The sequence below is a fragment of the Rhinolophus ferrumequinum genome, chromosome 18 (assembly GCF_004115265.2).
Source record: "Rhinolophus ferrumequinum isolate MPI-CBG mRhiFer1 chromosome 18, mRhiFer1_v1.p, whole genome shotgun sequence".
Lineage (NCBI taxonomy): Eukaryota > Metazoa > Chordata > Mammalia > Chiroptera > Rhinolophidae > Rhinolophus > Rhinolophus ferrumequinum.
In genome coordinates, this window is record NC_046301.1 from 16,687,275 (window position 1) to 16,812,353 (window position 125,079).

At 37.2% G+C, this 125,079-nt stretch overlaps 1 protein-coding gene across 4 annotated transcripts; it reads left to right on the forward strand.

Moving 5' to 3' along the window:
• Window positions 1-54,545: 54,545 nt before the first annotated feature.
• IL15 (interleukin 15) lies at window positions 54,546-117,103 on the forward strand. Of its 4 annotated transcripts, none has more exons than XM_033135489.1 (8): window positions 54,546-54,684; window positions 54,990-55,180; window positions 75,132-75,253; window positions 103,461-103,558; window positions 105,132-105,216; window positions 110,645-110,689; window positions 113,176-113,313; window positions 116,047-116,658. In XM_033135489.1, the coding sequence occupies exons 3-8, from the start codon at window positions 75,188-75,190 to the stop codon at window positions 116,155-116,157; spliced, it is 543 nt and encodes a 180-aa protein (XP_032991380.1). In that variant the 5' UTR covers window positions 54,546-54,684; window positions 54,990-55,180; window positions 75,132-75,187; the 3' UTR covers window positions 116,158-116,658. The 4 variants fall into 4 exon arrangements, 3 of the variants coding, with proteins under 3 accessions (XP_032991380.1, XP_032991381.1, XP_032991382.1); XR_004425667.1 differs by lacking the exon at window positions 54,546-54,684 and adding an exon at window positions 117,070-117,103 and having other exon boundaries at window positions 54,945-55,180; window positions 116,047-116,340; XM_033135490.1 differs by lacking the exon at window positions 54,990-55,180 and having other exon boundaries at window positions 54,562-54,684.
• Window positions 117,104-125,079: the final 7,976 nt, after the last annotated feature.

The following is a 125,079-nucleotide window of genomic DNA, read 5'->3' on the forward strand; positions in this document are numbered from 1 at the left end:
ATTTAAAAAGTTGTGAATTGCCTATTTCTGGAAGTGGCCATTTAACATTTTCAGACCACAGCTGACCCCAGGTAACTGAAACTGCAGGTACGATGGGGACTGCTGTATAATCATTTCATCACCCTGCAGAAGGGCTCAGCCACGTTCAGTGCAGACGAAGCAGGGGGCCTGTATCACAGTAGGCCTTTCGGGACTTCTCACATTTTCCTATTGTGAACAGTTTTTGCTGATGAATCTGATTGATCGAAATAGAGTTGAGTTTATTTTACAGTACATGGTAATGAATTGTCAGATTTTTCAGGTGTTTCCCCTGCTTTAAAATTAAAAAAAAAAATAAAAAAATTAAAAAATATATATATATATATAGTGTGAATATGACTGAAGTTTATCGCTAAGTACATTAACATGGTATTGACGGTTTCTCTAATGTGGTCAGTTTAGCAGCATAAGGGGTATGATCGGTTGGACTACGGGTCTGTAGACACAATTCCTGGGTATTTGTCCTGGTTACTGTAGTGTGACCTTGGCCACATTGTTTAACTGCTCTAATACTCCATTTCTTTTCATGTAAAATGAGAACAGAGATGAATGATTTCTGAATTCCTTTCTAATTCTAAGATACTGTCAGATCTCAGCTTTGCGAAACATAGATAAATGTTTATGGAATAGTGTGGCATTTTCTATGAAAATAGATTGTCTAACACATTTTTTCCTTGAATTAAAGTTACTAAAAAATCAAAGCAAAAAGAACAGAAAGCCTTCAATTAGTGGCCTTCTTTGACAATAAAAGATACTTGCTGGAGATCTCCAGTAGCTGTAGAATGAAAACAACTCTGAACTCCACTTTGACTTAGTACATTCAGAGACACAAGAATAAAATCTATTAACAGCTTAACAGAATTTAAATGAATACTCTGAGTAATAAAGGAGAGGTCCACAGGTGAATGCTGAGAACACTTCTTGATGATTCTGAATTGTAATATTTGATTTTCTCCAAATGAAGAGCTGAGTTCCTACTGTGTATGTACTGAGTTGATTAAAGAAACTGTGTTTCCATGGATGTGGAAGTGCAAATGTATCACTGGTTTTTGCTTTTTTTTTTTTCTCCCAGAATACAGGCCTACCTCAGAGATATTTTAGGTTTGGTTCTATACCACCACAATGAAGTGAATATCTCCATAAAGCAAATCCCAGGAATCATTTGGTTTCCCAGTGCACATAAAAATTATGTTTACGTTATACTGTAGCCTATTAAATGTCTAAAAACATAATGTGCATACCTTAGTTAAAATACACTTTATTGCTAAAAAATGCTAATCACATCTGAGTCTCTGGGAAAAATGGCACCAATAGAATTGCTCAATGTAGGGTTGCCACAAACCTTCAATTTGTAAGAAAGCAGTATCTGAGAAACGCAACAAAGCAGAGCACAGTAAAATGAGGTGTGCCTGTGTCGCACACAGTTTGGAGAAAGACTATCCAACACTTGCTCTCAGAGGCCCCGCTCTCCCCAGAAAGGGTGAGCCTGTTGATTAGACACTTCCGCCTCCGTCTGGCTCTGTGCTGTCTAGAGCATGGAAGACAGGAGGGAGAGCAGAAAGCACATTTGGTGTCAGGTTTTGAATTTTGGCTCTAGCTACATACTAGTTGTATGAACTGGAGAGAAGTTACTTAACCTATCTGAACCTGTTTCTTCACCTTCAACCTGAAGGTGAAGTAAATGTGTACAAATAACACTATTAAACACCTTCTATTCTTTACTCTTAATAAATGGTAACTGTTATACTGTCCTGTCTTATCTTTTGGGCTTAGTCTTTGCTTGCATATGTATCCCAATCTGGGTTTCTGGTCTAGTTTATACCAGGTTTTCATGCTCCCAAATTTTGTTTGTGCAGTGGATATCCCTGCCTTCTACCTAAATAATGTCCCCTATTCCTTTACTGTAGCTCTCTACCCAGTTCCGTTTCTTATTTCTTGATATCTAAGTGTACACCCACACACACCGTGGTCAGGCAAGACAGAACACGCTTTTAAATGAATGCCAGGTATTTCCAAATAAAATATGAGTAGGATAGAATCAATGACACATTCAGTAACTAATCAGATCCAAATATTTAGATCAAGCAAAAGACTTAATTCTATTTAATTCTTCAATATAACTATGTATGCCTAGTGTAAGTCCTAATCTTGCAAAACCGCCCTCTCCAAACTTCTGAAAAGAAATCACACCTCTTAATATTTTATCTATCATTCAGATAAGCAAGTTCTTGATCGTGTTCATAAGTCGTTAAATGTTCATTTTAGCTTCTTCTTCATCCATTTGTGTTGCTTTCTTTTGCCATTTGTGGGAGCCTCAGGGAAATCACCCCATAATGGAACACTGCTCACTTGTATGATGTTTTCTTCTTCTTATGGGATCATACAAGAATAATAGTTTAGGATGATTATTCTTAAAGGATAAACTAAATCCACTGAATATTTTTTTTAAAGACAGGTCGTTTACACGGAGATAAAATGAGCAGATAGACTGATTCCTTCTCTGATGACCTTTTTGTTTAGGAAACCCACATACTTGCTCTGAAAAGCAGTTAGGCAAAAATTTTCACTTTTGTATGCCAATAAAACAAAATGAAATTACAATTGGACTTCTCTGTGAACCCACAAGTTCTGCCCAAGAGAGAGTAATGAAAAGCATGAGAGCATTCTCTCACATTTCTAGAACTGCTCCGTACCACAGAATCTGGCTGTAAGGTGAGGGCAACTCCTCTCTCACTAAGGGAATGAAATTAGCTTAGGGACCCTGTGAGAGTCAAACACCCAAAGATTCCCGTCTTAGGAAGAGGGTTGAGAAACAGGTGAGGACTGTGGAAGCTGGTGAGACCCTTTATCTGGTGTGTGTGTGTCTTGGTCTCCAGAAATGCCAATCTTATTGATATAAGAAAGAATACTAGTAGGGCCCTGCTCAGAGATAGAGAAAACTCAAAATGTTGTAGACTAAATGTTATACTAAAATCCCAGGGACATGCCTTTTCATGTTAGATAGAAAACATTTTGTTTTTAAATTTGTGCTCACTGGTACACCTATTTTAAAATAGTCTCTTACAGAGCAGGATCTCACATATCTATTTTTAGAAGATGTTTCTTTACAATTCTTCAACCCAGAATGGATTCAAGAAGTATTTTGAAAAGAAACAACCCTCATAGAATGCCAAGCAAATCAATATTTACGACAATTCTCTTTGGCCTTTCCTCTACCTCCTTGACTCTGGTGCACATAGCTATTGAAAATCTTGCTTGCCCTGATGGATAATCTTTTAAAACCTAGAGTTGAAAAATACTATCGCCAAAGACCTATTAACATCTCTAAAATTTCACTCTCCATTGAATTAAAGGAGCAATATATTTTGCTCAAATAATTTGTTACGAATTCATGGTAGTGACTGCTTGGTTTCCATTCTCAGCTGAACAGTCAACATTTCTTCAGTAACTCTCTTGTGTTTAGTTAACTCACAACTATGCAGAACTTGACAGAGCCGTCCACAGTCCGTACACCACTCTCCTTCAATTACATTTTCATGTGATGTATACAACAAGAAATGGAAAAGGCACGAGCCTTATCCTCCTGGACTTCCTCTTACTCCCTTCTGAACAGTTGCTCTGTGGTTCCACCATCACTTCTCCATTGAATCAGCTCTGGGAAAAGTCATCAATTCGTTTTTACTATGCAAAGGCTTTGATGTCTGAAGTGTACTGTTCATACACTAAAGTTTCTCTTTGTATCTGAAAATGCCTTTCTATTCCTTACTTCCGATCGGTGGTTTACCAAAATTAGAATTCTAGGTTGACAGATATTACTTTATTATTTTGAAGATCTTATTTTATTTCTTCTGGTTCCTAATGTTACTGAAAAGAGGTTTGTTATCAGTCAATTTGTCGTACCTTTCAGGGTCATCTTTTTTCTTTGGTTTCTTTTTGCTATTGGTATTTGTCGTTCTGTAGTTTCATCATGCCACTGTTGGGAATTTGTTTCTCTTTATCCTTTTCAGTGTTTATTGCTTTTCTTCAAGCTGAAAACATGTGTTTTTCTTTTACTCTGGAAAATCCTTGTTATAAACTGAATGTGTATGTCGCCCCCCACCCCAAATTCTTATGTTGAAACCTAACCCCCAATGTGAGGGTATTTGGGAGGTGATTAGTTCATGAGGGTGGATTAGTGCCCTTATGAAAGAGAGCTCTCTTGCCCCTTTGGCCGTGTGAGGGTAGAGCAAAAATTCTGTGACCCAAAAGGGACCCTCCCCCAACCATGCTGGCACCTTCATCTTGGACTTCCAGCCTCCAGAATTATGCGAAATAAGTTTCTCTTGCATATAAGCTACCCAATCTTTGGTATTTGTTATAGCAGCCCAAGTGGACTAAGTCTCTGATCTAAGTGTACATTTCCATGAGCTTTGTAATTTTATATACACTAACATCCACCACAACCAAGATATGGAATATTTTATCACCCTAGAACGTTCCTTTGTACTCACCTCAGTCAGTCCTCTCTAAACCTTGACCACAGGCAAGCACTGATTGCCTCACTATCACTTATATACGTTATGCTTTTCTGGAGTTTTATTTGTCTTCTCATAAATTTCAAAATTCAATAACTATTTGAGGCAATGGACATGCTCTAAAACAGGATTGCAGTAACGGTTGTACAGCTGAACATTTACTAAACATTATTGATCTATGTCCTTCTGATGGATGAATTTTCTGGTAAATTATACCTCAATAACACTATTAAAGTAATTATAAACATTTAATGACTATTTTCTTGTTATAAATTGTATTTAGTTCTATATTAAAGATTTCATACTTTTCTATTCTTTCATTGTAGCTTCTTTTCCTTTCCTTTAATCTCTTTATGCATTTTCAATATACTTCTTGGGGTCTCTTTTCAATTATTTTATTTGTCCTGTTTCTTAGAGTGAAAATTCCAGTGATTGTTGATTGTAGGTTCTCCATTCTTATAGTTTGCTTCATTTTAAAATGTGCAATTTTTCATTGTCAGCTCTTCTTCTGAAGTTGCTTTAGCTGTGAGAATATAGCTGTTGTGCCCTCGGTTGTAAAAGTATCCTACTGAGAGATTTTGATATTTTTAGATCTAGTTTTTTTTGTTGTTGTTGGTTAATTCTCAACCATGTAGGTAGTATGTGTCCAGATACCTCAGGAGTGACCAATTTGTCTTTTCCTCATTGCTCTCTTTAGAAAGAGCAAACTTCCTTATTGCTTTTGCATCCAATGTATGCAGCTATTTTATTTCCGTTCTAAAAGATGGGGCAGCTCTTTGAGCCCTGTCTGCCTGAGGCTGTCTCCAGGCCTGCGTGGGTATTAAAAACCCAACCTCCAATCCCAGAGCCAAACACTCAACACAATATTAATTCTACCTCACACTAAGTATTTGAGTGTAATCTTCTTTTCATATTTGTGGGATTTGTTTTCTTTGCTTTCTTTCGAGTTCAGTTTTGTGGTTAAAAATATTTTCCACTACCCTTCTCATGATTTCTATTTATTTCTCATGTGGGAGGGAGTCGACTGCATTAGCTTAGTTCACCACATTGCTAGAATTCCTTACTCTTCAAATCATGTAATCCCTTTCCAGTTCTTCCTTCACTTGATTCCTTGAAACATTTGCTATTTAACGTTGAGCTCTAGGCGTGGGGGTCCTCACCGGGTACAGATGCTCACAGGTGCCCCGGGATTAGGTCAGTGCATAGCCCGCCACCTACAGGAATCCCCCTGCCCTCAAGCACCAGCCCACAGCACCATGTCCCAGCTGGTGGAAGGGAAAGAAATCTCTCCTTCCCACAACCTGCCACCCAACTCATGGTGCACTGAGAGTGCCAAAGATAACAACCTCAGCACCTGGCTGAGTCCATCATCAGGATGGAACAGGCATGAAGCTCACCTCCTTTAGTGACCCACTGAATGTACAGAGACACTGCCTGCCCATGGAGGGGACAGTCATGCCGTGTCTGTGCTGAGATGCTGCAGGGTGCCTGCCACATCGGGACCCTCCCTCCATCCACACCCAGGCCCCAGAAGGAGGCAGAGGACAGCAGCAATTGCTGGGCAGAGGCAGGGACTAAGAGATATGGGGAGGCCGGGTGGCCCCAGGCAAGGATAGGCTATGGAGAACCTCCCCAGGGCAGGCGGAAGGCCATGGGGATGAGGGCTGCAGATGAGCTGGACTGCTTGCGAGCTCAGCCTCCAAGCCCCAATATGTGCTCCTTGCCCTATTAACTTCAATTACAACATGCAAATTCAAAAATAAAATGATTACGAATTTTAAGATTGTGACCAGAGAGCATTGAACTCCAAGGTAGGGCCCTTTTTTTTGTTTGTTTTTAATTTCAGGTTACAAAACAATGTAATAGACATTTATACCCCTCACAAAGTGATAACCCACTCCCCCAATCTGCTACCCCTCTGACATCGGATATAGCTGTTACGCAGCTATTCCTGCGTATTCCACTGACTATTCCTTATGCTGTACTCCACATCCTATAACTATACATATACATATACATATAGTTGACATTCATTATACATTATAGTTGACATTATAGTTGACATTCATTATTATTCAGCTTCAGCTTCTTGAGCTCAGGGTCCTGTGTGACTGCACTGGTCCAACCTGCATGAAGCCCACCCTGTCTATAAACAAATAATCTTTTTTCTCAAGTGCTTTTACCGATGGATATCTAACTCAGATACCCATGTGTAAACCACATAGGACGGCTCTGCTTAATCAGAGGCAGGAGATCCAGCTGCATGTCCTGCCCATCTTCTTCTTGTCCCTCCAGCCCTTCCTGTGCGCAGGAAGCACCAAGTATTGTGTGAAATACAATTTGAAAATTAAAAAAAAAAAAAATTATTTGTGCTCCCAGTCTAGGAAAACTTGGCATTTCATGTTTAATTTGCTTTCATTTTCAATCAAGATTTAGAAGGAAGGCAGCCTGTATTTGATAACAGAAATACTTATTTTAATATTTCAAAAAGAAAACCCAGTTGACCTTATGTGTAACTATCAAAGTCAAGGGTAAAACAATAACTTTTGGAGTTTTAAAATCAGGAATTTAACATATACTTATTTCCCTTACTACACACCCATGTCCTGGTTCCATTTCCTATTCTTTTGTTACTTTGATTTGAGATTATAGACCCTGATTATGAATTATCACCGACATCATCAAGTTTAACTATAGACATATTATTGCGTTTTTGCTTTAATTTTGAAAGTTTTATGAAGACACTTAAAAAAAATCTTTGCATGTTTGTAAACTGTTTCATTGCTCAACATTAAGAACTTCTTTTAATCAATTTATTGGATCTCTTCTCTCTGTTCTTCACGTATTATCACACATGGTTTTGATCATTTCTCTCCCTTTTCTGGGAGGAATTTTGAAGTTTTTGCTTATACCACTGATCTGATTTGTTTGGCATCAATTCTGTTCTGCATTGACTCCAATAAAGATTTTAATCCTGTTATTACAATTTTTAAAATTTCTTCAAAGTTTTTTTTTTTTTAATCTCATCCTGTCTGTACCTTAATCTTTGCAGTTTTTTCATTCAGGGATGATGTGAACGCTAGCAAGGCCTCTGGTTTGCAGATACACCCTGGCACAGATAGCCCGTGGCCATCTTCTCTGACACTTGTGTAATGGTAAAAGCCATCTTCTCAACTGTGCACAGCGTTAGCTCAGTTCCTAATACCTCAGAAACATTCCTCTGGCTCTGAAATGAAACAGTCTGTGTGCTCTTACTTTTCAGTTTCTTTACTACAAGAGGGATGACATATATAGCCTTCCGTTGTTTAATCAGGTGCAATCCATGAAAAACAGCACAACCCAGCAAGTACCATTGCTAGGGCGCTTCCTGTCTCTGCTGCTATTTATTCGGTTTCTGCTTCCTGCCTCTGCTACAGCTTTATATGAAGGGTCATCATCCTAGGATGTGAATACCATTCTTTATTGCTTTCTACCCCTGACCTTGTTGGATAAAAGGCACTGTGTTGGATAAGGGCAATTGAGAAGGAAGGAGCAAGACCTTGACTGTCTCAGAAAACAGTAGAGAGTGGTTGGCTGCTCAGTTTTCTAATTACTATGATATTTTTTAAGTTTAAAAACAAGCAGTAAAAATGAGTCGATGCCTCATTTCAAGCAGTGTCATTCTAGTTCAGAGGGTAGATTGCATGCAGCCTACTGATAATGCTTCTTCATCCAATTGCTGCAAGATTAAAGTTGATGGAAATATCTGTCATTGTCGGGCATTGATTTTTGTCCTTATTTTTAAAGCTATTATTAATTATTGCCTTTCTGTATGATTCTGCCTGTAATTTATTTGCAAGTTGGAAGATGACTATCATGATCTTATCCCACAAGTCAGGAACTTCTAAATTAAGGTGTAATTAATAGGCTAGTGAATGTAGTAGTCATTTTACTATGTACATGGAAATAATGAACAAATCCAAGTTGAGGCGGTGTTACTGAGTGGAAAGAATGCCAGTGTCAGAAACCTTACAGTCAAGTTTTGACCCCCATTTATTAATGACGTTATCTTAAACAAGTCACTTAACCTTTTTGTATGTCTATTTGTTTTCGTAAAGCAACAATAATCATACTTGTTCTAAGGACCTCACCTGGGTGTAATGAGGACCAGATGCGTTAATACTTGTAAAAGTTCTTTGTGGTCCCTAACGCTCCAGACCCAATTATATCCCATGACCTTGTCGTCAACAATGCTACAGTTAAGCAGCTCCTCTGCTAATTAATCTACCAGGTCACAGAAGTGATACTTACTAATATTTATTTCCGATTATTTTAGCCATTTACTTAATGTAGGTTTTGGACATAAAAAGTATGTCCATCACCACCATAAAAAGGGGTAATGGTGATTGTTCTAGCCTCTTGTCATTAAAAAAAAGAAAAAGAAAAAGACTTTTTTTTTTTTTACCAAGTTGTTAAATTTACATGAGTTTTACCTACCACCTTCTAGAGTTCTACAAATAGAGGCTTTCTTTCATAATTTTTTTTCCTTTATATCCATAAGAATATGTGAATTTTCAACTCTCGCTGCCTTTTAACAGCGTAAGAGAGGGACCAAACGAGACCAAAGAGTCACCAGCTTCTTCGGCTATTAAATTTGATTAGAACAGAAGAGTAGGCAGTTAAAATTGGAAAGTATTGTGTAGAAAAGCAAGCAATGAAAAGTGTATCTTTAATCATCTTTAAGGCTAATTGAAAGCAGGGACTTCTATATAGTGTTATAATTTACAGTCTAATAAATGCCACAGACGTCTTGTTATTAACATGGAAATTAGCAAACATACAAGGAGAGACTAGTTTGGAGCACGGCAAATCTAAGGGCATGGAAATAAAACAGACATCAATTATACATTTTCCTTTGAATTGGTATATAATGCTCTCCTCTAAGTGGAGAGAATAATAAAACTTCAAGGCTTTTTACCCTAGTTGCAAGTGCTGTTGAATGAAGTAACCTGCCTTCATGGCATAGCAAATGACTTTTTTAAGAAGCAAGGTCCTTTTTAAAAAATTTATTTACTTAAATTTATTGGGGTGACATTGCTTAGTAAAATTATATAGGTTTCAAGTGAACTGTTTTCTAAGTATTTGGGGCCCACATTTATATCTCCTTTAGCTGTGTCTAGAATAAAAAAGTGCACAGATTTTACAAAAAAAAGCAAGAATATGACAAAAGCCTTCTCTGTCATTTTTTTCTTTAGCTCTAAGCTACTGAAAGAATTCTCTAAACCTATCTTTATTTTCTATGCGTATATGACTTTCTCCTTCATTATATTCAAAATAAATAAGAATAGGTTGAAGTTGCTAGTATGTACCTCGCTGTTTAGAGTCTACGTCAAGCAATTTTAGCTGCTACTGATGAGCTACAGCTGCACTGGAGCCAGACATCAAAGCTCAAGAGATCCCAGAGCTGATGGCTTCTCCAAGCTGAAGTAGTTCATGTCTAGTCAGCCTCTTCTCTTGTGACCACAGGGCCCCACCTAAGGAGTATGTTGAGGATATTTGGAAATTGTATCTCGCCTGTGCTTTTTCCAGTCAAGCTGCAGGTTTTTTATTTTTTAATCTTATATCCTTTATTCCAGCTAAGTAAACTTGGTACTATGGAAAGTCTACTGTATCTCGTGGATTTTATTATCAATCCAAACCCAAGACACATGCTGATGGTTGACTAGAGTGGATACTGGATTATATAAATAATATTATTTGTGATGCCTACAATATGAATGACCTCTTTAATTTTTCCAATTAATTGCTTTGGCTCCTACGAAACTTCGTTAGCAGTAAACCCATTATCTCTCTTTTGAGATCTTCCTCACTACTTTTCCCATCTCTGACCTAGTGAATTGTGCAAGAAATCTGGAGACATACCCATTCAGTGCCACTGTGGTCCATACTAATGCACTGTAAAGTTGGGGAGATTTAGGTCTAGGACTGCCCCATGGAGATCTTGGCTTTTTATCCAAATTGGTCTATCATGAGGAGAGAAGGGAGAATTATGATAAAATGATTTTTGACAAGCATGCCAAGACCATTCAATGGGGAAAGGACAGGCTTTTCAACAAGTGGTGCTGGGAAAACTGGATACCCACATGTAAAATATGAAGTTGGGCTCTCAACTAACACCATATACAAAAGTTAACTCTACATGGATCAAAGCCTTAAATGTAAAAGATGAAAGTACAAAACTCTTAGGTGACAACATAAGGCAAAGCTTCATGACATTGGATTTTGCAGTGATTTCTTGGATATGGCACCAAAGGCACAGGCACCAAGGAGCACATAGACAAATTGGACTTCATGAAAAATTAAAAAAATTGTTCATTAAAAGATAATATCAACAAAGTAAAAAGGCAACTCACAGAATGGGAGAAATATTTGCAAATTATACATCTGACAAGGGATTAACATCCAGAATATATAAAGAACTACTAAAAATCAACAACAAAAAGAAAAAAAGCCAATTTAAAAACAGGCGAAGGACTTGAACAGACATTTCTTCAAAGATATACAAATGACCAATAAGTGCATGAAAAGATGCTCAACATTGCTAATCATTAGGGAAATGCGAATCAAAACTACAGTGAGGTACCACTTCACACCCACACCCATTGGGATGGGTACTATTAAAAAAAAAATCCAAACAAGAACAATAGAGAATAACGAGTGTCCAGGATGTAAAGAAAATGGAACCTTGTTCTTTGTTGATGATAATATAAAATGGTAGAGCTACTATGAAAAATAGTATGGCAGTTCCTCAGAAAACTGAAAATAGAATTGCCACATGACTCAACAATTCCACTTCGGGATATATATCCAAAATCAGGGTCTTGAAGAGATATTTGTATACCTGTGTTCATGGCCAAATTAATACAGTGCTAAAATATGGAAGCAATTCAAGTGTCCATCAATAGTGAATAAGTAAGATGTGATACACACACACACACACACACACACACACACACAGTGCCAAAAAGATGTATACCATTTTAAGAACGGAAAAAACTGTATTAAAATTGTAATACTCAATATACACCGATAACAAAAGATGAATACAAGTCATGTGTATACATTTTTTGACATCCTTGTAGCTATACATATATATATGTATATATATATACATATATACATATATATACACACACATACACCTGATAAGGGATTAACATCGAGAATATATAAAGAACTCTTTCTCTCTCTCTCTCTCTATATATATATATACACACACACATATATATTAATATATAGCTATGTAGTTGTACATACGTATATATAGAAACATACTTGTATATATCTATGTATATACATAGATATAGATATGTAGATATGTAGATATATACAAAGAATATAACTCAGCCTTAAAAAGGAAGAAGATTCTGGCATGTGCTACAGTATAGATGAACCTGGAGGACATTATGCTAAGTGAAATAAGCCAGTTACAAAAAAATACTGTGTAACCCACTTACATGAGACACATAGACTATTCAAAATCATAGAGACAGAGAGTAGAATGGTGGTTGCCCGGGCCTGGGGAAGGGAGGGTGGAAAGTTATTGTTTAATGGGTATAATTTCAGTTTTACAAGACGAAAAAAGTTATGGTGATGAATGATAGTGACATTTGTATGTTATGAATATATTTAATACCAGTGAACTGTACAATTAAAATGGTTAAGATGGTAAATTTTATGTATATTTTACCACAATAGAAAAAAATTGGGGAAAAATCCTACTATGATAAGTCAAGAGTGATGCCATAAAAGACAAAAAAAATGTTATATTTTAGTATTTATAATGGCCCTTTATTAATACTTTTTATCAAGTGGCCCTGCATTTACATTTTGCACTGGATCTTGCAAATTATGTAGCCAGCCCTGCAAGGAAAATCTCACTCATGCATTAAAGAAACGTTCTCTGACCGGACCAGCTAAAATATTGTTGAATGAGCTGACAGAAATCTTCAACTAGTGCAGAAAAATAGAAGCAATGTTATAAACATGAATTTAGTTGAGCTTCCCAGAGTCTTAAACCTGAGGTAGATAAGTTTGGTGGGATCTGGACAGTCTTTCTTGCCTACGGCGTATCTTACAAACACCACACTCATGAAGGTTTACTCACATCATGTATATTTTAGGCTAATTTTAAAACCCTCTGGCATTGATTTTGAAAACAGTATTTTAAAAGCAACAACATCTGGAGTGTGAACTTCTGATTAGGTCATTTTGAAAGTTAACCAACCAGTCCCAGAATAGATTAAAATTCACTTGCATGCACATGCATTCAGCCATTTCAACTGAAGTGTTGCTCTGACAATGTAACACTCAGGCCAGTCCCTCCGTGGAGTTCCAGAACTCCTCCCTTCCTGCCAAACAGGGACTGATCTCTCCCATTAGACTTTAAATATATTTAAGTCTAACCCATCTTTAAAAGCAAAAATAATCCTTCATCCCTATTTTCATCTCTCCCCAACACACACACACACAACACAGAAAAGCTGCCTTGACTCCAAGGTATCATTCTTATTGCCACCGAACCATTTAGCCTCTCCGTGCCTTAGTTTTCTTACCTATAAAATGGGGACACTATTATTTACTCTTAGAGAATTTTACGGTCATCCTTCCCTTTTCAGTTTAAATATTTCTTCGCCTGGGAAGCCCTCCCTGGTTTAGTTGTCCTTCCTATCTCCCTTATAATACTCTATTTCCCCCTTTGATATCACACATCCTGCTCTATTCTTCCTTTACTTGTTCATGTACCTAACATGTCATAAGCTTTGAGACCAGAAGATTAACATATAACTACCACCGGCTCTCTAGTGTCTGGCAGAATGGCTGCCTACTAAGTAGTAATTGAATACAGTTAATGCATTTTGCATTCATTTAGAAATGTCTGTCTGGTTTTCAGCTGAATCTTCTGCTATGTGAAGGAAAAGTTTCTTATTTAGGCTGCCAGTGATCTTTTTTGAAAGATGCAGAACTTTCTCACAGCAATTCACCTCTTTAAATGTTAAGTGCTTATAAGGTTCGGAGGTGCCTTCTAGCTAACTTTGAAAAGGACGTTTGCAATATTATATCTATATATCTTCTTCCCATCTATATTCTACCCACCACTCCCCCGTCCCAAAGAAATACATCAATTTGTTTTCTCTGGCTGTCTGATTGATAGCCACAGCCAGAGACTCTCTGAAGGCTTGGGCATGGCAGCCAGTCTCATTCACCCAGGATTGATGAAAGCAAGACTGAGCATCACCATTTATGGAATTAGTTGTCTCTGCAAAACCTTCCAATGTTCCCTATAGAAAGATATAATTACAGGAGTTTAAAGTTCCTGTGTTCTCAGAGATTGAGTTTTTTCCCTTTTGTAAACTGAAATATAGGTTATAATCTGTAGTAATCTAAAAATTCTGTACTGTTCAAAAACAGATAGAGATTGTCACCATTTCTATCAACAAGCATGAAAAACACATACAAGAAAAACTAAGAAAAAGTGAAACACTGTGGAAAGTAGTATGGAGATTCTTCAAAAAATTAAAAATCGAACTATCATATGATCCAGCAATTCCACTTCTGGGTATTTATCCAAAGAAAATGAAAACACTAACAAGAAAACATGTATGCAACCCCATATTCATTTCAGCATTATTTACAATGGCCAAGATATGGAAACAATCTAAGTGTCCATTGAAGAATGAGTGGGTAAAGAAAATGGGGTATATATGCATGAAGGAATATTATCCCACCATAAAAAGAAGGACATCTTGCCATTTTGGACAACATGGATGGATCTTGAGGGTATTATGCTAAGTGAAATAAGTCAGACAGTGAAAGACAGATACCATATGATCTCTCTTATATATGGAATCTGAAAAAAAAAAAAGCAAAAGCTTATAGGTATAGAGAACAGAGGTGGGGGTTGTGAGGGGTGGGGCGTGGGCATAACATGTGAAAGTGGTCAGAAGGCACAAACTTGTAGCTATAAAGTAACTCCTGGGGATATAACTACAGCATAGTAACTATAGTTAATAATACTATATTGCGTATTTGAAAGTTTTTCAGATAGTAGATCTTAGAAGTCCTCATCACAAGAAAAGAAGAATTTTTTTATAACTGTGTAGGGAGACTTACATACTTATTGTGATCATTTTGTAATATATACAAATATTGAATCATCATATTGTATACCTGGATCTAATACAATGTTACATGTCAGTTGTACCCCAGAAAATATGTACGACCAAAGATATTCCAAAAAAACAAAATTATGTCCATGGACAAAAATGGAGTCATACAATGTCATACAGATTCATGTTATTCCGGGAATGGTAAGCACCTAAAATCTCAAACAATCCCCTAAAACTGGTACTTTTTCTTTCACAGGGAGATAGAGTGTGTAGATGAAATAATATAACACTTTAATATTGAGTTATACTGAAAAGGAAGCATGTTTACAGTTAATTTATCTAATCATAATTTCTCCATTGGAAGAATTTTTTTACACTTTATTTTTTATGTGAAAGATGTGTTCCTTCAAAATTTTAATCAAGCTTCATAATTCATTTCCTAACATACTGTAACGTATACCATCAAAATATAATATGCCATAGATCATTCCACTGACAGAGTACCATAAACCAAGGAGTCGGTGAAAATAAATCACATTGTCTTCCATTTTGCCTTGAAAGTAAACATGAATACTCATAGAAAGGAAATACAAAAGGAAAACCGCAATCTGTGGATAAAATATAAAATGTCATTAAAGGCTTTAATTAACACTTATGCACTTCAGGTGAAAATAGAGTCCATCACAGTAGTTTTTATTCCCCTTTGAAGACTTACAGGATAAATTTGTGATTATTACTCAGTTCAATTCTGCAACAATAATCTTAACTGTCTTGATTTAATACTGAAGATAGCAAAAGGAGGATAATGCCGTATAACTGTTCTCCAGGCAATCCAGACACTGCTGCAAAATTAACCTTCTTCTAGAAGCCAGCACTGGTCACATCATATCCCTGCTCAAAAATCTCAATGATTTTCCATTTGCCTAAAGAACAAAGCGTCAGTGTGTAGTTGTTCTCTCTCACTTTATGCTCTAGCCAAACTTCATTATTCCCTTAACTTCCCCTTCTGTTCCTTTGTCCACATTGCTCCCTCTACCAATAATTTCTTTCCCATCTTTTCAAATGCCAACTTTCTTATGACTCTTTCTCTCCATATAAAATTCTTCTTCCAAATCCCAGCCTATGATAAATATTTCTATCATAAATTATCATTATTTTCATACATGCCTCAACTCCTTCACAAAACCGTAAGCTCCGTGAAAGCAGGAGCCATAAGAGATTAATTTTAGAATGTAGTCGATGGAATGTATTTATTCACTGAAATTACTTTATGTATCTTCAGGCTTAAAAGAAGGAATTGATTCTCATTTGAGTAATTCTCTCCTTTCATGCTTACTTTTATCTGGTGCTCTTCTGAGATAGGGATGGGGCAAAGAAGGAATCACTCAAAAACATTGAGTGCCCTCTAGTTTTTGTTTCGTTTTGTTTTAGGGAAAAAATGGCCCAGCTTACTGCCTTTGACCCAGCAATTACTTGACTACCAATCGACACTTCAAATTTTGACCTAGTCACTTCAACCTCAGAAATAAGTGCGTGTAAGCAAAGCAAAATGTCAAATAATTGTCAGTTAGAAACGATATGAAATTATTCCTTTAAGTGCAAGGGAAATATAAAATAGAGTATATCCATTTATGTTCCCCATATGTGAGCATACAGTTAAAACATAAGGCTTGCAGAGTTGAACAAATTCTCACAATTCCCCGAAAAGCCCTATCTTCATCAATGATGAAAAACAGAGGTACATTTAAAAATATTACAAACGTATAAAATGAAGACAACTTGTTATTTAGCTCAGACAGTAAATTTCATAAAATAAAATAGAAACAGTAATTATATAGCTCCACATTTTGGAACGAGATCACATTTTAGAGTTCAGAATAAAGGTAAATCCCACACTCCCTGAGCAGAAATTTTTTTTTTCTAATTTCCAAAACCATTTGTCAACCTGTTTCAAACATCAGCTACAATGAATTACAACACAGAAAAATTACACTTGGATTGGAAGCAAAGTGAGATTAACCTGGTAGGTCATATCTTATTTTCAAGCACTTACCTCCAGCATCAGATTAAAAAAAAAAAAAAAAGACTTTTATTACCTTGACATTGATGAAAGCAGAAATTGTTCTGGTGGTTTTCCTTCTCTTTCAATCTTTTGGGAGAAATTTTTCAATTATTTTAAGCCAGCAGGATAACAAAATCCCCAACATTTTACTATCTAACTCTCCCTGGAGCACCATTAAATTAATATGTGGAAGCCTAGAATATTTAAGGGTTCTGTTTTAGAATTGAATGATTATGAAATTTGGGTCCTCTCTGGCACGTAAAATGTCCAAGGATATCTGTTTGACTCTCATTTTAATAGTAACTTTCACCTGATCTAAACTCCTAAATTCATGCCCTATATTATATACAATATCTTGGGAAGAACTTTTAGTCAATTTCACTCATAAAAGTGGTAATAGTATGTTCTAAATTTTCAGTTTGGTTGATTCAGATTTTATTCTTTCTTTGTACTTCAGCCTACATGATACGAGTAGTATTAATCCAACCAAACGTTTCTTTTGACTCTGTTTTGTCATCTTGTCACACATTGCTTGTATCTTCTGTTAATAATATTTGCATTAATGTATCCACTCTGCATTAATCTTCCATTGCCTCTGAACACTTTAACTTAGTGCCCATCTGCCAGCACTCAAATGAAATTCCTCCCTCAAGGGGCACCGAGGATGTCCTAAATCTAAAACTCTCTTCTTGGCCATTCTTGACATCTCGACAATACATGGAACTGTTGGCCACCTTCTATTTCTTGAAAAAAAATTTTTTCTTCTTCTATGAATCTGATTACTCTTATGTATATTCCACGGTTCTTCTCCTATTAACCTGATCACTTGTTCTCATTTCACTTTATTAGCCTTACTGCTCCCTACATGTTGGCATTTCTCTGGGTTTATTCTTGGTCCTTTCGATTTGATGCCTTATCTCCTTGAGCCATATTAAAGAAAAACCAGAGCTGAACAGTCCTTCAAACAGTAAAAACAGATTTTATTAAGGAACTACAGTTATGTACCACATAATGACATTTCAGTTAACATCAGGCCACATATATCATGATGTGCCTACAGATTATAATGGAGGTGAAAAATTCTTATCACCTCGTGATATCATAGTCGACATCATGTAATGATGCAATGCATTACTCACATGTTTGTGGTGATGCTGGTATAGACAAAGTGTTTTTCTCAAATACACTTGTAGTGAGTCCATTTCTACAATATTGCAATGCGAGATAGCTATCCACCTTATGAAAGAATAATTTAAAATAAGACTTTTAGTAATGGAGAAATAAACAATGCTTACACAAAATTATAGGCATTCAATTTCTTGTTAAAAATGATTTAATTTCTTTTAAAAATTATATTATGTAACTTATATGTTTCTAGAATTTGGCATTCTGCAAGTAAGTTTTAAAGGAGTATGAACACGTGGGGAGAAATAGACCCCTACAAACATAGTCAACTGATCTTCGACCAAGGAGCAAAACCAGTACAATGGAGAAAATTACCTTGGGTTTGGTAATGACTGTGTGGACACGACAGCAGAGGCATAATCCACGAAATAACTAATAAATTGAACTTCATTAAAATTAGAAACTTCTGTTATGAAAAAGACGTCAAGAGATGAGAAGACAAACCACAGACTGGAGAAAATATTTACAAAAGACATATCTGATAAAGGAATGCTATCTACAATATACAAAAACTCTTAAAACTCAACAATAAGAAAACAAACAACCCAGTTCAGTAATGGGCGAAGACCTTAACAGACACCATGGTGAAGAGATACAGATGGCAAATAAGCACATGACAGAAAGCTCCACATCATATGTCATCAGGGAAATGCAAATGAAAACAAGATACCCATACACACCTATTAGAATGGCTGAAACCTGAATGCTAGCAAGGATGTGGCGTGACAGAAGGTCTCATTCATTGCTGGTGGGAATACAAAATGGTATAGCCACTTGGAATAGAGTTCGGTGGTTTCTTATGAAACTAAACTTACCCTGTGATCCCTTAACAATGCACCTTGGTATTTGCCCAGTTGAAAACTTAGAATCACACAAAAACCTGCTCAGATGTTTATAGCAGCTTTTTACATAATGGCCAAAACTTGGTAGCAACCAAAATGCCCTTCAGTAGGTGAATGGCTAAATAAACTGTGCAACATACAAATAATGGAATATTATTTTGTGCTGAAGAGAGAAATGAGCTATCAAGCCATGAAAAAACATGAGGGCATCTTAAATGCCTATTATTAGTATGCGAAAACAGCCAACCTAAAAAAAGCTACATACTCTAGGATACTAACTATATAACATTCTGGAAAAGGCAAAACTATTGAGATAGTAAAAAGACCAGTGGTTGCCAAGGGTTAGGTCACTGTTGCATTAACATCATAAAAATACCTTCCTTGATCCTGCATTTCTCTCCAGGTGCCATCCTATTTCCCTGTTACCCCTTCACAACCAAATTTTTTGACTTTAATTTTTTTTCTATACATAAACTGTGTTTTGGTCATTCCCGCTGTAAAAGCCTTTTATGAGTAACTTGATACATGTACATGGACTAAGACAAACAAATACTTCAAGGACCAGATCAGAAATCTCTAGTGTTTGCATCTAATCCAAGCTCTGGTGTTGCATCCTCAAACTTGATTCTACCTTGAGTCTTAGCTGAGCTCCAGCTAGACTTGAACGTTTAATAAATGATTCTCAAAATACTCAAATTCTCTCTTTTGCCTTCAAAATCATAGTTTACAAATTGTTGAATTTTATTTAGTTCTGCAGTATTCTCCCTTTTCTCTAAATGCTACATAATCTAATCACAGTACAAGTTATTTTGGAACTGAAGAAACATAATCATGTTGATGCTAGAGCAGCTTTTGAAAAATAAACTACTCTTAGCATAAAATCTATAAATCCAAATCCTGTTATTCCACCACATTGAATAAAATCCACTAATAAAGTCACCTTTTAAATGTGCTTACATGTAGAGAGAAGATGATATCTCAAAATTATAGCAGGATATTTAGATTTTATGGGAAAATGCAAGGAGGCCCAGCGACTCCTGACAAGCATGTTAAAATTTCTTAGAATTTTTAAGAGCTGATTTCCTAAGTGAGATGAGTGAGTTGGTTTTAAACAGGGTCGGTTTCCTTTAACTCCTTTACTCCCTGACACCAGCACTAATTAGACGGGTTGGAGCAGCAAGTCTCCCTGTACCCTGGCTATGACACGTGGGTGGTGGCCACCCTCACCCCATTATAGAATTGCTTCTAGAGCTTTTAAAAATACACATTTCTGTATGTATTGTGTCCAAGTTTCATGGAGAGGTGTTCAGGCCTCTCTCTTTAAAAGCTTCCTGTGATTCTGATGCAGATTGAGGAAAACCATGGAGGCACCAAAGCTTAAAGAGGAGAAGGATAAAGAAGTTGATGTAGGTTCCTTGAGAAACTGCTGTGAGCTGGGCCCCATATTTGGCACGTTCTACTTCTCAGTTAGAACTTGGTTATGATACAACAGGCATTAAGACGTGTTTTTCTTAATTGTTTTTAAAAATATAGAATTGCCTACATTGCTAATTCATGTAGTTTGCTTTGTCCGGCCTTTTCAAAATTTATTTGTGAAGTCAGTTTGGATCTTGGGTTTGTTTGAATATATATGTTTTCCTAATGATGTTTCCCCATTTTATTCAGAAATGAGGTGTCTGAGTAGATAGAGTTTTATTAGTGAGTGCTGTTAAGTGCATTGTTGAAGGTGAAGTTGAGAACTTTTCTGTTTATCAAATGGAAGTTTTATATTTAATTATTAAGTGCTGGGACTTTAAGACAATATCCTGAGCCTGCATTCTGATTTTTCCAAGCCTCAGTATCCCCTTCTGTAAAAGGGGGATGTCTTTGAATTTTCCCAGAAGCTGACCTTGAGACAGGAATTTAAGTATAAGTACTTTATTGGAAAAGTAGAGAAAAACAGTAGGAATGAGTAAAAGTGAACCGGGGAGGGGAAAGTAGCCAACAAAATGTGTGTTCTGGGGAAGTTAACATGTGAACCTTGGAGCTGAAACCCACTGGGGAAAATTGGGGAGTCTGTGTAGTTATCCCACTAGGGTGTGGGGGCAAGATACCAACTCTTGTCAGTCTTTGGAAGAAGGCTGCTCCAAGGGGACTTAATTCATTGCTAGCCTACTAGCTGACCATATGAGCTAGCACGGTAGGCTTTGACAGCCAGAGAAAGCCCGTGGGTAAAGGATGAAGACATGCATTTGCTGCATATTGAAAGTCGGACAGTGTGCACTGAAGCACTGAGAGGAAGAGAATACGGGTGGGACAGCAACAGCCCTCATTTCTCATGGTGCTTAGGAAAATTGAATGAAACAATGCGTATCACATAACACTTAAAGCATACTGAATACTCCGTGTGTCTGTCCTTCAACCTCAAACTGCTTATAAAACTTCATCTACTCATTTTCAATATTTAGTGGCCACGTTCTTATAATCATTAACCTTAAATATTTTTTGTAACAATGCAATAAATGAACAATTATGTACAATATAATCGTTAAGACTCAAGCAATAAAACTATTTCCATAATTATAATCTATTCCTGGTTATATATTAAAGTGACGATATAGTCAGGAAAATTACCACGTTTTTCCTCTCTTGTGTACTTTCCTAGACTTGGCTGTTTAAGAAAATAACAAAAAATAAGAAATGTGGTGTTCTTGCTACTGTCATAGAGCAAAGTCAATATAGCAGAAAAAGAATAAGGCTATGTTCCATTCGGTCTCATATATCAACAGAATTACCCCCTGAGTTCAGACATGTTGTTATTTTAGATAGTTGATGATATATGAGCAGACAGAATATAGCTGGATTCCCAAGTTACAGTGTAGTTTATGGCAAAACGTAGTTTGATTTGTAAGGAGAGGTAATATGACAGGAAAGATATTGATAGGAAATACATAATAGCAGGACACTATTTTAACTCTCCGCCTTAAGCTATCAAAAATTTTGAAAGACATTATTTGATCTGTTATTGTTTGACAAAGCTCTAAAAGCAAAGAATATCAGTCTTTGCTCCAGTCCATTGATAAGGCAAATATGTACCTGAAGGCCAAGCTATTAAGAGAGAGAGGGGGTGGAATTGGGGGCATGGCTACCTCCATTATTGGCAGGAGTATTGCAAATACAAATACAAAATATGGAAGCAGTTTGTCTGGTCCACATACAAGATAAGTGAGGGCTTTAACAGAGCTTTAAGGTAAGAGAGCGTCTACTGTCATCCTCTGTTCCCAGGATCTAAATAAGCAGTGGCAATGACTTTGAAAGCTTTCACATCTCTGCTTCATCTTGCCCTCAGAGCAAGGTTTTCTCATGCTCCTTGGTAGGAATGGAACTAACTTTCTCTGGTCCTGGTGAGAAGTTCCACTGTTTCTATTCCTATCTTCCTTGCCTCCTCATTGAGCCTTTTCAAAAGAAAATTGTTAATAGTATTAGATATCTGTCTGGTATCAGTGGATATCAGTCCACATTTTCAGAAACAAGGAAGAACAGAATATGTGGAATTAGGCCTTTTGGGTCCTACGGTTCTTTAGGGAACTCAAATAAATGCACCAATGTGGAAGAAGGCTGGTGTTTGTCCCCAACTAGCCAAATCCATGTAACATTCTGGAAAAAATTTCAACGTGAAGGCAGATAGCCATTGGTATAAAGTTTGGTTTAAAATGCTTGGAAGATCTTTGTAAAGCTAATAGATGTTAACATTTAGTTTCATTAATCCTGAGTGGGATTAAGATATTTAAGGAAGCCCAGGAAAGTGTTTGGAGAATTATCTTCTGTGTTCCTGAGATGAGTAGAGGGAAACAAAAAGTATTTTATTAACAAAGGTGACATGTACGTATAAATGCGATCATAATATGAGGAAAATTCCTCTTGATTATATATCATTAAGCAGATGTTACATAGAAGATGTTGTTTTGCCATTTAAAAGAGACATAAATGTAAAAACGTAAACATGAAGTTTATTTTTGTATGAAAATAACTACCCACTAAGACCAGAATTGAACATCCAAAGACAAATCTCCTGAGTGTAGCTCTGGCTAACGTACCGTGTCTGCTTGTCCTCGTCCATACTAAATTGAGAGTGTCAGCTTCTTTCTCCTCTCCCCATTTACTTGTACAATCAATACCTAGAGTGCTTCTCCGATGTATGATATGTTAGGGGTTGTATGATAAAGAGCATCAACAAACACAGTTATGCTCTTTAATCTGTAGATTTTTAAATAAGGAGGTAATATAATCCAATCTGTTTCACAGCTAGAATTCGTATGACCATGTAGACTACAGATGGTGGCTGGGAGTGAAAGGGTGTGAGGCGGGACTCCTGAAGTCCAGGGGTGAGATTATCAGCTCAACTTTGGGTAATGTAGGAGAAAATAGAGGAACATGCCAGATTTGAATATTACTTTTGTGCTGTATCAATAGATCGTGGTGTGCGTGATTGTACATGTTTAATGAGAAAGAGAAGTCACTTCAGCTTCCATTTCTCTAGCATGAACCGGAACTCATGCATAACAAAGATGATAACATTTCCCTTTTGTAGAAACTTCACAGGAAAGAAATTATAGGACATCATATTCATATCTTAGTGCTTCTTGAGTCATGCTGGGGATTAAGTCACATTATCTATGAAATGAATACGTAAGTTACAGAGCACCATGCAAATACATGGTTATCACTGCTATCCTTGTAAATAGTTTTGCCAAGAATTATTAACGTAACTTAGTGTTTTATGGTTTACACAGTGCTGTAGCACATATTATCTCTTCTGATCCCCCCTTTGTAGCCACAGAAATATTCCAACTTCTTTCCCACACAGCGTGTTTGTTCAAGCCGTTTCTTTCACTGGGAATACCTCAACAGTACTCTTTCTCTGCTTACACCGTAAAGTCTTGGCTGAATTGTCACTCGCTCTTGGACACCTTTCACGCTCCTCCAATCTCAGTGTATACCCTACCATAATCTATACAGAAGAATACTTTGCCTTCAAAACACCTACCGTAACTCCTTGTATCTGTGTATTTATTTGTGATTCTATCGTCAATAGCCTTCTCCATGCACTCCACAAGGTTCAGGAGGGGAATGGTTTGTTCCCTATTGTATCACCCACCTGAGCACAACACCGGGCTCATAGTAAAAGGTAAATAAATACTTTTTTTTAAAGAATGAAGGAAAATAATTTTTTAAATTCCCTTCTGCATATGGGAGACATATTGCACTTCTTTTACGGTTTGACTTTAGGTACTCCCACAGTTGTGTTTGCCTCATTATTATTAACACCATACTGTGTTGTAATTTTTCTGGGTCCACTAGAGCATGATTCTCTGGAGAAAATTTATTCCTATCCTATTCATCTTTACACTCCATCCTTTAGTTCAGGTCATAAAGGAGAGTAGGTATACAATTTGCTGACTGAATGAGTCATTGAGATCCATAAGGATATTTTCCAATAACTCAAGTGAGAGGTTATGATAGCCTGAGCTAGGGTTGTAAATTGTACAAACTGAGATCAAATAGAAACAAATTCTGTAGACGTAGAAGCAATAGGCCTGGATAACTTATTAACGGATCATATGTGGCAAATGAAAGAATTAAAGAATGAAATTTCAAATGGAAGGACTGAAGTTTTGGGAGGAAGATGCTATGTTTTATTAGGTTGAACCATGTGAAATTCCCGATTTTGTAAAGCAAAAGAAGTCAGTTAATATTGTGTTTCACATGGTTCAGCAGAGACATTTGATTTTGGAAATACTTAGAATATAGGCTGCATTTAACAGTTTGGAAGTCATCTGAAATACAATTATGGGGGTATAGGAAGAAAAAAGAAAATGATTAAGAGAAAAATCTTGAAGAACATATATACTGATGGACACTTAAGACATTTCTACATTTTTTTCTGATTATGAACAATGTCTTAAATACATATGTATGTTTGAACAAACATCTTAGTTTTTTAGTTTACCAAAATGTCAATAGTACCAAGATTTTAAGTTAGTTCAAGCTAATTCAATTTTATAAGTATGTATTTGCTTACTACCATGAGCAAGGTACTGAGAATACAGCAGTAAACAAAAGAGAGATGGCTGCTGTCCATAAGGAATAATGATATTTGAAATACCTGAATCTTATGTGATGAGTCTTTTATTAATTAGTAAAAATTATAGTTATGGTAATTAAAGAGAAGAGAGGAGTGAGCCTTAAAAATACACTCTGTCTTCGACCTTTTAATTCCACTCCTAGGAATTTTTTAATGGAATAATAAGAAATTTGCACAAAGATTTATGTACACTATTGTTTAATGAGTTATTATTTTTAGTAGTGGGAATTTGGAAACATGTGCAAAAGGAAGTATCAACATTCAGCTGATAGACTACTTTGAAGCTTTCAAAATTCCTATTTTTGAAAAATACTGATGTGAGAAATGTTAATTATATAAAGTTAGAATGAAAAAGTAAAGACCACAAATCTCTAAATACTGCATGATCTTAATTTTTAAAAACACACTAGCAGGGGAAAAGACTAGCAGGAAGTATGCCAAAATGGGTTATGAGTGGTTCTATCAGTGGTGTTGTATTATGAGCAATTTTAATTGTTTTCTTGCCAGTGTAGGTACCTTCTCAATCATCTAAAATGACCATATATTATTTTCATAATTAGGAAAAAAGACATACCATATTGACTACTACATATAATGCCTTATATTAGTATAGAAGAAAAAGGAGATATTCTACCCTTGAGGAGCTTGCACACAAATTTAGAGAGATGAGTCATACATTCGTGGGAAGTTTATAATTAATAAATGCAACAGTGAAAAAAAAAAGATTGAAAGGCACTTAATTTGAATACCTGCTAATCTGGTACTGTGCTAGGTGCGTTCACCAATGTTATCACCTTTTATGGTGTCAACAAGTCCTGTGAGGATTATTTTAGTGATGAGGAAATTGACGCTCATTGAAATTAAGTATCTTGCCCCAGGTCACCCAGAGATATGAAGTGATAATGGGAGGATTCAACCCCAGGCCTGAGTCATTTTTGTAAAAAATGATCCTTTCCACCTTGTGTGCTCTTCATTAGGGAGGCTCAAGAAGAGATGACCGTAATCATTAACCTAAGCGTTTTGGTGGGAGTCATGAAAACTCACTCATTTTTTTCTCTAGAGATTTAGGATTGTCACCAACTATAAAAACTGAAAAGTATTTTTTAATTCCTTCAAGGACTAGTTCAGTGACTATCTTATATTCTCAGTGTTATGAGTACAGAATTTTTATGTTTCTGATACTTGATTGCTTTAAAAGGCATAACATGAATTTCTGTATAGTCATCAATTGCTTCAGCAAAAGAGGAGTTCTTAAACACCAAAGGTAAAGCAGTGATGTGTGATTTATGGCTGCAAGCTGGATTACTTTTCAGGCCATGCTCTTTATCTACTAGTGATATAAGTTGGCAGAAAGTCAGAAAATGGATGTTTTAATCAATCATGCTTTCATCTGTGACAGATCTCTGCCAGAAAAGGACTGGGCAGTCCCATGTCCTTCCTTTCCTTTGTCTATATTACAGGATCTTGGGCTGCGTATTCTCTGACACTAGAGAGGAATTTATTCAAAATAATGGTTCTCATTTAGATAGGGAGTTAGATCTATCACGATGCCCAGACGGCACAACCAGACCTAATTCTCTCTCCCTATTAAACAAATAAAACCTCACCCTTGTGCCTGCCAGTAGCTCAAGATTGATTAGTTTGTCCAATCTCCCATTACAGGAACTCTAGAATTTCTTCTGTTGTTTAGCTCAGAACATTAACCTTGCAAAAGAGTTCAGGAGTAGAGAAGAGGGAAAAAATGTGGGATGTGTTTTATTTAATAAAAAATACATAAAAATATTTTATTTCACTTCAACTTTTACATATTAAAATGCAAGTTTACGATCATTAGTCTTATTATTTTAAGAACTATTATTTTTATTTCTGCCTGAATGTGATGTTAATTGACTTGGGAAATAGCGAGTTTCTTCACTATCAGAAAAACTGGAATCTCATTTGGAATTTTGCCAATATATTTAGTATCCTGGAATAAAACAATTAATTTTCTTATGTTACAATATTATTAATAATAATGACGATTATTTGTGTGTACCTTAAATTCTGAAATATAAGTATTTTTTCCCCTCACTTTTTAAATGTGGACGAGGCCCAAAATGTTTAAATACTCTATTCTAGGTAGTAATTATTTGACTTGGAATTCTAACCTAGTCTTTCCAAACAGATTCCATACACCATGCTCTTTTCCATACACAATGCTCACTTTTATGTCAAATATAATTGTTGAGGCACATGAAAATATGTTCATTACTAGTAATTATGGACATGCAAATTAAAGCCACAATGAGATGCCACTTCCCACCCATTAGGATGGCTATTATAAAAACAAACAAACAAATAACAAATGTTGGCAAAGATGTGAAAACATTGGAATTCTTATACATTGCTGGTGGAAATGTAAAATGGCCCAGCCACTATGGAAGACAGTATAGCAGTTCTCAAAAAGTTAAACAGGGAATTACCGTGTGATCTGGTAATTCCACTTCTGGCTGTATACCCCAAAGATTTGAAAGTGGGCACTCAAACAGATACTTGTGCACCAATGTTCGAAGCAGCAGCACTCACAACAGCCAAAAGGTAGAAACAACCCAAATGTCCATCAACAGATAAATGGATAAATGGAATGTGCTCTATACATACAATGGAATATTATTCAGCCTTAAAATGAATGAAATTGTGATACATGCTACAACATGGATGAACATTGGAGACCTTATACTAAGCGAAATAAACCAGACACAAAATGATAAATATTGTATGATTCCACTTATATGAAGTACCTAGAAAAGATAAATTCTTTGAGACAGGAAATAGAATTTGAGTAACCAGGTGCTGGGGGGAAGAGAAAATAGGGAGTAATTGTTTAAGGAATATGAGTTCTGGAAATGGATTCTAGTGATAATTGCACAGTATTATTAATGTACTTAATACCACTGAATTGTACAATTAAAAGTCATTAAAATGGTCAATTTTATGTGATACATATTTTACCAAAATAAGAAATATAATTGTTGAAACATGATAAAATTAGGGTTTATGAAGCCATCTCTCTGATATATATTAGAAGTTGGACGTCAGTACTTGCATGGCAATAAGGTGATATTCAAAACATCAGACCTGAGTTGTTAGAGATACTATCAACTCTATGGAATTAGAAGAAAATGTCTAGACAGAGAAAGACAAGTTAAACACATCCATGTAACTATACATCTCTAGTCACACACAACTCCCAAAACTGAAAGATTGTAGAATTCAATACAGCAGTAATAAGATTAGTTGAAGAAAGTTACATAAAGCTTCATTGAGGGTACAAACTTTAGTCTATGCAAATGGAGTGAAGGAATTGGATATGAGTGTGCGTTTAATCATATAGTGACTGATCATATAGTGACTCTAAAGAAGGACCAAGCATGTCAGTTTGAGGTTCAGATGATCACTTAGCATATGTGTGGCCCTTGTGTTTTGTTCCTGAGCTCTAACTCTTACGTAATCAGAATATAATCATGAATTGTCAATCTCACTTCTCTGGAATGGTAAATATGCTTCTCTTGATGATTATGTAGTTTATCAACCATAGAAAGTTTTAAATTAAACACAGAGATGATGAAGTATATTGGCCCAAGATCATTTATACTTTGAGTTCAGGGTCTGGAATAAACTTTTTAACTATTGGGGCAGTTTTATATATTTGGTGTCTAAATAATTTATAATGTTTAATAGAATCTGGTAAGTGAAAGAATCTGAGTGTAAATTAAAATATGTAAAAGGTTTTGGAATTGTGCTTTTAAGTGAAAACTTACCTGAGGATTTGACTAGGTTTGTAAAAATACAAAAGCTGGAGATGCACTCTATTTACAATCATACTTTATTATATTTACAAGACTTTAAAAAATGTATTAGGCAGGTTTTTCTTGTTGGGGTTTTGATTGTGAGCTGTCAGGAAGTTTTAAAAATGCTATAAAACTAAAATATATTAAATTTCTAAGTACAGTCTATATTTGTCAATGAGATTAATTATTTAAAGTTATTTGGTCTATTCAATTTGAATTAATTGAGCATTCATCAAATAAAATGTGAAAATAATCACTGTTTGGTTATTAGCTTTATAAAGAGTAGAACAAGATTTGTTAGTTAAATTAAAAGCTTAAGAGAAGCTAGTTTCCTTTATAATTATAACTTTAATAAAAATTATATTAATTTAAAAACTAAATAATTAGTCTAGTTTTTGCCATGCACACAGACTCTTTCAAAAGATTTAAGAACTCCCACTGAGGATCTTGACATGAAAACTACACTAAAATTTCTATAGCTCTCTCTATTCCTCATTCCCTCCTCCACATACATTATCCAGATACAGTCTGTGATCTTCATAGGAGGACTGGTCATTATGGAAGGGAAGCAGAAACTTTTGCTGCAGGAGTTCCTTGAGTACAGAATAAGTCAGTGTTTCAGACCAGAAACATACAGGGTCTTCTCCTCTTTTACTTCTCCTCCTTTTCCTTCTTCTCCTTCTTCTCTTCTTCTCTTCCTCCTCCTCCTCCTTCTCTCCCACAAAGATCATTTCTTTACCATAAAAGATTTGCACCATTCCTGGACTCTTTGCTTGTCTGATTTCCCATATGGCAACTCCATAAAGCAGTGCACACATGTTGAATTGATATTAGTGCAAGGACAGACCATTCTGGAAAGTCTATGATTTTCTTTGTTAGCTTGATCATTTCTTTAAAAGTCAGAAATAATTTGAATGGTGGAAATAATGCCAGGAAGGCTTGGCATAAGAAAACAAAGTTGTTTTGAAAAAGCAGAGTTAAACAATAACTTAAATTTTGGCATACTCTTATAATCTTGTTTTCCTTTCTCATTGACCAACAGAATTATATTTAATAAACTATCCTGATGATCTTGAGTTAAAAGATATAGACGCCATTATATCAAATGACTCCATTTCCTCCAGGGGGCGAACATGGTGGAAGCTTTCTAGTAAAGCCGGCAGCATGTAGGCCGTGCTTTCCGCACAGTGTGGATCCATCCAGAGCAGAATTCCCAAAACAGGCTCCACGGACTTTTTCTTTTCAATTAAATTTGTTAGGGTGACATTGGTAATAAAATTACATAGGCTTCAAGTATACAATTCTATAATACATCATCTGTATATTGCATTGTGTGTTCACCACATAAAGTCAAATCTCTTTCCGACACCATATATTTGACCCCCTTTTCCCTCTTCTACCTCCCTTCCACCCCCTTTTCCTCCATGGACTTTTAATGGATATTTCATAAAAAGGCAAATTCTGGGTTGAAATAAACTGGTTAAAATTAAACAAAATAAAAAAAAAATTAACAGCAACACATCTTATAGCCTTTAAAATGTAAATTCTAAGACACATATTTCCCACCTTATCTTATCATGGTTGCCTTCCATATTGTTTTGCTATGGGGAGTTCTGTTTACTGATTCACTGGCTTTGTGTCACCTCAGGAGGCCCTGGTGTTCCAGAGGGACACCATTAGGGAAAAGGTAATCTAAGTATAAGAGGCACAATTGTGAACAAGTTAAAATTTGCTATATTTCCATTTCCTTTTTCTGCCTATTTTATGTCTTTGTGTGACTGTGATCATGCTTTCAGGAGTATTTTATTTGTTTTCTTATTCTAATTATGGAACAAAAGTTTTTCTCTAGTGATGGATCTTAAAGGAAGTGGTGATTGAGGTGGAGAGCATAGGGAAGCCCACATCAGGACCACTAGCATCCCATGGGGAGAGCTTGAAAAAGTTCAGTCAGCTGGATGGGCTAAGGCTACTTCTGGCAACTGAAACTGTAGATGAGAAAATAAACAGCCATTTTCATTAACAACCTGATAGTCGCTTTCTGCTGCTTTGAGGTGAAGACCCTGGAAATTCCAAGCATTTTGAAAGACTTCCCACTGATATCTGCTGAGCTCCCTAGACTGGTACCTCAGATATACCTGAATGCGTCTGGCTTGCTGAAGTACCTGCTGGTTTGCACCTGCCAGGCTTACAGACTCTTCTGGTCCACTGGCCTTCTCAGCACCTCTGCTTTCCCTTTACCATGTCACTTGGGCACACCTCAGTCTTTGCATATCACATAGAGACAATAAGGAACCAGGAGGACTGAATCAGTCTTGTCTGTGTCACTGTGTCCAGCAGCTGCCATTGTCCCAAACCATGTTGGATGACTTCCTGGCTGACAGCCTCTCCCTGTTATTCTTGAGGAAGCATACCATGACCTCCGTCATGTCTATTTTAATGTTTTAAAACCCTGTATCAGTTAGCTTTGGCTAAAATAAAGCTGTGTAACAAATCACCAAGAAATCATAGAAGCATACATAGTTATATGTCTATTGCTCACACGTCTGAAGTCAGCTGGGGATCAGGTAGTCAGCTTGCTGATCTTGGCTGGGTTCACTCACACGTGTGGGGGTGAGCTGGGTATTCACTGAGCTTAGCTGCTTTCACAGGTGCGAGGCAACTCAATCATGCTCCATGCGTTTCTCATTTTCCAGCAGGCTGGCCTGGGCATGTTCTCATGGCAATGACAGAGGCAAAGGATAAGCAGAGACAGAAAGATTTCTTGAAGTTTAGGCTCGGAAGTGGCTCCCTGCCACTTTTGCCTCAGTCTGTTGGCCAAAGCAAGTCAGTGGTTGAAACCGAAATCAAGGGCAGGGCAGGCACTGCAAAGCTACATGGCAAAAGGATGTAGATACGGGAGAGATGAAGTAATAGTCAGATGATGTAATTTCCCCCAGCTAAGTCCCAGACACATGTGGAGTTGAGTGAGGGCAAACCAGAGCCTTGGTGTTTGACTTTCTTATTTTGTACCATTCACCAGGATCCTAAGAAGCTGGCTCCCACCGCTTCCTCTTATCTGTATGGGACGTCCCTTACACACTACTGTATAGTCAAGCCCACCCAGCAGGCCTCTTTAGTTACAAAAGGGTGAAATAAAATAACTTAGGCAATTTCTTCTTTTTTTTCCCCCCACATCTGACTTGCATGACTAAATTTTTGCTAGGTAGAGTTGAGAAATTTAGGTTTGAATCTCAAAGTTGACTGTTGGCCTCTTTGCTTTAGAAAGTACCTTTGCTCTTCTTTTCTTGAGAGCTCAGCTTTGGAAATTTAAGGCTGCCATTGAACATGATTTAATGGAGAAATAAAAATGCCTCCGTTTCGTATTTACAAAATGCATTCCCATTACTATTTATTTCTAACTTCAGGTACAGATTTTACTTCAGGCAGTGGACTTTATTGCTTAATTTCATAGTTTATTCCAAGGCTATTTACATTTTGATACAAGACCTAAGCTATCTCACCTCTCTGGATTTCCATTTCCTTATCTATAAAAGTAAAGGTATTGGAATTGAAATGTATGAGCTTCAGAAAGTCACTTAACTTTTCTGGGGTTTAGTTTCCTCATCTGTAGAATAAAGGCTATTGGAAATCCCTGCAACCCAATACCCTGTTATTCTTAAAATCCCAAACACGCTCAAGACCTAAACTCAATATTCAAATTGTAATAGGAGAGTGATTTTAATATGGGGCAAAGGGGAAGCTGGATATTTGGAGACAAAAGGCTCTATTCAATACAGTTCAAAGCTGACAAAGAAGCCATAATACAATGTCTAAGGTCAGATCTGCTGGAGACTGGAATGCTGCCTATATAAAGACAAAAGATCTGGAGAATGTTGACTTTCTAAGGAAGAGAGTCAGGATACCTAGCCTATTTGCACCAAAGCAGCTAAGGGATTAAAAGAAGATTGAGAGTTCATTTAAGGTAGAGGGGAAGGTCAGCTGAGAGCATATAAAATAACAATAAAGGGAGCAAATGCAAAATGTATTTATCAATAATTGCTGTGATTTATTGCTCTTCAGTGTTTCAGATACTAGACCTTCATTTCTCCTCTAATATTCACAAATACTCTGGGTATTTTCCATTTGTAGGTAGGAGCATCCGATCATATACTGGCCTCACCCAGAGATAATAAGAGAATTAATAACAACTTGATGTAAATAAAATTACTAATATGAGCAATTTGGGGGTATTTTGAGGAGAGGCATGACTCCCATAACTATTAATAGATATAAATGTATTTGCTTTCACCAAAGTTAGTTTCTTTTAGAGGGGTAATACTAACCATAGTAAAGGGGTTTTTATATTTTAAGTTTGTATATGGATAAAGAAAAGAATAGTCATAATAAAGAAAGGACTTTTTCATTTATATGGGTCTAAACAGGCACAGACATAATTAAGGTGAAGGGTTTACTCCTCTATACCTGCCTTCTATGGGCACCTAGAAATGAGATGGTTGATTAAAAACAAAGGGGACGCTTTCTGCACATACTGCTTCTCCCTAGAGGTTTAAAAACAAAACTTCTGTGACCAGGAGTGTTTCCTTCTGGGGCAGCAGCCAATGGGAGAGGTCAAGAGGAGTTTGAGTTCTTTGTTGCATGTGGTATGATTCCCCTCTGATCTGAGAATCATGCGCTTGCGCGCGATCTCTCTCTCTCTCTGCCTCTCTCTGCCTCTCTCTCTCTCTCTCTCCCTCTCTCTCTCTCTGCCTCTCTCTGCCTCTCTCTCTCTCTCTCTCTCTCCCTCCCTCTCTCTCTCTCTGCCTCTCTCTGCCTCTCTCTCTCTCTCTCTCTCTCTCTGCCTCTCTCTGCCTCTCTCTCTCTCTCTCTCTCACCCCTCTCTCTCCCCCTCCCCCTCCCTCTCCCTCTCTCTCCCTCTCTCTCTCTCTCTCTCTCTCTCTCTCCCTCTCTCTCTCCCTCTCTCTCTCCCTCTCTCTCTCCGTCTCTCTCTCTCTCTCTCTCTCTCTCTCTCTCTCTCTCTCTCTCACACACACACACACACACAAAATGTGAGAGCATAGGCTAAAACAACTAGATACTTGACAAGTACAACTATTTTAAAAAGAAGGAAACAAACTGGACAAAATATGCTGTGTGAAAAAGAAATATTGGAATAGATTGACTGACATAATAACATTGATAATGTGCCATAGGATATAAGGGAAGATCTTCATAACATAAAACAACAATTCAAAATTGCCTTTACAAATAGAAAAAATAGGAAATACAAGCTATGAAAAATAAAATTGTTGAAACAAAAATCACAATATATTGGGTAAAGTGTCAGATGACTAACAGCTGGCAAAGAAATTAGTGTATGAGCAGCACATCAAGGAATTTTCCTAGAAAGCATCAGGTAATAATAAATAAAAAATTGAAAAATATGGATAATAGAACTAGAAGTCTAAACATAGAAGTAATAGGAATCCCAGAATCAGAAAAAAAAATGGAAATGAGAAAATAACTGAAGAACAAAAATCTTCATAAAATTTAAAATGAGAAACTCTGATTGAAAAGGTTCATAGAGAAACAGAAATGTCAAACAGGAAAGGAAAGGAAAACTCCAGACCTATGCACAGTAGAATGACACTGAAGAAAATTAAAGATAATTCTGATGGCTTCAAGAGAATAGATAAAACACAAACAAGCAATCAGAAATACATCAAATTTATCAGCTGTTGCACTGGAAATAAAGAGATAATGGAATAATATTTTCAAAATATTGAATAAAGGAGTTGGTGGGAATTGGAGGAAGGTGGTCAAAAGTACAAACTTCCAGTTATAAGATAAATACATACTAGGGATGTAATGTACAACGTAATGTCTGTAGTTAACACTGCTATAGGAGATATAGGAAAGTTGTTAAGAGAGTAAAAACATTTCTCATCCCAAGGAGAAATGTTTTTCTTTTATTCTTCTTATTGTGTCTATATGAGAAGATGCATATTAGCTGAATCTATTGTGGTGATCATTTCATCAAACCATCGTACTGTATGCCTCAAATTTACACAGTGATGTTTATCAGTTATTTCTCAGAAAAAATGGAAACAAAAAGATAGCAAATGAAAATAATTTTGTACCTAGAGTTTTATACCTAGCCAAACTGTCCTTCAAATGTGAGGACAGAATAGCCTTAGAAGTTGTGTTGGGCAGCATTCTAAATGCCCCCCCCCCCCACAAGATCCCTGGCCCTGGGTATACACACCCACATAATCCCCTGGACTGATGAATTTTACTCCTGTCATGAAGTTCTGTTGGATGGCACAGTTGACTTGAAGAAAGAGAGATTATCTTTGTCTAATCACATGAGCCCTTTAAGATTAGATCTAGAGGTCAGAAACACAGAGAGGCAGAGATTTGAAATAGCAGAGATATTCTCCTGCTGGTCTTGAAGAAGTGACAACCAAGTTTTGGAGAGGGTGACATGGCAGGAAACGGCAGGTAATGTCTAGGAGCTGAGAATGACCCCTTGGACAACAGCCAGCAAGAACTAGATTATGCCAACAACCTGGAAGTGGATTTCTCCTCATAGTCTCCAGACCAGAACTCAGCCCAGCCAACACCTTGTGTTCAGCCATGGGAGACCCTAAGCAGAGGACCTAGGTCTTGGTGCAGAGCCCTAACCCACTGAAACTCTGAGATAATAACTTTGTATTGTTTTAAGCTGCTTACTTTACAGTAAGTTGTTACACAGTGATAAAAACACATGCGGGGGTCTTGCTACATAAACACTTTGTTGAAAACTAGAGTTTTCAAATAAGAAGAAAATATCCAGTAAATACTTCAAGATTAGGACAAATCAAGAACAGAAAAGCATTCTTTCATTTCACTAACAAACATAGTTGGAAAACTCCTAAATAAAACATTAGCTAATTAATTCCAACTGTGCATTTTTTAAGTCATGATTAAGTACAGTTACTTTTAAGTCATGATAAATTACCCCAAAACTTACCAGTGGGGGAAAAAAAACAACACCAACCATTTTATTTTGCTCTGGGCCTTCGGGGGTCAGGGATTTGGAAAAGACTGAGTGCAGCATTCCTCCAGGTCTCTTTCTGCTGTAGGTAGATGTTGTCTGGGACTGCAGTTTTCCACTTTGCCTCATAGTTATAGGCTGTGGTCTTCAGCTTGGCCATGTGATAAGAATTGGGGGAATTTAAAATGGCTTTTTGTGGTCTGACCATAGTCTTCTTTAAAGGCTTGCTTGGGTCTCAAAAATCCTATTTACCAGTCAAAGTTGAGAAATGACTTCATTGTTCTAGCTGCTATCAGCCTTTTTGCCTCACAGAAAGGTTGGGACCCGCAGAACAACACTGTTTACCATTTAACCTAATATGAAAATGTTAAAATCAAAAGCAAATGGAGACCTATGTTATTTTATTAACTATTGTCACCACAATAAATTTTAATTTAAAAAAAATGGAGACCAGCTCAGAAAATCCTCTGATCAGATAAAAATAGCTTAGTTATACAAGCAAAGCTTAATTTAGGCTACTTTGCAAGAGTAACTTGAACTGGGTTATTTCTTGCTTATGCCTCTGAAAACAATAAGCAAAACTTGAACTACTTCCCAGGTTAATGTGAGGTAACCACCGAAAAAATACAACCAATCACTGTAAAAAATAAAAAGTCTCTGCCTTCTCACTATAATAAGCTGTTTTATCACAATATGTCCCTGAGCCTCATTCCATGTTTTGGTTTGAGTGCACACATCAAAAACTGCCTTTTTAATGTGTGTACAATATGTTTTTACTAATACTTTAGTGATTCATTGGTTACTTTGGCTATTTATGGATATTTGACAAAAATTTCACACGTATTTTTTATTTACTAATGATTGCAACAACTACTATACGAGGTCTGACAATTATGTTTGCGAACTTGTTGAAATGATGTTGCTAACATTTTTTGATATCAGAGAGATTATTCATTATGAATTTGTACCAATTGGACAAACCGTTAACCAAGTTTACTATTTGGAAGTGCTGAAAAGGCTGAGTGAAAAAGTTAGACGACATGAACTTTTTGCCAACAATTCATGGCTCTTGCATCACGATAATGCACCAGCTCACACGGCACTGTGTGTGAGGGAGTTTTTAGCCAGTAAACAAATAACTGTATTGGAACACCCTCCCTACTCACCTGATCTGGCCTCCAATGACTTCTTTCTTTACCCAAAGATAAAGGAAATATTGAAAGGAAGACATTTTGATGACATTCAGGACATCAAGGGTAATACGACGACAGCACTGATGGCCATTCAAGGAAAAAAGTTCCAAATTGCTTTAAAGGGTGGACTAGGTGCTGGTGTTGGTGCATATTTTCCCAAGGGGAGTACTTCGAAGGTGACAATAGTGATATTCAGCAATGAGGTATGTAGCACTTTTTGTAGGATGAGTTTGCGAGCTTAATTGTCAGACCTTGTATGCTAAATGCTGTGTTTCAATTTTAGCTATGAAAATGAATAAGATAATATTTGTGCCCACGAGAAGTTCCTAGTCTCAGAGCAGAGACAGATGTGTAAAGAGCTGATTACAATTTTACATAAGTAGTCCTGTAATACTGGCATTAGCAAAGCATTGTGGGAACACGGAGAAAGCTATACTAACAGTACTCAGGAAATAGCTGTGTCTTAGGCCACAGGATTATACTCCTGCTAAAAAACAGGACTGTTTCATTAGCAAAAGATAACATAATTTAGACAAAGTATGGTGGTGCATTGTAACCACAGGACAGAAAATGTCAGCATCTCTTATCTGAAAGGAAAATAGTTTCTTGCCAATTCTAGATGTTTGACCTAGTGTCACATGAGGAAAACCAACCAATTTTTGGTCTTCCTTGTTTCTCGTTTGCTTGTTACTTTTTTTTGTTTTTATGGTTTAGATTTTTTAATTAAAAGATTGCTTTCTAAAGCTTTATTTTCCTAAGAATATGTAGTTAAAGATACAATTTTGTCTTCAAAAATTAAATGTTTTTCTTTTTTAAAATTCTCTTTGATCGTTATTTCTGATTGCCTACTATTTGTGAGACATTGATGAAATGCTGTGGAGCATAAGATGGAAAAAAAAAATCAGTGTCTGGCCTTATGAGGCTTCTATTCTAGTACAAGAGACTGTGGAGCAAAAATATTAGGTAAAATAAAATGAGTGCCATCAAAATATTGCAGGAAATGAGGTGAAGGTGCTTTGAGTTTTGATCTTCATGCTTTTTGTTGCTGGTTGTTGCCAGTCATCTCAACAACATAATGTACCTTCAGGTTTCTGTGTTTAGTATTTTTATAGCTTCATCCTTAGAATAGAATTTTATAGCTGGAAGCAACTCTAGATGAGAACACTAAGTGTCAGAGAAGTTTAGTTATCTTCCCATGGTCGTATGGTTGAATCACAAGACTGTGATGCAACCTTTTACAGTACATACTGTCTGAATTAGGAACTGCAGCTCCGTAGCCTGTTGCTAAATTTGGCTCACAACTATGTCTTGATGTTATTAATTTTAGGTACTTCAGTATTTCAAAATAATTTCTTTGAATTACTTCTGGCAGGACATGCCTTCGTAAGTTGATATATATGAATACACATACATATATATGAATGATTTGACCATCTTCCAAAGGTGAGCCTCCGAGGGCAGCCTGAGTTTGAAATTACTTTTCATTCTGTGCTCCACAGCACACGCGTATACCACATGAAATGCTGTGCTCGCAGTCCCCAGAAACTGCTGGGTTCCCCTTAGCTTCTGTGTCTTTGAATCTACAGCACTCATTTCTTAGGACAAACATTCCCATCTTTTCTTTTCTTAAACTGAGTATTATTTATGTCAAGACTCTGCCAAGGAGCCACCTCCCTAGAAAGTTGGGCCTGTCTAGCTTTGATATATCTTTTAATTATGAGCATCCTGAATTTATCTGTACCAAAACACCTTGACTGTATGTTGTAATCATCTGTTTACTTCCAAACAAATCAAGGGCAAGAATTATCTGTTCGTCTTGGAATCTAGAGTGCTGTGCAACAGTTCTTGCACATTGAAAGATTTCAATAAATGCTTACTGACAAATGTTATTTTGTTAAATAATGTAAAGATGGTAAAAATGGCACGACAGTTGAATACTTATTTGTACTCTCTTAGAAAAGTACTGTAGCTCTTAGAAAAGTACCCTAGCACAAGTACTTTCTTTGGATTTGTGATTTAACATTTATGCTTTTTAGTCTTCAGTAACATGTTAAAATTCTCCAGGGAAAATAATTATAAATCTTAAGTTATACAAATAGTCAAAATGATATTGAAAAAAGGGAGTAGGCAAAGAACTTTTACTACCTAAAAAAAATATTTTTGAAAGTATGTCTTCATAACGTTGAATCTAGGCCAAGGGGAAATGAAAATATACAAGAGAGTAGAACAAGAAAATCAGTAAAATTTAAAGGGAAGCCTCCTGTAGCGAGGGCTCCAATGAGCTATAAGTCTCTATGACTGATGATTTTGCCAACTGAAGACTGGCAAAGGGAGGCAGCTCCTACTGGGCAATGCACCTGGGTTTTGGATTCACCACGTCTCAATCACGTCTGTCTATTAGATTATTTTACAAATCTTTTTAAAAATGGACTCCCTTGTGTCTCTCTGGCCTGCTGTTTCCATTTTGAGGAGGTTCAACTCAGACAGACTCCATAACTGAAAGGCGGGAAGAGTACATAAAGCCTGACTTGTCAAATGGAAATGATATATTCAAGAATGCAACTGGCCTGGTTCCAGGGGCTTCTTGACATTGCAAGACAAAGTTGCAGCTCTCTCATTGGGAGAAACTTTATCTGCTGCTTGAAGCAAAGCAAATTTATTTTCTTGATAAAAAGATTCCCCTAAATGCCTAGGCCTAGTTCACTTATAACTTGGCCAAGTTGAAACCTGATGGTGTCTACTGGATTGCAGCTACAGTTCAGGCTCATTTATAGCTATGCAGGATCAAAAATGGACAGGGTTACTTTTCTCAGTTGCAGGGCTCAGGCATTTCTCATGGCATTTTCTCATGGCTGTCCAGTACTTCCTTCAGCGAACCCTGTTATACTTTTATTCACTCTTGACTTTTGTCAATGGCCTGGCTAGTTGGTCTGGTACTTGCAAAACTACAGACTGGCAGGTTAAAGATAGCTCTCTTTGAGGCCCTGTGCTTTAGAAATAAAATCACAATTAATGATGATAGTGTCTGAGTCAACATGTAGATAAGGGCTTGTTTTCTGATGAGACTGCATGGAATCAAGGTACTAATGGAGGCTTCTCCACCCAGATGCCACCATTGCTGCTTGATTCACCATTGCACGCACCAGACACAGCAACACATTCAACCTCAGAGACTTGGCACAATGTAAAGGACTCTTGGTTTTTGATTCAGAGGGTACCACTACCAGACTTGTGACTTCTACCAAAAGTTGACCCATGAGTCTTGCAGTGGGGGAGACTGTGTCACACAGGGCATTGCCCCTGCTGTTCCTAAAAGACTGATTATATTTGTTAGACCTCTGAATCTTTCAGAGCTGTCTGTAGGGCCTCCCTGCTGTTGACGTGCTTTTAGGGTGCACTGTTATTTTTCCAGCCCGATCACACAACTTGAGCCATATTATTGTATCCCTTGAAAATAATCTATATCATGTTTTTGACTTTCTGGACCATTTGTTTTTGGAATATAATGCACCTTTTATCATACAGGCCACTCAACAGTTGGTAATGGTCACTGTATTCAATGGACTTTCCACACTTCCCACCATCCACAGACACCTGGTGTTTTGGAGTGTTGGAATAGCTCCTCAAAAATATCTCAAAAAGATTTTTGACTCTCTCATATCTTCTACTTGTCCACAAACCTTAGTAGGTAGTTAGGTCACTAGATATAACTGTCCCCTCTCAGTCGCTTCCTGAGTAATGATCAGGATGAAATGGATGGGAGAGTATATAGACTTATTTTGAATATAGAAAATATGGGTGAAAGCAAGGCATCCCTAGACCAGAAGAATTACCTTGCAGTTCCTTTTGGAAGTTGTTAGGTCCAAAAACTACCCTCAAAACTTAGTATCCATTGGAAAAAAGTAATCCAGATCATTCGAAATCATGTTTTAAATTTCCGTTCTTAAGCACACACAGTCATTAATGGGATGTGTGCACTCATTAGGCACTGCCCAACTTCTCAGACCCTGAAACAGACTGGGTACTGCCACCCTCATCTGTTTCACACTGATGACCCTGCAGTGTGCCACTTTCTTCTCATCACCTCAACCTAGGAAACTCAACAGTTTCAGAAGGTACAATGTCCCTCAAAGGAATTTAACAATCTCAAATCAAAACTGAACTGCCTTGAGCTAGTAATTCAAACAGTGTCTGACAGGTATCAGAAGTTAATGTGTTTACACTGCAAAATCTAAACATTCTCCATCCACCCCAATGACTTTACTGCAGTTAGCCAGTCCACGACGTAGGAACCACAGGGTCTCCTGGTTTGCGGGGCTTTGGGAACTCTAACATATATGTCGAGAGAAGATTCTCGCATAAGAAGACATGCTGTCTTTACAGCAAGCAGATTTAAGGACTGCATTACGTTCTGAATCTTGCACTCTTCATAATGAAAAATACTGAAAGGCAGCACATAGAGGAGTAAAAGATTTGAAGCTGGGCTCCTATGGATTTGTATCTTGCATCCACTACTTAATATCTGGGGCCCAGCGAGTCATTGAAATTCTTTAAGTCTCGGTTTCTTCAAGTGTAAAATGAAGATAATGTTATATATACCTCACTGCAGCACTGTGATGAGTAAATGACATAACATAAAGCTCTCAGTCAAATACCTAGTACATTAGAAGGTCCTCAATTACTGTTAACTGTTAAAACGAGAATTTTAACCATTAGTTGAGCCTGAAGAAAATTTTTTTAAGATATTGAGTTTTTCATAAACAATTCAAGTAGCCATAATGTCAAGAATATCACTAAATTAAATTAGGAGATTGAGAGTGAAAAATAGAGATTTCTGAGCCAATTTAAATAAATGTGAATCATTTTCTGAGGACATTCTATCTTGTTTAAAAGCATACTGACTCTTAAAAAATAAGTATGCATTCATTTTTATTTATTTCATGAAAGTATAATCCCCTCAAAAATTCTGTTTTCCAAATTATCTGGAAAATTAAGATGGCACAGTCCTAGGAAATTATTAACAGTGTTGGTAAGTTGTTTTTTTGAATACTTTTTAAAACCCATATAATCAAATTAATTACATGATTTATACATGAACTTTTATTTAATAAAAATTTATATGTAATACAGCATTCTATTCATCAATATAAAGGGTAAAAGGTAGAATCTCCTGAATCTTTTTTCCCCCCATTTCAGCTTATTGCCAGTTTCTGAAGTTTTCCACCCTGTTCCTGTCAAACGTTTTCTCAATATGAGCAAAGTAGATCTTGAAAACTGTGGCATTTCTCATTTTCTTTCTGAATGCAGAGCAAAACTTGGGGAGGGAAGGAGGAAGAAAAGGAGGAAGGGGTGTGTGGCGGGGGCAAAAAAATCACCGTACACCAAAATTACAGCTGCATACTCAAGGGTAAAAGGAAAAACTTGTTATACTGGCTTTTCTCATTCTTACCAGTTTGCAAATCACTTGTGATACCTGTGCTTGGGTTAGCTGTGCTTGATTGAAGAGTTGATGTAAATAGTTACTTTTTAAAAGTTCTTGAGTGAAATTGTAACTTCTAGATGAGCTTCAGATCTCACTGAAAGAGAGAGTACAGTTCATATCACATTTAACTATCTTTGCATCTGTGAGACATCACAGTTTACCACAAGCCTCAAGCCCGTGATATTTATTGAGCAGTATTGTTCCTATGAACCCTGACTTCATGGAATAGTAAAGGGTAACAGTCAGGTATTGGAACAGAGCGAGCGTTGTAGCGAGCCTGTGCCTCTGGCAGGGCAGGGATGGTATAGCTGTAATGACATGATCACCTCAGATACAGCAGGCAGAAGGCGCTCGGCTCTGTAGGACTGAGTGAAACGAATCTGCACACTTAAGCATAGGAAACTGGAAAATAATAGTAATGGATCAGAATGAACTAATATTCTTGGCATAAAATCATTGGCATGAGATCCAAGAAAAAGAAAACTACCTACTCACCCCAAAAGGAATCTAAGAACCTCTCTCCAAAATCTTGAAAAATTTACATGTTTTCTGGGCATATTTCTCTACCTCTGTTCTCTCAGTGGTACTCTAAAGAGAGATTTTTCCCTCTCTGTCTCCCACCAACACGATGGGAGAAAACAGAAGCAAAAAGAGTGACCCACATGAGCCACTGGCACAGAAAGATTACCGTGTACCTTTGCAGAATATTTTTATTCTTTCTTGTAGAAACTTAATTTGATTGGGGGTGGGGAGAGGAGAAGACAGAACTGAAAGGAAGGACCTGGCCAAGAGTTAAGAGGTGGACAAAAAAATATCATCAGATAAAGTCTCAACATTGAGTAGTCTGTCTTTGTAGACCCTCCCTGGAATCCAGTATCGGTGTCCAACTTCCTTTGTGAAATCCTAAACTTTTGTATATCCTTCTAAATTTTTTGTATACCCTTCTAAAACCTGATGCAGAACATTACATCTGTGCACTGAAGGAACATTTCAGAGTTCTCTTAGAATAAGGAACAAAATAACCAGGTGAAGGAGATGAAAAAGGACAATAAACATGAAAAACAAAACTATTAGTAGATACAATTTTCCAAGTGTAGATAGTGCTGAGGAAAGAAGCAGACAGTAGAAACATTTCACAACTTATTTACTGAACACCTCTTGTTTATAGGCCCTAAGCTGATATACGCAGGATTAGTCACTTACTAGTTTAGTATACTATTGGCTGAGGCCCGCATTATTTCCCCATTACAGAAGAGGAGATTAAGCCTCGAAGAAGTGGCTTGCTAAAGATCATATAGTTGGAATTTGAACCCAGGTTTTTCTGATTCAAATGTTTGAACTGTTTGTCTTTTCCAACAAAGTTAAAATACAAGTTAATTTACTTTAGATAAGAGTCATTTTGTATTCATAATAGACAAAATATCAGTGAGGAAAAAAACAATATTAAAACTTTGTACTCCAAATAATGGAAATATTATGTATATGTTATATATATATAATATACATATAATAACTATAAATATAATATATATAAGTATAATATATAAATATAACATACATATATTATACTCATATATATGACATTAATATATATTATACATATAATTTTATATATATATATATATATATATATATATATATATATATAATATAGATCACAGGAGCAAATAAAGACACCACTATATATAATCTATGAGTGTGAATGCAGATCCCTAAAATCAAATCAACAACTATTGAATTCAATAATTGAATTGCAAAATAAAAACCACATTCATAGTTTAAACTTAGAATTCATATAATGTTTGATTTAAATATGTCAAAGGAGAAAGTATATTGTAACATATTTATATAAACCAAAGAAGTTCAATTAGACGGTAATCTGAGTTGTACCCAAAGGCATTTAATAATCTTACAACTCCTCTTTAATAAAATGACATCAAATGAGAATATACTTACTTCTTTCATAGGATAAAGAATATTTTCTAATCAATATCCAAAATTGCATTTCAAGTGAAAATGCTAGAATAACATAATTCCCAATAAAATCAAGAAGCAAGGTGGTGATGCCCCTTCATGCACTCTCCAGGGAAAAGCGACTCTTAACAAAAGAACATAGTTCTGTGATTGGGCTATTGAGAAGCCGGACACATGATATTATACAATCCTAATACTATTAAACACTCAAATCAGATAACAGAAACCTGAACCATATTAAATTTGCTCAATTCAATATGGTGAGGCCTCCTGACAACCAGATAGCTAGCCTTTGCTGGTAACAACCTGATCTCAACCTGTTCACACCAATGAAAACTTTAGCTTGTATATTACTTTAAATTAATTCTTACAATACTTGGAAAGTATGGTATGCTTGTCAACATTTTGATGTAGAACCTGTGGCTCAAAATGGACTTCTCCAGGATCACACAGGAATTAAATGATTAAATTACTGTGAATTCAGTATTTGCACCCTGGTCTCTGTCTCTTTCTCCAAAACCCCATATTCCTAGTATATTTTATTGCCCACTGTGTGCCAGGTACTCAACTCTAATCCTAAAACTAGCACCACAGGAAGGGATTATTAAACAAACAAACAAACACACAAGCACCCTGTTTTCTCTTCAATCTGTCCCAGCTCTAAGCCGTTTATTCGTCTGGTTTCTGAGAGGTTAATCATTGCCAAGCCTGTACCATGCTCTCAGTGGGGAAACAGATACACACCAAAAATAGATTGAGAACAAGCACATGTCAATACACAAATAAGGACAAAGGAATGAATCTAAAAAAAGGACGTGAAGTTAACATGGAAACTCTCCTTGAAGGAGTAATCTCAAGATGACCTTTGAAAGAAGGTATGGCTTACTGTGTCAAATCTTAGTCAAAAAAAGAGCTAGAGTGGCACATTTGAAGAGACAGGAGTAGGAGGCAGCAAAATGATGTGCTTGTATAATTATACAAGTTAATAAAGAGAGCTGGAACTCAGTGGATCAGCTAATGTAAAGCATTTTAAGTAACGGCCTCAGGAGTTATATTTGATTTTGTAGGCAACCTTAGGGTTCAGCGTGACTGCCATCAAGTATGTAAAGTTGGTGTTTGATCTTTCCTTTTCCTTTGCAAGTCAAAATAGCAATTTATCATCTATTTCTCTCTATGTTAAGAAGCTACCCAGTAAAATCTGTTTTACTGCTTATTTGGAGGCATTTTTCATTGAAAATTTAGGTGCAGATGTAATTTTTTTCTCCACATATTAAAGACTATTAAATTCTGACTACACACAAAAAATCAGATGGCTCAATTATAAAGCTGAATGCTTTACATTTTTCCAGAAGAAAAAAATATATTCATTTCACAATTACTTTGAAGTAATATCACAAGGTCATTTTAATTGGCTTTTTTTTTTCTTTTTGTCTTATGGTTGTTTATTGGTTCAGGCTCCAAGAAAGTATATGTAAATCTGTGTGTGTTTTATTAAAACACAAGTGGAATTATGAAAATGGCACTTGGTTCTTTCTCTAGCTATATGTCTTTTGGCATATTACTTATTGAGCCCCGTTTTGCCATATGTAAATTGGACATATAAGTCAGACCTTTTTGAGTTTAGTTTTAGGTTTAAGATGATGCATACTCGTATTAAGCCACAAGTATACCTGCCATAGGGTAGGCAGTGAGTAATATAACAGCTGTTAATCACATATGGGCCAATCCTCAGTGAGCTCGCAAAATAGTAGGGAAGAGGAGGCTTTGCTAATAGAGAAGGGTTCAAATGTTGGATTCACCACTTAATTTCTCGTGATCCTGGACAAATTTATCTTGAATCTTCAGTTTCCAAATGAATAAAGTGCCCACTAAAGCCAGATAGATTTAAACTAGACATTAGAGTATTTCAGTTTTGTATTTTCCAATCATGTGATACTGACATCACAAAATAGTATGTTCCCTATCTCGGTGGATCGACATCTGTGAGATAAGTTTTGTGTCACGAATGGTACTTGCTTAAATATATCGTAGTGTTTGAGCCTTTAATTCCAGGATTCCTGTTCTCTCAGTTTTTGAGTACACAAGAATTAGCATACATCTGGCATGAAAATTCCCATTAAACAATCATAGAAAACAAGCTAGCCAATTAAGATGATACTGTGATATTACCTGAAAGCAATTATGATAGAAAATTGTAACAAAGTTTTTTGTATAGGGTTATCTGCAAGCCACTATTTGCAGTTATATTAACCTATAAAAATCAACCACAACACATTGTAAGCTTCTTAATGATGGCAACTATGTCATATATTTTCCCTTTGGAAAGGAGGGACTATAATTTATACTGTTCTACATCTATGTAATCTGTGGCACATAATGAATTCTGATTGCAGAGTTAGCAATCAATAAATGCTAATGAAAAGGATGATTTGATAACATTAGTTACAGGCCTGTCAAAGCCTATTTTTAATCCACAAATCTTAGATTTCCCAAACTAACCTTATGTATAAATGCAAACAATGGTAGATTTTAAAGGGAAGGTCTGTATTTTGGGACTAAGACAAGCAAACGAAGCAGCAAGTCTTCTTACACAATTCACATACTCATAATTAGTTTCTTCATGTATGGATGAAAAGTACCTTCAAATGCCATGTATAACGATTTCCAACTCTTCCTCTATTTTCACTGTTTGAATATAACTTTCCAAAAATCAGATATTAAAATTTTATTAAACTATAATTTTATTGTTAATTCTTTAAATTCAAAGAAATATCATTATGGTCACTTCTGTGAGTTAATTTTGACTTCTTTCTGCATTGTAATTTTATTGCTCACTGCCTACCCTATGGCAGGTATACCCTTGTGGCTTAATACGAGTATGCATCATCTTAAACCTAAAACTAAACTCAAAAAGGTCTGACTTATATGTCCAATTTACATATGGCAAAACTGGGGCTCAATAAGTAATATGCCAAAAGACATATAACTAGAGAAAGAACAAAGTACGATTATCAATGTTAATTATTTGGCTCTATTCTGTCAATTAACATTGATAATGGAGTTTATTCCAGAAGAAAGTAATGTGCCTTCAATAGCACTTAGCATGTGTGTTTTCTGGCATTCGAGTTCTGTAAGGGAGTAATTGATGTTCTATTGCAAAATGGTTCTTAGACCAATAAATTTGAGAAATAAGTCAAACGATATAAAATGGAATTTTCAATTGCAGGATTGTCTGGAACTTTTAGTATGTGGGTAGTCATTTTTGACCTTAAAGAGAGAAAAACAGTTTATATGTTGATGAAACCCAATTATATCATTTTTTTCCTTTCATAATTAATACTTTTTTGTGTTCTATCCAAGAAATCATTACCTACCTCAAGACTGCAAAGATGTTCTCCTATGCTTTCTTCTAGAAGGTTTAGATTTTTAGCTTTTATATATATGCTGAAACATTTCTGTTAATTTTTATGAGCAATACGATTTTGGGAATTGAAAATATTTTTTTCAACTAAAAAATCCAGTTGTTCCTTTATCATTTGTTGAAAAGATTATCTTTTCACTCTCTTGGCACTGTTGCCAAAAGCAGTTGGCCACGTATCTGGATTTTTTCTGAACTCTTTATTCTGTTCCATTGATTTTTGTGTGCAGTTTTATGCCATTACCATATTGCTCTGGCCTTTTATAGCTTCATATTAAGTCTTGATTCCTGGTGGTACGTATAGATCCTCCAATATTGTTCTATTTCAAAAGTCTCTCCTCTTTTAGGTCCTCTGTATTTGCATATCAAGTTTAGAAGCAACTCATCAAGTTGTACCTGCTGGAAAGCCTGCTGGAGCTGTATTGAATATATAGATATGCTTGTGGAGGGGAGACATCTTAACGTTGAATCTTCCAATTCATAAATATAGTATCTCTCCAAACATTCAAATGAAGTGTTGAGAAACATTTTCTGTAAATGGCAATGTAGTAAATATTGTAAGCTTTCCTAAATAATATGGTCTCTGATGCAATTTCTCAACTGCAAAAGCAGCCATACCCAAATAAACAAATGGGCGTGGCTGTATTCTAAAAAACAAAACTGGCTAAAAGCTGCAGGCCATAGTTTGTCAACCCTTGATTTAGATCATCTTCAGTTTCCTGTAGCAATATTTTGTAGTTTTCAGAGTACATGTAGTTAAATTTATGCTTAGGTATTTTATGTTAGATACTTTTGTAAATTATATTAATTTTTTTAAATTTCTAATTATACTTGCTGTATACAAAAACATAATTTATTTTTATATATTTATCTTGTGTCCTATAACCCTGCTCAATTCACTTATAATTCTAGAAATGTTTTTGGTAGGTTCCTCAGGAGGCTATTATTTACAAATAAAGACAGTTTACCTTTTTCTTCCATTCTTTATGGCTTTTTCTTTTTCTACTGTCTAAAATATCCAGTACCAGTTGAATAGGTGTGATGAGAGCAGGCATCTTTTCTTGTGGCTGATTTTAGGGGTAAAACATTTATCTTTCACTATAAAGTAAAATATTAACTGTAGATTTTTTTTTTTTTGTGCCTGTCCTTTATCAGGTTGAGAAGGTTACCTTTCATTTCTAGTTTGCTGAGAGGTTTCATCATGGCTGAACATTTAATTTTGTCAAATGCTTTTCCTCCTTCATTCAGTTAATACTGAGCATTACATTGATTGGCTTTCAAATGTTAAAGCAGCTTTGCACTCATTACATGGATAGTCTTCATTTGTTTCTGATGTATTATCCTTTTTAATTAGGTTAAATTAATATTTTGTTAAGAGTTTTTGTGCTATGTTCAGGAAAAAAAACTATTCTGCTGTAGATTTTTTATGTAATACCTTTGTTGGTTTTGACAGAGTAAATTAATTCTGGCCTCATAAAATAAGTTGGCAAGTGTTTCTTCCTCCTATATTTTTTAAAGCATTTGTGTAAGATTGTATTATTTTTCCTTAATTGTTTAATGCAATTTGCCGATGAATCCATTTGGGTCCAGATTTTCTTTGTGGGAAGGATTTTAATTATGAATTAAATTTCTTTCATAGATATACATTAATTTAAACATTCTATTTTTTTTTTGTGGGTTTGTGTGTGTGTGTGTGTGTGTGTGTGTGTGTGTGTGTGTGTGTATCAGTCTTTGTAACTTCTGGCTTTCAAGGAATTTGTCCCTTTCTTTTAAGTTGTCAAATTATTGCCATTGTTTTTAATATTCTTTATTTTCCTTTTATGTCTGTAATGTATGTAGTGATGTCTCTTCTTTCAGTGTTAATATTGGTAATTTTGTATTTTACCTCTTTTTTCTTGATCAATTTAGCTAGAGATTTACAAATTTTATCGATCTTTTCAAATACATAACTTGTTTTCATTGATTTTCTCTTCCATTTTAGCTTTTATCTATTGTTGCCTTCCTCCTCTTTGTGTGTATTTCCTCTTTTTTTCCTAGTTTCTTAAGGTGAAAGCTTATTCTAGTGATTTTAACCTTTTTTATTTGTAATATAAATATTGATACCTATACGTTTTTCTTTAAGAACTATATTTGCTGTATCCCTATAATTTTGATGTATTTTGTTTTTATTATCATTCAGTTCAACGTATTGCATGATTTCCTCTGTGATGTCTTCTTTGATCCGTGGTTCACTTAGAAGCTTGTTGTTTAATTTGGAAAAGTGTCAGAACATACTTTGGGAAACTGTTAAATACTATTCTTGTTTAAATCTAGGACATAAGGCATGCTTGGAATATAAAGCATGGGTAGAAGATAGTCTCAGGAATGGATTAATAAAACACTGTCATATTATAAATGTGTGTGTGTATATATATACATATATATATATATATTAGATATAGAGTTATATACACTATCGTATTATAAATCTAAGTAAGGTAATTAGAACTAGATTTTGATCGGTAAGTTCAGCCATAAAAGACTGTTCAGAATAGTATTGTTAGTACATTACATCATCTCTTGGTTTTATTTAACCCTTTCTCCCCCTACTATGTCACAAAAACATTTAAGATTCCATATACTTTTAAATATATTAACAAATAGGTGATGGAAGGAGATTTGACTTTGGGTTACGAACACACAATGCAATACAGATGATGTACAAGGTCTGACAATTAAGTTTGCAAACTTGTTGCAACGATGTTGCTAACCTTTTTTGATATCAGAGGGATTATTCATTATGGATTTGTACCAACTGGACAAACAGTTAACCAAGTTTACTATTTGTAAGTGCTAAAAACGCTGCGTGAAAAAGTTAGATGACCTGGACTTTTCACCACAATTCATGGCTCTTGCATCACGACAATGCACCAGCTCACACGGCACTGTCTGTGAGGGAGTTTTTAGCCGGTAAACAAATAACTGTATGGGAAAACCCTCCCTACTCACCTGATCTGGTCCCCAATGACTTCTTTTTTTACCTGAAGATAGAGGAAATATTGAAAGAAAGACATTTTGACGACATTCAGGACATCAAGGGTAATACAATAGTTCTGATGGCCATTCCAGAAAGAGTTCTAAAATTGCTTCGAAGGGTGGACTAGGCGCTCGTGTCGGTGCCTAACTTCCCAAGGGGAGTACTTTGAAGTTGACTGTAGTGATATTCAGCAATGAGGTATGTAGCACTTTTTCTAGGATGAGTTCGGGATTGTTTGTCAAACCTCCTATTATAAAATTGTACATTTGGAAACTATGTAATTTTATTAGCCAGTGTCACCCCTATGAATTTAACTTAAAAATAAAAAGGAAATATTTGTTATTTAATTGTTTTTATTTCCAGCTTGAAACTAGGTGTCCTTTCACCTGGTTTCCCGTGAGGTCACTTACACTTCAGTTCAAACAGAATCATCCATCTCTAATAGAATAGGAACCAGCCAGATTCTGTCAGCTACTAGCTCTGCTGTTTTTAACTCTGCCAGCCTTTTGTCAGTCACTTTATTCAAATAATCTATGTTTATAGTGAGGCTGTAACACCCACTGCAGTTTTATTATGGAAACACAATGAGGTCAGGAAACATAAATTCAAAGGAACCGATGAGTTTCCTTCCTGGTGGTGGCTAAAATTACTCTGGGGCAAACAAAATCAGACTGAGAGATACAGGCTGAGAGGCAATGGCTTTTTTCCTCATGGACTTTTTGTTTTAGAAGTGGTGGTGGGTGGTTGTCAATTTAGTGGCAGCAGAGGGTAGATGATGTGTGCTCAAGTCAGACCACCTGCGTTCAAATCCTTGCTGGGCCACTCAATTGCATGTGACCTGAGACACGTCGTGTAGTTTCTCTGGACCTGGTTTCTCCCTGTGTAAAATGGAGATAATAACAGTTCATATGTCATAACATTGCTGAGGGTTTATTGAGTTAATAATATGTATACGTAGCAAGCACCTGCGGACCCACTGTAGCAACTACAGAAGTATTAACTCGTACTGTTACAACTATGAAAAAGCAACACTTGAAAACTTAAGCAATCTTCAAGACAAAGAGTATTTATTCCTCTATTGTCAGGACCACCAAAAAATCAGAGGTGGGGAGCAACCTTGAGAAAAGGCTGCTCACTTACACTTTAACCAATATGGCAACTTGTGGCATCCTGGGCCATGTTTTTCAAAGCCTAGAAGATCAACTTGTTGTTGGCCTCTGTTTTGTTGTTAGAAGAACCATAAATAAGATCATAGTTATGGACTTTGAACACTAAGTCAGATGAGCTAACTTTTAACTTCTTCCACGTAGTCTCAAAAGCTTTTATTAGTAATTTATTTTAAAGACAACTGCCCAATTGCCAAACATTGTATTTGGAATGAAATATCAAATATTAAAATTTTATTATACTATAATTTTATTGTTAATTCTTTAAATTCGAAGAAATATTATGGTCACTTCTGTGAGTTAATTTTTACTTCTTTCTGCATTGTCATTTTAATAGTCATCTTAAGGCAGATTTAAATGCTTTCATCAATCTTGGTCTTTGCTTTTAACTTGTACAGTGGAATTTACTTGTTCATTGGTGTAATTTTCCATATCTTACCAAACAGCCTGCTGCAACTGAAATACAAGTTGCATATATTAGACTTTTCTGTTCGTGTGCAGTGCAACAAAAACAAATTATTCAGAAAACCCAATTTCCTTGAATTCCAAGCACTTAAATAACTAACTCAAAAATACTTTTTTTCTGTAATTAACAAATTTGACCTGTATATTTGACAAGCAAGCAGTAGAGCAAAGCATATCTTCTGGATGTAATTGTTTTCCAATTCACTGAATGATAATTTATCTTCCCAGTCTGACGAAATGTTTTATATATCATCAGTTCATCTTGTTCCAGAGCTTACATATATTAGAAGCTTGATCAATATTTGTTGACCAATTTTATTATTCTACGTACACAGATTGTACTTTAACGTTCAGCTCGATGAAGACAATTCCCATCAGTTTCAGAGCGTTGTGAAACCTCTCCAGTAGCTTAGAACATTCAGGGTGGCCACATATGTTATTAGTGTGCTGTCAGCCATTGGTTCCTCTCCGCCCTCGGGACAGCTGACAAGATTCTGGAGCCCACAGGCTAGTGGTCCCCAGCTAAGAGCAGATCACCCTAGTTCTCCTGGACAGCCCAAGTACAGCAGGATCTAGGATGTGATGATGTGTCCTCTCTGGCTCTGCTAGTTGGCGTTGAGTGGCCAGTGAGGTGCCTTAGTGTTTGGACAGCCACGTCTGCCACGAGCTGCAGAGCACACACACTGCTGAAGGAGGTTTGGGAGGAGTACACTTTGCAGGAACCCAAGGAGCTCTGCAGCAGTCCAAATGGAGGCTGGGGACATAGATCTACTTCTCCATCCCTAATCTCTGTATTCACGTAGACACATACTTGAGTCCTTTTGTAGCTGCTGTATTGTTTGCAACCGACTCCAATCCAGCTGCAGGCCTGATCTCACAATGCATGCTCTTTCTGCACAACAGAGCTTCAACATACTGCTGTGAAAAAGTCTAATTCGAAATCATTGGCATTACCACAAGAAAATTCAACGTTACATTGTCTTGGACAGAAAAGGATGATTGCTTCATTTCTTTAAATATAATTTCCACCTATGGTAAAATTTTGAATGGTCGTAAAAAACGCTGTTTACATTTTTATATCTCACCTATTTTGTTGACAGTGACTATCTAGAGCTCAACTTTTTCACAAAAATGTGAAATGATTTTATGTGGAACTTTATGCCCATTTAGTATTTAAATCACTTCTAATATTTTTCTGTTTCATTTTTAGCATATATGAGATGTAAAGAGGATGTAGTTAATGTTTTACTAAGCTCCAGGGAGCCTTAGCGTTTTTTTCTATGACATAATTGAAAAATTTGGGTAAGCACCGTCCAGTACTGATTTTCGGTGATTCACATGTGTGCAAGGTTTTTCAAAGGGCTTTCAAACCCGGCAGGAGGCCTTTTCTGCTGATTCTGTGTGGCATCGCAGATCAGTCAGCCTCAAAGACATCGACCCCTTCCTTCAACTATAAACTACTACATCAAATGGGACCAGGCGTAATGTTTACGCCAGGCTATGCCCTAGATCAGCAGACAGGCTTATTCCTTCAAGTTCACCCTCCGTGCCAATTACCTTGGACAAAGTAGTTACCCAGGTGACTTTTTCCAATGTTTTCTCTATTAAGACTTCAGAGCCTTGTTTCTTACAGCTGGCGCGAGGAGCCAAGGGACTGGTCCGGATGGAGTAGCCGCCCATCGAGATCCAACACATTTTTCCCTTTCCTCTGGGCGACTTGGACGTGCTCGGCGCTCGGGTCTCCAGGCTTCATTGGGGAAGCTTCCCGCACCGTGTCCAGCCCGTGAAAGTGGTGGGTGGGCTCCAAGCCATCGCCCTGCAGGTGCCCAAGGGCGTACAGGTCCAGGCCGGGCCTCCACTCCCCAACCACCTCCTGTTGGTTGCCCCTGGGCTTCGCAGTGGTGGAAACCTGCCAGGCGTCCCAGTCGAGGGGGCGGAGAGCCGTGACACCTGGGGTAGTGGTTCAGGAGCCACTGCCGTCCCGCCCTTCCCCCAGCCGCCAACCGCGGCTGTTTATCTTCGCCTCTGTTACTCACTATTTTCTTTCACTTTTCTTTTCGCTGGGGGTTGGTACTCCCCGGGTTCAGGGCGCTCCGGGGAACCCCAGCTGACTCGCGAGCTGCCGTGGTAGCCCAATAGTGAGCGATCCGGGTGGCCGCCCCCGCCCGCTGCACTGCCCGCGGCCCCCCACTCTGCAGCTGGGACTTGATGGAGGTACAGAGCTGTTTCTCCACTCTGGGAGGGGAGGTGGTGGTGGCTGAAAGAGCCATAAAGTTTTCCCCTGAGGCCTCCGCCTTGGGCCCCTCCCAGCCCCAACTGGACCCTCCCTTCTCCGCCCCCAACTGCTCCTAGCCAGCTGCCCCGCCCTCTTATGGGGAACACTTGACCGTGACTTCAGTTTTTGCTTGGGCTTAGTGCAGAGGTTTTTCACGCCCCCCCTCTGACCCTTTATTTCAATCGTGGGCTCTCCTTACCATCCTCGGCTTCCAGAGGAAGGCAGATTGCTCGTCCACTTGCAGGTCCCGCGGGCTCTCCAAGGCTCTTCCCTTTTTGCGTGTTGCCTGCTGCGGTGAGATTCCCGCGCGGGCTGGCTGAGAGCAGGGTCGTGCGCCGGGCTATCCCCACCAAGCTTCGGGTTTGGAGAAGACGAGGTCTGGCAGCTTAGAGCGCTGAGTTCCACATCTAAACAAGCTCAGAAAGTTCAAGAAAGGTACCGCAACTCCTTGCTTCTTCCCTGCCCCCTTCCAGACTCCCTACCTGCCAATGCAAATGTGTGTGTGAGCTAGATCGGGAACGGACGAACGTCTCTACCTTTGCAAAATCAAATTACCTTCCTCTTCTTTGATCAGGACACTTGCCTTCGTAGGGAGAGGAATTTGCAGGAATGGTCACTGTAATTCTATGCACTTAAGATTTTGTTAACTTCAACATAGGTGCCGGGGGTGCCCCAAAAAATGTATAGATATTTTACGAGATGTCAACGTTGCTCAAGCAGTAGCTCACGGTAATCAGAAACGTCTGAAGACTGATGGCAACCACTTTGAGCACCTCTCGTAATTGCAGAAGTCAAACATGACTTGTATTCATCTGTTGTTATCAGTGTATATTGCAATTTTAATAAGTTTTTTCCTTTCTTAAAATGTGTATACATTTTTTTTGGCACCCTCTGTATAAAGCAACGTTATTCTTAAAAGATGCTTTTCACAGTTTCTTAAATAAGTTGAGTCAGAAGTATTGAAACTGGAAGTGAAGTGGTTGTCACTAGCTGTTTTCCATTGTTTTTTAAAGCTACTTTCTAATGTTATAACACTGGTAATGGCATCCACCTGTGATTGATAGAATCTGCATCTTGTCAGTGTGCCTAAGGAGACTTTATTGACTGGATTGAACAAACAGATCAGATCTGGATGGTGACAGCATCCTGCTGTGCAGAGGCGGCAAGGTGAACTGTCCTACCTTGTATCAAGGCACTATATAGATTAAAATTTATACTCCTGTCCTTTTATTAAAAAGCAGTGTGGTGGGCATGGTGGAGGGAGATGGTACAAAGAAAGATCATAAAGATTTATAAAGGAAAGGACTGAAGACAAAGCATTAGCCATTTTAGATGTAAAAAGTGATGAAAAATTTTAAATTTTACTTCATAAAGTCTCAGAAAGTTCTGAAGGTTTATGATTGGGTTTTACGATCATATCATATTTTTCCCTCTGTTTTCTCAAAGTTTTAGTCACACTCAGAATGACCTTTCCTGCAGTACCATATGCTCTGTGACAGTGACAGAGAGGGGTTTAGGTGGCCACAGTGACAGAGAGGGGTTTAGCAGGAACCTCTGCTAGGCAGAGGGATTCCATACTATTGGACTCACTGCTCTCTGTTGTTTTGGAGTGGAAACTCCAGAAATTGATTTGAAGCTATAGTTCTGAAATTTGGAATTTTCCTGCAGATTACTGGTGGGTTTCAGAAAAACGATTTGATGCTTTTTGTTTTAATCCATGACATTAATAAATAAATGTCAACAGCTGTGTCACAAGACATAATGTTTGTCAATGAGAAGCATGTTTATAAACTTCATTGGAGGATGGGGAAAAATAGTGATTTAAAGTTTATTGAAATAGAGTTTGATGATTGAAAGATTTTAAACTCTAGAAAGTGCTCCATCTCAGGTTTTGCTGGCTCTCATCAGACTTCAGAAAGGCTGTGAATGAAGCCTTGAAATTTGCGTGTAAGTGGATTTTTCTAAGGAAAATATCCATAATTCTAATCAGTATTTTAAATCGGTCTTGGACCCATAACAGTTTTTGAAACATTTTGAAGCATAGAAGTCTGTCCTTTTCTTCGAATCCTTTTCTTCCTATCCTTACTGTTAAGTTTCATTCATTATGCAAGTATTCTTTTGAGGGTTAGTTAATGATAATACAGAAAGTACTGTCTTTAGGACCACAACTTGAATTATGGGAAATAATACGAATCCTACCCAATTTGTTGAGTTCTTATTATTTACCAGAGATTGTTGCAGGGAGGTATGTATTTTTTTAAATTGTCATAATAAATGTATATGGTGGCAGAGACTGTATTTTATAACTGAGGAAATGGAAGCATAGAGTAATTATATAACTTTCCCAAAGTTACAGCCAGAAAGTGATAGAGCTGGAATTTGAACCCAGACAGATTTAAGGTCACACTGGTCTATATGAATTATGATACTATTTCCATAGAAATACTTCCCACAATTTGACAGTGACTATCAACCACCATTTCATTTTGATGTAGAGTTTTGTGATAGAACGTTGCTTTTAAAGTGATTGATGTTGCTAATTATATATTTAAAGATTACCTTTATGATCAAATAATATTTACGTGAGTGTCTATATGTGTTTGACTCTTTGGAGAAATTTGTTTTATGGGTCCGGAATGAAAACAGTGGCCTAATTTGCATCAGTATTTGATGATAGAGCTTGACAGTAGGCAAATGTGGACTGATCTGTATTTCTGTATCTTTCGATCTACCTGTCTAGTCATCCACCCTAGGAGAAGCCTGGGATTTTCGGGAGATCAGGGCAGAAGACTTTTCCATTATATCACAGCTGAGGTGGTGTAGTATCACGTTGGTGCAAAAGTAATTATGGTTTAAAAGGTTAAAAATCCTTGCAAAAACCACAATTACTTTTGCACCAACCTAATAATTATTTGGGAAGTCTCCTTTCAGAAGGTTTTATGGCGTGAAGGTTGGCAAGAAGCCAGCTTTTTTCTTTGGCTCAATATTGACTCTTGGATTTATTTACCCAGCGATTACAGACAACTGCAGGAGGCTGTTGAGAGTGAACGTTGTTTAATTGGTTGCTGCTACCCCATTTGACGGATTGGATGGAAAAATTCCATAAGAGAGTTGAGAGAAAATTTGGGATTTTAGCTGGTACTGGAATGTGTTCTCTCCTATTTAATGGTGAATTTTACTAATTAACTATTATAACTCTATAACTATTAGATTTATTGCTATGGATTATTTTGCTTTATGTCAAGGAATGGTATCCTTTAAAAAAAAAGTTATTCAGTGCTGGAATCAGAAATAGGAAATGAGAGGCTCTTTGATATCAGTTTAATTCGACAATATAATTTGTATACATTTTATGTCAGGAGGCAGAGTATTGGTATGAATATATTTTCCAATCTTTGATACCACTTTGCGTCTACCAGTGTCTTGTCATTATTTTCAGAAGGGCAGAAGACTATATGGACCGCATAGAAATGGACAAGAAACTCTGAATGCCTACTAGCTGATGATGTTCTAATGAGACATAGTTGTTTCTTCTCCAAATGTTAAGGTTCCTCCAAGTGCCGACAGGATGCAGAGAAAATCAGAAGAATGACAGAAAATGTTTTGTCAGATAAAGGAATTGAAAGTGAAAATGATCGTAGGAGAGGAGACGATAATGGTTGTCAGGCTGTTGGGGTGGGGAAGCTGTACTTATGACAGGGACACGAGAGGAACCAGTGACACATTCAGTGATCCCTTGTATCATATCATTCTCCTCACTGGGCAGGTAGACATTTGAGAAACAAAGCATCCCTTGCACACTGTTAGCACCTGACCTCTAAAATTTTCAAATAATCATTGTCTAATTGAACATCTTGCAGTTAGCAATTTTACAATATGCTTTTCCAATGTCTTCGCTCTCCTTACTCCTCAGCAACAAAAATAAGTACATAAATTTAACTTTAATTTTTTAAACACTTTTATTATTAAAAACTATTGTTTATGTTACTTTAAATGAGTGTGCAATTAACCAAAATAACTCATTCACTTTTGATAAGTCATTATTAGGCATAAAACTAATCTATATTGGAAATGTGCGTCATAGATGTATGGGTAGCATTGGTATCAATGCTTTCATTAAAGAAGGTTTTTCTAATATCAGTTTTTCTAATACCCCTTTATTTGGCACCCTGTAGAGGCAAGGCACAGTGTAAGATTCTGGATGGGGAGAAATACGCCTTTTTGTTTTTGTTTTTTTTTCCCCTGTAAGATGGAAGAAGGGTAATTATGAAAGGGGAAGAGGGAAAGGAGAACTTGCTAGAAATCTGCTTGCCTCAGGCACATTTCAGGCATATCACTCATAAAAAGGGGTTCCTATAAAAATAGTGGATCTTTAGAATTCTCTGTGCCCATAAAGACCTTGAAAGTCCTGGGCCTCCCCAGGGGTGCCTTCACTTTGAAGATCTCTGATCTAGTTGGGCCTTATCACCCACTCACTTCCCTTGGTTTCTGGATTCCCCTGACTCCTTGTGCTTAAAACGAAGTGTCGGGAGGGGTGGGGACCAGTCAAGAACAGAGTCTAGCTGCTACAGAGGCTTCTAGCTTGAGGAGAAATCGGTTCCACCGGGCTTGGGAGCTTGGACAGCCTTTGTAGCCTGATCTCTTCCAGCCTCAGCTCCAGACACCCTTCCTCTGTGCTCTGCACACGCTGCTATTCCTTGTCACTCTTCCCCCATCCTGCTCAAAACGCCCACCTTCCATAACCGCTCCCCCCTTCTACTGCTCAGGTAGCATGATTTTCTCCCTGATATGAATTTACTTATCTCTCTAACACATCTTATTATGTGTTTGTCTCTACAGTTATGTTTTGAATAAAGGTATGTCCTGTTGTTGACCTGTATTGACTTCAACAGGAGTCCATCAGATGATTCAACAGCCTGACAGCTAAGCAAAGCAATGTAAAACAGCTAGAAAATATAAGTTATATAGCAAAAAACTATTTCAGAATACTACAATAAAAGCAGTAGTTTAAGAAAATTAGTCTGGGGTAGGATTTATTGAAGGAAAAAACAAATTGGAGATAAGGAAATGAGCCATAAATTCCTGGCAGTCTCTCAGGTAGGTAGTCTCCTTCCTAATCCTTGCTCAAGAGCATAGTCTCTAGTCGTTCTCTCTCTATGTGTGTCTCTCCCATCACTATGCAGCCATGCTGTAATTTTCCCCATAAAAGAAAATAAAAGCCAACTCTCTTGACCTCCTGTTTCTCTCCAGCCACCACCTGGTTTTGCTGTCCCTGTTTTATGGAAACTTTCCAAGTCAACTCTGTTCTCTGTCTCCAATTTCTCTCTTTTCATTGTCTCTTGAACCAGTCAGGCTGTCATCCGCACTGTTCCACTAAAAATGTACTTGTTAGAGGTACCAAGAACCCCCACGTGAAATGCAGTGGGTAGCGCTTCGTTCTCCTCCTGTGTGCCAGACCTGAGAGTGCTTGATTAGACTTGCAGGCTGCTCGCCTCTCCTCATTTCCTTTTATCTCACCAGCATCTATTTGTCTCCTTTCCTGGTTCTTTATTTCCCTAACCTTTTATGTAGGAGTTCAAGGGCCCAGTTCTTAGGCCTTTTCTCTGCCTCTTCTCGCTCCCTTAGTGATCTCATTCAGTCTCTTGGCTTTTAATGCCTTTGTAGACAAATGATTCCTAAATTTATATCTCCGATCATGACCTCTCTGAACTCCAGAAACAATCTTTACAACTTCCCTGGTTGGATGTCTAGTCCTTATTGGATTCCTGACTTAACCCCCCCAAACTGGTTCTTCCACTGACTTCTTTGTTTCACTTGATGGCAGTTCCATTCTTTTCATTGCACAGATAATTGATCTTGGAGTTGTTCTTTACTTCTCTTTTTCTCACACCTCACATTAATCTGCCACTAACTCATGTAGCTGTGCCTTCAAACTACATCCCACATCTGACCTTCTCACCACGTTCACTGCTGTTACCTGGGTTCACGCCACTACCATGTCTCATGGTATTATTGCAAGAGTTGGTCTCCCTGCTGCTACACTTAACCCCGTGCCCCTTCTCAACACAACATGGGAGCCAGAATGTTTCAGTTACCTGTTTTCAGTCACCTGCCCTGCCAGCATTGAAAAAACAAACCAACCCACAAAACAAAATAAGACAGCACTCCAGAACCCAGTGGCTCAAACAACAACAACAACGAAAACCAATGCTGTTTTACTTGTCGTGATTCTGCCACCTGGACTACTTTCAGCTGGCCGGTTCCCCTTAGGCTGTTGGAGATGAACTATCCAAGAAGGTTTCTTCATTCATATGTCTGGCACCTTAGTGAAGCTGGCTGGAAAGTTATGGGTTCCTCCTTTCTGATTCTTTCTTCTTTTATTATGAGAAATAGCTCTTGTTAGCAGTTGAGAAGGCTGCTTCTTGCTCCTAGAGAGTTAGAGATCTTTTGTGTTCTCCCTTTTGTTTAACTAGTGGTACTTTTTAGTACAATTTTCTTGTCAACCTTGGGGGCTTCTTCTACATTTTATCGAGGCTCAGTCTCTTAGAAAAAGACATACCCGCAAAACTCATATGACAGGCTCCTCTTTACTTTGGCTACAAGTCAGAATACTGTAGGAAAAGCCCTTGGGGTTTTCAGAAGCACTTTTGTCTTGCTGACTGAATCTATGAGGTGTTATGTTAAATATTTCCCAGGGGATCTTTCTTGAGGGATCTTCCAGCCATACGCTTGGTTTGATCTTTCACCTGAGAGCATATGGTACTAAAAGACTCTGCATTTGATCTTTGCCCTAAGAAATTCTGCTCGAACACTTCAGTTCATCTTTCTCTTCCTGTGATTAATCCAAGGCAGTTAAATGACGCCAATTTAGAAATCTTCGTAGCCAAGTCCCCACGTTCATTGGATACATTTTCTTTCTTCCATATTATTGCAGGCAACAGTGCTCCCCAAATCTTGCTCCTGCAGAACACAAGTTCTCCTCTCTCGAGCCCCCAATATAATGTCCTCAGTGCCTTCACTAACAATAGCCTGGTCATTCTTCAGGTCTCTCCCTCCCGCCTGGTCTCCTATCAATTTCAATGTCAGTTATTAATGGCTATGTAATAAACTTCCCTAAAATTTACCGGTGTAAAATAAGAATCATTTTATTTAGCCAAGATTCCGAGTTTAGAAATTCGGACAGAAAACGGTGTCATGACTTGTCCCCACTTCATTGTCTGTGGTCTCAGCTGATATGACTCCAAAATTCAATGACTGAGATTACTCAAGACATTGGGTAATAAGATAGTAAATGGGCCACAGTTCTGGCTGTTGGCTCCGTTCCTTCTTTCTTCTCCACTCGGCCTCTCCAAAACCCTAGGTCAGGCTGTCGCACAGTGTGATGGTCTCACTGTTGTCAGACTCTTTACTTGGGATCCAGCTTCTATAAAAGAGGAAGTGGAAGCTTCTAATGCTCTTAAGGCCTGGATATGGAATTCCCAGACTGTCTCATTTGTCTCATTCTACTGGGAAAAGCAAGTCAGAAGACCGTCCCAGATTCCAGAGGGGAGGACATTGACCCCACCTTTTGATGGGCAGTGTGTCACACTTGTCTATGGAAGGAAGGTGTTGATGGAAGGTCGCTATCTTTTGGAGACCTGCTGCACTGCACGTTATGATCCTGTTAGAACAGTAATTAGGTCATGCGACTCCTCTGTTCAAAACACCACTGCCTTCTCATTGCAGTTCATTAAAAGCCAAATTGCATTACAATGGCGAGGCCCTAAGTGATTTGTACCTCTCTTGTCTCATCTGCTACTTTTCCCTTCGCTCACCAATTCAGTCACGTTGACCACCTTTCTGTTCATCAACCATCCTGCTCTGTTCTTATCTAAGGGTCTTTGAACTTGTCATTTCCCCTGCCTAGAATGCTGTGTTCTCAGATATGACCCACTCCCCTTACTCCTTTAGGGCTTGGCTCAAATATCCGCTTTGCAGTGAAGCTTTCCCTATACTTTAAATTGTGCGTCCGCCAGCACTCTGCTTAAATTCTTCTCCCTGCACCTATAACTGTCCGACATACTGCCAGGTGTATAGTACCCTATCCAATCAGATATGCTTGGAATTCAGAGTTTCCGAAGGTAATCGTCAAGGACTTAATTGTGTTCTCCCCCACCCCCAAATGCATATGTTGAAGGCCTGACCCATAGTGGGATTGTGAAGAAAGAGCTTTCAGGAGGTAATTAAGTTAGAGGAGGCTCTATGGGTGGGTCTCTAATCTGATAAGCCCGTTGTCCTTATTAGAAGACGAAGAGATACCAAAATCAGGCAGGCACTGAGGAAAGGCCATGTACAGACAGACATAGTGAGAAGGTGGCCATCTGTAAGCCAAGGAGAGAGAACTCACCAGAAACCAACCCTTCCATCACCTTGATCTTGGACTTTTGGCCTCCAGAACTGTGAGAAAATAAGTTTCTGTTGTTTAAGCCCCTCAGCCTGTGGAATTCTGTTACGGCATCCTTAACAGAGAAGACAAATGTAGTGCTATAAGCAGGTAACAACCAAGCTGATTTACATGCCTCCCCAGAAGTGAAATAAATAGTCTTATGTAAGGTTAACCAATTAATTAAGCAAACACTTTCAGTTTTTAGAGCCTTTGTGATTTAAATTTTTCAGATAAGGGACTATGGACCAATGTATGTTTTATTTCATTATTTGTTTGTTGACTCCTGCTTCTCTCTATTTGAACATGAGCTACAGGAGAGCATGTTATTTTGTTCATTGCTATATTCCCATCATCTGTTAGCACCTGGCACATGGTAGTCTCTAATAAATATTTACAGAGTGGATGTTACAGAGGAGGGTATGTTAAAAGTAATGGGGAATAGAAAGAAGGACTATTCCAAGGAAATAGGCTGTGATTAATCCAAGGCAGTTATAAAAAAGTTACGTATACTTTTATTTATTCATTGAATTTACTTATATCCCTTAGCAAGAAATAATTTTGCGTGCTTAGTATGGGCCAGGCACTTTCCTAAGCGCTTCACTGATTCTGTGGGAGGGGTAAAGTGCAGGAAGAGCCCAGATGACTTCGAGATTTTAATCTTGGGAGGCAGGAAAAATAAAAGTTTCAGGAACAGATAAGGGTTACAGCTAAGATTGGGTGGGGGCCGGGCAGGGAAATGGATGAACTTGATTTTGCAAAGATCAAGATTGAGATAAAATTGGAACATATAGCTGAATATGTCCTATATTTCATTAGAAGTACTGAACTGAAGCTTGGGACAGCTCTTTGTACAAGAGATTTTGGTTTGTGAGTTAATAGTAAAGAATTGTTGATTGAAACAGCTGTCAGAATATTTCCCCAGGAGGCAAATGCATGTGTAAAGGTTTGGGGTCACATAAGAAGACCAGAGAGACTGTTTGGTTACTGAGCTGGGCTCCGTGAAAGAGGCACGTTCAGGGAATATCTTCAAGCAAAGGGTGGCCTGTTTCCAGGTCTTCAAAAGAGCATGTTAGACTTTTTACACCTTCCAGCTCATGCTTTTCTGTCATACTCAGCTACTCTCATGATGGATTTTTAGATCTTTCATATGCCTATTCTTACCTACCCATCTTTTCTTGTTTTTCAATTTCAGTATAACTGATATCAAATATTTTATCAGTTTCAGGTACAACATAATGACTCAATATGTGTATAAATGGCAAAATGATCACCGCAATAAGTTTAGTTAGTATTCATCATCACACATGGTTACTAAATGGTTTTTCTTGTAGTGAGAACTTTTAAGGTTTACTGTCTTAACCAACTTTCAAATACACAATACAGTATTATTGTAAATTATATTGTCACCATGCTGTGTATTATATCCCCATGACTTATTTATTTTATAATTGGAAGTTTGTACCTTTGAACCCCTTCACCCATTTCACCCCACCTCTACCCGCTCCCTATGGCAACTACCAATATGTTCTCTGTATCTATTAGCTCGTTTTTATTTTATTTTTTTTAACGTAGCCCTCTTTAAAGAATCCCTTCCTTATAAAGTTCTCCTGGCAAAACCCCAACCTTACCGCCTCTCTGGCCCTCTGGAAATACTGACCACGGTCCTTCTTTTGGGCTGCCTCTCCCTGATAGATACTTTTTAATAGTATCTGCAGTATTTTACTGTATTGACTTGTGTTTACATTGCCTCTCTCGGGTAAACGATAAATGTGGTGTAAAGGATGACAAGAGTTGTAATGGAGGGGTTGGGATTGGGAAGGCTGCAGTTTGGGAAACACTGCGTCCTTGTGTGCCTAGCACCTTGCCCAGCACAAGGGCCTTTCGTCACGCCCTTTTTGTCATCAGTAACTATCACATATTGCAGAGGGGGTCACGTCATACAAGGTTCTGAGATGAGGAGTTTGAGTGGAAGGACATCATCAGTAAGCACGTGACCACATAGCTTTTGGAAAACTACTCCCAGCATATTCAGAAACAGAATTGCCTGAGGGCCTCATTTGGGCCAGGCTGCAGAGAGAATCCTTCCATTCATGATTAAGAGACGCTTATGAGCCTTTTAGATTAGCATGAGCTTTTTAGAACTAAAGAAGAAGTAGGACTGTTTAAAATTTGGGGCCAGTTCTTTATTATTGAAGGCATAATTTTATAAACCGCAAAATAAATTCTTCAGTAAATGAAAGGAAATGGAAACAAGGCACACACCTTATTCTCTAAATTCCTCCAAATAGAAATCCTTTCATTTTCTAAATTTTATTTACCAAGTATTTTTTTTCAGGGGGGAACACTTCAATAGACAAAAGAGAAATTTTATAAAAATAGCAGTATACTTAATTTAATTTAATAACATTTAATTTAATTAGTATCTCTTGTAAGAATTCAACAGAACAAATATACACTCCTAACAACATTATTTTGTCACTTTAAAATTTTCAGTAACCCCAAATATCACATTGAAAAATCTAGTTTATATCTTTAGACTCTACCCCAGTAAACAAGATTGTAGTTCTCATTCTTTTGTGAAGATCCTTTAAAACTTCAGACATCTGGCCTTGACCTTTCTTCATCCAAGGCACATTACTCTCAGCTTCCACAGTTTCTAGAGCGTTGGCTCCTAGGCTATGGTTTTCAATCCAGGTAGGCTAACCACAGACCAAACGCTCTCCTAAACAAGAGCAGATTGCAGAGCCTATACCGTTGCATTCTGGATTCAACAATTCCATGACTCTCTTCTCTTCTAATACCTAATACCTGGTTCCTCAGGGATCCTTCTCAGTCTCTTGCTCTAGGTACCCCTCTGTCTGGTGGTATGAGCAATTACTTGCATCTAAGGTATGACCTTATGCAATTGTTGTCAATTTTTCAGGTTCTGTGTGCCCCGCAATCCAGGTGCAGACAGCAAATACCAGTCAAGGTTAATGTGCAGTGAAGCAGGCTTCTCCCAGTCCTACCTTTCAGGGAAAATGGGGGAGGGAACAGGATGCAACAACTAGAACCCCCCTTCTCCACCTCATTCCCCTTCCCCCACCTCATCTTCCACTTCTGGTCTGGACTCTGTCCAGCTCTGGGCTGCCAAACTGAGATAGAATTCCCTTCTCTCTATCTTGGGATTGTCACACATTTGGCATCAGTTGGCATTCCACAACCCACCTTATTTCTCTGGACCTTACAGGATGGATTTCCAAAGAGGAAATCAGCCAGATGCCCTAGCTGGTTCTTCATCTAACCAGGAACTGCCAGAGATTAATTGCTTTCCCTCTGCCCAACTGATTCATACAAAAATCAGTAGCTATGTAAATATATGATGATATTTGCTGTTATTATTATCAAGCCAGGTTGGGCAAAGATTCCAAAGATCTGAGTGTAAAAGCAAGACTGTTATAGCTCAGCCGCAGTGAGAAGGAGATTGTGAAACTTCCATCTTCCCATTTCTCCCAGGTAGAAAAGTGATAACTAGGCTGCAGTGAGTTACGATGAAACAGAGTTGCTTCAGAGCAGTTGTGGGTGGCACGGTTAACTTCAGTTGTTCTGTCCCAGGAGGTTGCTAAATGGAAATAAGTGGAGTGAAGTAAATTGCACTGTAGCAGCATTTTGCTGGTGCTGCTGGTGCAGGATAGTTAGATCTAAGATATGTAATTAGAACAATTTAAAATCTACTAATACAGCCCTCCAGTTATTGTCACTACATATGGGCTTGTAAGGCCCCTTCCGCAGCATATTGTAAACTCAGCGTTTAGGGACAAGGAGACCTCTTCTGAAATTGAAGCCGATATGGAGAGGCAGCACCATGCAGGGCCCATGAGCTGTGCTCCCTGCTTCACTGAACTACTAGTGAAGAATTAAACTGGGAACCCAAGACACATGGTCAACCCCTAGTTTACCTCCCTGGGTAAAATTGCACAATACATTTAGTTTCTCTGCACTTTTGTTCTCTTCTGGAAAATTGAGATGATTAGACTAGAGGAATTCCCTCGGGTATCACATCGGATGGTTCTGAGGCTTCACACAAGTTGAATGAATTTGATCATATGCTGATAACCAAACTGTGACCTTCATAGATGTCCTTAGGCACTGGAAGGGACTTCAGACATGGTCCAACCTACCCTCCTTATTTTAAAGATAAAGAAACTGGGGCTAAGAGATGTGAAGCACCTTGCTAAGGTCACATAGCTGTGTAAAGACAGAACGAGGACCAGGGTCCAAGTGTCAAGGCTTCCAGTCCACTCCATGGTTTTGGTAAGATTAGGGAGGCTCCTGGTTTCATCACAGAGCTTTCAATCTCAATATTAGATGAACTACCGTTTTGGAAATTGTAACGTGCTCATCATAAATAGGATGGAACGATGGTAGTGCATGGAGACTAGTAAGACAAGACAGTGAACACCTCCACCATTGTTTACACAACAAGTCCGAAGGCAGAAGTTCTGCGTCTATAGAAATGAATGTTTGTGGTCCCAGCACATGATTGATAGTGATGTATTTAATGTTAGTTGCCTAGAAGGCTTTGTTTTCTAACTGAATGGAGATCATTTTCTATGTTGTATTCTAACCAAGATGATATACTCTACAAGACTTTGCGATTTCCTTTATGACCATTCCACGTTTGTCAAAGAATCTTATTAGTCATTTAGTCATTTCAGTTAATAGTGAAGCCTCAGTTACTTATAAGGGTGGCTGGTGCGAGAAGTAGCCACCCACTTTTACCCACTAAACCTCTCCAGGCCCCTTTCAAAAAAAAAAAAAAAAAAAAAAAAAGTCCTCACAATTCTACCCAGGAGAAAGGGTCAAAATCTTAAAGACTATAATAAATGTGTAACCTTATAAAACAAGGAAGCCCGTTGGGTGTTTGATGATGTCAATATAAGCCCATTTTCTTTGCACAAAAGCTGAGGAACATGAAAAAGAAAAATGAAAAGCAAAGATTTGAAAGAAGAAAGGAATGGTAATCTAGTCATTGTCATTCTGATAGTTTTGGAAACTGCTATTTAAATAAGAATATTTCCTGAGACCAGTGAAAGAGGAAGGAAGGAACTAAAACCAATCCATCTCCTCAACTGGAGGCAGACATTCCATTAGCTGTGTCCCAGGTCATCCCCCACAGTCCTGGGGGAGAAGAAAAGAGCCAGCAGTGCATTACAGAGGGATAGGTCCTGCTGTCCTGTCCAAAGGAAAGAAGGTCTGCAGCCACATGGACTGCACTGGAACGTAAGAGTCCAAGCACTCTGCCAGTTGCCAAATAAACTACATGAATAGGCGCATTCTGCCACTTAGGAGTTTTATAAGCACTGTGGCTTTGTTGTATAGACTAGAGAAGTTTAGTTTAGTTGTCAGGAAGTATAGCCCAGCAAGCAATGCTTTAGAAACAAGACCTACGGGACTTCTACAGCAAATTTGTGGCCACTGTATTGATTCTGAGAGCCAGTGTTCAGGGTAAATCACTTGATACATTTCCTGAAAAGCCAAGTATTTGGAATGGGTGATTCCAGAGGCTTTGGCAGGAGGAATTTATAGAACATTGAAACAAGGACAACCAGCTGTAGTGAAACTGTCTGAAGATGGTGAACTACGGGATTGTGTGGTCTAAAGTCCATCTGTGTTTAATAAAACATCAGCCTTGCCTTAGACGTTTTAACTCAATTGTAAGTGTAGTTTCTGAGGATTTTGGTAATCCTTTGCTTCTGTAAGGGATGGGCGAGAAGTGATAGAAATGTTCTAATCCAGTTATTTGCCAGCGGGGGATGTGCTATATAATTAAGCTGTCGTTTGCGCTGATAGGTTATTATCAGCAGGTAATAAGAAATGTGCATCATTATAAATTGTCATCCAGCATCTCCTGCTACAGCAGATGAGGTACGTCTTCCGTGGCAGCACCGTGTAATCATATGGAGATTGGTGCCATTATGTCTGTTATAAATCATAACATACACTTTAATAGTTAAACAATTAGCTATAGTGGCAGTACTGGAAAATTGTTTGGTAATGATTGGCTGATTTTTATGATGAAGAATAATTTTTTTGTGTGGATCTTTTTATATAAATACCAGAAGAATTCAAAAGAAGAAAATTAACTTTAAACATATACTTGAGAAGTTTTTATTTGTTTGGTTCATGTATCTTTAAGTGGAAATGTTTGAAGGGCCCACGAGTCATCAAAATAGCTTTCCATATATATATTCTTAGAGTGAAAAATTATGTATATTTAGTATTCCTGTTATATGACAATGTGTACGTAGTAGGACTAAAAAGCCCCAAATTCAGACCTATCTAGTTTTCTGTTGTTGGAAGCCAAGTTAACAAGGGATAAAAAGAAACTATTTCTTTCTTCTTGAAGGGCCAAACTTACAAGACTTCTCTCTTTCCATTCTCTTCGTATTGTTTCTTCATCACTACTCTCCACTTCTCTCTCTCCCTCATCACAATTTTTATGTTCTTTGAAACGTAACTCAAATTTACCAGCCATAAGACTCTGACCTTGACTGACCTGGCTGTCTCTTCTTCTGTCCTGTGCTGTGTTCTTTTCATGGCAGTTTGACAACCTTTTTCTTTGTGAGCATTTTAAACTTATATCAAAGGGTATGTCTTGCTAACTAGACCTTTGTGATTCAAAGTCTAAAAATGTTTGTTCCCAGTATTTGACCCAAGAAAGAGCTTGTACCAGAATGTAAGTCAATCCATTCCTAACACACACGTTTATTTCACCCGACCTTTTATCATTTCAAGACTTTCCTGAAGAAGGAATTAGCGCAGGTTTTATTCACTGTAAACCGGCACTTTAGTAACACTGAGCTAGACAGTATGGATGTGGATGGCCACCTTTCCTCTTGCCAGTCCTAGGGGAGGGATGGGACACCCTGATTGTGAGGGATGAGATGACTGGTTCATGGTGAAGTGTTCCCTTCCTAGTGCTGCTGATCGCTAATGAGAGGTGACACTTGTGAGTGTTCACTGTGTGTCAAGGCCTGTGCTACACAGTTTGCATGAATGATCTCACTTGAACGTAAAGTGACTCAGTGAGGTGGGTACTCACATTTTCCCCATTCTGCAGATGAAGAAACTGAGGCCCTGAGAGATTAATTAACTTCCCCTAAACCTTAATGTTTTGAAGTGGCTGTGTCAGAATTCAAACCCAGATCTGTCTGAAACCAAAGTCTGTGCTGTATTTAGATCAGTGCTGTCCCATAGAAGCTTTTGTGGCGATGAAAATGGTCTGTGTCTTCTGTGTCCAATATGGTAGCCAATAACCACAGGTGGCTTTTGAGCGCTTGAAATGTGGCTGGCTCAACGGAGGAAGTGAATTTCTAGTTTCATTTTATTTTAATTAACTATGTTTATATTTAAATAGCCGCATATAGCAAGCGGCTACTACACTAGACAACACAGCTCCAGGTACTTTTTAAGTGTTGCTGATTACAGGCTAGTAACAAGGGAAGCCGAACCAGGTAAATACATTCATAGAATATGCTAGTCTTTCCCCATTTCTAGAGTTTCCCTAGATCCCACATTAAAGAAGAAAAGTCTGTCATATCTGTTGCTGTATGGAAGCAAAACGATTCAATTTAAAAAAATGAATGAATGACTGTCCCCTATGGGTCAGTCACTGTCCGAGGCTTTGGGCATTCTATATGAAGAAGCTGTGTCTCTTCAAGGAGCTCTTAGCCTAAGTACCTTTGAAGAATGTGTTATATATAGTATTTATTTCCAGAGTCTTTTCATAGATGATTAAACAAAATATTTAAATCTTTGCTCTCTAATACTTTGCAGTGTTTTGCATTTAATTTTTAATATTTTAATTTTTTGAACAGGTAATATGTTCTCATGGTTTAAAATTCAAAGGCTGCAAAGTGCTTTTTAATCCCCTTACACGCAAGCAACCAGTGCTTCATTTTATAATGTATGCCTTTACAAATATTTTGTGCATACACAAGAAAACGTACACATATATTTAATCTACTACCCCTTTTGTAAAAGCAGACATGCACTGTTGAGTAACCTTGCTTTTTACACTTAAAAAATATTCCTTGGATACTTTTTTGTGCTAGTACTTAAAGAACTTTTCATTTTTTTTTTTGGACATATAATATTCCATTATATGGACAGATGATAATTTATTTCATCGGTCCCCTCTTAATGAACATTTCAGTTATTTCCATTCTTTTGCTATTACAGGAATTGTTGATGTGAGTAATTTCAGCAAATAGATTCTATATGAGCTGGAGTGGATGGCATTCATATTTCCCGGACGATATTCCACAGACCACAAGTTTCAGGAGATGTTCAGTATTAAAAGAGGGTTCTGTGGCTAAATAATTTTCGTTATTCATTGGAAGTTCACAGTGCATATTGTCACATTAAAGGAAGTCCCAAGTGTTAATAATAATCTATGTTAATTTAATCCAAGTGTTTCCCAACCTTACATTTTCTCAAGTAGCAGAAGATACTATGTTTGTAGGTTGGGTTCTGGGAAGCACACTCTGAGACAGAAATGTTCATGCAGGAGTCTTACTGGGACATGTTCTCAGGACCAACACTGATGGAAGTGAGGGAGGGTGGAAGTAGGGTACATAGAGGAAGAAGTTGAACTGTGATGCAGCTGCAGCAGAGGCCTCAGCCTCTGAAGCTGTGGTGGCCCTTCTGGTATGTTCCAGCTCGAGGGAAGGAGGCCTTCCCTCCATCTTCTATGGAAGTGCTTATCAATTCCTAGGTAGTCTTACTGATCAGAGCAAGTCACTTGGTCTCTTTGGGACCCAGTTTCTTTATGAAATATGGATGTTAAGCTGGAAGTTCTTTGGAGAGTTTAATATGCTTTGTTTCTAGTTCCTTTTAAATATGTACTAATTAAATTCCAAGGTGAGAGACAAGTTTTCCCAGATGTGGCCACGAAGAGGCCATTCATCTGGATAGATCAGCTCTCATCTATTATTCCTGCTGTGCAGTTATGGAGAAAGTGCATTGTTTTAGCACTTCCAAGAGTACGTCGCTTAACTTGAGGCAGATTCTTAAGGCAAAATAGCGTAAGAGCTGGGTTGGAGTTTTTTTTTTTTTAATCTGAAAATTTTGGTTACCTCTTATTAGATGTTTCCTGAAGAAGTTAGCTTACTATATTTCTAGAACATTAGCCCATATTGGTAACAATTGAAGAATTAGAATGGCATGGAATATGAAATTTAAGAGTCCAACTAGCTTTAAATCACAGTGGTAGGTGTTCTTTTTCATGCTCCTTTTCAAAGCTTAGGGGGTAAATAGGTGCAGTGAAAAAGCCATAGCAGTTCTTCCACTTGAGAATCAGATGGGTCTAGGTGGCCCTTCCTGTGCTTTTTAGTGTATTTGCTGATTTCATTTGCATGCCTCCTGCAGAATTCATCCGTTGTGGTGTCTATCAAGGAAGTTGTTTCCTGGTTGGAAAGGGAAAAGGACCCAAGGCATGGGTCTCTGATCAGGGTTCCCAGTAGAGTTAAAGAAGGTTCATAGAGAGGATGGAAAAAATACCCAAAAAAAATCTGAAAGAAAAAGTTCTTATGAGATAATGGAGGCGACAATGAAGTGGAAGTCCAACTAGGGTTAAGGACTTGGCAGTTATATGAACGTGATGCAGGGGAGAAGGCAAAAACAAAGTTAAGATTGATGTCTGTGTCTGAGATCAACTTTTAAATTGAACAAACATTTTTCTCAAAAACCTTAATCTTTTCCTTCAACACAAAGCTTCATAAGGATTCCTATTATTATTATTATTGTATAATAGTTGTGGTTCAGGTGAGAAATTGTTAAAAAGGTAATTTGAAAGGGAATAAACTAGAAAATTTATTGTTAGAGTGTGGGAGAAAATGATGGCATAGGAATTTGCCTGAAATAAATCCAAAATAAATTAATCTTCTCTGAACAATTATAGATTCTTCTTTTTTTTCGTTTTGTTTTTGTTTTTGTTTTCCATAAAAAAAACGATTTATGCTTAACTCTGAAATGGTCTGGAACCACTCCCCTCATAATCCATTTACAATTATCCATTTGCAGAGGTGTCCGATTGTATAACTTTCTGGTCCCTTCCAATTATTTAATTGTCTAGTCCATTTAAAATCCCAGGTCTCATCTCCATATGTTCCTCCAGTTCAAGTTAGACCTGTGGGACCAGGAGGGGGAAGGATGCGGTCCACTTTTTCATGCCTTCTAGACTCCTTCTTCTGGTTCTAACTTCTGGAGGTTAGGGACTGAGAGGGTGGCACAGGGCAAAAAGGCCAGATGTTTCCTGATTTAACTAGGCCATCCACTGTTGGTTGTTGCATCTTTTCCTGGCTAACACATACTAACCATTGATACCTTCTGTGTGGAAGTGTTCCAAAGTTGGGCTCTCCTAAGGGACGTGTGTGTGTTCCTTAGAAGACCCTTAGGAGTCCACACACCTGTAGTGGCCTCCCTACTGGCCCTCTGTGGGGAATTAGGCTTAATCTCTTCCTACCCCCTCAGCTTCCTACTGGGTAGTACAGCTCAACAGGTACGACGATCTAAGTCCGCTTGCAAGAAGGCCAGTCTTGATCCACAGCTTTCCTGGATCAAACACTGGAAACAAAATTTGATGCTAGTCTCCATTATTTTTTCCTTTTGTCAGGTAGATTAAAGAGCAAATCAACAATGCCATAAACTGATATGATGTTCAGCCACGGGATAAGATGCCAGTCTGTGTTAGTCATAACAAAATACCATTCTTGACCTTTTGGCGGCTGGGAAATCCAAGATCAAGGTGCCCAGTAATTCAGTTCTCTGGTGAGGACTTTCTTCCTCACTCACAGGTGGATGCCTCCTCACTGTGTTCTCACATGGTGGAGAGAGAGGGACAGGAAGCAAGCTCTCTGTGGTTTCCTTTACAATGGCACTACTGTCGTCATGAGGGATCCACCCTGATGACCTCATTCAACCCTAATTACCTCTCAAATACCCCGTCTCCAAATACCATCACATTGCGGGGTAGGGCTTCAATGGAAGAATTGTGAGGAGACAGAATTCAGTCCATAACAATCTCTCTTGTGTGTAGCCCCATATCAGTTCCCATCACGCCCCAGGCTGATGATTTCAATCATTGCCTTTCCTTTTCCTTCCTGGTATTTTTGTCTCCTGTATATGGAATCAGGATGGGGTCTCGGAGTGGAGTTGGTGGTTTGGAGGTCATAGGTACACTAAGGGTTTGCCTACCTCCGAGCTAGCCCTGGAGCAGCTGTCTGGACTTAGGTATGAAACTCTTTTTAGAATGTGGACCAACTTAATGCTTCCTTATCCCCAACATTGGGTTCCAGTCGCCAGTAATGGGGCAAGAATAAAGCCACATTCAAAATCCTAGTAAAACACCATTCCTCCCTCACCCTCTTGAATTCTGAGCCTCTGCAAGGAGCATTATTTTGCTAGAGTAACACTACTCATTCTTCCAAGCCAGCTCAAATGTTACCTGCTCACTGAAGTTTTTCCAAGTTCCTTATCTTCCCCATTTCTATAGAATTAATTACCTAATTCGGTTTTTACATGGGGCTTTCTTTATTCTTCTGTTAAAACACTAACAGCATCTGTTAGTTGTTTTCAGTTTTTCCCCCCTTGGTTGCTTTGTGCTGTTTTATGGGAAAAACATTTTGCTAGAGAACTGCGTGAAACGTAATAGTTTATTTAAAATGATGTATAATTATTTGCCTCCCAAAATGAAGTAGCTACAGTCCAAATGGATTTGAGTGAAATTACAGGGAGGTCTGAAGATTTTAGGAAAGATTAATCCCCCCCCCAAAAAAAAAAATCCTATTGACTTTTGAAACTGTTTCCACAGGAGTCTTCCTGTCTTTTCAGGTGTGGAGGGAACCATAAATCTGAGGAAGGGAGGATCATTCAATACATAATTTTAAATCTTTTTACCCCTCCGTTTGATTCCAACAGAATCCATTTCTGCACATGGCCATCTGGCTCTTTGAAGCAATGTCCCATCACGTGCCATGCTGGTGATGTCACAGGACGCAAGGAAGTTAATGTTAGCCGGTAGCCAGCCTACGAGAAGTCATGTAAGTAAGGATTTAAGAATTCTATCAGTCAGTATAGGCCCTTTCATGTAATAATGTGATTAATAATAATGAAGGTGTGACAAACTGGGTAAAGTTATATATATATATATATATATATATAATATATATATATAAATATATATATATATAATATGTATATAATATATATATAATTTATATATATTTTAATGAGCAGCTTGGTTAAAAAAGAAAATGTCATTTGTCCCAGAATGTTTAAGGCGTTTTCTGAGGACAGAGCATTGCACACCTCAGAGTTAGGCAGGTTGTTTTTATTTATTTATTTATTTATTTATTTTCCTGAGAAGAGCCAGGTAGTAAATATTTTAGGCTTTGTGAGCCAAATGATCTCTGTCACAACTCCTCAACTCTGCTTTATTACTGGAAAGCAGCCATAGATGTGGGTGGGTGCAGTTCTGTTCCAACGAAATTTTATTCACAAAAACAGGTGGCAAGTGAGGTTTGGCCTGTGTGTGATAGTTTGCCAACCCTCGGTGTATAAAATGCAGAAATTCTCCATCTCACTTTTTGAGGTTAATGTATTTCTAAAATTAACCTATTAAAGGAAACTGGGGTGCTTCAAATTAAATAAATGTAAATCCAACTATCCAATTTCTGAATGATTTTTACCAATGTTAGGAATTAGAGAATAATGTAATTATATTGTTTTGAAAGACTCTTTGAAACTTTTGAAAAATATTTGCGAATAATGTAAAATCAAGTTCAGTCTCAAGAACTAAACAAAATAAAGCCACAGAAATGGAAACCCAAGGAACTGGCTTTTTCTTGATTAAGTGGGCACACACATTTCATATTTACTTTCAGTTATAAATTATACTTAACTCCTTCAGAAGGAATCCTGCAGGGAAATAAAGGGGTTTATGAAAACCGAAAGTCTTTACAAGAATCTTAAGAGGAAAAAGGTAATTCCTGTATTGCGCAATCATTTCTGGCAGCAGAAAATAATAAAAGAAATATAAATTGAAAGAAAAAGCATGAAGTACAAGTTATTTTCCTATAATTACCTACAAAGTAAAACTTATCCTCTTCAGATTCTTCCTTGAAACTGCTCTGTTTCTTAGAATTTTTATTAAGAATTCCCCAAACTCAAGAAACTTACTAACAGCCCTAGGGATGAACCCATATTAGGTGTTGCTACTATTGAGATGTAAAAGAAGAAGAAAGAGGGTAGTTTGGATATTGAGAGAGATCTTGGGATATGTTTACAATAATAGCATAGCTCTGAATTATCTTGTTATGAGAAATTTGTGAAAATGAATAATCATTATTTTTAAAAAATTCCATTATGATCAATTCTGGGGCATAAAATGGGGGAATTTTCTTTAAATGAAATCATACTTGACATAGACAAGAAATTAAACAGGAATCTCCCTTCAGTTGTTTCGTAGTCATGAGAAAAGTGTCATGTGCTTTCTATTTTTCTGAATTCTTGATTCCTAGATTTTTAGTCCTGCCTTCCCTTGGAGTACTTAAATACAGGCATTTTGGCGTCTTTATCTTGTGGAGGTCAGTGACAGCAGTTCTTGTCTGATGTGAGGGGAGTGGTTTAGAAGAACATTCGCTGGGTGGAATTAAAAACCTCAGGCATCTGTTCAATTTGCGTAGTAAAAGCAGGCAATTAAGTCTAAGATGGTCCTTCCTGTTCACACCAAGTTTCCTGTCACAAGGACCAGAAAAGGCACTATTTCTGTAGGATGTTCCCTTGAAGGTAGCTTTTATTTTGGGTAATCAACTGGGAAGCATATTGGGCTTTATGCTGAAGAAATTTTGGTCGTGATGACATTTGTGCCAACTGAAACTCTTGTCGTGTTTATCATGATCTTTGTTTTCTTTTTTATATTCTGACAATAAATGTATTTATAAAGCTGAATTTGGATGTGGCTCGGTGAATAGAGATCTCGTGTGTGCATGCTTTCACACAAACCCTCTCCCCTTTTATTTTGGCTAGGGCTGCAACCTGCAGGATTGTGTGGCCTTGAGCCTCCATCTTTTACTCGATTTATCTCAAGCTTTTAATTTTATTTATCCTTCTGATTATCAAAGTAATGTATGCTTATTATAGTAAGAGTGGAAAGTATAGAAAAGTGTAAAGTATAGAAAGTATAGAAAATTGTATCGCCAGTAATACAATTATGAAGAGGCAATTTATTAAATCGTTCTTTCCAGGGTTATTTTTTTCTACATGGTTTTGATATAAAAAAGATTGAAATTTTTGTCTTGTACCTTTCTTAAAAAGAAACAGCCACTGTGACATTTCCCTGTGACATTACATAAGTAAATATTATTTTTATCTTTAATATGTATGTTTAATATTTATTTTTAACATGTATATAATATTACAGTTTAAAAGGTATCCGCAATCCATTATGGTTTCATTAATTTGAGGTTATTAAAAATAAGACTTCAGCAAATATATTTTTGAATAAATCTTTGTCCAGATTTCTGATAATTTTGTTAGGAAAATTTTCTAGGAGGGGAATTAAGATACCTGAAGTTATAAATATTTTAATGTTGTTCCACACATGTTCCAGAAAATATGTACAAATTAGCTTCATCATCTCTTTGTGAGTCTTGGTGACATTGTATCCTCTCTGATGATGATGTTTAACAGTTTTAAAACAATCTTTCCTGGTTCCATGAGGAATAAGGCAGGAGTTCAGGCCAAATGTAATTCTCCTCTTGGAAATCATACAGAATGAGATTTCGGGGAGACCCACAAAATACGTCTATCAAAACCCAGAGGCAATGAAAAGCCTTGAAATCCAGTACATGTGTCAGTGGGGGTAAAAGTAATTGAGGCCAGCAGAATCTGTGCAGGAGGCCCTACAGAGAGGAATGGGAGTGTGGAGGGGACCCAGTGATGGCAGATGCCAACAGTCACCAGCACATACATATTCCAAGGACAAAGCCCTGTTCTGAGTGGGAACTAGGCTTGAACAGGAAGTCATTGCTGTGAGAAATAAAGATTCTTTGTCCCCCTGACAGACCTCAGAAAGCACATCCTACAAAAAGGAGGAAAATATATTGGAAGAAGGGACTGTGTACCTTGGTGGCAGCTTCCAGTGACAAAGCTGGAGTAGCTCAGAATGGGTGCATAAGGACCCACATCTCTTATAAGGATATTGACAAGGTGTGTCCTGATAGGAGGGGCCTGTACCTGCTCATATGATGGGTTTCCTGCCTGGGCTTCCCTCCTGACATGGAAATGTGGACCAGTTAAGAGGCTGTGTGGCTCATCATTTACCAGTGTGATAAGTAACAAATTCTTGCCCCTTTCTCTGCCTGGGAGCGACTGCTGAAGGTACAATTTGGTAGCTCTGCACACTTAGAAATCGCTAGCCCTGAGGCCCTCCCTTCTGTGGCTTTCTCCCCTTTCCTGCTTTTCCCCATTTTCATTTTGTCCTGCTTTCCTGGAATTACCCTCCTTAGTGAAAAATCTCTTCTGTGTCTAATGATGATGTCATTATCTTCATAGTCTGATTTCCATTGGAATTTCTCCTCTGATTCACGAGTTATTCAACAATGTTTTGCTTAATTTTCAAGTGATTGAGAATTCCCTAATTATCCTTTCGTGTTATAGATTTCACAGCCAGGATTCTGCCAGAGAATAAACATGGAATAATTTTAGTCCTTTTAATTATATAATGACTTGCTTTATGGCCCAACATATGGTCAACTTTGGCAAATATTCCAGTAGTACTTGGAAAAAAGAGTGAATTTTACCATTGCTGGGAATAATGCACCATGCATGTCAAGTAGGTCAAGTATATTAATTGCCTTTTTCAGACCTACTCTAGCATTTCCCGTTGTTCTATTAACTTTTGAGAGTGATATTTTACAACCACCCACAATGTGGTGAATTTGCCTATTTCTCCTTTCCCTATTTCTGTTAATTTTCTGTTAATGTTTAATGTTTTCTAAAATTTGTTTAATGTTTAATGTTTTCTAAAATTTAAAGCTATGACTTTAGGAGGCTATATTTTGGATGGTGATATCTCCCGGGTGGGCTTTTTCATGGGTATGGAATTCTGCCCTGTCTTTCTAATACGGTTATTTGCCTTATAGTCTGCTTTTTCCATTGTTAGCTATCCCAATTTATTTCATTTAGTGTTTGCATGGTATATATTTTCCCTTCCAATTACTTCAGCCTCTCTTTGTCCTTATGTTATTCTCTTATAAACAACATGTAGTTGTGTTTTATGTTTTTGTTTTTCAATTCAACCTGACAATCTTAGCCTTTTAGATAGAATATTTAGTCCATTTTCATTTAATATAATTACTGATATAGTTGTGTTTGTATATACCATCCAACTATTGTTTTCTGTTTAATCCATCTTTTATGTAGCTTTTTCATCCTTTCTTGACTTTATTGGGACTAATCAACTTTTTAGTATCCCCTTTTCCTCCACCAATTTGTTAGTTAATATTATTTTGTTCTTGTTTGTTACCTTAAGTTTTACATGTATCTTTTTAAAGATGTTGCTATAGATATTCGGTGTTACCTAGATAGTACAACATGTATCATTTATATGTTACATTCTCTCTAATGATTTTTTTAAAGGAGAAATCCTTTCTGTGTGATTTGAACACTCCCAGAGAAAAAGAAGCTTCAAATTATTTTCATTAAGTTAGAATATCATTGATACCTAAGCATAGTCAAAATTTCACAAGAAAACTATCCCCAGTTTCATTTATAAGTTTCAGTGCAAAACTCTTTAGAAAATTATTAGAAGAAAGAACCCAGCAACTCTTAAAGGGGTATACATTATGGTGAAGCAGGGTTCAGCATTACAGGAATGAAAGATTATGAACTCTATTAAAATAATTCATCATATTAATTGCTCTAAGGGGAAAAAGCACATGTTAATCTCTATAGATGCTGAATATTCATTTGACAAAATCCAACAGCCATTTGGATGTTTAAAAAACAGAACAGCTCAATAAAGTAAGAGTTAAACATTTTATAACCATGACTAACTGACATACTATTTATGCACTCACACATACACATACACAAACACAGCCCAGAGACAGCATTATAAATAATGTCAAAATGCTAGAGGCACTTCTGCTGTCTCTGTTCTGAGTACAAACAAAATAAGGGCACACAGTTCTCACCTCGACTGGTGTTGTTCTACCAAAGTTATTAGTCAACAAAGCTAGACAGGAAAAAGAAATCTGAGGTGTAAAATATAGAAAGGTGGAAGTAAAACTGTTATTTGTAGAGGATTTAATACTTAGAAAGCCCAAAAGAATCTGAAAATTTTCTATTCAATTTCAGCATCTAAAAGAGGAAGAAAAAAAAGAAATTTGACTCATTAAAAAAATTATTTGGTTGGCAAAAACAAAACAAAACAAAACCTAACTACTCTGGGGAAATTCTTCTAAAGGAGAATGATAAACTAGGAAAAAAAATATTTGCCTCTCAAATCACCAAGAGTTTTCTCTCTAATATATTTTAGAAATTATAAGGGTGTGGAAAAGTACAAAGCAATAAAACAATAGGCAAAGATCAGGAATGGACAGTTTGCATAAAAAGAAATACAAATAGTATTTCAAGTCACAAAAATATTCAACTTCATGTAAAACGCTAGTTATTGAATTTTATTTAAGGAGTTGGAATGGGGGCCTATCAGCATATATTTCTACATTTGTTTGCATTTCATGAAGAAACTTTCAAGTATCCACAGGAACTAATAAAATTGATTGTCTAAATAAAGAGAAGAGCGTAGAGGGAAAATAGGATGGACCCGGACAGGAATGAGGGCGCAATTTCTAAGTGAATACCTCTCATATTGTTTTGTTTTTCAATCATGTGACTACCTTTACAGAAAAAATAAAATGTATTATTATTTTTTTTTTGCGAATTTTTAACGTCAGGAATTGCATCTCATTTTGTTTCGTATTCGTGATCATTGTAGACATTAAATTCCTTAAAGTGTTCATTTGTTATTTATATTTTGACTCTTTGAAATTAACTTCAGTTCTTTAGAAATATTTTTGGTTTTCTTACCAAATTTTATAATCCCTCACTATATAAGGAATCAATATGTTTTAACATATTTCTTTCACTTTTTTACTCTGTTATCCTATCATTTATTTACTATACATTGATTTATAGAATGTAGTGATTTTTATTTTGTCAAATTTATCAATCTAAACTTTGTTGAATATTTTAAAAATTGCTTTAAAGCCTATCCAGAATCAGATACTTACTTATGTATTTTTTTAAAAGCTGAAATTTGTCGTATGATTTCTTCTAAATAACGAACCAATGGCTTTATAGAATCTTTATTAAGTGATAACTGTTCCCTTACGTGCTGCTCCGAGATTCACTGGTACCGTGTTTCATTGAGTCATCCATCCATACTTCAGTGACAAACTTACTTTCATTCTGTGGTCAATTTTAACATCTGCTAGGTCAGTGCCTCTATTACTTTTCTATTTCAAAATTATTTTCACCAGTGGATTTTTTCCCTGTCAGTTTTAAGATCTTAGTGTCAATTTAACTTTTTATGTCAACTTTACTTTCCATTTCATTTCTTATGAAATAATTTGGAAAAATGATATTTCTGTAATATACAGTCTTTCCATCCAGGAATAAAGTATGCTTCTCAAATTATTTAATTGTCCAGTTTTATTGACATTTTATATAGTTTCAGTACATTCCTTATGATAATCATTCCTAAGTATTATATAATTTCATCATTAATATGGATTAGATAATTTCTCCTACATATTGCTAAGATATAGAATAATTAATATAAAAATGATCAGTTATTTAATTTCTATTTATCATTTATTTTGTTCCAATGTATCTCATAGACCTTGCTATTTTAGTTCTTATGACGTTTCATGTAATATGCTTAGCTTTGTTAACTAAATAATTGTAGCATATACAAGTAATGGTTTTATCCTTTTCAATAGTTATAACTAAAGTTTCTATTTTTCTGCCATTATTTGTATTAATCAGAAATTCCAGGAAAGTGCCAAAGAATACCACCAGGGTATCTTATTCCTGAATACAATGGGAATACCTATAATGATTTGCTAGTAGATTTGTAGTTGTTATTAGTTTAAGGGAGATTTGATTATATTAAGTAATTATTATTCTCTCTCTTTTACTAAGAGTTTATTATTGTTTTAAAAAAGAATGGGTGCTGACTTTTGTCAAATGCATTGTCAAGGCTCAGTTGGTGCAGGGTTTAAGAGATGGGCTGACAGGAGTTTGAAGCCCTGCTCTCCCACGTTGTGGCATTGCATCCCAACCTTGGGCTAGCTGCTGTGCTGTCAGTTTCATCATTTGTAAGATGGAGATGGCCATCATGTCTGACTCACAGGTTCTACAGACAACACGTGAGCTAAAGCCTTTACGTGTTATGTATGGCCCTTGCAGTGTGGCAGGCACTCAGTAAGCAACACCCATTGTTGTCATCTATTGAGAAGATGGCGTGCTTTTTCGATGGAACAATTTAAGATGAAAGAATTTGAGGAAAGCAAGTCTGCTAGAATCTCAGATAACAGTGACTTATCTTATTAATAGCACACATCTCTCTGCCCTGTAGTTTAATTCGCCTATGGTTTAATTCACACCCTATTTTTTCACTCTCAGTGTGCCACTTACCTTTAAAAAAAATAGCTTTGCTTTATCCGGTCAGCAAGATTAAGAAACAAGTTTGTCTTTTGCTTTTCAGAGCTCTGTTTATTCAGTTTTAGGAAAGGTGGAGTTGAATCAAATACCAGTTTTTGAAACACTTTGGTTTTTTGTTATTGTTATAATGAGAGATAATGTCAGCACCCTTTATTTTTATCACACAATGTGGTGTGCGTGTGGGTGTATTTTATTTTTTTGGAAAGGCCGGTGAGGAGAGGGATCAGAGAGTGCGGAGTGTGAAGTGAAGTGAGTTTGGAGAAGTTTGGTAGGAACAAGATCATGCAATGCCTTATAGGTTATTCCAAGTATTAATATTATTTCGGACTGAATCCTGAGGGCAATGGGAAACTTCTAGAGGAATTTTAAGCAGGGAAGAGACATGATTCAATCCATGTTTGCCAGGATCTCCAGTCTATGGAGAACAAATTTGGGGGCGGGGGGTGGGGGAGGCTTGGATAGTGAAGAGGGCAGTTGGGAAGTGAATTAGTTCAAGTGAAATTGGATGTGGTTTAGACTAAGATTCAAGGGACAATGTGACAAGTTGAGAACAGTCAGTGGACGACACAATAAAATGCTTAAAGTGACAATCATCGTAGTTTACAGGCCCAAGGATGACTGGGTATCCCTTGTTATTTGACATGGTTTGAGACAGATCAGTAGCCTTTGCTTTAGGTAATAGTTGCTGTCCAGAAAATCTGGCTTAAAACTTCTTTTCTGTAGAGGGGTTCCTAATTAACCATTGATCACACGTACAAAGTTTGAAATGCAATTCCGCTGTGGTTGAGGATGGATGGAAACTGTGCTATGGGAGAATCACTCCTCGTTAACAGCTTGGAGCCCTGGCAGGCACAGATTGCCAGGCACTACCTCGTGGTGGCTAGCCATCATTTTAACTAGTAATTTCTTATGCGTTAAGAAACCAGCTCACCAAACTTTTTAGGAAGTTATGTAAGATAAAATTAAGGACATGTTGTGCATAAGGACTTTTTTGGTTTCTTGGGGTTTTTAAGATTGTTGTTGTTTTTAATTTTACTTTTTCTTTTTACCACTTGACCCCCTCACCCACCTCTTTGCCCTGGCCCCCGCCTCTGGCAACCATCAGTCTCTTCTCTGCAGCCACAAGCACCCATCCTTCTCCGCCCAAATCACCCTACTGAGCACAATATCCCCACGTGTGGGGTATGTATATTTGTCTCTAAAATATTTAGAAAGTTGTGAATGTACTATGAGGGTTAGTCACATACACCTATAAGCGTGACTCTCACTATCACCATCTACCATTAGTAAGCACATTTATTTAGTCCTCTATCTTAATTTTAAATTTCTGATCTAATAGGTTATCAAAATATTCTGTGGAAACCTAGCCTGACATTATTCACATTTTTTATGGGATATTAAGCTTTGTCTACTGTCATCGTTAGTAAAGTTCACTTTACAGAAATGTAATTTGTGCATTAAAACATTATACAGGGTGCATGATTACCTTTTATTAATATATGTTTTGTAATTGTGGTTAAACCCCTTTGTAATTTTATCGAACAATTTTAAATGTTTGGTTTTGTGATAGAAATAATAGTACCATATATACTGGAAAATATATGCACATCCTTGTTAGGAGATATTTTCTTTAGAATGAAGAGCCTTTTGAAAGAATGGCTCTGTAGATCTCTGAGCCTCGGTCTGTCTTGCCGGGCCATGCTTTCAGGCATCTTGCTGTCCTGGGTTTGGCTTCCTTTATGTCACCTCACCACTGCCTCATCCAGGTAAGCCTCTGGCTCTCTCTTCAGCTGTCTTCTCTCTATGTGTCTTCCCTGTGCGTTTTGGGAGAAGCTTCTGGATTCCTTCCAGAGAGGTGGTGTGCGTGTATTAACTCAACCCATCTCTGCACTTCACTAATTCTCACCTTTGTTTCTCAGTCACATTTGGCTGCCTCTCGAGTGGGGCCACGCTTGATACTTGTATTATCCATCAGGAATCCCAAAGTGGGTAGGGCGCAAAACTAAGTCTGCCAACAAATACACTCTCAACCAGCAACCTGAGGGTATCAATCCCTGGAGGAAGAATTTATCACACACATGTCTTCTACCTCTGTTTCTCTTTGCCCCCCACCCTCCCATTCTGAAACACCTACTTGTATAATGTCTTCCTGATCCTGAGGGCAGCCTGTCATCTAGCCTCCAGAGAGCTATATTTTCACTCTCTACTCTGGAAGAAACCCTGTAGACCAAATTTCATTTTCAAGATAGAGACCTAGGAAAGCTGGGTAGTAGGGATTTTCCGAACAGGCCGTGACATCAGTTTAATTGTGAGAGGAGCTTGGTATAGCAGTAAAAACCTGGATGCAAGCTAGGCTGGCTGATTCCTGTTCTGAGGCTGCCACTTACTCACTGTGTGACTTTGGGCAAGTTATGTAACTTCTCTGTTTCTCAGATTTCTCATCTTTAAAATGATGACAGTACCTTCGTTATATAGTTTGCTGTAATGAAAAAATTAGTTAATATGTAAAGAGCTTAGAACAGTAACTGATAGTCATATTTGATATTTGTTAGCAATTATTCTTTTATTATTACTCTTAATAGTAAGAAAAATATTTTATATGTTTGAAGACAGAATATTAAGTAAAATATGGTAAAATGATTAAATGTTTTTACATATAATGGCTAACAGTTGTATTTATTTTTTGTGTTTTAGTAATTATTACTAGCAAATAATAGGAAATCAGGTATAGTTTAAGGCCTTCTCTATAGTTCATACTAATTTATAAGTCTTTGCTTTTTATAATGAAAGAAATATAATAGCAACTTCTAACCAATGTGTTACAAGTAAAGGATTTATCCCTATGTAGGAGAAAATCTACTTTGAGAGTTTTAAAGTCTCGCTATTGATCATTACATTGTCTTTAGTGGTTTGACGATTACAAATAAATTCTGTCTCTTAATGGCTCTCTTTCAAGACAAAAAGATAAATATATTGTAATCTCGTTTCCTTTTATCTCAGTGTATAACCAAGGCTTAGAGTGCATAGAGTTGGGATGGGGAGTGACTTTGTTTTCTTTTCTTTTCTTTCTTTTTGTTTTTGTTTTGTTTTAATCTAGTAGTTTCAATGTCATTCTAACTGATTAGTCTCCTTACTTTTTAAATGACCTCACAACAAAATATTATTTTGTGGCATTTATCTTGTTGTTTTGTAATCTCAGTGATTTTATAATTTGTATACCCCAAAATCTTGAGGGTATGTATGAAACAGTAACACAAACTTGTCCATTTTGCTAAAAAACAAGGGATTTCAAACATTGTGAGTAACAAGAATTTTCCATTGAAAAATGTTACAGGGTCTAGATTGAACAGTAGACTTAATACATAAAAGCAGGGAGCGCTCCTCACCACTTAGGGTTTGGTGCTGCATGATTTTTAAAAATATGTATAAAGCAATGATAACAAAGTAAAAACATTCCAGTTTGTAGCCAATTACATAGCTGTAGGGAATGTCTTTCACTTTCTGGAAAGTGCATCACGGTTTCTTCTCGCTTTTAGATATGCCGCATCTTCGGCTTAGAACACTTTCCATCCCCTTCTCACTTAAGGAATGTCTGCTTGGCCCTGTAGGTCCCTGTTTCGATGTTACTCTTCCCTCCGGAAAGTCTCACTTCTCTTGCATGTTTTAATAATACCCTCCCCTAACATTCTCACTGTCGTGTAATTTCTGTGGCTTTATCTGTCTTCCCCCTTGGACTGTGAGCTCAGTGAGTTGTGACTTTGATCTTGATCACCATGTGGCTTCACTCATAGCACAGCACTTAGAGCATTTTAGTTGGCAGTTGATAGTTGTTGAATGAATTAATTTGGAGTAATTAATTTTAAATTAATTTTCTTTCAACCCACAATTATACTTTTATAACTAAGCATGATTTGGACCAGTTGAACGGTAGGCAAAGCCCTGGATCTTCCCTTTTTGGGTCCTAAAATTTAGGAAATTTTGCTCAAGTTGATATTAGACTTGTGTAGATTTCAGGTAGTTTTTCAACTGTGTTTTTACTGTAATAGACAACTACAACCTAGAACACTTAGGACCGTTGTATACTTATTAGGATCCTAGTTCTTTTTAAGGATATCCAGTTTTGTTGCTGTTTTCTGCATAGCGTAGGTAGGATGGCAAATACAAATTACGCAGACTTATTTTCACAAGTGCTTTGTGGAATCATCTGATTATCATATTGGGATACCACATGTGAAACTTCATTTTAATTTCACAGACCTGTAAGTCTGTTCATAGGGGAACTTAGGCAGAAGTCATACCAAACAATTTTACAGGGGGATTCCCAGAAAACGTTGACTTATAAATGTGTCCGAAAACTCTGACGTTTCATAAAAGAAAGTATTTAAGGGCACAATAACTGCATCTCGAATTCTTACTGCCTGCTAAATACTGTGCTAGGCACATCACTTGCATAATCTCAGGACTCACTCCAACCATTGATGATTGTATTATTATCTTCTGTTTTCAGAAGCTCTGAAAGTTAAATAACTCACCCTATGTATTAATTTTTTGTGCTGTGTAACAAATCATCATAAACGTAGTGATTTAAAATAACACCCATTAATTACATCACAGTTCTTCAGTTCAGCCAAGCTTCAGTGGATATTCTGCTCAGAGTCTGACAGGGTGAAAATTAAGGTGTCCGATAGGCTGGAACTCTTTGCCAGATGCTCTAGAAAGAATCCCTGGCAAGGTTATTCTGAGGTTGGCAGAATTCCGTTCCTGTGGTTGTAGGATGAAGGTCGTCCTCCTTCACTTGCTGGCTGCCGGCAGGGGCCACTCACCGCTCCTAGAAGCCAACAGCATTGCCTCTCCCGGGCTCCCGTCCTCCTCAGACCAGCATGTAATAATCCTTCTCATGATTTCAGTCTCTCTAGCTTCCCTTTCTGCCACCAGCCAGAAAAAATGCCCTGCTTTTAAGGGCTCATGTGATTAGATGAGCCCTTAAAAGGTGAGCCCCATCCCCCCCAAAATCTCCCTACAGTGCAATATAATAATTATATTGCAATATAATGCAACATAATGCCACCAGGAGTGCAGGAGTGGCCTGTCATCGCGTGCACGTTTCGGGTGGGAAGGTTTCGCAGTGTGGTCTGTAATTCTGCTTACCACACCTTATGACTCAAAAGAGTAATTCACAAAGTTGAGGTCAAGCCTGGATTTGGTTGAACGACAGAGCTTGTCCCTTAACCACATTCTTCAGAGGGTCTGATGTTTTCCCCGGGCATTCATTAAGGAAACCAGCCTCATTGCTGCGTGCGTAGCCAGACTGTGTTGGTACCAAATAGCGCTATGAACAGTATTGTCTTAGAGGGCTCCAGGACAAGTTTATATCACACTGATCCTGTAAAATAGGAGACCCAGATGGTCAGGATGTACAGAAATTAGGTTGGTTATACTCTACTCATTTCCCTGATTTGCACTTACATCAGTTCAGTTCGCCCTTATATCAAGGTTTAGTTTCTACTTTGTATCCTCTCTCCCCTGTTTATCTTATAAAGACGTGGTTAGTTAAGAGTCGTGCTCATTTCAGTTTCTTTGGGAAATTTGAGTACAGTCATAGTTTGTCTCCTTATTTATGTACTTTCAGAGGTCATTGACTTTAAATTCCGATAGCAATGTGCTAAGCGAACGGCAAAAGATATAAAGTCAATCAAGAACACATTCCAGGCTTAATCGTACAAAGCTACCATTAACTAGAGACCACGTGGATTTTTATGCAGCATAATATTTGATCTGGCGCACAGAGTGAAAAACCCAGATGTGTCCTTTTGTTGATTTTAAATAACACGAGTAAATATCTGACATATATTTCTTAGGCTGTTGAGTGTAACATTTTTAAAACAAAATGGATTTTTTTGTTGGCAGCTATTGAATCTTCTTTTTTTTCCATTAAAACAATGACCGAATCTTCTTTTCTCCCCATGATTTACCAGGTCAGAAGGCACCTCACAGACTGTAACCAGCCCAGTTGTATTAGGAACAAAGGCCAATCCTGATGTACTCGATAACTGAATAATTAATTGGAACGAGTCACGAGACATCTCTGAATCTCATTGTTCCCAACAATAAAATGAGCAGTTCCAAAATTCTACTATGTCAAACACACGTCTATGACATACTTTAGTCAGATTCCAAATTGCTGGAGATATTTATTTTGGTTGGATTGCTTAGAAATTTGCTGGATCTCATCAAGACAGGAAAACAGTTTATAGTATATGTGAATATTAGTGAAATTGCAATGTTCAGGGGCTTGTCGACTTAATCAAATTATAGGTTGGTTTTCTATCTTTTACACAATAAAACTCTCTCTTGGGTTCCAATCTTTTGTATACTCTGCTCTTCACAAATAAGTGTTCCATTTTCTTTCCTTTTTCTCTTATTTTACCAGAAATACATTTTTTTCTGGCAAAATATTTAAATGTTATTTGGTCACAATTTATGCATGATTGTTCTTACTATAATGAGACATTAATATTTCTGCTATCTAGGATAAATTACCGAAATATTAAACCACAGATGCCGTGATAGCGGACTGTGGCCGAAGTAGGTGTGCATCGTCTCAGCAAAGTTGGTTTTGCCTTTCTTTGTGAAATACATTGTATGAAACACTGGTGTTGCCAAACTGATGGATTCTCTCCAAAATTGATGGCCCAGTTGTGACAAGTCAAAGCATGCACATGATGCTTTAGAGTGTTAATGACAATTAAATGAACAGTTAAATTAGAAATGGGGTCTGAGCTATAACTTCTTTCTCTGGAAGGGGTATATTATAGGCAACATGCACATAGGGAATGATTTTTTTGGTAATAAAGTCTGGACAGTAGCAACCAGGACAGAACAGAACTATAACATGCTGTAAAAACCAAAACAGTTTTCACTATGCAAGAACCTACATACACTACTATGTGTTTGCAGTGATTCCTTAGTGCAAGGGGAAACAGCTGTTGATCTGTTTTCTTTGGCTTTATTTTCTCTTTACACTGCCATTCCGTCAGTATGTGGCTTCATAAAGCTGTAGGATTCTGATAGGAAAACGACGGAGGCCATGTGCTTTGGAAGCCAATGTGTTGATTTTCTAGCTGGATAGTGATATTTTATTATCGCTGGAGGGAGAGTGTGACTAGGCGTGTTAGAGTTAGGAAGCCTAATGCCACCAATACCATGTCCAGAAGTGAGCTATCTCCTGTGTTTTATGGCCTTATTCGATTGAATGAATATTGTATTGCTGTTTTAGCTTTGAGTGTTTGAATATCAGAGATGTGTCAGATGGTTCAGTTTCTTTCAAACACTTGATGGAAAGTTTTGTTGTAAAGCTTCTTTCATGGAGATGGCTTTATGTCTTGGCTGTAAAGGGAAGTCCCATAAAATGTGACCGGAAATTGTCTTTATGAGTTGCCACCCCCTGTGCTATTAAAAACTCAGAACCTGAGTGTTAGTTTGAACTCAGAGCTGTGTTTGTCCTGTGTATCTTTTGGACATGTTCTTCATCTTACCACTTTCTGCCTACAGAACGTTTCTCCCACCAGCCTTCAGCTCAATAGTCTTGTTCAACCCATCCTTGCTGTACATTAGAACTAAACTTTTGGGGTGTCTTCCTTGGATACCTGCAGTGTCAATACCCAATACCCATTTATTTTCAGTCATTCACCTCTTTTATTACTCTAGATGTAGTTCCTAAGAATGCTTCCTGCCAGGGAGTCCTCAGTGAGCATTAATTGAACATTTGGGAGAGATTTTTTTTTAAAATTGAAATGAGCATTCTTTAATGCCAATTTTTCCATATTAAGACTTCTTTGTTCTCCACTTGGATTTTGTGGGTAGGTCACTCTGGTTTCATGCCTTTGCTGGCTGGCATCTATGATATCCAGCTCAGCCTGTACACACCTATATTCTCCCTGTAATCCTGTGACTAATTAGTGGTCCTATTTTACTTCAGTTAAGCAGAACCTGAGAGAGTTTCTGTCTTTCATTATTGTATATTTTCCTTCTTTCCTCAGAATACCTTTTGAGTCTTACTCTGAACTCTTACATGAGATGCACTGTGAAACACAGTTTCTCTTCCTCCTTCCTCCCTGCCCCTTTTTCTTATGAATTGGCATGTTTAATTAACCTGAGTGAAAAGAAGGAGAAGACATCTTTTTTAAAAAGGGGAACGGAAATGATAGTAATCTTTGGTTTTCCCTAGAAACAGGTTGTTCAGCGTCAGAGGGAGTCTAAACTGTACAGATATTTCTTCACATTTTCCTTTAAAAATAAATAAATAAAAGGATAAGTGGCAGTCCAGACAGGCTGTTTTGTTGTGCTTTAATGGCCCATGGTAGCCCAGATGTTGAAATGCTTTAAGTGGGAAAAGAATTTTCTTTCATCTTCTTTTCTGCTAATGGTGTTTAGTTGTTGTAAATATTCAGTTCTAGCAGGATAATGGGTGCCTGAGGGAATCAAAGTGAAATAACGGGATTCTTAACATATTTGTTCATTTCTGTATAATTTGTATTTCATACATTTCTACTGGAAACTGAGAAAACATTTTTTTTTTTTACCCCAAAAGGCAATTACTCTGCCAGGCCCTGTTGCCCTATTATTATAGGGCCTTCTTTCTTTTCAGATAATGATCCACAGAATCTCTTCAGATGCTCAAGTTAAGTCATTAATTGGCTTGATGTAAGGGGTTGTTAGTGCAGAAAGCTTATTCTCTCCATTGTTGTGTATAACTCCCAGACAGTAAGTGACTCATTTTGTTGTTTCTGAGGCCAAGAATCATTCCTTTCTTTTGTCACCATACAACTGTGGATTTCAATTTACTTCACCAAGTTATAGCTCGTGTTGAACTAATTTTTGCTGAGAAGTGATTTTTCTAGACAATGTTTAAATTCTTTGATTAACAGTCAACAGTAAATACAACATTTGGAATTGGTATACTCTCCTGTAGAGATTATTAATGTAAGACTTTGTTCTTTTAGCGTACCTTTCCTCCTTCAGAAAGCGTTTTTTGCTGAACGGGGGATTTTTCTGAATGTTTTTTTCAGAGTTAACAACAAAGACAAGTTTAACTATTATCTTCCCATGTAAATGATTAATATGTTAATATCCACCTTTGTTCTCCTTATTGTACTCCCTCTTCTTAAATTAAGATCCATATTTGTTGAAAGAAAATGAGAGCACTAGGAAAATTTTACTTAATGATGACTAACGCTGAATTTTCTTTACTGAGTCTAACTTTAACTGATAATTAAATTGCACAAATAAAATAAATTTTATGTAGTTGCAGATTTTTTACATCAAACCTTTGAACGAAGTTTCTTAAGGTACTAGCTAGAAATTTCTATTAGAAAGTCAGTGCTATTTTACCTCCATGTCTACAACACACATAATCTATACTCACATTAAAAAATATATAAGCTATATACAAGCAGAGATTTTTTTCTTTTGTTCTCTGCAGTGGCAAACATCCTTTTGTGTGTGGATGTGCACGCATGTACACACACACACACACACACACACACACACACTCTCACTCAGTGGAACCCCAATATTGGAAAGTTCCCTGGACAGTTAGGGAAGGGGAGAGACAATCTGGTGTGATGGAAACAATATGGACTTGGTATCTCCTCTGGGTTGTTCTACTACCTGCATTATGGGAATTTGGAACAAGTTATTTAATAACTTCTGGCTCACTTTTATCTTGAATGTATGTTAAGATCACAGTCCCACATTTACTCTCACCTTCAGTCATTCATACAATATTTGTGTGACAGTGGTGAAGGTGATACTGAAGGGGAACGATAAAGCTTTGGGCTGGAGAGGGAGTGGTACAAATTTTCTGGGAAAAGAAAAAAGTATTGCTCACTTTTCAATTTTATTTGAAAGGGGGCTATAACCAAAATATACTGTGTAAAAGTATATTTTGTAAAGAAGTTGAATAATGACCAGCTTTAATCGGCAGGTCCAAATATAGGAACAATAGGAATATTTGATAAAGCAAATTTTAAAAAAAATACATATAAGGAAGCAACAGTTACAAAGAGCACCACAATCCAAATGGGAGCTCCTACATGGGGAAATTTCATGTAGGAACTCAACTAAGTATGACCCAATCCTGTACTTATCCTACTCATCCTACCATCAGCTATGAATTTTACTCTTAAAGAATCAATAGTCATTTCTCTCCTGTAAAAAGGACGAGTTGATGACCAGGGATCATAAATTAAGTTATTCAGTTGAAGGACTATCAGATGAGAGTCATAGTTTGTTTAGTAAGTAAACAACCAATTTGAATGTTTGTACTAGCTGATGTTAAAAAATGATTTGTAATTTTTATTTCTCTTTGGTTATACATTTACTTCATAATGCCTGTCAAGTACAACTGTTAAGTAGCAGCATTGTTGAAGAGTTTCAAGTTGTATTCCGTTGCCTAGAAAATCGATGCACGAAGACTCCGACTATCCAGACGCCTACACAACATGAATGGGTTTCCTCAGCTTGACCCTGCAGGTCACATGCAATCTGACTCCAACCTGCCTATTCAGTACTTTCCTGTCTTGCCTCTTAGGTTTCCTCATATTCGGATGGTATTATTCATGCTCGGTCTATATTAGCTGGAATCTCTTCCTATGCAAATTTTATTCACTCTTGCGTTTTAACCTCAGTTGCCATCCTACCAAAAGCCTTCACCACTTGCAGCAGCATTTTTTCATCCTTCTTTATTATTCATTTATCATGTATTCACAATCACACCACAAATATTTATTGCGTACCTTCTATGTTAAAGGGGCTGTCCTTTCCTAAACGTGAATTTCTATTTCATGTCTAGTTATATCCAAGTAGTTATACTGAGTTTGTTGTTTGATGTCTATTTAAACTCCTCTGTAAAACTGAGCTCATAAGGGCAGTGATTATGGTTTTCGTTTACTTGTTTGTTTGTTTTTCAAGGAGAGATGATGAATAGTGTAAGACATGACCAGACCGGGAGTTCTGAATCTGGGTCTGGGTCTCCTGTGGGCTGTGACTTAGTTCTTGGTAATTCACATCAGTGGAACTTTATTAAGCTTCTCTCATGTTTATGGCAATAGTAGCCCTAGAGAAGATAAACGGATACATGTATTTTATGTATGTTTGTTATGGACATGCATTAAAAATTATTTTTGGAGCCAACAATCTAAAGAAAGATCCTTAACCTGAGATCCGGAGACTTCTAGAGAGATGAATGTTTTAGCGTCAGAGGATTTTATATAAAGTTTTGGATATATGTTTATATGCATTTTTCTGAGAAGATGGTGACTAGATTTTAGATGTTAAAAGTGTCGTTGATCATTTAAAAAAGGATTAAACAACTTATGATCCTAATATGCATAAAACAAGTACTCAACTAAAAAACAAGAGCCATAGAAGAACAACAATATTGTAAGCTGGGTTCAGAAAAAGACAAAATGATATCTGACTGTGGTCATTTAAGGAAAGGTTTCCTGAAAGAGCTGGCTCTTGGAGTATATGCCATGTATCTTTTAGCCTCAACTTCCTCATGGAAAAGAGAGTAGATTATAAGATCTCAGTTATTCTTTCCAGTATAAATTTGCTTTTTCTTGAGCTCACCAAATGCCTATGAAAATGCCAGTCACATTATCAGTATTCAGAACACATCTGGTCATTAGTCTGAAGTGAAACTTTTAAACTTTGTTGTTCCAAATATATTCATTATCTTGAATTAAAACTTAGAATTGATAGCATTAACTCTCCAGTGTTCCATGAATGAAAGGAAGACTCATCAGATGTTTACATGCCATTGCTCATACTCTTTCACTTGGCAGATCAGAATGTTTTATTCATCATTTCTCCTTTATTGATTTGTAGCATTTTTAATACCTTTGTATTTTATTTACCTTTCTATGTCAGCATTCAGGGCCTCCTCATTAATCTTTTTGCTTTGTGGATGTAGGAACTCTCTCAAATCCACCTGATATTATCCCACACCTCACACATTCCTTTAACCAAAAGGGAGCTTGGGAAATGTTGAATGATAAATGAAAGGATGCATATCAAAGTGCATCAACGTAATCTCTAAATTGCCTATTTCCATATAGCACAGAGCTTAAAGAGCCTGGGCTCAGGAATGCGGCGGCAGGTTCAAATCTTCACACTGCCTGCTCCTCGTTGAGTCCCTGCTGCTAAGTTTGTCCGCAACTTCCTCATCTGTAAAGTGGAATGATGACTGGTCTCCTGAATTTACCTGATTCAATTAATTAAGTGCTTGGAAGAGTGTCTAACACATCATAAGTAAGAGAGAATCCAGGTTGTGGGGCCTCAAACTTTTAAGGTGTCTGGCCCTCTTTAAGACAAAAAGAGTACTAAATTGTTATACAAATACAAAATTAGTCATTTAGAAGATTTTTTTTAAGGATTTATTTAGCTTGAGAGAAGAAATCACACATTGCAGATATAAAAGAAACTGAAAAAAATGCACAAACATCACAAAATATATCATCATCGTTAATAAACTTCCCGACTCATCTTTATATACTTTATTTCCTATAAATTTTCATCTGCAGACACTTATATTTCCTCTTTTATACGGTAACGATTTTATATCTTTATATAGAGAGAATGGAAAGAAAACATATTGTTTTCTCTAGAAAAGTCGATTGAGATTTGTTTTTTGTTATTGGTGGTTTAGGAAGTATTGATTTACCTTCCCAATGCATTACTGGAAAGAACCCATATCTGCCTTCCTCCATGGCTACGAGCTCAGGTCCTTGTTTAGAGGGAAGCCTGGGAGAGGTACAGCTTTTCGATTTCACTTGGCATTATCTCAGGGCCAGTGCCTCCTCAGTGGGTCCAGCGTGGCTAGGTCCTCACTGCTCCCTCTTGACTCTCCATCCCCCACCCTTTGGGAAGGTCTTGTTGTGTGAGATGGGGGGAGGAAGTATAAAGCGGCTGAGAGTCTGGGACAGTGGCCCTGATGCATTTATTCACGTCCTTAAAGTCCCAGATAAGGTCCAGGTTCTCCATGAGGTCTACTGCAGTTAGAGTATCATTGAAGTCCAAATAGATGGAAGGAAATGCTGGCAGCCAGTAGTTCCTGCTGCAGACCCAGAATGACTTCTAGGACTCAGAAGGTGACCTCCAAGTGGGTGCTGCCCTCCATGCCCCCTCAGGGCTAAGGATGCTTCCTTACTGCAGACAATGGAAGACAGAGGCATTACAGCACCACCCAGTTCCTGGTAAATCTCCCTTTCACGCTGAGGGCTACGTAGTTAGCGTTATTATTTGACTCTTTCATTGCCAAATAATTTTTCAGCAAATCCCTAGGAATTTTGCAGTGAATGTCTTTTTGATCATATATAATTTTTTAACTCTCAGGAAGAATTCCACCTCTCTACTTTATCCCAACAGGGTAGGATTTCAGATGACCTCAACTTTTACTAAGTGGATTTTTAAATGGGTTGTGCCAGAGAAAGTGTCTGTTTGAAACTTCATGATTATATTAAGGGTGAAATCATATTGAGATAAAAATGCTGTATTTCCTTCATTCTTAAATATCGTCTGTAGTGGATGGCATTCTGTGGCCATATTCTCCTTCAGGAACAGACTTTTTATCCTGGGTGTGCCTCTTGCTAGTGCTTCAGCTAACATCTTCTCTGGATGAAATTCTGCTTGCCAAGGTCATACCCACTCCCTAGGGGCAGCCTGCACCCAGTGTTCTTTGAGAAGAGCAGAGTGTTTAGAAAAGCCCTTATTTCCCCAACTTGTACACTGCAGATGGCCACCCCCAGCTTCAGAGCTGCACAAAGCCCAGTGAGTGACTGCAGAGGGGCCTTACTTCTTCCTCTGCCCATTCAGCTTTCTTCCCTTCCACAGGAAGTGATCCTGCACACAACTTCCCAATATACATCCTGCACATAATCACTCAGAGGCCCCTTCCCAGAGAACCTGACCTGAAATACCATTTTTTAAGAAGCACAATCGTTTAGTAACATCCCCAGCTTTTCTGGGAATGAGGATAGAGATCATTTATAAGATGTGACCCAATTTCAGAAACGTTCAAATTGAAAAAACGTGCTGCTTAGATTCGTAGAAGTGTGCTACACGAGAGTGCTGTAATGCTTGCTGTATGATCACTTTCGTTGTGACCAATAACCTAACGCAATTAGATGCCTTTCACTGAAGCCATTACCTAAAGAAAGGTTAAAAATCGTTGTTCTTTCCCTTTTTTGCTGCAGTTTTCTCTTACATGCTCTCCTAGCCTGATCATCTCTGAATTCACGGTTGTAAGCCAATGTGTTATATCTCCAGCCCTGCCATCTCTTGAGTTTATAATTTGCAATATTGGTCTGTCTGCCGGAACATTTCTTTGCTATTCAACCAGCCTCCCAAACTTAACAGGTCCAACGCTGGATGAGACATCTTTCCCTCAAGCCAGCCCTGTCTTGTGTCCAATCTCAATTAGTGGCCCCACTGCCCTGACATTCCAAACCATAAAACCTGTTAATCATCCTAGACTCCACTCCCTCTCCCTCCCTGCACACTCAGCCAGCCAACAAGACCTGCCAGTTTTGCTGGGGAGTATTACGTACTCCAATAAGCAATACTATTACTGCTTTTCAGTTCCTATTACTGCTTCCTCAGTGTAGCCCCTTGTGGGGACCACTGTCACCATAATTGACTTGTTTCCTACTTTTAGCCTTGCGTCCTTTAAATATATCCCCCGAGCAGTGGTCCAATTTCAAATGCAATTTCCAGGTGATCTATTCCAAATGCAATTCTGATTGTGTCATTGCACTTATGAACGTAGTGAACAGGAAAATCTCCCGTCAAGCAAGGTTCTCCATGACTTAATTCATTTGTCACTTACCTGACCGCGACACTCCTTCTTTCTCCAACTTGATGTGTTGGTAAAATGGAAGTGCTTGGAGTTGACCTGCGTGCCTCCTAGTGTTTTGTGCCTCTGTGTCTTTGCCTGTTATTTTCCCTTTACCTGGAAAGCCCTTTTCTCCTTCTTATATTGGCTAACTTTAATCATCCTCCAAGGTAATCTTGTTTTGCATCTCCTCTGGGATGTTTTCTCTTAGCCTCAAAATCTGGATACCCAAACTATCTTAGCGTTTGTGGTGAAAGTCTGTCTGTGTTTCTATAATTTTCTAAAGGACAGGAACTATGCTCATTCACCTATGTAACCCTAGTGCCAGGCACTACTCTTTTTTATATATAAATTTGTGAAAAATATTAAAAATTTTTAATTACTCCTTACTTTTCCTCTATGTAATTTGAAGCTATATTGTTAGGTACATGAAGGTTCATGATCTTCTTGTAGGTTGTAACTTTTATGAGGATTATGTTAGAATTTAGAGAGGGTCCATGCGTATTATCCTTTGTATGGCTTGAATTCACTTGAATTCTAATTATTCTGGTATTGTGATGATGATGATGATGATGATGATGATGATGATGATGATGATTATACCTATATTTGCTTAACATATCTTTTTCTGTTCTTGTGTTGAAGCTTTTTGTATTATTTTATTTTTGTTCCATTTCTCATAAATAGCGTATTTTAAAGTGTATCTGTCTTTCACCTCTATTTTTTAAACGTAGCCTAAGTGTTTGTCTTTTAGTAAGCAAATACAGTTTTATCACATCTTTGCATGTGCGGGTGGATGTACTTGTATATTTTGACCAACTATTGCCACATTACTCTTTAATGTCTGTTTTTACTGTGCTTCCTTTGTTTAATTTTCCTTTCTGCCTGCCATTACTTCCGTTAGATTGCTTAGTTTTCTTGGCTCATTTTTCTTTCTTTTTTTGGTTTGGAAATTATAATGATATATCTAGTTTTTGATATTTTATCTGTAGCAAACTTTTCTCTTGATTTTTGCAATTAATCATCATGAATTTGTTGCACATTCCCCAAATAAAATAATCATCTTAACATGAGTTTCCATCTTCCTTTTCTCATATCATTTCTCATTTGGAGATTAGTCATGATTTTTCTTCCAGATTGCTATTTGGAAAAGTACATATAGGTCAGTAGTTGCCTTATGTTGGGAGTTGGAAAATGGAGTGACTGCAAAAGGATATGAGATAAATTTGATTATAGATATATTTTATGTCATAGTTGTGGTTGTGATATCGCGAATATATACAATTGTCAAAACGCTGCATATCATATACCTAAAATGGGTGTATTTTATTATCTTGAAATTATACCTCAATAAAGTTTATTTTAAAAGTGTAACAGAAAATGTCAGAAAGAACGAGGATATAGGATGTAGAGAAGGTCCTTTAGAGGTTGCATCTCAAGAAATTATATTGGCATATTTTTTTTCCAGCAATACTTTGTAGGTTGGAATTTGGCAAAATAAAAGTAGCAGAAAGATGAAATATGGGGTGCTATGTAGGATAATATTAAAGTGACTGACTGGGACACCTGCTGGTTAGGGAGGCAAGTGCAGCTAAGAGGCTGATAAGTGTGAAGGGAACAACGTAGTTGTGAACAAATGAAGAATCAAATCCAGCACAGGTAATGTGCTTATTATGTATCACGTCTGCTTCTATATGCTAGAGGTTACAGTAATAAACAATACAACAAGGTTTCTAACCATAAGAATCTCACATTTTTGCAAAATCAATGAATGAGCAAGGTGAAAAACAAGTACTTAAAAAAGTAGCAATTAGTTACTTGGACCCCAGAATAAATGTTAACTTGTTTTATGCTCCACACCTTCTGAAATCCCATATCTTTTTCTTTTTTTCTTGGACGACATTTTTATTTTTCTGGAATGCATTGTCACATAATTATGTCACAGACACTCTGTGGATCTTACATTTTCTAAGGTCTGGTATGAAAGAATGTTCTTTGCCCTCTTTCTCAAATAGTGTAATAGCTTTCTATGTTCAAATGCATTTTCCCTTGGACTTTGATGATTTGATCTATTGTCTTGTAAGTACCATGATCAGATTCATTCTGATTCTTGTCCTTGAGTATTTGCTTTTACTCCATGGGTGCTATTGGCACGTTTTTCTTTAGGAATTAAGAAATGTATTTTAAAATTACCATATTTTCCATTGATCCTATTTACTTCCCTTCAGTGAGACAACTAGTGCTTTTTTCTAACTCTATGAAATTTATTTTATTATTTTTATGATTATTTCCTCCTCTCTGTTGTCTTTGCTCTTTCTGGAGTTACTTTTTGATACTATGTTGGAATTTCTAGACCTGTTTCATAATTTCCAACTCTGTCATTTTGTGCAATTGTCTGAAAGAATTTCTTCACCTTTGCCAAGTATTTTGAATGCAGTACTTTTGGAAAGTGGGCTAGAGGAATAGATTTCATTAACTATTCCTGGACAGTCGGTTAAATGTCACAGCTGTGCTGTTCTGGAGAAACTGCCCCTTATACCTGACATAGAGAATTGTACTAGCTAGCATTTTTCAAAAACACTTACATAAAACATTTTTCAAGAACATTTGCACACACACACACACACAAAAAGCACATGAACATGTTGCCACATAGAGCTATGGTCAGAAAGTGGTGAGAGCATCTACTGTGTGTGCCCTCTAACAACATATACACATCATTGTTGTCTTAGATGATAAACTTCCTGAGGTGTTTCTATATTCATTGTTTCTAATACCATCCATTTAATTCATGCTTTTTGAGTAGTTATGGTTACTAAGGTGTCCAAATTTTATCACTGCCTTTGTCTTTGGCAGTGTAGGTATTTAAATGGTTACAATTTGCTTTGGAAGCATTTCAATATAATTAAAATTTTGTCTTGTTTTAAGTATTCCCAAGAGCTTAAATGTTGTTTTATTTAAAATACGTATATTTAAAATACCTATAACATCTTATGTAATGATTTATTTTGTTGTTTTGGTAAACTGTGCGATTTATAGGACCTGCTAACATGTTGTGTGGCTGTATGAATTAAATACCAACTTCAGATCTTATATTTGTATGAGTTAATTTATAAAAATCGTAGTAGTAACCATGGTAACATGGTTCATAATGGGTTTTTTTTTTTACATTTACTAGTGAACACAGATTGTGTTTCATGAAATTTCATGTTTGAAAATTTCATAATATTGGTATCAATTGAAAGCAATTACTGAAAAATGCTAGTACCATTAATGACAGGATAATTTGAGACATTTAAAGATTGTCAGTTTTTCAGCTGTACTCAAATAGGACTGATGAAGAAATCCACAGGAGCCAGAGGTCTGCAAACTGTAGACTGTGGGTCAAATTCACCAACTATCTGTTTTGATAAATGAAGTCATATTGGAACACAGCCATACCCATTCACTCATGCATTGTCTACAGCTGTTTTCACACCATAATAGCAGAGTTACAAAATTGTAAGTTACAAATCCTGACATACTATCCAGCCCTTTGGAGAAAAATCTGACCAATTCCTTCTTTATACAGTGGCAAACAACTCTAATTGAACACTACTTTCATACCATTATCAAACGACTCACTTTAATCTGAATACATAGGTGTTTGTATATGTTGTTGCTCAGGCTCTTTCCTTCACTTGAAGTGTTGTTTCTCTCCTTTTACTCACATCTAAAATCTGCCCATTTTTTTTTTAAGTTATGATTCCAATAACACTTCCTCTGTGAAATTTTATAATAAAAAAAGTGACTTCTATTCATCTTTTGTTACCGGTATATATTAAGTATTACAATTTTAATAGTTTTTTCCTTTCTTAAAATGTGTATCCATTTTTTGTCACTCTCTGTATTTAGAACAGGACATCTTTTTGGGGGGTGGGAGGGAAGGCAATTGTTATCACGCAGATTGCCTCTTCTGTCTCTGAGGAATGGAGAGAGCCCACATGATGAATTCCTTCATTGCTGTTTTCCAGAAAATTCCAGACTGGTTGATTAAGACGGTAGTTCTGAGAGAGGCAGAAACAGTAATTAAGTCAGGTATTAACTCTAGGTTTGTTATGGACTTTACCATCTGGGGCCTGAAGTTTTCTCTTTACCAATTTCAAAGACTGAAGACATCTATTCATTTCTGTAGCAATAGCTACTTATGTTTTAAATTGAATTAACCGTTTGTAGTTTATATGAATCCAGGTATTTGGTTTCTTATTCTTTTCACACATATGGCTTTGGCATTTGCCAGTTCAGGAGCATAATAGTAGAAAGAGTTGGGCTTTGTAATCAAGCAGACCTCGTCTCAAATCCTGGCTGTCACATACTTGGTCCTGCGGGGCCCAGGCTGCTTACCCAAATGCTGCTGACTCTACCCCATAGTGTTGCTGTGAGGATTCAATGTGATGCACACATTAAGTAACTAGCAAAGTGCCCGTGAAAAAGAAGGTGCTCCATAAATATTAATTCCTTTCCCTTTCTTCCCCCCACCCCACTAGTCCACTTGTGGTTTACATGGATCATTCTTATCCTGGATTGTATTGTAGGAAGTATTCTGGATGGATGGTGGCTGCTGGAAACCCATTGCTATAGCCAGCTCTTCTTCAATATTTAAGGACTTACACTGGCATTGAGTAATGAGAATTTCGGTAAGAAAAATTAGATGAAGATAGTATGTGGACTTTTCTTAAAAGGTCACTTACATCTCAGATACTTCATAATATGACTCTTGTCTGAAAATATTGGGATATCACAGATGTCGGTTCACACATGGATTGTTCTTATTTTGAAAGTAAAGAAATAGGTTTTTAAAATTCTATTAACAGCCCTGATACGCTCAAGGATATATTTATGTCCTTGTAAATATATTATTGCACTCATCTCACCCTATTTTGTTCTTTAAATTTCTGTCTCCTCAGTGAATTGTGTAGTCTTAGAGGAAAAGGTCTTGGTGTTCCTCAGCCCTTCAGTGTAGACTAACTTACGTATAGCTTCTTAGTGGTTAGGGGTGTAGTCACACGGCTATCTGAAATTCCAAAGCATTGACAACATGAAAGAGGCTGACAAAGGTATCAAAACTCTAGGAAGTTCTAAGTTAAGTGATTTTCCTAAATCATCAAAAAAAATTATTATATAGTGACCCTCAGGATGGCATAGAGTATTTTTATTGGTTCCATTTCTGTCCAATTTTTCTCTAAATGATGTTAATATATAATTAATTTTTATACAGTTACATGAACTTCATATAGTACTAGTAAAGTTATGTCGTTAATCTGTGCTGTACAAAATATGTTGGATTATTAAAAATGAAAGAAGGATGAGAGGGAGTTCAAGGATAATAGAAAAAGAGTAGTGGTGATATTAGTAGATACGTAAATTTTCTTAAAATTAGTGTGTATTAAAAGCATATTAAAGAATTTTGCCCATAAGAAACAGAGCTGGAGGGGGGAGCAAAAAAGTTGAATTCTAGTTTTATTAATTTCGATAAAGAATATTAATGCCTAAATTTTTTCTAAGATTTGATAAGCTAAATATTAATTTCAATATTGTTTTTTAACTAAAAAATTAACCATTTTCTCTATGATTATATTTTTCAGAAAACAAAATTGAGAAGTACGTCCATCCAGTGCTATTTGTGTTTACTTCTAAACAGTCATTTTTTAACTGAGGCTGGCATTCATGTCTTCATTTTCAGGTGATTTTATCTTTAGGCATAAATATCGTTATGCTTGTGGCCATAATCATTTTTTCCAATATCTTCCCTATTAAATTGGTTTATGTTCAGTTTGCTTACACCTTAGGTAGTCAGTATTTGAAGATTATGGAGACTCAGAAGAGGTATGTAAACACCCAACTGAGCATTTTTTTCTTCTAGTAGTATAGAAATGACTATCACATCCTCCAAATAAAGTGGACCTCTTGTTCTCTAACACAACTTGGAAGTACATTCCTTATTAATATCCTGCATGATTTTCATTGCAGTAAGAAGATAGATATTTAGGGCTTGCCCATGTTGCTTTGTATATCTATTTCCTGGCACTGACTTCTCCTATCCTAGCCTTATCCTAGTTTAGTTGTAAACATTTCTTTCATTATTTAGACCTTTTATTTTTCCTCCTAGTAAACATTCATATTTTTCCATGCCTGTTAACATTTTTCTTCTTTCTCAGCTGCAGATAATACATGGTACCCACTTGGCCTAAGCACCCAACCTATAGTTACCGTGTTTTCCCGAAAGTAAGACCTAGCCGGGCCATCAGCTCTGATGCGTCTTTTGGAGAAAAAATTAATATAAGATCCAGTCTTATTTTACTATAATATAAGTCCAGGTAATATAATATAATATAATATAATGCAATGCTAAGTCTTATATTAATTTTTGCTCCAGAAGACACATTGGAGCTGCTGGTCTGGCTAGGTCTTATTTTCAGGGAAACATGGTAAGTAATCTGACTCAGTTCAGTTCTAGTAATACCTCCCTGGTATGGGAAATGGTAGATTTGTGCAAGTAAATCTTGCTCACAAGATTAGTGCTGGTTCTCGTGCTTCTATAAAAATCCAGGGAACAATTATTCTTCCTGTAGCTCTAAGAATGTTTCCACAGTCACTTGGTCAGTGTATGTGTCTTTTCTCCAGATATTAAATTTCTATTTTACCAAAATGAGTAAGTATATGATCATTCAGCCTAGATTGGGCTAAGGTCTGTAATGTTTATGGATAAAACTGTTGCAAACATAGTAATAATGTGAGCGACATAGAAGGGACACATTTAATCTACTGTAAAGAAACTTTACTGTCAAAATCATTACATGAAAATGATTGTTGCTTATTTTAAGAAGTTTTCCTATTTATTGGACTTAAAAGTCTGATGGGACCTCTACTTAAAGAAAACCAGTAATTCATTCAAAACCATTTACTGAGTACTATCCCACATCAGGTACTGTTTTTGTTTCATTATAATAAGTTGCACCAGGGTTTTACAAGTTATCCCTCCAAATGAGGCTTTTCTCTAATCTAGACTTGTCAGTCCCTAAGTGAACTTAAAGGGTCACGTTTTGTAGTACATGTTTGGTGTTTCTATTCATTGCTGAGGCTGTGGAATGCACAAAGGCCAGGATAATAGTCATCTTTTCGCTGTGCAGAGTGAAAAAATTCTGTTTTATTTTTTTTTCAGAGTAAAAACTTCTTGATGTCTCTGCTGCCTTTAGTATTCATCAAGACAATACTATGTTTATTCAAAATGCTTTACTGTTTGGTTTTGCTTTCAGCTGTGTCAGTGCAGGTCTTCCTAAAACAGAGGCAAACTGGCAGCATGTAGCAAGTGATTTGAAAAGAATTGAAAGTCTTATGCAAGTAAGTGTATTTATATTTTCCATAAAGTACCTGGTATAATTGCTGTGGGGTATACCTCTCCATGTGTTTGGCTGTCAGTCTTAATGAAATCTCACTTGAAACAGTAACATTTTTGTAGAAATGTATGAGCCTTGTAAAGCCTCAAGTGAAATTGTTTACTTACAATTTTCAGATCCTAATTATCTTTAAAACTCAATTTATAAGTGGCCCAGCATGAAGAGCTCTCTGTCACCACAGACCAGAGATTCCCTTCTCCTACCAGAGAAACCAGGCATCTTTGTGGTGCTTGCAGGGTGGAATGGCCTGACCCAGGGGAAGGCTGTCTGTTCTGAGGGCTAGAGAACCCCCTCTCCCACGTGAAGACAGCAGCTGGCCTGGTAGAACCTGCAGTGGGGCAGGGAAGAGGAGCCCACTGACAACTGTGGCCAGGGAAGTGCCTTTTCCTGGCAGTGGGTGACACAGTAAGGACCAGTGGGAGTCCCAGGGGCATGAGGTGAGCCATCCTTCCAAGTTAACACCACAAAGACTCTAAACACCGAATTGTCATTGGAATCCCAACACACAAACAGGTCAGAACCCGCATATTAATCCTAACCAGGGTGGTGGCAGGCTGAAACAGAAGATTTAAATAGAACCAGCGTCTTTTACCATAATTGCCAAAGTACCGGAATACAATGGAAAGTCACTCATCATATCAAGAAGCAGGAACATCACAACTCGAATGAAAAAAGACAATCGACAGATTCTGAAACTGACATGGGTTAGATGTTGGAATTAGTTGAGAAGGATTTTAAAGCAGCCATCATAAAATATGCCAGCAGGCAATTACAAATACCATGGAAAACAATTGAAAAAAGCAGAAAATCTCAGCAGAGCAATAGCAATATGTAAAAGGAACCAAATGGCAATTATAGAAATGAAAAATACAATAACTGAAATACAAAATCAATTGGAGGGCTCACTAGCAGAATGAATATGACAGAAGAAAGACAGTGACCTTGAAGACAGAATGATAGAGAGAAAACAGACTGAAAAAAAGAAAAAGAAAACCTCAAAGATCTTGGAGACAATGAAAGATTCAGCATTCCCAGCAGTAGCATCCCAGAAGGAGAGGAAGAAGAGACTGCAAGTAAGAGACAGCCCTCGGCCGAATCGATAACAAAACACAAATTAATTTTATGCTTGTCTACAAGGAATTCACTTCAAATGCAATGACATAGGTAGGTTGCCATTAAAACGAGAGAAGATATATCCCATATCGTTGGAGGTTGAATAAAGTCCCCTCAAAATTCACGTCCACCAAGAAGCTCAAAATCTGACCTTATTGGGGAATAGGATCTTTGCAAATATAATTAGTTAAGATGAGGTCATGCCGGAGTGGTTTGGGCCCTAAATCCAATGACTAGTGTCCTTATAAGAAGTGGACAGGACACATAGAGACTAACAGTAAAGTGGCCATGTGAAAATGGAGGTAACCACAAGGCAAAGAAGATTGGAATGATACAGCCACAAGTCAGGGAAAGCCAAGGATTGCCAGGAGCCACAGGAGGCCTGGGAGAGCGAGGGAAGGATTGTTCTCTAGAGCCTCCAGAGAGGGCATGGCCCTCCTGATTTTCCCTATCGTTTTCCTGGTTTCAATTTCAGTCATTTCTGCTCTTTATAATTTCCTTCCTTGTGCTTGTATTGAGTTCATTTTGCTCTTCTCTTTCCAGTTTCTTGAGATGGGAACTTATTTTGCCCTCCAGAACTATAAGGAACTAAATTGTTGTTTTAAGCCACTTATTTTGTGATACTTTATTGCAGCAGCTCTAGGAAATTGATAGACAAGCCCACAGTAATTTAAAAAATCAGAACTGGCTGTATTAATATCAGGTAAAGTAGACTTCACAGCAAATGAAATTACTAGAGTTAAGAGGGACATTACATAATGGTAAAAGATTAATCCACCAGGGAAACGTAATGATCTTACACACCAAACAATAGAGCCTCAAAATGCATGAGGCAAATACTAACAGAACTGAAAGGAAAAAACAGACAAACTCACAGTTATAGCTGAGGACTTGACCACCTCCTCAACAACAGTTAGAGCTATGAGACAGAAAACCAGAAAGGATATAGAAAAACTGGACAACAAGGATATAGAAAAATAGTCCAGAAAAACTGGACAACAAGGATATAGAAAAACAGTCAACCAACAATATCTAATTTACATAGATAGAATACTTCACCCAATAACCAAGAATAAACAGTTTTTCAAGCACCATTCACCAAGACTGAACATATCCTGGGCAATAAAGCAAACTTGAACAAATTTATCAGAACTGAAAGCTTGCAGTGTGTTCTCTGACCACAGTGGAATCAAATAGAAGTCAATTATATAAACACAACAGGAAAATCTCCAAACACTTAGAGATTAAATAATACACTTCTAAATATTCCATGGATAAAAAAGTCAGTCTCAAAATATATTTAAAAATATGTAGAATGGAATGAAAATGAAACACAGCAAGATATGTGGGATTAAGCTAAAGCATTACCAAGAGGGAAATTTATAAACCTAAATCATGACATTGGAAGAGAGGAAGGATCTCTTCAGATCAACAATCTAAGTTCCCACCTCAAGAAACTGGAAAGAGAAGAGCAAAATAAACCCAACACAAGTAGAAGGAAGGAAACAATAAAGATAAGAGCAGAAATGACTGAAATTGAAATCAATTTCAAAAGGAAAACAATAGGGGAAATCGATGACACATACAGCTAATACATTATTTGGAAAAAAATCAATAAATTTGATAAACCTCTGATAGACGAAGATAAAAAGAATGATGACACAAATCATCAATATTAGGACTGAAGTTGGGGACTACCACTACAGAACCTGTAGTTGTTAAAAAGAATAATGAAGAAAAACTATAAAAAGCTTTACTCTGGTAAATTTGAAAACTTAGTAGAAATGGACCAATTCCTCAAAAACCACAAACTGCCAAAACATAGCAAAGATGAAACAGATAACCTAAAAACTTGTAGAACCACTAAAGACATTGAATTTGCCATATATTAGCTCCAAAAAAAAAAAAAAAAGAATCTTCAGGCCCAATGTCTTTTACTAGAGCATTCTAGTAAGCACTAAAGGAAAAATTAACACCAATTTTAAAGTCTCTTCTAAAAATAGAAGAAGAGGGAATACTTTCTAACTCATTTTAGGACACACATATTACCCTGATGCTAAAACCAGACGAAGACAGTACCAAAAAAGAAAACTACAAATCTCTCTAATGAACTTAGATGCAAAAAATATCAATAAAATGTTAGTTAGAAAGTCAAATCTACCAATGACCAAATGGGATTTATTCCAGATATTCAAGACCTGTTCAATATTTGAAAATCAATCAATGTAATCCATCGTATCAACAAGGTAAAGTAGAAAATCATATGATTACATCAATTGACGCAGAAAACATTTTAAAAAGACAACACTTATTCATGATATAATCTCTCAGAAAACAAAGAATAGAGGGAGAACTTCAACTTGATACAGAGCATATACAAAAACCTAGAGCTAACCTCCTACCTAATGGGGAAGGACTGATTGTTTTCCCCCTAAGATCGGACACACGAGGCAAGGATGTCTTCTCTCACCACTCTTATTCAATATAGTATTGGACCTTTAGATAAATCAGCGAAGCATGAAAAATGAAATTTAAAAAGCATAAGGCAAGAAGAAAAGAAAAGGCACACAGATTGGAAAGTAAGAAATACATTAACCCAGGGTTTTTTTTGGGAGAAAGTACCAATACATGGTACTTGGTACACCAATACGTGGCTGTATTTACGTAGGGAATGCAAATTGAAACCACAATCACTTCTCACCGTGCACCTAGAAGACAAAACAATAGCGATAATGCCAAATTCTGGCAAGATTGTGGAGAAATCGGATCATTCATCTGTTGTTGGTGACAATGTAAAACGGTGTAGCAACTCTAAAATAGTTTGGCTGTTTCTTATAAAACAAAACATTCATTTACCATATGATCCAACAATTGCACACTTGAACATTTATATCAGAGAAATGAAAACTTGTGTTCACACAAAAACATGAACGTGAATGTTCATAGAGCTTTATTTCTAACAGCTAAAAACTGGAAACAACACAGATGTCCTGAAACAGGTGAAGAGTTAAACTATGGTAGATCGTTTCATGGAATAATAGTGAGCAATAGTAAAGAACAAATTACTGGTACAACAAGTTGCATGAATCTCCAGAGTATTATGCTGTGTGACAAAAGCCAATCTGGATAAACAAATGGTGGTGCATCCATACAATGGAATATTTTTCAGCGATCAAAATAAATGAGCTATGAAAAGACATGGAGGAAATTTAAAAACATATCGCTAAAAGGAGCAAATCTAAAAAGGCTACCTACTATATGATTCCAACTATATGACATTCTGGGAAAGGTAAAACTATGGAGACAGTAAAAACATCAGGGGTTGCAAGAGTTTAGGGGAGAGAGAAGGATGAATAGGCAGAGCACAGAGGATTTTTAGGGCAGTGAAACTATTTTGTATGATACTGTAAGGGTGTGTCCATGTCATTATACATTTGTTAAAACCAAATGTACAACACCAAGAGTGAACCTTAATGTAATCTATGGACTTTAGTTAAAAAATGATTCACTATCCACTCATCAATTGTAATAGATGTGACACACTAATGTAAGATAGTAGTACAAGAGGGGATGAAAGAGGGGTGGGCAAGAGGATATGTGGGAACTCTCTGTACTTTCTGTTTAGGTTCTGTAAACCTTTCTATAAACCTATGGCCACTCAAAAAGTAAAGTTTTGTTATTTTTTTGAAAAAGTCACATGCTGTATGATTCTATTTGTATAACATTCTTGAAATGATATCAAAGCAGTGGAGAGGCAGAGAAGTGGTTGCCGGGAATTAGAAGCATAGGGTGGGGGTGAGATGTGTGGGGAGGACTGTGATTTGGGCTATGGAAGAGTAGTCGGAGGGTCCTTACGGTGATGGAATTGTTTATCTCAGCTTGGTAGTGGTTACATGAATTCACACATCTGATAAAATTGCTTAGAAACACACACACTCTCACTCACACACACACACACACACACACACACACTGTAGAGCACATAAGACTGGTGAAATCCAAACAAAGTGGATGGATTGCATCAGTGCAATTTCCTGGTTGTAACATTGTACTATGGTTATGCAGAATATTACCATTGGGGGGAAATGGTGAAGGGGACACAGGATCTCACTGTTTTTTCTCTTACAATTGCACATGAATCTAAAATTCTCTCAAAATAAAGAATTTAATTTAAAAAGCTTAATTTAATGTTGCCTGGTTGTTCTCATTATATCTAAAGCAGTGCATAATCTTTTATATCTAATTTTGTTTCCTTTCAGTCTATACATATTGATGCCACTTTATATACTGAAAGTGATGTTCGTGTGAGTATAGTTTATTTTTTTCAAAAGTACTATATTTTCCAGTTTTCAAAAATCTAAGAAGTACATTTTCATAACTTGACTGAAATGTGTATACTTTTTAAATATAAATTTTGGTATGTTCTTACAATAGATGCTCAATGAGTTTTATAAGTAATTGTTGAGCTTATGGGACTTGGAGACAATGGGCTGGCTACATAGATGCTATTTTCCTAAAATATATGTATATGAAAGCCTTTTCCATCAATGTCAAACAAAATGTATTATACACTTTTGTGATGCAATTAGATCATGATGTAATTAAACGCAAGAATCAGGTTAACTGATTCAATTTAGAAGTATCCAACATATCACTTATTTCGAGTGCTGTAGTGTATTACCATATTTAATCGTATTTTCTACAAAGTGCTTAAATGCATTTATGTTCTACATTTTGCATGAATCTCTGCAATTGTTGAAAAGGATTCTGGCTGGATTCTATATGAGAAAGGAAACACAACCCATAAAACCTATCAGAATTCAAAAATGATCTTGAACTTGTTTCATTAATACACTGACGTTGTCTAAAGGCATGTATTATTTCAATCATGTTGCTGGTCCTTTCCCTCTGGATTGGTTTTCTAAAAATCAAGAAGCAAATCCCCACTTCTTCACCTCCTGGAAAACAAACTCTATATTGTGTACACTCAGAACAGTGAGTCCTCTCTCTGTTATTCCTCAGTTAGAACTTCTCTGAGATAGAAGGTTTTGTCCCCACCAAGACTTCCTTCGCCCTGGAAAGAAGCCACAGCCAGAAACTAGGAAAAGTAGATATTCATCAACCCATCGGATAGTGGTGCTGACGTAGAAATTGTCTCCCTTCTTTGGCTTCAGCAGGTTTTCCATTTTCCTTTGCATTTTCTCAAAGTACAAAGCAGTCCATTTACCACCAACATTCAGCATCCTGAGGTTGCTTGGTTTTTTGTTTTTGTTTTTGTTTGTTTGTTTGCAAGAAGATAACCTTGCAACTCAGGGAAAGAAGCTGAGATTGAAATTTAGATTTAAACCCCGACTCAGTCACTTCCTAGCTGTGTTACCTTGGAAGTCACTCAATATTTCTGAACCTCAATTGTATTATTTATTTTATGATTTTGTTTTATTTATTATTTACTTTATTATCAGTTGGGGATAGTATTTACCCTTTCCATCCTGAGCAGCTGCTGTGCCTGATAAGGAATACAGTAATATCCCCTTATCCCCAAGGGTTGCGTTCCAAGACCCCCAGTGGATGCCTGAAACCACGGATGGTACCAAACCCTATATATACTATGTTAGTTCCTATACATACATACCTGTGATAAAGTTTATTTTATAAATTAGGCGCAGTAGGAGATTAACAATAACAAACAATAATAAAATAGGAGTTATAGCAATATAGTGCAAAGAGTTATATAACTATGCTTTCTCTTCCTCTGTCTCTCTCTCTCTCTCTCTCAAAATATCTTATTGTTTGGTACTCACCCTTAGGGTATGATGATACTAGACGATGAGATGAAGTGAGATGAATGACGTAGGCATTGTAGCATAATGTTAGGCTACCATTGCCCTTCTGATGATACGTCGGGAGGATCATAGAGCCATGACCTATGAATTGTTTATTTCTAGAATTTTCTGCTTAATATTTTTTGGACTGTGGTTGACCACAGGTACCTGAAACCATGGAAAGCAAAACCACAAATGGGGGACGGGGGGGAACTACTGTGCTGCCAGTGCCAGGCACGTGGGTATGTCTCCTCCTTCATTCATCTACTCAGTATTTGTTCAGCGTCTGCGGTGTCCCAGGTACTGTGCGAGGTATGTCAAACAAGGCATGGTCAGATCCCAGACGCTCATTACATGTTTCCTTTCTTTTAAGTTTAGGTTTATGTTCAAGTAACCTGTGGGAAACATATTTTTGTGGTACCTCAAAGGTACCTTTCTGATTTGGTCAGCCTGTGAGTAGGGACTACCTCCATGTTGATTTTTCTAACATATTTCTTAGAAGCACATCTGCCTCTGGAACTCAGGAACTTGCAGGAATAGCATGCTTAGCAGCTACCATTGTTTAAAATGTTAACGATACAATCTGATTCTAAAAATTCTTCCATGTGTACTACCTTTATTAAGGTTTTGAGAATCCCAGGCAAGTATCATCACCCTTTCACACAGAGGAAATGTCCTTAGTGAGTAAGAGTGGCCTATAATTTCCATGTGTTCTAGTTTCACTTCTGTACAATATTACCATCCTGCTTGATTGTTTTGTTGTCAGTTTGTTTTGGTTTCGATTTCAAAACGAAAAGGAAAAAAATAATCAAGCTGCTTCCTATGTAATACGTCTTAGGGGTATTGTGTTTCTTTGTAAACTATTTGGATTGACTTTTTAAAACACCAGAATATTGCATCTGTGAAAATGAATAATGGGACAATAACTCATGTATTTTCAAAATGGTTCTTTGTAACTCTGTTTTCAGCCCAGTTGCAAAGTAACAGCGATGAAGTGCTTTCTCTTGGAATTGTGTGTCATTTACCAGGAGTCGAATAACATGGATATGAAAGATACAGTATATAACCTTATCCTCTTAGCCAACAGTAGCTTGTCTTCTAATGGGGTGAGTTATCCAACAGTTGTACAGTGTTACATCGGATGTTTTTGGTTTGATTGGAGGAGTCATGAGCTGGATATCGTGGACAAGCAGACTCTCCGAAGGGAGAGGGAGTGAATTCCAGTGGCGTGGCATCCAGAAATGGCAGCATCACTGGTGTGCCCACAATCCTAAACTGTTCAATATTTATCCATTCAACAAACATTTACAGCATGATGTCAGCCAGTGTGCTTTCATGCTAGAGTGACAGTGGTGAACCAGTCAGGCCACTGACCTCAAGGTGTTTATCACCAGGTGCAGTGGATAGACATTAGTCTAATTATATAATTAAGTGTTTAGCATGAGTAATAGTAATTCACATTTATTGGGTTATTACTTCGGGCCAGGTACCATTCTTCAAGGGTTAAATGGTAATTCATTGAATCCTCACAATAAATCTGAGAGATAGTTATCCTTGTTTCTGTTTTCCCGTTGAAGTAAGTGGAGCCCTGAGAGCTTGAATCACTTCCTCCAATTCACTCAGCCAGCAGAATGGGGAGCCAGGATTCAGACCCCAGCAGTTTCACTCCAGAGTCGTCTTATCTACTGAAAGGATAAATGCAGCAACAGGATAATAATAAAAATACAATCGTTTGAGCATAATTTGGACTATTCTAAGCAACATGAACCGTAGAGGGTTCCAAGAGGACACATATCAGGGACGCCCATGGAAAGCTGGGGGATCAGCTTACGCAAAGGCCGTGAAGTACAAAGGAGTATGGCTTTCATGACAAAACTAGTGGCCAAGTGGATAGAAAGAAGCTTTATAAACAACAAAGGCATAATATCAATTCATTAATTTGACAAATACTCGTGGGGCCCCATTGTAGACTCTCATAAAAACAGAAGGGAGAAAAAACAAAAACCGCACATGGTCCCGGCTCTTAAGGAGAGAGGAAGCATAAATATACCAATCAATAAGCAAGTGAATAATAAGGCAATAATTTATTAAGTCCAGTGGCCAAAAAGAAGGCAGGTAAGGGGGCTGGGATTCGATTTTAGAGGTTTGCCTCCTGTGCTGACATTTGGCAAAGATAGGAGGGAATGAGACGTAAGGATACCTGGAGGAGTATGTTCAGGCAGAGGCCAAAACGCAAAGACCCTGAGCAAGGGGGGGCTGGACACCTTGGGTTTTTCCTAACAATTACAGGCTGCTTTAAGTCTGTGCTTAACTGTCTCGTTCTCAGTGATGTCGATGTCACCTCTTTCCGGTTGCAGTCCCATCTCCACGTCGGCATTCCCTATCCCCTCTCGGCATGTCCCTCTCTCTGATATACTATGTATTTTCCTTAATGAATATTGTCTGCTCTTCCTGACTAGAATATCAGCTTCAAAGGGGCAGGTATTTTTATGTTTTTCAGCTGTATCCTAACTCCCAGAACGATGCCTGGCCCAAACTAGATATTGAATATATTTATGAAATGAATATATTAATGCTTAAAATACTCCTGAGATACGTTATCTCTATCTTGTTGATAGAAAGACTCAGCCGTGCCACAAATAAATTCATCACAGGAACAGTGGGCCCCTCTTCCACATGCATGTTCGTGCTCACGCCCATCGTGACACAGTGTGGCACATGTCGTGGAGGAAGAGGGTAGGATCGCACAGTCAGAGACCTGGACTTGCAGAATTTCATCGATGATGCCAGCTGAGATGAGTCATTTCATATCTGCCTTCCCATCCGACGTGATTATTTTTCACGATCAAGTAGGACAGCATTGTATGGACTATGACAGTGCCTGGCCTGGAGTCCGTGCTTGATAAATATTGGGGAATCTGCGTTTCAAATGCTTAATGGATGTAACACCCAATTTTGATTTTTGCTGGCGTAGCTTTCATGGTGAGGATGACCTCTCCAAAGGGTATTTATGAGTACCCCATTTGGGATATTCTGGTTACCCATGAAACTGTGTTTCACTTACAACATTGTGGTACTCACCTAACTGGTTCAATTCAACCAGTAATGATGGGGTGCACACTCTGTGCCACGCCCCGTGCTACAGGCCAGGAAATACACGGCCTCGCTCTCCTGGAACTGCTTAGAGAATAGGGGTATAAACAGGCACAAAACTCCACAACATCAATGTAATATGTGGTGTGCTGTGAGGGACACTCTACACAAGGGATTCTGCGAACGTAGCAACGAGACAGTCAGCCCAACTCTGGGAGCTTAGAGGGTCAGGAAAGACTTCCTAGTGGAGACAGCACTTGAGTAATCTCAGGCGCAGTAATAGTAGTATCTGGAACAGGCTGTGAGGGACAGACAGAAAAGGAAAGGCACTGAGGCACGGAAGGGCTTGCTGTGTGCCTGGGGATGCAGGCATGAGCTCAGTGTCCCTGGGGCATATCATTGAGACAGTGGTGAGAAGTGCAAGAAATAGGTAAGGAACAGCTCAAGGAGGGCCTGTGTACCATGTAGGAAGGCATAGACTTCATGCTAGGGTGGATAATCAGAAATCATTGAGGGGCTCTAAGAAGTCCATCGTCTGACAGACATGGCGTGTGTTTTTCAACGTCCTTAATCCATTATCGGAAAAATAAGGCCAGTTCTTGAAGTCTCCCAGTTCTTCATAATATGATATTAATTTGCCCAAGTTTTCATGTCTCAAGACCTCACCATATGGTTCAAATGATGGGCTATTCCCGGGAAAGAAATATATCAGAGTTTCCAACAGAATTCTTTCTTTTTCTTTGCAGACTATAACTGAATCTGGATGCAAAGAATGTGAGGAACTGGAGGAAAAAAATGTGAAAGAATTTTTGCGGAGTTTTAGACATATCGTGCAAATGTTTATCAACACTTCCTGATTGTACCTGATCCTGTTCAGCATTTCTGTTATTAACAAATATCTTCGCATTGCTCACTGGCCACGAAACACTCTGCGTGTCAAATATGCTGCCAAAACATTTTTCCCAGCGAGAAGATGATCAGGATCTTGGACCAGATGAACTCTTAGAAATGAAGGCAGAAAAATGGCATTGAGTAACATGGTATCTACGAACTGTCCTCAGCCTTATTATGTTCCTTTGTTTTTAATTTATTGTTGAAATTGTACATTTGTAGCGTAATATAAAAATGTTGAATAAAATTGTGTACATATTTTATCCTTTGAAATTGCACTGATATTTTGACTTCCTAAAAGAAAACAGAGGACCTTTGTTCAAGGTGATAAATCAAATTATTCACCAACTAGGGAGGCTGAGCACAACTGCTATGGGTAAACAGTACGCTCTAGCTAGTGTGGAACTACTGACTACCAGCTTTTGTTTACTTCTCCACTCTATGTGTAGTACTTAGAGGAAGACGTGACTGACAACCAAAGAAAAAGGAGGAACTAGGTGTGAAACCAGCCCTCTACTCTATAACTTAGTTACTGACATAAAAGAACTGTTAGAAAAGAAAGAAAGAAATTGCAAGTACAGGCATGTAGTATATCAATAAATCGTGGGCAGGGGTTACACTAAATACCTTCCCTGATAGGTAGAATTGTGTATAGAAAACTAACGGTTGCAACAGTGTTTATATTTCATGGTTTTCCAAGTTCAGGTATTTTATTTTCACATTGTTTTGCCGTGTTTGTAAAAGAAACTGCTGATGTGTAAGAGCCAACATTTTTTGACATAAAATAAGTGTTTATATAATTTTTTGCAATATGTGGTCTAAAATTTGCAAGCTTTCTTTTAATGACTTATGACTGAAATGAAATATTCTTGTCTTAGCACACATTTCTTTCTGGGACCCAGTTCACTTCTGACAACCTTCACCACCAGGCTGTAGGTAGGAATTAATCTCCTGTGAATTTGCTTTCTTTCCATTTCACTATACAAACCAGTTCTCTATGGAAACAGTCTTTTATTACCCAGTGCCCCATTCATGCGCCTGTATTCCATTGTCCTCATCAACGTACGCTTAAAATTTTCTTTCAAGATAGTTTTGGAGCAATCTGTATCCAATTTGACTTTTAGAGAGTCATGTGTTGGCTCTCAGTTTGCTCCCTGATCTCAGGCCAGACAAACAGTATTTGGCAGCCACACTTTAAAGTTTAGGGATTAGGATTGTGGCAGTTGTGTGTTGCTTGTCTTTGTGTCCCCCTTTTTTTTTTTAAATTTCATCTGAGATGGAATTTTTTAAATTTATCTTTTATTGTTTCCCCTAGCTTTTCTATTGATGAAGAGTAGGAAAAAAAGCACTATTTTTTTAAAGTTTATTTGGATGATAATTGTTAGCAAAGTTACATAGATCTCAGGTGTACAGTTCTATAATACATCATCTATATATCACATTGTGTGTTCACCACCCAGAGTCAGTCATCACCATATATTTGATCCCCTTTACCCTCATCTACTGTCCCCTCCCCCCTTACCCTCGGTAACCACTAAACTATTGTCTGTGTCTATGAGTTTTTCTTTCTTCATTTGTCTTGTTCTTTTGTTGTTTTCAGTTTTATATACCACATATCGGTGAAATCATATGGTTCTCGACTTTTTCTGTCTGACTTATTTCGCTTAGCACTATAATCTCAAGATCCATCCATGGTGTCTCATATGGTACTATTTCATTTTTTCTTATGACAGAATAGTATTCCATTGTGTATATACCAAATCCTCTTTATCCAATCATCTATCAAAAGATACTTCGGTTGTTTCCATGTCTTGGACACCATAAATAAAGCTGCAGTGAAGACTGGAGCACATTTGTCTTTATGGATACATTTTTTGGGTAGATACCCAGGAGAGGGATTGCTGGGTCATATGGTAATTCTATTCGTAATTTTTTGAGGAACCTCCATACTGCCTTCCATAGCAGCTGCACCAGTCTGTATTCCCACCAACAGTGTATGAGGGTTCCTTTTTCTCCACAGCTTCTCCAACACTTGTTACTATTTGTCTTGTTGATGATAGCCATTCTAACTGGGGTGAGGTGATATCTCATTGTGGTTTTTATTTGCATTTCTCTGATGATTAGTGGTATTGAGCATTTTTTCATGTCTATTGGCCATTTGTATGTCCTCTTTGGAGAAATGTCTCTTTAGGTCCTCTGCTCATTTTGTAATTGGATTGTTTGTTTTTGTGTTGTTGAGTTGTTTGAGTTCCTTATATATTTTGGATTTTAGCCCCTTATCGGAGGCGTTGTTTGCAAAAAGTCTTCTCCCATTTGGTTGGTTTCCTCTTTATTTTGTCAATAGTTTCTTTTGCTGTGCAGAAGCTTTTTTTTTTTTTTAAATTTATTGGGGTGACAATTGTTAGTAAAATTACATAGATTTCAGGTGTATAATTGTGTATTACATCATCTATAAATCCCACTGTGTGTTCACCACCCAGAGTCAGTTCTCCTTCCATCACCATATATTTGATCCCCCTGACCCTCATCTCCCACCCCTCTCCCCCCTTACCCTCTGGTAACCACTAAACTATTGTCTGTGTCTATGAGGTTTTTTTCTCATTTGTTTGTCTTGTTCTTTTGTTGTTTTTGGTTTATATACCACATATCAGTGAAATCATATGGTTCTCTGCTTTTTTCTGTCTGACTTATTTCGCTTAGCATTGTATTCTCAAGATCCATCCATGTTGTCACAAATGTTCCTATATCATCTTTTCTTACCGCCGAATAGTATTCCATTGTGTATATATACCACAACTTCTTTATCCATTCATCTATCGAAGGACATTTTGGTTGTTTCCATGTCTTGGCCACCGTAAATGAAGCTGCAATGAACATTGGAGCACACGTGTCTTTATGTATAAATGTTTTCAGATTTTTTGGGTAGATACCCAGGAGAGGGATTGCTGTGTCATATGGTAATTCTATTCGTAATTTTTTGAGGAACCTCCACGCTGCCTTCCATAACAGCAGCACCAGTTGCAGAAGCTTTTTAGTTTGATATTCCCATTCATTTATTTTAGCTTTTACTTCCTTTACCTTTGGAGTGAAATTCATAAAATGCTCTTTGAACCCAAAGTCCATAAGTTTAGTACCTATGTTTTCTTCTATGCAGTTTTTTGTTTCAGGTCTTATGTTTAGGTCTTTGATCCATTTTGAGTTAATTTTGGTACATGGTGACAGATAGCAGTGTACTTTCATTCTTTTGCACGTGGCTTTCCAATTCTCCCAGCACCATTTATTGAAAAGCCTGTCTTTTCTTCATTGTATGTTTTTTGGCTTCTTTGTCAAAAATTATCTGTCCATATCTATGTGCTTTTATTTCTAGATTCTCAGTTCTATGCCATCGGTCTGTGTGTGTTTTTCTGCCAATACCATGCTGTTTTGATTATTGTAGCCCAATAGTACAAGCTGAAGTCAGGGAGTGTGATACCTCCAGCATTGTTCTTTTTTCTTAGGATTGCTTTGGCTGTTTGGGGTCTTTTGTGGTTCCATGCAAATCTGATGATTTTTTTGTTCAATTTCTTTAAAAAATGTCATTGGGATTTTAATGGGGATTGCATTAAGTCTGTGTATTGCTTTGGGTAATATGGCCATTTTAACTATGTTGATTCTTCCAATCCATGAGCATGGAATGTCTTTCCATTTCTTTGTGTCTTTTTCAATTTCTTTTTAAAATACCTTACAGTTTTCAGTATATAGGTCTTTCATATTCTTGGTTAATTTATTCCTAGGTATTTTATTCTTTTTGTTGTAATTGCAAAAGAAATTTTTTTTATTGTTTCTTTTTCTCAGATTTCATTATCAATACACAGGAATGCAATGGACTTTTGTACATTGATTTTGTAGCCGGTGACTTTATTCGTTGATTGTTTCTAATAGCTTTTTGGTGGACTTTTTAGGGTTTTCTATATATAGCATCATGTCATCTGTAAAAAGTAACAATTTAACTTTTTCATTCCCAATTTGGATGCCTTTTATTTCTTTCTCTTGCCTGATTGTTCTGGCAAGGACTTCCAACACTATGTTGAAAAGCAGAGGTGATAGGGGACAGCCCTGTCATGTTCCTGAAGATAGAGCAAATGGCTTCAATTTTTTACCATTAATTGTGATATTAGCTGAGGGTTTGTCATATATGGCCTCTATTATGTTAAGGTATTTTCCTTCTATACCTCTTTTATTAAGTGTTTTAATCATAAATGTCAAATGCTTTTTCTGCATCTATTGATATAATCATCTGATTTTTGTCCTTTATTTTTTTTTATGTGATGTCTCACATTGATCGATTTGCATATGTTGAACCATCCTTGTGCCCTTGGGATGAACTCCACTTGGTCATGATGTATAATCTTTTTAATGCATTGTTACATTCGATTTGCTAGAATTTTGTTTAGGATTTTTGCATCTGTATTCATCAGAGATATTGGTCTGTAATTTTCTTTTCTTGTGTGTGTGTTATCTTTACCAAGTTTTGGTGTCAGCGTAATGTTGACCTCATCAAATGAGTTAGGGAGTATTGTCTCCTCTTCAATTTTTTGGAACAGTAAGTAGGACAGGTATTAGATCCTCTTCGAATGTTTGGTAGAATTCACTAGTGAAGCCCTCTGGTGGTCCTGGACCATTTCAAACTGTTAGTTTCTAATCCAATCCTTAGATAAAAGTTAGCCTCCCTCCAGTATTTGTGGAATGGGGGATGGAAAATCATAATGGCAGTCACATTGCCAGTAATATTTTACAGTGACCAATAATCCATTCCAGTTATCGAAACACACAAGTAGGTTTAAAAGTTGGCATTTTTAGTCCTCAAAATTAGGATTCCTCCCAAATTAATTACTTAACATGGATCACTTTGGTTGATCTTAAGACACTCAAGGCATAGATATGCAAGTTCTTAAAACACTCTTAGCTAACTTAAGAAACAAAGTAATCGTGTAAAACAATCTGAATTTTATTTTTCATGCTTGTGTTATTAACAAAATCAGTCTTGCCTTGTATTTCATAATTTTCCCTTCTTGAGCTGTTCTCCATAGTCAACCAGCCCAATGTCATCTGCTTAGACAAGGATACTATGTTTATGCCTCATCTATTGTCCTAAATGCTGAAAGTGTTTGCCGTATATTACATATAATAAAGAAAGAACAAATCCATAGGCTTAGAATTCCAAGTAGTAAAGGTAAGCCTAATAAAAATCAGACGTACAGTTAAAAGTCACACTGAGAAATTATATTCTTATCTTTTCTTAATTTCAGCTACAGAAAAAGATGTGTGAGAGAATATTATTTCTAACCTCTCTCTGAATCAGCAAAGGACTGGAAGGCAGAGGACGTGGAAATGAACCAAGACAGAATTGGTGAGCCCAAAGTTTTTGAAAACCTAGTCACAGTCTAGTTTTATATACTCTCATTCTTTATCTTGGAACTGAGAATCAATGGAGTTATTTTGTTTTGCTGCTGTTGCTGTTGTTGTGAGAAGAGCTTATATATTTTGGTATGTTACTGTTTATAGCCATCAAATTCAATGGCGCATAATGTCAAACTGACATATACAATATGAAAATCAAGTAATATGATGTCTCTCCTCCCCCTGCACACAGAAATACTACAGAATGCATTTTTGTTCCTTCATCTGTGTTATATTAGGTTTCGTGTATGCTTTCTGCTTTCATATGTGAGTCACGGTTAACATACACATGTCATGTATAAATATTTTACCCAGAGGAAATCCCAATTCCATAGAGATTTGGTTTAACACTTCTGAGTGTGTCTGATGACTGAATTTTGTCTTCACTAAGGAATTATTATGCAAGGTAAACTTTAGCTTCATTGAATGTTCCCCTAATTGTATAATCTATCAGATGTGACACAGAAGAAAAATTAATGAATCATTAATAAAGAGTCATGATTTTGTACAATATTTTACTTCTTCAATCCTGGATTTTAAAATAAGTTAACTACTAGAGGAGCTGAAGAGGAAATTGTTAAACAGAAACAGAATTGAAAATTGTACATTCAGTTTTTACAAACTTTGTCAACACTTTTAGCATATTGTCATCAGAGGATCCAGTGCCACCCAATAGGTGGTTCATCTTCATCATTATCACTGTTTTCTTTCATTAAAGAACTCACTCCTACAGTTATATTGTAACCCAACTTATTGAAAGCCTACTGTGTGTAAACATTACGCTAGGTGCTGCCATTACAGCTGTGAATAAGACAGTTGTCGTCTCAGCCCTCGTGGAGTTTACATTCTAGCAGAAAAATCATGTTACCAAATTAATCACTTGAGTGCTTATTCAGTCACTATTAGTCTATGAAGGGTACCAGGAGAGCATATAAAGGAAGGAGCAGATTTGTTCAAGATGCCAGAGAGCTCTTCCTTAAGACAGTGATACTTGAGTTCAGCTATAAATTGTAATTCAGAATTATTGGGATGTGTGTGTATGTGTATGAAATATCAGTTGGAGAAACAGCCTGCCAAAGCCTCCATCAGGAAGGATTGAGGCATGTTCAAAGAGTGGAAGGAAGGCCAGCGTGGCTAGGGTCAGAAGATAAGTATCATCTGAGCTTATGGGCTGTGGTAAGGATTTTGCTTGATACTCCAAACCAAAGTGACTCTTATTTTGACATGTATTTAAAAAAAATCATAGGAAGCTTTGTTTCTAGTATCCAGAGAAGACTTGAAGTCAAAATCTCCTTACTATTAAATCTCAGGATAGTACAATCATTTCTAAGAACATCATCTTACATCGGCCCCATTATTGCAGTTATTTAATGAATTCATTCCTTGCAACACTTAATGGAGATCAACTTCAGCAAGTAATTATTCATTCACTGTCAAAAACAACAAACCTGTTTGCATTGTATATGTCATGAGACACCCAGGTCCCCAGGATTCACAGAAGTCCAGCGTTGGGTTCTGAGGACAGTCAGAATTGATTTGTGGTCAGCATCTTAACCCAGGGAAGGCTTCTTGAAAGAAGAACTTTCTGAGTCATTTTTTAGTTTGAACTATTTGATAGGAGGGAGGCCCGTCCTTTTCCTTGTGAAAACTGAGGTAGAAGTAGGCCCCCCGGATACGTGTAACGATAGCTAGCACGCTGCTAAACTGGGGACGGCACAGTGAAAACTGGAGAAATGGAAAGAGACAAGGTAGGTGTGCCTGGGTGGGAAGAGAGAAAGCACAGTTACACCACACACGCTCGGGGACGCATGGGGTTAGGCTGTGCAGCCGCTTCGAAGAGACAAAGGCTGATGTGTTGAGGGAGAGGCTAAGCAGGGAGTAATATATCTGAATAAGTGACAGCTAAGAGCCTAAAGGTGAGACTGGAATGTCAATGCAGTGATGGTTCCACATGACAAGTATCGTCTTTCAAGGATTGTAAAGATCATGATCATCAGCCAAGTTCAGTTTCCTGAGTTGATTTAATAACGTCAAAACTCCCAGTGTGTCTTTTAGTTCTGCTCACTAAGGACACTCCAGGCTGATGGAAATAATAATCCGCTTACACTTTTATGGTTCTTTAAAGTTCACAAAGCACTTTTATCTGTATTATTTTTATTTGATAAGAGTCTCTGTCCCTCATGGGTATGGATGAAAAGAGATGCAGAGCCTATGAAACGTTTTGCTTAGGTTACTGATGTGTAAAAAACACAAAAGAAAGAAATCACCTGAAATTTTTGTCCACAATCAGCTGTGTATTTATTCTCTGCCCTATTGCCTTTTATATTTCCTTTCAAATAAAGCATGAGCATAATACTTGGGGTGGAAAATTATTTGTAGTTAAAGAAATCAAAACAGAATTTAAGCATGTATTTTTATTCCATATTTTGATTATTTTTTCTTCACACAATTCTATTCTGCTGTTTTGTTTGCTTTGCCCAGATGGCAAATGCACCATTAAGTTTATCCAGCCTGAATTAATTATCTTTTTATAGTATAAGAAAATCCTTTTCTTCTGACAAGTGAGATGTTTGTGCTGTATTTATGAATAAATAAAGGCAGTTGTTATATACAGCATTATTAATAGCATTGCTTTAGACATCTCAGCTGAAAAGAAATCCACTCTTTTCAATATAATGTAAGCCCTTGGTGTCCCAGAGTTTATTAAAGAGTGAAAACCACAGACCTGTTATCTACACTGTAGTCTAATAAGAAAAAATCACACTTTCTATTGAAGAAGCATTCAATTCAAAATTGCAGACATAAGGCTGTACTCTTTTAAATAGTTATTGTCTGTGCCAGGCACTTGGCTCTGATTTTCAGTGCTTCACAGGTTAAGAGTGGAGGTCAGCAAAGTGGCTTTCTCTGGAAACAGAAGGTTAACAGGCAGGCACAGACATTATCTAAATGACCACAATGGTGCTATTACTGCTTTTCAGTTGAATGGCTTTTTGATGGGTGTCACCGGCATTATAGAAGGGATTTTTCCTTTGGTAAGAGAGAATAGGTGTGCAAAGCACAAGACCACTTTCCCCTCCCAGAAAGGTCTTCTGAATTCTGAGCCAGAAAAAGGAAGACAAAGAACCTCCGTAAGAACCTCTTTTGGAGGCGTCTGGTTGGGTTTCAGACTTTCCCTTTTTGAAGGAACTTGGTTTCCCACGAGGCCACAGTTTCTCAGAAGAGCTGGCTTGTCCCTAAGGATTTATTTCATTTCTTTGTCATCTTTATTTTATTTCCAACAACAAACATAAGATATGCTCAAAGGAATGAATATTTGCAAACAGTGGTGTGCTGAGGGTTGGCAGTGGGAGCTCCAGGTGTAGTCTTCAAGGAGATGCATTGTCTGTAGAGAATTGGAAAACAATAATAAAACTGACTGAAGGTCTGTCTGTCTTTATGATCACTATGTG

Coding starts and splice junctions, on each gene's coding strand:
- IL15 (XM_033135489.1), top strand. CDS start 75,188: ATGCTGGTGATGTCACAGGACGCAAGGAAGTTAATGTTAGCCGGTAGC. Junction 75,254..103,460: donor GCCAGCCTACGAGAAGTCAT/GTAAGTAAGGAT, acceptor TATATTTTTCAG/AAAACAAAATTGAGAAGTAC. Junction 103,559..105,131: donor ATTCATGTCTTCATTTTCAG/GTGATTTTATCT, acceptor TTTTGCTTTCAG/CTGTGTCAGTGCAGGTCTTC.